General features: G+C 45.2%; 1 protein-coding gene across 1 annotated transcript; it reads right to left on the bottom strand.

Moving 5' to 3' along the window:
* Positions 1-16,980: 16,980 nt before the first annotated feature.
* On the bottom strand, positions 16,981-95,925 carry LOC138672548 (cell surface glycoprotein CD200 receptor 1-A-like). Its single transcript, XM_069760632.1, has 6 exons — positions 95,805-95,925; positions 70,832-71,128; positions 37,749-38,006; positions 34,133-34,229; positions 26,468-26,528; positions 16,981-22,064 (listed from the first exon to the last, which is right to left on the bottom strand). Exons 1-6 carry the CDS (start codon positions 95,863-95,865, stop codon positions 21,927-21,929), a joined length of 912 nt encoding a protein of 303 aa, XP_069616733.1. The 5' UTR covers positions 95,866-95,925; the 3' UTR covers positions 16,981-21,926.
* Between the last annotated feature and the right edge of the window lie 9,331 nt (positions 95,926-105,256).

The following is a 105,256-nucleotide window of genomic DNA, read 5'->3' as shown; positions in this document are numbered from 1 at the left end:
TACGTCTCCAGCTGGCAGAGGCACCTCGGGATCAGGATCCTGCGCAACTCATGGCAGAGGCTCCTCAACAACATGGAGTACCAGTGACATCAGCTATGTCCGGGGCCATTGCTAAGCCCCTGGGGCCCAGTACTAATGAGGCTCTTCAACAAAAGCTTGACTCTTTAACTGATGTTGTTGCTTCAATGGCTAAAACCATGCAGGAGATGAGAGGACCCAAGATGGAGTTGTCAAACCGTAGAGAAGGTGTTCCATGGATGAGACCCCGGAGATACCCGACATGGAGAGGACGACCCCGCGACCGCTACCAACCGGATGGACAGCCCATTTGCCGCCGTTGCCAGCAGCCAGGCCACTTTGCACGAGATTGTGATTTAAACGGGAATCCCCTGGGAATGCGGGCCGCTTCGCAGGAATGAACTTTCAAGGCCCAACACCCTGGCACGACAGGTACATCGGAGGACGACCCATTATCCCTATCGTGCTGGACGGAATGCCCCTCAACGCTTTGCTGGACACAGGTTTCCAGATTTCATCTATACCGTATATCCTTTATAAGAGGTACTGGGCTGATGCAGATATTGATAAAGGGCCCTCTGATGTTGAACTAGATATATGGGCCAGTAATGGTAAGTTGGTACCGAAACTAGGATTCAGGGAGATGACCATAAAGATTGGTAAAGTAGAATTGAAGAAACAGGGTATAATTGTTGTTGATGTTGACCGGCGGAACTGTGAACCAACTGTATTGATAGGAATGAATGTGTTAGAGAACTGCTTTTCCGAAGTCATTTCTGTCTTACAGCAGATTGCTGAAACTGCCCAATCCTGCCAGCAGAGAGTTCTCCGGAGGGAAATAAAAGTATTGATGTTAAGGCAACAGGTAGAAGTTGCAGGTGGAGAAATCGGCAGTGTGAGGGTAAGTGATCCAACATCTATTGTAATCCCACCAAAAACAGAAATGCTGGTATGGTGTAGAGCAGCCATTGGTACTAAGGGACGAGATTATCAAGCCTTAATAGAACCAGTGTACACCGACAGCAGGCCCACTATACTCACAGCACGAGGGATAGTCGAGGTACACCGGGGACGAGTGCCGGTACGACTTTTGAACTGTGGAGAGGAAGAGGTCACTTTGCCAAGGTATGCTACAATGGCAAAGCTATATACTGTTGACAACAATGCCATCACAACCATTGAGCCCTTAGAACCAACCTGTCAGGTGGAAGGCAATGGCTCAGATGGAGAAATGGAGGATTGGTGCCAACAGCTACACGTGGGCATAAATTCAACACCTACCCATCAAAAACAAGGGGTGTATAGGCTAGTGACGGAATATGAACAAGTCTTCAGTAAACACCCATTGGACTTCGGACGGATAGAAGGGGTAGAACACACAATCCCCACCAGTGACCATCCCCCAATAAAAGAAAGATATAGACCCATACCGCCCGCTCACTATCAATGTGCAAAAGATATGCTGAGGGAGATGAAACAGGCCGGGGTAATAAGAGACAGCTGTAGCCCCTGGGCGGCCCCTCAATTGATTGTCAAAAAAAAGGACGGAACCATGAGAATGTGCGTAGACTACCGGAAGATTAATAACATCACCCATAAAGACGCCTACCCCTTGCCTAGGATAGAAGAGTCCTTAACTGCTTTGAAATCTGCTAATTATTTTTCCACCTTAGACTTAACAAGCGGGTATTGGCAAGTCCCTGTGGCTGAGCGAGATAAGGAAAAGACGGCATTCACCACACCAATGGGTCTATGTGAATTTAATCGCATGCCGTTTGGACTCTGCAACGCATCCGGTACCTTCCAGCGGCTGATGGAATGCTGCCTCGGACACAAGAACTTCGAGACCGTCCTCCTGTACCTAGATGATGTGATCGTCTACTCAAAGACTTATGAACAACACTTAATAGACCTGGCAGAAGTGTTCGAAGCCTTATCCAGGTATGGCATGAAAGTCAAGCCATCCAAATGTCACCTTCTCAAGCCAAAGGTACAGTACCTGGGACACATCGTGAGTTCGGAGGGAGTAGCACCAGATCCCGAGAAAATAAGCGCCATAAGGGATTGGCCAAGACCTACCAGCGCAAAAGAAGTGAGACAATTCCTGGGATTGGTGGGTTACTATCGCAGATTTATAAAAGGATTTACCAAGTTGGCAGCACCCTTGCAAGACACCTTGGTAGGGCAGACGAAGAAACCTTCAAACCAAAACCCTCCTTTTCAGTGGAACGACGAAAGGGAAGACTCCTTTGAACAACTAAAGAAGGCACTAACCGGAGAAGAGGTTCTGGCATACCCAGATTACCATCAACCTTTCATCCTCTACACCGATGCCAGTAATGTGGGACTAGGAGCGGTGCTGTCACAAAAGCAAGAAGGTCGGGAGAAAGTCATCGCCTTTGCAAGTAGAAAGCTCCGGCCTACTGAAAGAAATTCAGAAAATTACAGCTCCTTCAAATTGGAACTACTGGCAGTAGTTTGGGCTGTGACTGAACGTTTCAAACACTATCTGGCCGCTGCAGAATTTATTGTCTATACTGACAACAATCCGTTGACCCACCTGGACACAGCCAAATTAGGTGCGTTAGAACAGCGATGGATAGCCCGGTTATCTAATTACAACTTCAAGATCAAGTATCGAGCAGGTCGCAAGAATGGAAATGCCGATGCCCTATCCCGGATGCCACACTTGAGAGATGTAGAAGAAGAAATGGGGGAGCTTGAAGAAATTGAACTACCAGCCTTCCATCATCCCAAGGCAAAACATCATCAGTCAAGTACCTATCAGAAACAACAAGAGGTGAATTTAAATCCGTTAGAACACCATAGATGGGCTGACACCCAAGACAGCAATCCGGCTGTGAAGTTGGTGAAGGAACTGTTAACTGAGCAAAGTGCATATCCCGATGAGGATGCCCCAGAAGAGACGCATCAACTCTGGAAAGAGAGAGGCAAAATGTTCCTGTATCAAGGGAAGCTCTGTAGAAGGTACACCGAAAACACATGAATTGGTTTGGCAGATTATCGTGCCTAAGCAAGATGTCAAGATGGTCCTCGAAGCTTACCATAATGGTGCTGGTCACTTCGGTTGGAAAAAGTTAGAAGTACTTCTGAGAGAAAGATTTTATTGGGTCGGGATGAGAAAATCAATCGAACAGTGGTGCAGAAATTGTGGCCCGTGCAACCTCAGAAGAAACGATCAAAAGAACCAAAGAGCACTACTGCAGCCCATAATCACCAAACAACCACTTGAACTTGTAGCAATGGACCACGTGAAGTTGACACCAAGCCGGTCTGGCTATGTCTATGCCTTGACCATCGTGGACCATTATTCACGCTTCTTGGTAGTAGTACCCGTAAAAGATCTGACAGCAAAAACAGCAGCCAAAGCATTCCAAACGTACTTTTGTAGACCCCATGGATATCCGGAACAGGTTCTCACCGACCAAGGTACAGCCTTTGAATCAGAGATCTTCAGAGAATTCTGTAATATGTATGGTTGCAAAAAGATCCGGACGACGGCCTATCATCCACAAACAAACGGCTTATGCGAGAAGATGAACCATATTGTAATAGAACTACTAAAGACTTTACCTGAGGCAGAAAGGAATCAATGGCCAGAGAAATTGCCTGACTTGGTGGATCTGTATAATCATGTCCCGGTGAGTTCCACCAATTGCACCCCAGCTTACCTTATGCGTGCAAGACCCGGCCAATTACCAATCGATCTAGAAATGGGAATTCTGAAACCAGACGCAGAAGTCCAAGACTTCAATTGGGATACCATACGGCAAAAGCAGTATCGCCAAGTGCAAGAGAGTGTGGAAAGAAGCCTTCAGCAAACTAGAGAAAGACAAGAGCGAACTTTCAACCAGAATGCTCTAGCGACCCCATTAAGACCAGGTGACCAAGTGCTCAAGAGAAATCGTCGAACCAATAAACTGGACAATCAGTGGGAAGCCGTACCCTACACAGTTTTACCAACAAGAATGGATAATCCTAAAATGTGTCTCATTAGCAAAAACGGAGGCTTAACATCTGTACTAGTGTCAAGAGACAATCTTAAATTATGTCCGGAAGCATTGAAAGAGCCAGACGTTGTCCAGCCAGAACCAGAAGTTATTCAACCCATACAGGTTCAACCAGTAAAGGAAAAAGAAGAGGAAGTGTATCACACCTGTATAGGAGACTTTCCCAAAACCCTACTAACATACCATGGTGCAGTAGTGGTTCCCATGGTGGCCTTTTACCCAACACCAAACCCAATACCAGAAGTCCCAAGACAGGAAGAGGCTGACCCCGTACTACAGGAGGTTCCAGGCCAGGAAGAACAGATTCCTGGTCAGAGTAATCCCATTCACGGTGGACTTGCCAACTCCATAGTCGTGGAATTATCTTTAGCAGAGCGGGCAGATACTACATCCGCAGTAGACAGTAGTACACCACATGAAGAGACACCGCTATTACGTAGATCACAGCGTAGTACCCAGGGTCAATTACCGGCCAGGTATGCAGATTACCAACTATAAAGCTCATAATGTGAATTGTATATATGTTATGCCGTATATAGTTAAACAGAAAATGTAGTATAGTCATTGTTATCAGTCTGCAACGTTTAAGCCCAGTGCCTACAGAGACTTGTCTGTATGAACTTCTTGCATATTCTTGAACTTTTCATCAGCCCGGAGGCACTAAATCAAAGCTCCGGAAAGACTGCTTTTTGAACTTTGCTCCTCGCTCTTTTTGAACTTTCTTTAGACTTTATATTGATAACTCCGTTGGAAAAATGGAACTAAATTCCTGGACACTAAGTACAGTGCCTTTCCTAATACCTTCAAGGATAGAACTGTATTAATGGACGCTATTTGAAGTGACTTTGTACAGAACTATATTTTTGTTTCCTCGAGTGGTTTTTGTAACTTTTCATTTTTAAGACTCTGTACATATTAATTGTTATTTCAAAATGTTATTGTCCCACAGTCCCGGAGTACTGTTCTTAACTAAGGGGGAATGTGGCACCCCTAGGGGTATTTGCCACAAAAATAGTTACTGACAGTAAATGCAAATACTAAAATAGCAAGACTGCACTACCACCTCCGGCCAGAAGGGGGAGCTCCAGAGACTCCCCTTGATCCATTCTGGTCTGAGAGAAAAACTGGCAGTTGGGCTAAGGAGCTGAAAGTGAGAGGTCATACAGCTGAATTTCTAACAGCCCTATGACGGTTTCCAGGCCCAAATCACCGGCCTGAGGAGAAGAGGGATAGAGAAAAAGGACATTGTGAGAACCGGGTAGCATTAATCACTACCCAGAACAGGCGCAAAGACGGATACCGGATCCGTGGCTGTATTCATTACATATAATACAGCAACCGGAAAAACGTGAGGTGATATCAGCTTCACTAGGGTCGGACGCAGCCACAGACACAGAGTTCAGCAGTACTCCTGGAGGGGGTAAGCCGATAAAAGGACTCGGGTTGCCCGTCGAACCAGGACCCGGAGGGGACAGATTGGGCCGGCAGCCAGTTCACATACAGCAGCAGGGCCACACAGATATTGCGTACAATAAGAGGCGAAGACCCCGGCAGGGTCAAAGTAACTCAGAGTTCCCATACAGACTCCGGTGACAGGACTGGTTGTAAATCCTTTTTTGTTAAAGTAAACTGGTTAAACGTTTCACTTCCTCAGTCTTTCATTTGGACAATAGCCATCTATCCAGGATTGGGATCATCACCGCTGGGAGAACCTGCTGCTGATCAAGTAAGTGCCTGTTCCCTCACGATACCCTTTACACTGTGCATTGCCTGAGGCCACAGCACCGGGTCAAGCCACCCGTGACACCCCCCTCAAGAGACAGACCCCATTGGTCCGGTGCTGGGTATCCCGGTCTCTTGGGCGTCACACTTCCAAGATCTGGACCATGTTTGTGTATAACCACCAAGCTCAGTGCCTTCCTACTGTAGTGTAGCCTCCATGATCTGGACCATGTTTGTGTATAACCACCAAGCTCAGTGCTTTAGTACTGTAGTGCAACCTCCACGATCTGTACCATGTTTGTGTATAACCACCAACTTCAGTGCCTTCCTACTGTAGTGTAGCAGCCACGATCTGTACCATGTTTGTGTATAACCACCAAGCTCAGTGCCTTAGTACTGTAGAGTAGCTTCCACGATCTGGACCATGTTTGTGTATAACCACCAAGCTCAGTGCCTTCATACCATAGTGTAGCTTCCACGATCTGGACCATGTTTGTGTATAATCACCAAGCTCAGTGCCATCCTACTGTAGTGTAGCCTCCATGATCTGGACCATGTTTGTGTATAACCACCAAGCTCAGTGCCTTAGTACTCTAGTGCAACCTCCACAATCTGGAACATGTTTGTGCATAACCTCCAAGGTCAGTGCCTTCAAACTTTAGTGTAGTTTCCACGATCTGGACCATGTTTGTGTATAGCCACCAAGCTCATTGCCTTCCTACTGTAGTGTAGCCTCCACGATCTGGACCATGTTTGTGAATAACCACCAAGCTCAGTGCCTTCCTACTGTAGTGTAGCCTCCACGATCTGGACCATGTTTGTGTTAACCACCAAGCTCAGTGCCTTCCTACTGTAGTGTAGCCTCCACGATCTGGACCATGTTTGTGTATAACCACCAAGCTCAGTGCCTTAGTACTGTAGTGCAACCTCCACGATCTGGAACATGTTTGTGTTAACCACCAAGCTCAGTGCCTTCCTACTGTAGTGTAGCCTCCATGATCTGGACCATGTTTGTGTTAACCACCAAGCTCAGTGCCTTCCCACTGTAGTGTAGCCTCCACGATCTGGACCATGTTTGTGTATAACCACCAAGCTCAGTGCCTTAGTACTGTAGTGCAACCTCCACGATCTGGAACATGTTTGTGTTAACCACCAAGCTCAGTGCCTTCCTACTGTAGTGTAGCCTCCATGATCTGGACCATGTTTGTGTTAACCACCAAGCTCAGTGCCTTCCTACTGTAGTGTAGCCTCCACGATCTGGACCATGTTTGTGTATAACCACCAAGCTCAGTGCCTTCCTACTGTAGTGTAGCCTCCATGATCTGGACCATGTTTGTTTGTAACCACCAAGCTCAATGCCTTAGTACTGTAGTGCAACCTCAACGATTTGTATCACGTTTCTGTGACCATGAAGCTCTTAGCCTTAGTACTTTAGTGAACTTACACGATCTGTACTATGATTGCTATGTGACTACAAAGCTCAGTGCCTTCGTATTTAATGTAAATTCTAGGATTTATACCAAGTTTCCTTAGTTCCCTCATTAAAAACTGACCTGCATCAAGTTGGAGTAAAATCTAAAATCTAACTTCAGTTTAACTCTGCTGTGTCTGCGTCAATCACCAGGGTTGCAGCGAACCTTTGTGCTGCCTGAAATAAAATAAAAAATGAATTGAAAATCCAACATTTAGCAGAAACTACTTCTGCTGGTAGCAAGTACAAAAATAAAACCCTTTAAATCTACAGCAGATTTTTTTTTTTTTTTAAAGTCACGTTAGCATAGAGGAAATATAAAGATTTAGATTCATACTACTCTTTTGTTTATTCATTTCATATTTAGGCTTTAACCTTTTAATGACCACCAATACTTTTTTTTTTACTAAGTTGAGATATAAGTGAATAACGCCTCCCGAAGGGTTAAAATGCAGCATCGGTCAGCTGAACACTGTAGCTATCCCCATGCTTTATCAGCCACCATTGGTGTTGGCACCGACCATGTTATCCCCTAGATACTGCTGTCAATAGTTTCAGCAGCATTTATAGGTTAACAGTGCTTGGGGAGGTTCCCTCTTTAACCCCACTGGCACCCCCAGTTTGCGATTGCCATGTCAATCCAAGGCCAGTTAGCAACAATTTAGTGATAAAAAAATATATTTTTTAATTCATGCATTCCAATTTGCTTAAATTCCTGAAAAGTATTTAAAGGGTTAACAGACCACCTGATTGCAGTTTTGTACGTGTTGGCCATTATACTGTAGGGAGGGAGGCTGTTGGGGCCATGATACTGTGCGACTAAAACAACATTTTAGTGGTAAAAATGTAATTTATTCTTTCATCTCTCAGTGGTATAAAATTCTGTGAGGCGCATGTGGTGTCAATATGATCACTGCACCCCTAGATGAGTTCATCGGGGGTGTAGTTTGTAAAATGGGGTCACATATGGAGGGTTTCTGCTGTTCTGGCACCTCAGTGGCTCTGCCAGTGTCACATGGCACCCTGAAACCAGTCCAGCAAAATCTGAACTCCAATATGGCGCCTCTTCCCTTCTGAGCTTTGCAATGTGCCTCAAAAGTAGTTTTCCCCCGCATATGGGGTATCAGCATATCAGGGGAAATTGCACAACAAATTGTATTGAAAATTCAAAATGTGGAACCAAAACAAAACCTTTTGGGAGATAATGTTATTTTTTTTATTTTCAGGGTTCAACGTTATAAACTTCTGTGAAGCACCTGAGGGTTCAAGGTGTTCACCACACACCTAAATACATTCTTTGAGGGGTCTAGTTTCCAAAATGGTGTCACTTGTGGAGGATTTTCACTGTTTAGGCACATCAGAGGTTCTCCAAACAGGACATGAGGTCGGCCAATTGTTTCAGCAAATTTTGAGCTGTGACATCACCTATTGTGAATGGTGGATCCTGTGTTGTCTCCTGTATATAGAGGTTTTATCAGTGATTATACAGGAGGAGGAGGTGAGCTGTGACATCCCCTATTGTGAATGGTGGATCCTGTGTTATCTACTGTATATAGAGGTGTTATCAGTCATTGTACAGGAGGAGGAGGTGAGCTGTGACATCCCCTATTGTGAATGGTGGATCCTGTGTTATCTACTGTATATAGAGGTGTTATCAGTCATTGTACAGGAGGAGGAGGTGAGCTGTGACATCACCTATTGTGAATGGTGGATCCTGTGTTATCTACTGTATATAGAGGTGTTATCAGTCATTGTACAGGAGGAGGAGGTGAGCTGTGACATCATCTATTGTGAATGGTGGATCCTGTGTTATCTCCTGTATATAGAGGTGTTATCAGTCATTCTACAGGAAGAGGTGAGCTGTGACATCACCTAGTATGAGTGGTGGATCCTGTGTTATCTACTGTATATAGAGGTGTTATCAGTCATTGTACAGGAGGAGGAGGTGAGCTGTGACATCACCTATTGTGAATGGTGGATCCTGTGTTATCTACTGTATATAGATGTGTTATCAGTCATTGTACAGGAGGAGGAGGTGAGCTGTGACATCACCTATTGTGAATGGTGGACCCTGTGTTATCTACTGTACATAGAGGTGTTGGCAGTCATTGTACAGGAGGAGGAGGTGAGCTGTGACATCACCTATTGTGAATGGTGGATCCTGTGTTATCTACTGTATATAGAGGTGTTATCAGTCATTGTACAGGAGGAGGTGAGCTGTGACATCACCTATTGTGAATGGTGGATCCTGTGTTATCTACTGTATATAGAGGTATTATCAGTCAATATGCAGGACGAGGAGGTGAGCTGTGACATCATCTATTGTGAATGGTGGATCCTGTGTTATCTACTCTATATAGAGGTGTTATCAGTCATTGTACAGGAGGAGGAGGTGAGCTGTGACATCATCTATTTTGAATGGTGGATCCTGTGTTATGTACTGTACATAGAGGTGTTATCAGTCATTGTACAGGAGGAGGAGGTGAGCTGTGGCATCACCTATTGTGAATGGTGGATCCTGTGTTACCTACTGTACATAGAGGTATCAGTCATTGTACAGGAGGAGGAGGTAAGCTGTGACATCACCTATTGTGAATGGTGGATCCTGTGTTATCTACTGTACATAGAGGTGATATCAGTTATTGTACAGGAGGAGGAGGTGAGCTGTGACATCACCTAATGTGAATGGTGGATCCTGTGTTACCTACTGTATATAGAGGTGTTATCAGTCATTGTACAGGAGAAGGAGGCGAGCTGTGACATCACCTAATGTGAATGGTGGATCCTGTGTTATCTACTGTATATAGAGATGTTATCAGTCATTGTACAGGAGGAGGAGGTGAGCTGTGACATCATCTATTGTGAATGGTGGATCCTGTGTTATCTACTGTATATAGAGGTGTTATCAGTCATTATACAGGAAGGGGAGGTGGTGAGCTGTGACATGATATATTATGATTGGTGAACTTTGTTATCATCTATATATATAATTGTCTAAGGGTTTTTCTGTCTGTCTGTCTGTCCTGGAAATCCCGCGTCTCTGATTGGTCGAGGCCGCCAGGCCTCGACCAATCAGCGACGGGCACAGCATGGCGACGATGATGTCATAAAGTTGCTTCGACCAATCAGCGACGGGCACAGTCTGCCGCGAATTCTGGAATCATCATTGTCCATATACTACGGGGACATGCATATTCTAGAATACCCGATGCATTAGAATCAGGCCACAATCTCGTCTATGTATAAGGTTATAGACAGTGTAAATATACAGTAGATAACACAGGATCCACCATTGTGCTATTGTACTGTATATATGTATTTAATACAAAAACCTGATTTACACAGTAGGTCATCTTCTGGTGATACAATCACTTTAAAACTATATTAGAAATATATGTTATTGCCGTCATTGTCTCATTCCCTCCTTTATCTGCTCCAGTCCCGGTTCTTTACCCCTGCATGCCCCAGTCACGTGCCAACACAGGAAAGCTCTTTGTCAGTATGTGACCTCTGCAGTGTGTGAAGGATGTGGGTGACTGCTGGGAGACAGGGTAGCTATTAGTACGGTATATATATTTGCATTATGCCAATTGTTATATTTGTTATATTCCACAAAATGGTAAGATAACAAAAAAAATGTCTGATTCAATAATAATAGGATGCAGTCAATGTCATACAAAATTGTGGAAACATCAAATCGTGAGATTGAATTTCATTATTTTGCTGTTCTTCCCAAAAAGTTGACTTTTGTCAGCAATTCCTTTTTCTCTGAATCTTTTTTTAAAACTGTTCATGAAAGCAGAAAAAGTGCCATTAAAACATTTTGTACTTGACAAACACTTTTTCCTCAATTGATCTCTGTGCATGACTATTTATGTGTAGTACCATGTATTGCATGCACTGCGCAGTATACGGCACAGTCTAGATTGTACAGTACTCGTGTAATAGAAGCAGAAATAGGTGATACTTTGTGGTTAAAGGTACAAGTTTTAAGATGTGCGTCATTAGTCTTTTCCTAGTCTTAAAATTACTTAGCCTTTAATAATACTGTATAAATATATTTATATATTTATACATTTCATCAAAGTACTGGCAGTTACAACATGGCAGTTAGACAGGACAGGAGACAGGTAAGACAATTATATAAATCTACTAGATGGTGGCCCGATTCTAACGCATCGGGTATTCTAGAATATGTATGTAGTTTATTTATGAAGATTTCAGAATAATGCAATGAATGCACAGGATTCGGCCGGCCGGGAGCGACCAATTAGCGAAGCGTGGTTCAAATCTCATGCCAATTCACGGCTGGACTGCGCCTCTCGCTGATTGTTCGCGGATGGCCGTGACCAATCAGTGAAGCCAAGGCCAGCTGCAGGCTTTTGAGGGCCCGGGCGAAAGAGTCTCACAGCCCACATAGTATATAGCACAGCCACGTAGTATATAGCACAGGCACGTAGTATATAGCACAGCTACATAGTACATAACACAGCCAGGTAGTATATAGCACCGCCACGTAGTATATAGCAGCCACGTAGTATATAGCCCGGCCATGTAGTATATAGCACAGGCACATAGTATATAGCACAGCTACGTAGTATATAACACAGCCACGTAGTATATAGCACAGCCACGTAGTATATTGCAGAGCCACGTAGTATATAGAACAGCCCACGCAGTACATAGAACAGCCCATATAGTATATAGCACAGCCCACGTAGTATATAGCAGTAGTATATAGCACAGCTCACGCAGTATATAACACAGCCCACGCAGTATATAACACAGCCCACGTAGTATATAGCACAGCCCAAGTAGTGTATAACACAGCCCACGTAGTATATAACACAGCCACTTAGTATATAGCACAGCCCACACAATATATTTATATATTTATACATTTCATCAAAGTGCTGGCAGTTACAACATGGCAGTTAGACAGGACAGGAGACAGGTAAGACAATTATATAAATCTACTAGATGGTGACCCGATTCTAATGCATCAGGTATTCTAGAATATGTATGTAGTTTATTTATGAAGCTTTCAGAATAATGCAATGAATACACAGGATTCAGCCGGCCGGGCGTGACCAATTAGTGAAGCGTGGTTCAAATCCTGCGCCAATTTGCGGCCGGACTGCGTCTGTCGCTGATTGTTCGCAGCCGGCCACGTAGTATATAGCACAGCCACATAGTATATAGCACAGCCACGTAGTATATAACAGCCCACGTAGTATATTGCACAGCCACGTAGTATATTGCACAGCCATGTAGTATATTGCACAGCCACATAGTATATAGCACAGCCCTCGGAGTATATAGCACAGCCCATGGAGTATATAGCACAGCCACGTAGTATATAACAGCCCACAGAGTATATTGCACAGCCATGTAGTATATAGCACAGCCCACGGAGTATATAGCACAGCCACATAGTATATAGCACAGCCCACGGAGTGTATAACAGCCCACATAGCATATAACACAGCCGGGTAGTATATAACAGCCCACGCACGCAGTATATAACACAGGCCACATAGTGTATAACATAGCCCACGTAGTGTATAGCACAGCAACGTAGTATATTGCACAGCCCATGTAGTATATTGCCCAGCCCACGTAGTATATTGCACAGCCCACGTAGTATATTGCCCAGCCCACATAGTATATTGCACAGCCCACGTAGTATGTTGCACAGCCCATGCAGTATATTGCCCAGCCCACGTAGTATATTGCACAGCCCACGTAGTATATTGCACAGCCTACGTAGTATATTGCACAGCCACATAGTATATTGCACAGCCCATGTAGTATATTGCACAGCCCACGTAGTATATAGCAATGTGGGCACCATATTCCTGTTAAAAAAAAGAATTAAAATAAAAAATAGTTATATACTCACCTTCTGTTGGCCCCCTGATCGAAGCGGTTACCGACACTCCTCGCGCGCTCCGGTCTGAAGAGTGCATTGCGGTCTCGCGAGATGATGACGTAGCAGTCTCGCGAGACCGCTAAGTCATCATCTCACGAGATCGCAATGCATGGAGCGGTCACCGGAGAGTTGCGAGGAGCGGGAAAGGCCTGTTCTGGATCCGAGGAGCTGACCGACGGTGAGTATATAACGATTTTTTATTTTTTTTTAATTATTTTTAACATTAGATCTTTTTACTATTGATGCTGCATAGGCAGCATCAATAGTAAAAAGTTGGTCACACAGGGTTAATAACAGCGTTAATGGAGTGCATTACACCGCAGCATAATGCGGTCCATTAGCGCTGCCATTAACCCTGTGTGAGCGCTGACTGGAGGGGAGTACGGAGCGGGCACTGACTGCGGGGGGTAAGGAGCGGCCATTTTGCCGCCGGACTGTGCCCGTCGCTGATTGGTCGTGGCTGTTTTGCCACGACCAATCAGCAACTTGGATTTCCATGACAGACAGAGGCCGCGACCAATGAATATCTGTGACAGACAGACAGACAGACAGAAAGACAGAAAGACGGAAGTGACCCTAGGACAGTTACAGTGGGGCAAAAAAGTATTTATTCAGTCAGCAATAGTGCAAGTTCCACCACTTAAAAAGATGAGAGGCGTCTGTAATTTACATCATAGGTAGACCTCAACTATGGGAGACAAACTGAGAAAAAAAAATCCAGAAAATCACATTGTCTGTTTTTTTAACAATTTATTTGCATATTATGGTGGAAAATAAGTATTTGGTCAGAAACAAACAATCAAGATTTCTGGCTCTCACAGACCTGTAACTTCTTCTTTAAGAGTCTCCTCTTTCCTCCACTCATTACCTGTAGTAATGGCACCTGTTTAAACTTGTTATCAGTATAAAAAGACACCTGTGCACACCCTCAAACAGTCTGACTCCAAACTCCACTATGGTGAAGACCAAAGAGCTGTCAAAGGACACCAGAAACAAAATTGTAGCCCTGCACCAGGCTGGGAAGACTGAATCTGCAATAGCCAACCAGCTTGGAGTGAAGAAATCAACAGTGGGAGCAATAATTAGAAAATGGAAGACATACAAGACCACTGATAATCTCCCTCGATCTGGGGCTCCACGCAAAATCCCACCCCGTGGGGTCAGAATGATCACAAGAACGGTGAGCAAAAATCCCAGAACCACGCGGGGGGACCTAGTGAATGAACTGCAGAGAGCTGGGACCAATGTAACAAGGCCTACCATAAGTAACACACTACGCCACCATGGACTCAGATCCTGCAGTGCCAGACGTGTCCCACTGCTTAAGCCAGTACATGTCCGGGCCCGTCTGAAGTTTGCTAGAGAGCATTTGGATGATCCAGAGGAGTTTTGGGAGAATGTCCTATGGTCTGATGAAACCAAACTGGAACTGTTTGGTAGAAACACAACTTGTCGTGTTTGGAGGAAAAAGAATACTGAGTTGCATCCATCAAACACCATACCTACTGTAAAGCATGTTGGTGGAAACATCATGCTTTGGGGCTGTTTCTCTGCAAAGGGGCCAGGACGACTGATCCGGGTACATGAAAGAATGAATGGGACCAAGTATCGTGAGATTTTGAGTGCAAACCTCCTTCCATCAGCAAGGGCATTGAAGATGAAACGTGGCTGGGTCTTTCAACATGACAATGATCCAAAGCACACCGCCAGGGCAACGAAGGAGTGGCTTCGTAAGAAGCATTTCAAGGTCCTGGAGTGGCCTAGCCAGTCTCCAGATCTCAACCCTATAGAAAACCTTTGGAGGGAGTTGAAAGTCCGTGTTGCCAAGCGAAAAGCCAAAAACATCACTGCTCTAGAGGAGATCTGCATGGAGGAATGGGCCAACATACCAACAACAGTGTGTGGCAACCTTGTGAAGACTTACAGAAAACGTTTGACCTCTGTCATTGCCAACAAAGGATATATTACAAAGTATTGAGATGAAATTTTGTTTCTGGCCAAATACTTATTTTCCACCATAATATGCAAATAAATTGTTAAAAAAACAGACAATGTGATTTTCTGGATTTTTTTTTCTCAGTTTGTCTCCCATAGTTGAGGTCTACCTATGATGTAAATTACAGACGCCTCTCATCTTTTTAAGTGGTGGAACTTGCACTATTGCTGACTGACTAAATACTTTTTTGCCCCACTGTATATAGTAGATTCCCTGTACTTTTGGAACACAAAAAATACTCACTATATGCATTTGTCTCATATATATCCTGGCTGCTGCATTCACTTACATTCACCGCCCTTGCATTAACTCTTTACACTCTATTCATATCAGCCCCTCTGTTTTCTCCCCTCCTATGTACAGCACTCGCGCTTTGTTCACATTGGTTAACAGCGCAGATCCATTCAGTCCCACCATCCAACACAAGAGACGCTCTCACAAATCACTTAACCATCTGCTCACTCTTTCTATCCTCCTTCTCCTAGTCACCCGAGACATCTCTCCCAACCCCAGCCCCCATTTTATAGCAAGTCAAACCTCCCAACTGCTACACTCAGAAACCCCTCTAACCTTATTAATATCCCATGCATGCCTTATGCCTCTTTCAATTGTGCCCTTTGGAATTCTCGCTCAGTTTGTAATAAACTCTCCTTCATCCATGACTTCTTCCTTTCTGATTCTCTTAACCTTCTAGCTCTTACTGAAACCTGGATCCAGCAGTCAGATACCACCGCTGCTGCTGCTATCTCACATGGTGGACTACACTTCTCTCATACCCCAAGATCGGACAACAGAGCAGGTGGAGGCATTGATCTGCTCCTATCTCCCAAATGTACCTTTCTTCTCCCTGCGAGTGGCGGTGGTGTATCGTCCTCCCTGCCCCTCCCATCAGTTCCTGGATCACTTTGCCACCTGACTTCCACACTTTCTCTCCTGTGTCATCCCCACCCTCATCATGGGTGATTTCAACATCCCCATTGCTTCTCCCCTCTCCCTATCTGCTTCTCACCTTTTATCTCTAACCTCCTCTTTCGGCCTCTCGCAGCATACTAACTCTCCAAAGCATGAAGACGGAAACTCCCTCGACTTGGTCTTCTCCAGGCTTTGCTCAGTGGATGATTTCACAAACTCCCCTCTCCCGCTCTCTGACCACAACCTTCTTTTATTCTCTATCAAGAACTGCCATCCCACTCAGGTCACCGCCACTTTCCACACTTATAGAACTATCCAGGCCATTAACACCCAAAGACTTATGTAGAACTTGCAGTCATAATTGCCCCTATCTCCTCCATCTCATGTCCTGATTCTGCTCTGTAGCATTACAATGAAACCCTGCAAAGTGCCCTAGATGAAATTGCACCTCCTATACATAGAACAACTCGGCACAGACGGCGACAACCGTGGCACACGCTGTAAACACGTTTCCTACAGCGGTGCTCCAGGTGCGCCGAACACCTGTGGAGAAAATCTAATCTACCCGTAGATTTCATCTATAGATGATAATTAACAATTATTTTCCAAGCATGATGGTGACTATGTCACAAGACAAATTGATAATTAAGTGGCCCGATGAACAAAATCTTGACATTTTAACTCCATGACAGGAAATTCCTCATATCTTAATCCTATTCAGAACCTTTGGTCAAACGTCAAAAAGTGAGAGGACAAAGAAAAACACAGAAATTGCGATGAACTTCAAAAACTGATTTGGAAAAATGGATTTATGTCAGTCAGGATATGGCCCAGATGCTGAAATCCAGTTGGCAGGGCGGATTGTAGAAGTCGTGAAAAATAAGGTCAACACTGGAACTATTGAGTCTTTACATTTATTTGTCAATAGAAGTTTAAACTTTTTGGAAATTCTGATAATTGTATTTCATTATGCACAGAAACATCTACGGTAAATGATCTAAAAACCATGAGTCGGACGACGTCCTTTGTTCCAAATGTTTTGGAATATTGTAGTAAAGCATTAAGCTTAACATTTTTTTGTTCTGCCTCTGCTTTCTGCCCACACGCTTCTTTTCTTTGTAAGCGCAGAGTTCAGGTTTTGTGGTTTTGCTCTTAACTGTGTCACATCTAACTGTAAGTATAGAATTCATTTATATTTACACAAAACAAAGAAAAGTATTTTGGATACAAGTCTTAATCACTAAATTCAAGTTTCAGTTCCTTTGCCTCTTCATGTATAACATCTGCCCTCATTGCACCCAGATGTATAACCTCCAGCCCCTCGCCCCCAGTGTATAACATAAGGCCACTCAACCCCGGTATATAACATCTGTCCCCTGTCCCCGGTGTATGACATCCAGCCCACCAGCCTCGTGGAGTACAACATTCGTCCCTCGCCACACCGTCCGCCTTTACTAACATGACAGAACGGCCGGTGGACCAGAGCTCACTGATACCAGAAAGGTCCTGTAATTGGAGCCACTGGTGAAGCAAGTCCGCTCGCGATATTTCCTCCTCTTGAATTTTCCCCCATCACCTGTGAGTGATATTATTGAGAAGTGGAAGGAACCGCAGCAACTCAGCCACGAAGTGGAGACCCCGTAACGTTAGAGAGCAGATGGCTGAGTGTTGAGAAGTAGAGGGCAGAAAAATAACCAATGCCCTGTTGACAACATAACTGAAGAGTCCACACCTTTGGCATTAACATCGGCACAAACACTACGACCCGCCGGCTAAGCAGTTGGATGCAGCCATAAATCACTCAGCACAATGCCGCCGGATGGCGTGGTGTAAAGCCGCCACCACTGGACTCTTGAGGAGACGTATTCTGTGCCGTGACGGATCACACTTCTCTATCTGGCATCTGATTGGCAAGTCTTTGGTGATTTTTAGGGGAATGTTACCCACCTGCTATAAGATTTGGTGGAGGAGGGATAATCCTATGGCATTGCTTATTAAATTTTGGCTGAGGCTCCTTAGTTTGAATGGAGCTAAATCCTAATGGGCCTCTAAACTTCTAGCCTGGTGGTTAGACCTCAGCAAACTTTCATTTTGTCAATAAACATTTTACATATATTCTGTTGATGTACAATACATTATAAAATTATTACAGTAATTTGTAGGATCATATAATTTTATTATGCTGCATTTGAACGTAGAAATCCTAATTCATAATTTTTACCTAATGTTAAAATAAATGTTAACAATTAAAATTAATTTCAAATTAGAAACATTTTTTAAATAATCATTTGCAATTAAATATTAAAATCCTAAACATTACCCCCCCCCCCATAAATATACAATATCCTCACATTCATAATAATCCATAAGTTTATTAACGAGAGATGATCGAGTCTTTTGAAATTTGATTTCACAAGGTTCAAGCCATTTTTCCTTAAAGTTTTATTTGCAGCAAATTGATTTGCTGCATATTGAAATACTGGAATGACTCCATTTGCCCCTAAAATACATGTGAATCATGGGCTTCTACGACTCTATCCAATCTTTTTCAAGCTCTTTAGCACAAACACAGTCTTAGTATTGTCAAATTGACATCACAACAGTAATGGATGCTAACCCAGTGTTAATCACACGCCCACAGTGCACTGACAGACTTTTCATTATTTTTAAATTTTAAAAAAGGTCCAAAAATTATCCCTCATTATTATTATTATTATTATTATTTTATCCCTATTATTCAATAACGTCCTCCAATTCCTCACAATAAGCGTGCCAGGGGCAAAGGAGAACAACTGTGTCCTGCATTTGGTAGCACTAATGCCCGTAAGATCGGTGCTGTGCCAGTGGTGGTGGTGTTGCTTCTGCTGCTACTCCCACATTCTTTGCCATGTTATCTTTTTTATTTTTGTTTTACACTGCCTGTCTGTTGACTTTACCTCTTCATTTTCCTTAAATTTTTTTACAACATCTGCAATAGGGTTCTGTGTTGGTGTGGCGTGTAAAATTTGACTAGTATAACAGATTTCTTGCTACATGCACAAATTATGATGTAGATAGTCACTGTTAAATGTCAGGAATTGGGGGAATTTTCTTTTGTAACTTTAAAAACAATCATTTCCCTTTACAAAAAGTATTGCACAAGAAAGTTAAAAACTCTGTACAGTAATTTGTAACGAGCAAGGACATAGGCACACTGTCTTCAACTAACATTAATTTTATTTAAAAAAATCTGTAAAAAATATTGTGCTGACTTGCTATTGATTTCTAGTGCATTAATAATTCATTTAAAATATATAATTAAAGTTTGCATGCAAAAAGTTTTCATGGCAGATGAGATGTAATGCATAGAGATGAGCAAACTCAAACTGAAACGTGCTTGTAAAAACAATCAACTTTGCAGTTTACCTCTTATTAAAAATCCTTTCCATTTTTAATTTTACAGCTTGTTGCCAAGAGTATCGCTGAGGTGGCCAATTTCTTGCACAATGCTTGCTATGAATATAGCAATTGTTGTACTTTAAACTGGCCAGATGGCTGAATTCTGACATCTTCAGTGCACAGTTTGGGCCAAAAGCTCATGCTCAGATGCTGTGGCCCCAAACTGTAAATCATCAGAAGTGCACCGCCAGCAGAAAAGTAGGAAGTCGGGAAGCAGGGGAATAGTGAGCTCCTGAATATAGGGTTCTCGGAAAACCACTTTAACTAAAATTTAATATCAGAAACGCTCCCTAAAATAGAATGAAAAGCAATTACGTTGTATATATCTCAAAATGGGACAAAAATAACTACACGTCACTAAACAAAAAGCAATATTTTGCTGCCAGGAGCAGAAAAACAAAAGAAACTATATTAATTTGATTCAAAACCGCTCATTAAATGCAGTCCAAAAGAAAGTAATGACAGAATTACTGTTTTTTTCACCCTTTCAAAAAAATTAAAATAAAACCTGTACAATACTTATACCCATTGTAAGGCAGCTACCGGACACATAGTTGATGGAAGGTATGTGTCACAGAGGTGGATGTCATCATTGATGTAATCCTGGAGTATTGCTCTAGTGCACATAGCACTAAGAGGATTGTTTGGTGCATCTGGGTCAGGTATTACAGGTAGCCTGAGAGATGTGTGGGTCTGGCTGCCCACAGACCCCAACTCTGGGTGTGTTTAACATGTTAAGATTGCATCTGTTGTTTGACACATGGTGTGTATGTGGAGGAAGAAGGTCTCCTGTGTGCTATATCCCGACCTGAGCAGTATACTGGATGCTATCAAGCCTGTGTGATCAGGACTGCTTCTTACGAGACTTTGTCAAATAACAGTTTACTTTGTTTTGATTGCATGGAAGGCTGATTATTTTTCCTTTGCTTAAAGCTGGTTTATTAAGCAGCAATAACCCACATTGACAGCTGTCTTGTCTCTGATCCTTTGGATGAATATGTCTTGGCAGAATCTCTGGCTGTCTCTCTCCCCGTCTCTCTGTCTGAGTCTCTTTATACATAGGCATGACACCTATTTTTAGATTTACCCAGTGTCTTTCAGTCCACCCTCACAGATAAGATGAAGAATGGTGATGTCCAAGTTGCCTTGTTTGGAATCTATTTGTATAGAATTTCCTCCTCTGTTTTAAAAAGCAACAAACTATCTTGGCTAGACAATGTATAATTAGTATAGAAGTAGACCTCACTATTCATCAAGGATAAGAGCACACTATGTTATATCAAATATCAGCTTACAAGTCAATATTCCAGGCTTACACAAACAAAAGTCTGTTTTCTTGACCAACCAGAAATCAACACTTACATTCAAAAGCCAACATACAGGTAAAAAGTCCATTCTTCTTGGTTTGCTAAACATAGTTGTCTGGGTAATTAAGATATGATCTGGTTTCTTCACAAGGACCTTTCCCCAGAATTGTCTTTGGGGATGTGTAATTTTACTCCTGCATGATGTTGACGAATTATAAGCAGAAGGTGTTATGCAGGGGAAAAGAGAACATGCCCCAAGAAGGTCAGGAGAATATTATTTCTGTTTTGACATGGAAGGATAAGCAGCCCTTCTCTCAGCCCTGATCTCTGTACATATTGTGTAGTATAGAGCACAGCTGAGTGTGTTTACAAACACCTCTGCAGTGGCACATCTACTCCTACAAGGCTGTCAGCTCACCTGTTTCCCCTCCCCCCACACTGACTGCCATGAGAGGAAACCTGAAGGTGTAAGCACACTCAGCCCTGCTCAAGATATTTTCTCCCCTGCATGATTCCTCCTGCTTATGATTGGTCAACATCATGCAGGGGAAGAAGTACATGCCCCCAAACGATACCAGGAAATTTTGCAACATGTCTCACAAAAACAGGTTTGTAGTCTTGAAAAATGGAAATCTTATGGCTGACAAAATATCTTTTCATGGCAACATCTAAAATATTCTTCCAGTCCTTATAAACCAAACTTTATCAGTTATCGAAAAGGAATGTCACTTGCCATAAAAATGTTTTTTTTTTTAATGTGGAGTAAATGTCTCTTTTCTCCTGAATCCATCGTTGTTATTCCTTCTGCACCTCTCTGTTCCTGTTCCTGTTATATGACTCTCTTTTCCCTGTATATAAATCTAGTCTTTTTTATACAAGTGGGAGTGGTCTCAAACTCTTATGTGTGGGTGTCTTTTTGCCATTTATATACAGTGAAGAAGGGGGCGATATCTCAGGAGTAAAAAGACACAGAAACCAAAAAACCAACGACACCGAGCTGAGGAGAACAGCGGAATTAACACTAAATAAAATATTTTTGTCAGGTTCTCTTAATGGCATTAATGCTGATAGAAAACAATCGTCTGATGTTCATTGACTTCTATGGGACAGCGTTGCAGACATGGTCTGTGACCTGGGCAGAGTCAGCAGCATCAAGGGCAACAAATTTTGTTGCCATGCAATAAATAACATTCTCTCTTTGGGTGTAGGTCACGTAAGGTTCAAAATCTTGTTTTTCCTGTAAAGTAAAAAAATAGAGAGAAAATTAATAAAAAACATTTTAGGCAGCAGGAGATGTGAACTAGATAAAATGCAGTGAGAAATGTTGGCTCTTTGTTGCATCTTTATGCGTTGCTTAAACATCTCAGAATTCTGTACCTCTGAATTTGCCCATACACACAGCTTTATAGCTGCCTTCACATGCACAGAGGTACTGCAGCTGCATCTCCCTCCTCCCTCTCTGTCCTAAATAGAACTGATTATTCAGGAAAGGCTTTTTTTGTTTTGCTGTCATTTTAACTTTTTCTATACATTGTTATCTACTGTATACAGTGCTTTGTATATGGGTTAAAGTTTTAAGGTTTTTACCATTTTGAGCCACGAGATGTTTAAAAAATCTAGATCTATTTTTGGGAGGTGGGAAGGGAACATGTCAGTGAGAAAAAAACTTATCACTTTTATGAGGTTCCATTTAAAAAAGGCACATTCAATGATGACCGATGCAGTCACCTATTGGCTGCAACGTCGGTGATCAGATGGCACAATAAGAGATCTTCATTGTTTTCCTGTTCCAACAGAGACTATACGAGAAGCCAGCACTGGCGTGATGGGGGGGGGGGGGGTTAGAGTTGGAAAATATAACTTATTTTGTTGTTTTATTACAATCCCTGCATCTGCAATGTTGCTCCATTGTAACAGAGGTAAAAGTTTCCGATTCTCCTGATCGGTACAAGTCTCTGCGGTGAGCCCTCTTCCTGTGGATAGGCGTTAACTTGTTTTCTTCCAAGTGCATTGACACACCCCCTGTGCTCTTTCGGACTGATTTGCATATGGCTTCTATGCTAGATTTCTCATGACTGACACATCTGACCTCTACAAATCGGGGATCATTTTTATGGAATGATAAAAGTCTATACAGCCGAACCTCCGACTGCCATATGTGAAAACAGACCAACCGATTCTCTTTAATAACTTAGGCTACGTTCACATTTGCGTTGTTGGGCGCAGCATCGGCGACGCGACGCAACCAACAACGCATGTACACAACGCAGCATTTTGCGAGGCATAAGATCCTACAGATCGGGAATTTCGGCGCAGGGAAAACGCTACAAGTAGCGTCCCCTGCGCCCTGTCTTGTGCGTCGATATGATCAAGGTCACGGATAACAGAAATTTAGGTTGTATAGTACTGATGGCAACAGAACTAGCGATTCTCTTAGTACGCTTAGGGCAATCAGAAATAACATGAGCAGAATCGCCGCAGTAAAAACACAACCTATTCTGACGCCTGAATGTTTTACGTTCAGCTCCAGACAAAATCCTATCACACTGCATAGGCTCAGGGCTCCGCTAACAGGGCAACGCCAAAGTGTGCACAACTCTGCACTCGCGCAAGCGCCGATCAATCTGAATGGCCAGAGACATAGAATCACTCAGAACAGCAGGCGTGGGGAACCCCACCATAACATCTTTAATGGATTCAGAAAGACCCTTTCTGAAAATTGCCGCCAAGGCATCCTCATTCCATTTAGTCAGTACAGACCATTTTCTAAATTTCTGGCAATACAATTCTGCCGCTTCTTGACCTTGACACAGGGCTAACAAGATTTTCTCAGCCTGATCCACAGAATTAGGCTCATCATACAACAACCCCAATGCCTGAAAGAACGAATCAACATTAAGCAAAGCAGGATTGCCAGATTCCAGGAAAAATGCCCAATCCTGTGGGTCACCACGCAGCAGAGATATGATGATTTTAACCTGCTGAATAGGATCACCAGAAGACCGGGGTCTTAATGCAAAAAACAGTTTACAGTTATTTTTGAAACTCAAAAATTTGGATCTGTCACCAAAGAATAAATCAGGAGTGGGAATCTTAGGTTCTAAGGCAGGAGTTTGAACAATGAAATCTGAAATACCCTGTACCCTAGCAGTAAGCTGATCCACCCGAGAAACTAACTCCTGAACATTCATGTTAATACTAGACTCCGTAGCCACCCAGAGGTAAAGAGGGAGGAAAATACCAAACAGGCTAAGGAAAAAAAATGGCTCAAAAGCTTCCCGCTCTTCTTCTGAGATGCAATTAACTCATTGTAGGCCAGTTGTACTGTTACGATCTGGTGGCCTAGGAGCAGCATGAGACGGACTCTGGAAAAGGTGGTCCCTGTATTGACCTCAAATGCTGAACCTAGCAGCGCAACTAGAAGTAGCCATGGGGGGTACCTAACACTCCCTAGACCCCTCGGCACAGCCTAAGATCTAACTACCCCTAAAGACAGAAACAGGAAACCTATCTTGCCTCAGAAAATCCCCAAAGGATAGATAGCCCCCCACAAATATTGACTGTGAGAGGAGAGGGAAATAACATACGCAGATATGAAATCAGATTTTAGCATAGGAGGCCATACTAGCTAAAAAGAAAGAATAGAACAGAGTACTATGCGGTCAGTATAAAAACACTAGAAAATATCCACCGCAGAAAATACGGATCACCACATCTGACTAAAGACATGGGGGGTATATCTGCATCTCCAGAGAAATAGCTAGGCTGCAAAAAATCCTTCACAGATTAAGCTGGACAAGACAAAAACATGAAAAAGCACAGAACTATAAGGTCCACTGCAGGTGGACAGCAAAAACAAAGCCAGGACTTATCTTTGTAGAAAAGAACAGCAAACTGGAGAGACCAGCATGGAAGTGAATCCTTCCAGAACAATGGACAACTGGCACTGACTAAAGGATCCTGCAAAGCTATATACCCCAGTCAGTTTTGCAATTAGTAGATACACCTGTCCACTCCTGCAGTCCAGGCACAACTGCATTACCCTCCACAACCACCGGAGGGAGCCCAAAAGCTGAATTCACAACAGGCTAGCCAACTCGGTGACACTTATTATCTTCCACCCTGGATCTGTCCAGCTGCCATCTTACAACCCCTTTACAAAGCAATTTTTCATTTTTGCCCTTTCTTTTTCTTCATCCCTTTCTTCCAGGAGCCATAACTTTCTTTTTCCATGGAGATAGCCATATGAGGGCATGTTTTATTTTTTTCTGGACACTTTGCAGTTTTAAACTACACAATTCAATTTACTAAATAGATTACTGGAAACCAAGTAACAACATTTAAAATGAGGTGAAATGGTGAAAGGCACAAAATTCCCCCATTATTTTTTGGGTATAATTTTTATGTCATTCAAGTTTCAGCAAAAATAACCTGGCAATATGATTTTTTCAGGTCTGTATAATTATAGCGACACCAAACTTGAGACTTTTTTTTTGCAGCTTTTAATACTTTAAATAAACTCTGAACTTCTATAAAAATGGTTTACGTCACTATTTCTTGACCTTTTTTTGCTTTTAAATACATGGAGCTGTGTGGGGGATTTTTTTTTATTTTGCAGAGTAATCTGTAGGTTTTATTCTTCTGGTTTCTGATGATACATACAACTTTTTATTAAATTTTTCTCTTATTCTTCTCTTTTCTCTGCTCTATGTAGAAACAGGAAGACTTGTTTCCCTGCATAAATCATTCCCTTCTTCACCTCCAGACCCAGCTGCTCACTTTTTCAGTGACTCGTGAATTGTGCAGAGAAAATTGACCTCCTGTTTCTACATAGAGCTTAGAAGGATTTAGCTCATCAGTAATTAATCAGGTGATGTCACAGACCTAATGAAAAAGAGAAGAATTATCTGGGTAGAAAGGCAAAATGAGCAATTGTAAGTGCACAGTGCTATATAATATAATGACTGCACTATATTAAGAGGATAAAAATTTTGATTAGTGTGCTTCCTTTAAAATAAAAATTTGGCTTGTGCCATCATTTTCCAGGACTCAAAACTTTTTTTTGCTTTCTTTGGAGGCGTTTCATTTCACCGGTAAAATAATAAAAACCTTTAAAAGTTTGGTATCTCCGTAATCGTATCGACTTGAAGAATCACGTTCCTGGCTTATTATTTTCTGCACAGTAAGGCTATGTGCACACGTTCAGGATTTCTTGCAGAAATTTCCTGAGCAAAACCGGACATTTTCTGCAAGAAATCCGCATATGTTTTTCTAGCGGTTTTGTCGCATTTTTGACACGTTTTTTGTGCGTTTTTTTTTTTTTGCATTTTTGTCCGGAGCTTCCCAATGCATTAAATAGCAGGAAAAACGTGAAAAAACCCACAAAATTAATGAACATGATGCTTTTTTTACCACGATGCGTTTTTTTTGCGGAAAAAAACGCATCATGTGCACAAAAATTACGGAATGCAAAAAATCCTCAACGTGTGTACACAGCCTAAGGGTAAAAATGTGTATGTTTAACTTTTCACTGCACATAGAATTTTTTCCCTGTTTTCAAGTACATTATATGCTAAAATGAATGATTCAGAACTTCGAAAAGCAGACCATTATACGTTTCTCTGCTCATCTATTGATTACCTCTTCACCATGAATGTGGGTTAGCTGAGAGTCTGTGTGGACCATTGCTTTGAAGCGTGACCTGCGATACAAAAATAGTCAAATGCAGTTTATCTATATTACCTGTATATATAATACACAACGAAATATACATTACATTTGTATATTTCCAAATGTATAGATGGTTTAAAAAAAGGAAAGAGCAGGTATAAAATTAGAAACAACAAACCTGGCCAATTTTGTCTCAGTGAAAGATCATTTTAAAACTATCACGTACATACAGTGCATACCCATAGACAATACACACATATATACTGTATACACAATACATACACACACATTACATAAATGGGCATATGCAATATATACATACCATATGTCAATCATATAGATATTGCACTATGCAAACATCCATACACATTAAACACCCATACATACACAATGCATACATACACATATTGCATATAAATACACACACATTAAATACACATTACAGACACATACAGTATATACAATACATTCATATAAATGTGCAGGGGTGCATTCAGGGGTGCATACAGTATATACAATACATAATGTATATACAATACATGTATATACAATACATGTATATACAATACATAAATATACAATACATGTATGTATGTACAATACATGTATATACAATACATGTATATACAATACATAAATGTGCAGGGGTGCATACAGTATATACAATACATTCATATAAATGTGCAGGGGTGCATTCGTGCACTTGTATTCGTGTATTTTTATTCAAAGTACTTTTTTTTTCTAAGTACTCGGCAGTTATAACATGGCAGTTAGACAGGGCAGGAGACAGGTAAGACAATCTAAATCTATTCCCTATTCACTTGAAACAACACAAATACTCACCATATTTATTTGCATATTCTATATCCTGGCTGCTGCATTCACTCACACTCACCGCCCTTGCATTAACTCTCTACACTCCATCCATATCGGCCCCTCTGTCCTTGCCTCTCCTATGTATAGCACTCATGCTCTGTTCACATTGCTTAGCAGCGCAGATCCATTCAGTCCCACCATCCAACACAAGAGACGCTCTCACAAATCACTTAACCATCTGCTCACTCTTTCGATCCTCCTCCTCCTAGTTGCTGGAGACATATCTCCAAACCCCGGCCCCCCATGTTATAGCCAGTCCAACCTCCCAATTGCTACACCCAGAAACCCCTCTAACCTTATTAATATTCCCTGCATGCCTTCTGTCTCTTTGAATTGTGCCCTTTGGAATTCTCGCTCTGTGTGTAATAAACTCTCCTTCATTCATGACTTCTTCCTTTCTAATTCTCTTAATCTCCTGGCTCTTACTGAAACCTGGATCCAGCAGTCAGACACCACTGCTGCTGCTGCTCTTTCATATGGTGCACTACACTTTTCTCATACCCCAAGATCGGACAACAGAGCAGGTGGAGGCGTTGGTCTGCTCCTTTCACCAAAATGTACTTTCCAAGTTATCCCCCAAGTACCCTCACTTGTCTTCCCTTCCTTTGAGGTCCATGTGGTCAGACTCTACGTCCCCTTCTCCATGCGAGTGGTGGTGGTGTATCGTCCTCCCGGCCCCTCTCATCAGTTCCTGGATCACTTTGCCACCTGGCTTCCACACTTTCTTTCCTGTGACACCCCCACCCTTATCATGGGTGATTTCAACATCCCTATTGCCTCTCCCCTCTCCCCATCTGCTTCTCACCTTTTGGCTCTAACCTCCTCTTTCGGCCTCTCGCAGCATACTAACTCGCCAACACATGAAGATGGAAACTCCCTTGACTTGGTCTTCTCCCGGCTTTGCTCAGTGGATGATTTCACAAACTCCCCTCTCCCACTCTCTGACCACCACCTTCTTTCATTCTCTATCAAGAACTGCCATCCCGCTCAGGTCACCCCCACTTTCCACACTTATAGAAACATACAGGCCATTAACACCCAGGAACTTATGAAGAACTTGCAGTCCTCATTGGCCCCAATCTCCTCCATCTCATGTCCTGATTCTGCTCTGAAGCATTACAATGAAACCCTGCAAAGTGCCCTGGATGAAGCTTCTCCTCCTATACATAAAACAACTCGGCACAGACGGCAACAACCGTGGCACACGCTGCAAACACGTTTCCTGCAGCGGTGCTCCAGGTGCGCAGAACGTCTGTGGAGAAAATCTAATCTACCCGAAGATTTCATCCATTATAAGTTCATGCTAAAGACATACAATTCTGCCCTTCACCTCTCCAAACAAACCTACTTCAACACCCTCATCACCTCCCTGTCCAATAACCCTAAACGTCTGTTTGACACGTTCCAGTCCCTACTCAACCCAAGAGCGCAGGCCCCAACCACGGATCTCCGTGCTGACAATCTGGCCAATTACTTCAAAGAAAAAATTGACCATATTCGACAGGAAATCATCTCCCAATCTCTTCATACCATGCACTGTCCTCCCTCCCCCACTGCATCTAGTTCACTCTCTGACTTTGAACCAGTTACAGAAGAAGAAGTAAGCAGGCTCCTTGCATCTTCTCGCCCGACCACTTGCACCAGTGACCCCATTCCGTCACATTTCCTCCAGTCCCTTTCCCCGGCTGTCACCTCTCACCTAACAAAAATATTCAACCTTTCCCTCACTTCCGGTATTTTTCCCTCCTCATTTAAGCATGCCATCATACATCCATTACTTAAAAAACCATCCCTCGACCAAAACTGTGCCGCTAATTATAGACCTGTCTCTAATCTTCCCTTCATCTCTAAACTCCTCGAACGCCTGGTCCACTCCCGTCTTACCCGCTATCTCTCAGATAACTCTCTTCTCGACCCTCTTCAATCTGGTTTCCGCTCTTTACACTCTACTGAAACTGCCCTCACTAAAGTCTCTAATGACCTACTAACAGCTAAATCTAATGGTCACTACTCCATGCTAATTCTCTTGGATCTCTCTGCAGCATTTGATACTGTGGATCATCAGCTCCTCCTCACTATGCTCCGCTCCATCGGCCTCAAGGACACCGTTCTCTCCTGGTTCTCCTCCTATCTCTCTGACCGATCCTTCACTGTATGTTTCGCTGGTTCCTCCTCCTCTCACCTTCCCCTTACTGTTGGGGTTCCTCAAGGATCAGTCCTAGGCCCCCTCCTCTTCTCTTTGTATACTGCCCCTATTGGACAAACAATCAGTAGATTTGGCTTCCAGTACCATCTCTATGCTGACGACACCCAACTATACACTTCTTCTCCTGATCTCACGCCTGCCTTATTAGAAAACACCAGTGATTGTCTTACCGCTGTCTCTAGCATCATGTCCTCCCTCTATCTGAAACTAAACCTGTCAAAAACTGAACTCCTCGTGTTTTCTCCCTCTACTAACCTACCTTTGCCTGACATTGCCATCTCCGTTTGCGGTTCCACCATTACTCCAAAGCAACATGCCCGCTGCCTTGGGGTCATCCTTGATTCTGACCTTTCATTCACCCCCCACATCCGATCACTGGCTCGCTCTTCTTACCTGCATCTCAAAAACATTTCTAGAATTCGCCCTTTTCTTACTTTCGACTCTGCAAAAACTCTTACTGTTTCACTTATTCATTCTCGTCTGGACTATTGTAACTCTCTACTAATCGGCCTCCCTCTTATCAAACTCTCCCCGCTCCAATCTGTCCTGAATGCTGCTGCCAGGATCATATTCCTCACCAACCGTTACACCGATGCCTCTACCTTGTGCCAGTCATTACACTGGCTACCCATCCACTCCAGAATCCAGTACAAAACTACTACCCTCATCCACAAAGCACTCCATGGCTCAGCACCACCCTACATCTCCTCCCTGGTATCAGTCTACCACCCTACCCGTGCCCTCCGCTCCGCTAATGACCTCAGGTTAGCATCCTCAATAATCAGAACCTCCCACTCCCGTCTCCAAGACTTTACACGTGCTGCGCCGATTCTTTGGAATGCACTACCTAGGATAATACGATTAATCCCCAATCCCCACAGTTTTAAGCGTGCCCTAAAAACTCATTTGTTCAGACTGGCCTACCGTCTCAATGCATTAACCTAACGATCCCTGTGTGGCCTATATTAAAAAAAAAAAAAAAAAAAAAAAAAAATTAATTAACTGGTTCATGCAGCTTTACATGAACACCCAAGCCTTACACTATGGCTGGTCCGAATAACTATAGCAATTGTTACCATCCACCTCTCGTGTCTCCCCTTTTCCTCATAGTTTGTAAGCTTACGAGCAGGGCCCTCACTCCTCTTGATATCTGTTTTGAACTGTATTTCTGTTATGCTGTAATGTCTATTGTATGTACAAGTCCCCTCTATAATTTGTAAAGCGCTGCGGAATATGTTGGCGCTATATAAATAAAAATTATTATTATTATTATATAAAATACAGTACATACAGATAATACAAATGTATATACACAATACATATAAGATATACAGACATACCCATACATACACAATAAACATACATTAATTATTTATTATAAAGCGTTATCTTATTCTGCAGCGCTCACAATCTAAATTCCCTATCAGTATGTTTTTGGAGTGTGGGAGGAAACCGCAGTTCCCAGAGTAAACCCAGGCAAGCACAGGGAGAGCATACAAAGCCCTTGCAGATGTTGACCTGGGTGGGTTTTGAACCCAGGACCCCAGCGCTGCAAGGCTGCTGTGCCAACCACTGTGCCAACCACTGAGCCACCGTGCTGCCCTAACATTACACACATTAATACACAATCCATGTATACATACACATTTTACATAAACATATGGTATACACATAAGACATACATACATAATACTACATATACATATTGCATTATTCACACATACATACACACATTAAACACATGTATACACAACACACACATACATACACACATTACATATACAAATACGAATAATACATACATACCCATACATACATATAAATATTGCACTATGTACCCATACACACATTAAACACACATTACATATGTATGTATATAGACAATACTTGCATGAATATACACATAACATATGCACATAAGACATACATATTGATACATACATATAGATATTGCACTATACATACATACATACACATTAACACATTACACACATACTGTATATAGACAGTACATGCCGTGAGAAGGTCACTGGTAAAATACTATGTGAGATATGTATCACTGAGGAAGTTAGCCTCAGTGATATGAACCTGGAAAAATGCTCGAGCATACTACTATGTACTGAGAAGGGTTAATCAGCCATATAAAGGGATGGGTTTTTGTGGACAGCTGGGTGGGAGGCTGCTCACCTCACCATATCTCCACCACATGGTGTGGTCCAGAAGGTAAATGTGAAGCCTTGGGACTCATTTAGTCCTCAGTGTGTCTGGAGATTAGATCTCCAAAGCTGTACTCGTGTTAAAGAGACCTGACCCTTGTTTCCTACCCCCAGTGAATGGATCCCAGCAGCCACATAGACTGTACTGTATGCTATTTTATTTTCTCGTTATGCCAGAAGGGCTGTGCTTGTTTGCCTAATTAATGCACTGGTTTATGCAGTACATTTCTAATAAACCAGTTGAAAACTTAAATGGAAAGTGTCCTTGTGATTACCTCTTTGAGCAGCTGAGCAAGTCGATCTACCACAATGCATACATACACATGTTACATATATATATATATCTATAATATAACGCTGGGAGCGTCACTCTGCCCGAAGCCTTTATAGACTGCGCAAGCGCCGGTGCCGGCGCAGTCTGGGCCTCACAGAATGACGCTCCCAGGAGATCGCGGTATGCGTTCACACTGAACGCACACCGCGATCTCCAACAGAGAAGCAGAGACCGTCAGGAGGGTGAGCATTGGCCATATTCACCTGTCCCCGTTCCACCGCTGAGCGCCGCCATCTTCCCGGTCTTCGGCCTGTGACCTTCAGTTCAGAGGGCGCGATGACACGCTTAATGCGCGCCGGCGCCGCCCTCTGACTGAACAGTCACAGCCAGGAGACCGGGAAGATGGCGGCGCCCAGCAGTGGAACGGGGACAGGTGAATATAGTAAGTGCTGGGGGGGCCTGAGCTGGTGGCGATACCGGCACCTGACCCCCACAGCGCGCCGGTGTCCCCGCCTGCTCAGGCCCCCGGATGGGTGCAGCACATGACAGGATGGGGACGCAGGATGGGTGCAGCACATGACAGGATGGGGACGCAGGATGGGAGCAACACATGACAGGATGGGGACGCAGGATGGGGACGCAGGATGGGTGCAGCACATGACAGGATGGGGACGCAGGATGGGTGCAGCACATGACAGGATGGGGACGCAGGATGGGTGCAGTACATGACAGGATGGGGACGCAGGATGGGAGCAGCACATGACAGGATGGGGACGCAGGATGGGTGCAGCACATGACAGGATGGGGACGCAGGATGGGTGCAGCACATGACAGGATGGGGACGCAGGATGGAGCAGCACATACCAGGATGGAGACCATATACCAATATAAATGCTCGCCACCCGGGCGTAGAACGGGTTCAATAGCTAGTATATATATATATATATATATCTATATATATATATATATATATATATAAATATAAACCATAAAAATTGGAACAGCACAATGCTCACCGGTGGGTGCCTGGCCTCCCGGGCAGAATGGTCCACTCATCTGCCCACATAAACACAAAAATCCGCAAATGAAGGCAGCACTCCAAGTCCTTACGAAGGTAAAAATGTGTCTTTTATTGAACCCACATCTCTGTGCGACGTTTCGGCTCACACTGAGCCTTTTTCAAGCCTTGAAAAAGGCTCAGTGTGAGCCGAAACGTCGCACAGAGATGTGGGTTCAATAAAAGACACATTTTTACCTTCGTAAGGACTTGGAGTGCTGCCTTCATTTGCGGATTTTTATATATAAATATATATATACACATAAGACATACATACCCATACTATATACATGTAGATATTGAACTATGAAATCATACACACACATTAAACTCAAATTACACAAAGATATATACACAAAATATACATACATATGAATCACACATACATTACAAACACACACATACATACATACATACGAACATGTTGAGTCAAGAATAAAGGTAAGCAAGAAGATTGATATATCTGTACAAAGAAGATAAGTTCTTCCAACCCCAAATACATAGGCATTACTTAAGATGTAAAAAAAATGATAAAAAAATAACGTATGTATAGTATTTGTGGGTTGTGCATGGTATTGCTGCTCAACTCTATTGACCCCTGAACTTATTCATCCATTAGAGAGCTTGAGGCCAAGTGTTTGAACCAATTTGAACACGGATTGTCATTGTAATTCTAAAAGGTTCTTTACCAATGCCCCATCCCACACCACCACCATCATGTTTTCCAAAATGAGAAACCAAACAATATAAAATAATTTACATCAATGTTACGGTAAAACAAGAAGGACAAAGAGGTCAAGTTTCTCCTTGTGGAGAGCACCAAGTTGGTGTAAGGAGACTTACAGGCCATGCAATTTTATGCAAATATCCTCTTTATAGAGAAAGAGGAAAGGTGCCATCTGGTTGCAATCCTAAATATCAATACTGATGTATAGGATTGTTACATCCAAGTCGAAATCCTTGAGTTTCTGTCCTCTACTTCTCTGAAGAGACTTTGTAGTATTACCTGAGATATGACAGTTTCCAGATGAGAAGACATGCTAGGATTAGGACGACGCTGATCACAAATCCCAGAACCACGTAAGTAGTAATCCATTTTTTCCCTGTAGGAAAAAACAGCCGAAGATTTCAGAATGACTGGAGTTTACAAATATTAAAGGTTTATGATAAAAATTAGTGATGAGCGAATATACTCATTACACGAGATTTCTCGAGCACGCTCGGGGGTCCTCCAAGTATTTTTTAGTGTTCGGAGATTTAGTTTTCTTTGCCGCAGCTGAATGATTTACAGCTATTAGCCAGCTTGATTACATGTGGGGATTACCTAGCAACCAGGCAACCCCCACATGTAGTTATGCTGGCTAACAGATGTAAATCATTCATCTGCGGCAATAAAATCTAAATCTCCAAGCACTAAAAAATACTCGGAGGACCCCCGAGCGTGCTCGAGAAATCTCGAATAACGAGTATATTTGCTCATCACTAATAAAAATATAAATAATTTTACAAGTCCAATCACTTAAAGGCTAAGAAATGCTTAGAATTTAAGTCCAAATAAAATGATTTTTCAATGTAAGTTTTCTTTACATTTTTAATTTTCAGACTTTCAGTTTCATCTTTCTTTTCTTTTTCTTTTTTAAGAGATTCTCATCTTATTAAGTGATGGCATTTTGTTTGAATATCTGTTGAGATCCGATCTTCGGGACCCCCGTACAGGCAGAGAATGAAGAAATGGCGGTTCTAATATAGGTATTGAATCCCCCCAAAAAAACTTTTTAATTGATACCATGATTTTGTAAATTGACTAACAATTATAGTTAGTGCATTAACCCCTTCACAAACTTTGACGTATTTTCACATCAAAAGTTGTGTCACTGCGTCTTTCCCTGTACATGATGGCTGATTTAATCAGTCATCATGTGGCTCTAACAGCTGAAGGTGGAGTGGTGCTCTTCCCGTGGTTGCTAACCAGTTAAATCCCACTGTCGGTGGGCTGGCTGGAAGAGTGTCATTCATCCCGCCTAACGGTGCACCTGTCACGTGATCCTGGGGTGCCAAAGGTCTTCATGATCAAAAATGGTGAATTTTTTACATATTTTAAAATAACAAATACTTGCTTTTTCGAGCGCTGGATTCACCATTTTTGATTGTCTCTGCCTGGACCTGGGCAACTCCGTGCGCTGGGTGTGGACACACAGGTTTTCCTCAGAAGAAGGCAAGTAATGAGCAAAGCTGGATGAAATTGCAAGAAGCATTTCCTCACATCTCTCAGGAATAAGGCAATCCCAATGAAGTTAAACTGGGTTACAGTCCAAGATGGAATACGTAGCCAGGGGAACATCTCTACACTGAAGGGATAACTCCAGAATTTGATGAGAATTGAACAAAAGAGGGCTTTACAAGGATTAACCACATTGTGGTGGCCATGCTTACCATCTGGTCCATCAGCAGACTGCTGTGATGTGTACAAGTTGCCATAGAGGATCCTTTGAATGGATGAGCTGAAAACATTTTTTTTTCTTCTTTGCTATAAAGGTCTTCATGACAGCCTGGTGTCTGTTGATGACCCCATGCCTTATATTACGATCCTCCTGTGAAAGCCGGCTCGTAGCCGGCATTCATAGGAAATCGTGATTTCTACTATACATTGCAGTAGTGCTGAAGCCCTTCTATGTATAGTACAAGCGATCAGATGATCACAACTTCAAATCTCCTAAGGGGGCTATGGAAGGCGAACAAAACATCGTATCTACACCAAAATGGTATCAGTAAAAACATCAGCTCAGGGTTCAAAAAATAAGCTCTTACTCAGCCCCAGAAATTAAAATTAAAAGCGTTATAGGTCTTGAAAAATTGCTACATAAGCAAAACTGTTTTTTCTTACAAATGTAAAAAAAGATTTCACCACTTAAATAAAATAAAAAAACTACACATATTTTGGCATCTGCGTACTTGGATTGACCTGAAGAATGATGTTGTCTGAACAACTGTGGAATTGTCCTGCAAAAAACAAGCCCTCTTATGGCTATGTGGACATAAAGATAAAACAAGTTATGACTCTCGGAAGAAAGGGAGGAAAAAACAAACAAAAGCTCGAAAACAGAAAATTGCAAGGTCATGAGGGGGTTAATCAGAGAATCCTCCATTTGCTATAATTACGTCTTTGCAGATATTTGTACTTTAAGTGCTCAGCTTTTGGAGACATTTATCACATTTTTTTTTACAATTTTTAGTGGTTCCCTCTCAGGAGGGCGTTAATTGTGTCATGCTTTACGTGCCACCAATATTTTTCCCCACAGTCATTCTTATTAATGTCCCTACATTTCTTTGCTGCACCTTTCCAGCCCTCTTTTTTGCCCACCTGAATGTCAAGCACCTAGAGATCAAGCACAACTCTCCATTTTGAATTGATGCTTGATGACACCCAAAAATTTGCTGACTCTTCTGAGAGTTCAGGTCACCCATTTTTAGGAATTTTTTAGTGGAATTTATCAGAGCAGTGGAAAACATGAAGATATCTACTGCTCCCATTGTGTTCCCTAAATGCTGACTACAAGATACAGCTAGCTCCTCCTTGTGCTGGTTGTCTACAGTGGTCAACATAAATGATTACACCCCTTTAAAAAATAATATTTTAATAAATATGTCACTAAACATAAGAATAATTTCCAAATTATTGACAAGATTGAGTTTCATAGAAAAATGTTTAACCCATAACATGAGAGTAAGGTTAATAATATAACTTTCATTAGAAAATCTTTAGTTTTACTCAACTTACTTGATGCCAAAAATGAGTACAGCCCAGATCAAAAACTACCACATCTACTATTTTGTAGACCTCCATGATTTTTAAGGACAATGCCAAGTCTTTTAGGACTAGAAGGAACAAGTTGGTGATGTATTGCATTCTTCAAGAGTGACCTCTTTTAGAGCTTGGACGCTGGATGGAGAGTGATGATGACAACTTGTCTCTTCAGAAATCCCCATGGGTGTTCGGTTGGGGTCAGATCAAGAAACACTTGACCACTCAATTTCATTGATGGTATTGTAAAGTCACAGATGTACTACTCCATATTGAATGAGAAGATGCCACCAACACTCTGGGCCCTTGGTAGATGTGCACATTTCCAACATGACAATGAAAACATCTGTTGCATCTCCGAAGAAGAATGAGGTGAAAGTGATTCAGTGGCCAATTATCTCCTGATCTGAAACCAATTGAACATCTATGGAGATCCTGAAGAGACAAGTTGTCATCACTCTCCAGCATCCAGGCTCTAAAAGAGCTCATTCTTGAGGATGAAAAAAGATGATGCAGTATGTCACCAACTTGTTCTTTTCACATCCAAATAATCTAAAAGGATCTAAAAAGAAAAATACTAGAAGTAGTTGTTTTTTCCCATTAACTAATTTCAGTAAAACTAAAGGTTTTGTAATGAAAGTTATGTTATTACCTTAGTTTCACTCTATGGATTAAAAAATGTTCTATGGAAAATCAGTCTAGTCAAAGTTTTAGAAACTCTTCTTGCTTCTTAATTTTCAAAGGGGGTCTACTTATTTATGCTGAGCACTTTAGATATTAGTTTCCTAAAATAAAGAAAAAATATGATGTAAATACTTACCACCACTCAACGAAATGTCTTCCTTCCATGGATTTCTTAACGTTGGATGAGACACAACACAAGTCACCGACGTTCCATTAATTCTCTTTTTCATGAATGTGCTGATCACTGACCATGTCCGATCCGGATCTTCCAGTTTTGTAGTGTTTATATCATCTGAATGTGGGATCCAGGAGATTTCCGCAGGTGGATTTCCTCCAATGGCTCTACACTCAGGAGATCCGTCATTGTTTAATTTCAGGAATGTAGATGGCTGAGCTGAGGAAGAACATGACATTTGGGTATTACTACAATGAGATTTGTGAACATCAGATGAAGGGGTTGTACCTTTGCCCTGTTTCTAAAGATCTCCATGAATAAGTAAGCCATCCATTGGATGTGCTGCAAAATATAGGTTATAAATAACCAGGGTACCGCTGAAAACGTGATCTTGTCCCGCAAAAAAAAGAGCCGCCATACAGCATCATAAGCAAAAACATAAAAAAGGTATAGTCCTCAAAATAAAGCGATGCCAAAATAATTATTTTTTCTATAAATAGCTTTTATTGTATAAAAGCATCAACACATAAAAAAAATGATATAAATGAGATATCGCTGTAATCGTACTGACCCGAAGAATAAAACTGCTTTATCCATTTTACCAAACGTGGAACGGTATAAACGCCTCCCCGAATAGAGATTCATGAATAGCTGGTTTTTGGTCATTCTGCCTCACAAAAATCGGAATAAAAAGCGATCAAAAACTATCACGTGTCAGAAAATGTTACCAATAAAAATGTCAACTCATCCCGCAAAAAACAAGACCTCACATGACTCTGTGGACCAAAATATGGAAAAATTATAGGTCTCAAAATGTGGAGACGCAAAAACATTTTTGCTATAAAAAGCGTCTTTTAGTGTGTTACAGCTGCCAATCATAAAAATCCGATATAAGAAAACAATATTAAAGAAAATCAAACCCACCTTCATCACCCCATTAGTTAGGGAAAAATAATAAAATTAAAAAAAAATATTTATTTCCATTTTCTCATTAGGATTAGGGTTAGGGCTAGGGTTAGGGTTAGGGCTAGGATTAGGGTTGGGGCTAGGGTTGGAGCTAAAGTTAGGGTTAGGGTTGGGGCTAAAGTTAGGGTTAGGGTTGGGGCTAAAGTTAGGGTTAGGGTTGGGGCTAAAGTTAGGGTTAGGGTATGGATTACATTTACGGTTGGGATTAGGGTTGGGATTAGAGTTAGGGGTGTGTCAGGGTTAGGGGTGTGGTTAGGGTTACCGTTGGGATTAGGGTTAGGGGTGTGTTTGGATTAGGGTTTCAGTTATAATTGGGGGGTTTCCACTGTTTAGGCACATCAGGTGCTCTCCAAACACGACATGGCGTCCGATCTCAAATCCAGCCAATGCTGCGTTTTGAAAAAGTAAAACACTGCTCCTTCCCTTCCGAGCTCTCCCATGCGCCCAAACAGGGGTTTACCCCAACATATGGGGTATCAGCGTACTCGGGACAAATTGGACAATAACTTTTGGGGGCCAAGTTCTCTTGTTATCCTTGGGAAAATAAAAATATGGGGGCTAAATTCATTTTTGTGGGGAAAAAAAGATTTTTAATTTTCACGGCTCTGCGTTGTAAACTGTAGTGAAACACTTGAGGCTTCAAAGTTCTCACAACACATCTAGATAAGTTCCTTGGGAGGTCTAGTTTCCAATATGGGGTCACTTGTGGGGGGTTTCTACTGTTTGGGTACTGTTATGAAAGGTAATTCAGTACCACAATGGACATAGAGGTCAGTGCACATACAGTGACCTGGCAATAACCCAAAAAATAAGAACGAGCTCTGAGACGTGGGAACTCTGTTGACCGCAATCCCTAATCCTCTCCAACACAACTAGAGGCAGCCGTGGATTGCACCTAACGCTGCCTATGCAACTCGGCACGGCCTGAGAAACTAGCTAGCCTGAAGATAGAAAATAAGCCTACCTTGCCTCAGAGAAATACCCCAAAGGAAAAGGCAGCCCCCACATATATTGACTGTGAGTTAAGATGAAAAGACAAACGTAGAGATGAAATAGATTTAGCAAAGTGAGGCCCAACTTCCTGAACAGAGCGAGGATAGAAAAGGTAACTTTGCGGTCAACACAAAACCCTACAAAAACCACGCAAAGGGGGCAAAAAGACCCTCCGTACCGAACTAACGGCACGGAGGTACACCCTCTGCGTCCCAGAGCTTCCAGCAACCAGAAAAAATAAATTGACAAGCTGGACAGGAAAAAACAGCAAACAAATAGCAAAGAGGAACTTAGCTATGCAGAGCAGCAGGCCACAGGAACAATCCAGAAGGAAACAGGTCCAATACTAGAACATTGACTGGAAGCCAGGATCAAAGCACCAGGTGGAGTTAAATAGGGTAGCACCTAACGACTTCACCATATCACCTGAGGAAGGAAACTCAGAAGCCGCAGTACCACTTTCCTCCATCAACGGAAGCTCACAGAGAGAATCAGCCGAAGTACCACTTGTTACCACAAGAGGGAGCTCTGCCACAGAATTCACAACAGGGTACATCAGGGGCTCTGCAAATGCAACGTGACGCCTGCAGACCAATCCATCTAATTCTGTATTCCAAATGGCGCTCCTTCTCTTCTGAGCTCTGCCATGTGCCCAAACAGTGGTTCCCCCCCACATATGGGGTATCAGCGTACTCAGGACAAATTGGCCAACAACAATTGGTGTCAAATTTATCCTGATACCCTTGTGAAAATACAAAACTGGGGGCTAAAAAATCATTTTTGTGAAAACATTTTTTTTATTTTCACGGCTCTGCTTTATAAGCTGTAGTGAAACACTTGGGGGTTCAAAGCTCTCAAATCACATCTAGGTAAGTTCCTTAGGGGGTCTACTTTCCAAAATGGTGTCACTTGTGGGGGGTTTTAATGTTTAGGCACATCAGGGGCTCTCCAAACGTGACATGGTGTCCCATCTCAATTCCAGTCAATTTTGCATTGAAAAGTCAAACGGCGCTCCTTCCCTTCCGAGCTCTGCCATGTGCCCAAGCAGTCGTTTACCCCCACATATGGGGTATCAGCGTACACAGGACAAATTTCACAACAATTTTTGGGGTTTAATTTCTTCTCTTACCCTTGGGAAAATAAAAAATTGGTGGCGAAAAGATCATTTTTGTGAAAAAATATGATTTTTTATTTTTACGGCTCTGCATTATAAACTTCTGTGAAGCACTTGGTGGGTCAAAGTGCTCACCACACATCTAGATAAGTTCCTTAGGGGGTCTACTTTCCAAAATGGTGTCACTTGTGGGGGGTTTGAATGTTTAGGCACATCAGGGGCTCTCCAAACGCAACATGGCGTCCCATCTCAATTCCAGTCAATTTTGCATTGAAAAGTAAAATGGCACTCCTTTCCTTCCGAGCTCTGTCATGCGCCCAAACAGTGGTTTACCCCCACATATGGGGTATCAACGTACTCAGGATAAATTGTACAATAACTTTTGTGGTCCATTTTCTACTGTTATCCTTGGTAAAATAAAACAAATTGGAGCTGAAATAAATTTTGTGTGAAAAAAAGTTAAATGTTCATTTTTATTTAAACATTCCAAAAATTCCTGTGAAACACTTGAAGGGTTAATAAACTTCTTGAATGTAGTTTTGAGCACCTTGAGGGGTGCAGTTTTTAGAATGGTGTCACACTTGGGTATTTTCTATCATATAGACCCCTCAAAATGACTTCAAATGAGATGTGGTCCCTAAACAAAAATGGTGTTGTAAAAATGAGAAATTTCTGGTCAACTTTTAACCATTATAACTCCCTAACAAAAAAAAAATTTGCGTTCCAAAATTGTGCTGATGTAAAGTAGACATGTGGGAAATGTTACTTATTAAGTATTTTGTGTTACATATCTGTGATTTAAGGGCATAAAAATTAAAAGTTGGAAAATTGCGAAATTTTCAACATTTTTGCCAAATTTCCATTTTTTTCACAAATAAACGCAAGTTATATCGAATAAATTTTACCACTATCGTGAAGTACAATATCTCTCGAGAAAACATTGTCAGAATCGCCAAGATCCGTTGAAGCGTTCCAGAGTTATAACCTCATAAAGAGATAGTTGTCAGAATTGTAAAAATTGGCCCGGTCATTAACGTGCAAACCACCCTCGGGGCTTAAGGGGTTAAGTAAATTGTTCGAGTTCGATGAACGACTCGAACACCGCTCAAAACAGCTCGAATTTGAAATTGGCGAACAGTTTGACTCGAACACCGCTCATCTCTAGTCAGGGGATAACGTTCTCCTGGAATCACCAAACCCAGACTCCTCCATCAGACGCAGATAGAGAAGTGTGATCTATCAATGCACAGAACACGTCTCCTCCAGAGTCCCGTTATTCTTGGTGATGTAAGGCTACATGCCACTGCTTGGCCATTAAAACCCATGCCATGAAGTCAGTACAGATTTGGAGCTTTGAAACTTTGAGAGAAGCGGAAGAGAAAGTGGTCAGGATGTAACCGCAAATATGCAAATCACATATAAGTGGTCAGTGCAGTAGGTGTTAAACACAAAAGAGGTTGCCTCTATACCTCATGTATCTCACTATATATATATATATATATATATATATATATATACATATATATATATATATATATATATATATATATTTGAAGAGTATGTAGAGGACTGTGCAAAAGTTTTAGGCAGATGTAGAAAAAGTGCTGTAAAAATACGCTCTAGAATAGAAGTGTTACTAGTTCATTTTTATCAATTAACAAAATGGAAAGTGAATGAACGTAACAGAAGTCTAAATTACATTAATATTTGGTGACTGCTTTTTTGCCTTAAAAACAGCATAAATTCTAGGTAACCCTGCAGAGAATCAGGGATTTTGTAAGATTATAGTCAGGTGTATGAGTAACCAATTATACCAAACAGGTGATAATGATCAGTGATGAGCCCTAGGGCTCCTACTTTTTTCCATCTATACCCTTGGCCTAGGACAACTCATAAAGTCCCCTGGCTTCCAGTACCACCTGTATGCGGACGACACTCAGATCTACCTCTCTGGCCCAGATGTCACCTCTCTGCTGTCCAGAATCCTGAAGTGTCTGTCAGCCATATCCTCCTTCTTCACCTCTCGCTTCCTAAAACTCAATGTAGACAAAACCGAACTCATCATCTTTCCCCCACCTCACGTATCCCCCCTACCTGACCTATCTATTATGGTAAATGGCATCACGTTCTCTCCCGCACCTGAAATCTGCTGCCTCGGAGTAACTCTCCACTCTGCCCTGTCCTTCAAATCTCACGTCCAAACTCTTGCCACCTCCTGTCACCTCCAACTCAAAATTATTGCCGGAATCCGTTCCTTCCTCAGCCCACAATCTACCAAAACTCTTGTGCATGCTCTCATCATCTCCCGCCTCGATTACTGCAACACCCTCCTCTGTGGCCTCCCAGCTAACTCTCTTGCACCACTCCAGTCTGTCCTCAACTCTGCTGCCCGGCTAATCCACCTCTCTCCTCGCTACTCCCCTCTGCAAATCCCTCCACTGACTCCCAATTCCCAAATGAATCCAGTTCAAACTACTAACACTGATCTACAAAGCCATTCACAACCTGTCCCCTCCCTATATCTCTGAACTAATCTCCCAATATCTTCCCACACGTGATCTCCAATCCTCCCAAGACCTGCTACTCTCCTCCACACTTATTCGTTCCTCACTAGTGTTGAGCGATACCTTCCGATATTGGAAAGTATCGGTATCGGTTTGGATCGGCCGATATTCAAAAAATATCGGATATCGCCGATACCGATACCCGATCCCAATGCAAGTCAATGGGACCAAAATATCGGAATTAAAATAAACCCTTTCTTTCCTTGTAGGTTCATTCTACATGAAGGAAAACAACTAAGAATAATGTAGGATGTATTGGGGGAGGTGGCGGAGACATTAAAGGCAATGAGGATTAGCCCAATCAAATAGAATAGCATGATTTTTTTTTTTTTAAAGACGTTCGGATTGAAAAAGATATTGACTATGTAAATTTTTTTTTATTTTGTCAGATATTGATGTTTCACTATTCCACGACCTTCCCCTTCTTTTTTTCCTTTTCCCACACTTTCATCTTCATCATCATCAGCATCTTTGACATCAACTTCTTCACCTTATTCATCTTCTTCATCTTCTACCTATTTTTTTTTTTTTATTACATTCTTCATATTCATTTTCTTCAACTATTATTATTCTTCCTATTCTACATATTCTTTTTATTCCACTGTTATTGTTCTTCCTATTCTACTTCTTCATCATATTCTCATTTGTGACAGCCTCAGGCATTCCCGTAGTTGTTATCTATAAAAGTTGGAAGATTACACCTTCCGTTCTGCCAGTCACAAAAGTTACATTTGTCCGCGTTCAGTTTGGCCTGCAGCATCAGGCTTTATCCAGGGGCACCACGAGGAGGAACGGACTCACCCCCATACACTGCTTAGTCTTCTTCTGCATATAATTTAGATAATATCTTTTGCTCTGATATTAAGTCTTATGCTTAATGTTCTTCTGCTCTTTGTTCTGCAGCCTCTTGTTCTTCTGCTTCTCGGTCTTCCATGTCGTCGTCTCCAGGGTCGTCGTCTTCAGTGTCGTCATCTCCGCCGTCGTCGTCTCCGCCGTCGTCGTCTACGCCGTCGTCGTCTCCGCCGTCGTCGTCGTCTCCGCCGTCGTCGTCTCCGCCGCCGTCGTCGTCGTCATCGGGGTGGTCTTCCGGGTCGTCGTCGTCGTCATCGGGGTGGTCTTCCGGGTCGTCGACTTTAGGGTCTTAAACTTGGAAATGTAGCAGAAGGTACAAGAAGGCTGTGAAAATGCCAAGAACCAGCTGATGGAACTGGAACTCGGATGGCTACCCGAAGGTTCAAGAGCCTATGGAACTACCGAGGACCTGCTGACGTTACTGGAACCCGGTTACTAAGCAGGAGGTACCCGTGCTAAAAAGCACTACCAAGGACCGCCTGACGTTGGCGGAACTCGGATACCCAGAAGGAGGCACCTAAGCCAAAGGCTCTGCCCGGAACCAGCTGACGTTACTGGAACCAGGATGGGGAGCAGAAGGTACAAGAGCAAAAGACACTGCCGAGAACCAGCTGACGGTACTGGAACCCGGATGGGTAGCCGAAGGTCCAAGAGCCAATGGAACTACCGAGGACCAGCTGACGTTACTGGAACCCGGTTACTAAGCAGGAGGTAACCGTGCCTGAAAGCACTACCAAGGACCACCTGACGTTGGTGGAACTTGGATACCCAGAAGGAGGCACCTAAGCCAAAGGCTCTGCCCGGAACCAGCTGACGTTACTGGAACCAGGATGGGGAGCAGAAGGTACAAGAGCAAAAGACACTGCCTAGAACCAGCTGACGGTGCTGGAACCAGGTGGTGGACCCGAAGGCCCACAGGAGAGGAGAGAACAGCTAGGCCGCGAGGCAGCCGCAGTTACCGAACCCCAACAGTCCTACAGGGGGAGCTGGGCCTACTGGCACTACAGAACCAGCCTTGACTACCAGTTCACGCAGCCCACATAGGAAGCTCCTAAACTGGAGGCACCCTGGAGTTGGCTAACCCGACCGCACCACGACGGGGCAAGCATAGGCGTCTCAGTGAGGTTGACACAACCCAGAAACAGCTGACGGTGCTGAAACCAGGCTTGGCACGAGGGAGTACCTGTGACAAGAACACTGCCGAGAACCAGCTGGCGGTGCTGGAACCCAGATGCGTTGCCCCAGTGTGCAAGAGCCAATGGCACGACCGAGGACCAGCTGACGGTGCTGGAACCCGGTTACTAAGCTGTAGGTGCCCGCGCTTAAAAGCACTACCAAGGACCGCCTGGCGTTGGCGGACCTCGGATACCCAGGAGGAGGCACCTAAGCCAAAGGCTCGGCCCGGAACCAGCTGACGGTGCTGGAACCAGGTGGTGGACCCGAAGGCCCACAGGAGAGGAGAGAACAGCTAGGCCGCGAGGCAGCCGCAGTTACCGAACCCCAACAGTCCTACAGGGGGAGCTGGGCCTACTGGCACTACAGAACCAGCCTTGACTACCAGTTCACGCAGCCCAAATAGGAAGCTCCTAAACTGGAGGCACCCTGGAGTTGGCTAACCCGACCGCACCACGACGGGGCAAGCATAGGCGTCTCAGTGAGGTTGACACAACCCAGAAACAGCTGACGGTGCTGAAACCAGGCTTGGCACGAGGGAGTACCTGTGACAAGAACACTGCCGAGAACCAGCTGGCGGTGCTGGAACCCAGATGCGTTGCCCCAGTGTGCAAGAGCCAATGGCACGACCGAGGACCAGCTGACGGTGCTGGAACCCGGTTACTAAGCTGTAGGTGCCCGCGCTTAAAAGCACTACCAAGGACCGCCTGGCGTTGGCAGACCTCGGATACCCAGGAGGAGGCACCTAAGCCAAAGGCTCGGCCCGGAACCAGCTGACGGTGCTGGAACCAGGTGGTGGACCCGAAGGTCCACTGGAGAGGAGAGAACAGCTAGGCCGCGAGGCAGCCGCAGTTACCGAACCCCAACAGTCCTACAGGGGGAGCTGGGCCTACTGGCACTACAGAACCAGCCTTGACTACCAGTTCACGCAGCCCACATAGGAAGCTCCTAAACTGGAGGCACCCTGGAGTTGGCTAACCCGACCGCACCACGACGGGGCAAGCATAGGCGTCTCAGTGAGGTTGACACAACCCAGAAACAGCTGACGGTGCTGAAACCAGGCTTGGCACGAGGGAGTACCTGTGACAAGAACACTGCCGAGAACCAGCTGGCGGTGCTGGAACCCAGATGCGTTGCCCCAGTGTGCAAGAGCCAATGGCACGACCGAGGACCAGCTGACGGTGCTGGAACCCGGTTACTAAGCTGTAGGTGCCCGCGCTTAAAAGCACTACCAAGGACCGCCTGGCGTTGGCGGACCTCGGATACCCAGGAGGAGGCACCTAAGCCAAAGGCTCGGCCCGGAACCAGCTGACGGTGCTGGAACCAGGTGGTGGACCCGAAGGCCCACAGGAGAGGAGAGAACAGCTAGGCCGCGAGGCAGCCGCAGTTACCGAACCCCAACAGTCCTACAGGGGGAGCTGGGCCTACTGGCACTACAGAACCAGCCTTGACTACCAGTTCACGCAGCCCACATAGGAAGCTCCTAAACTGGAGGCACCCTGGAGTTGGCTAACCCGACCGCACCACGACGGGGCAAGCATAGGCGTCTCAGTGAGGTTGACACAACCCAGAAACAGCTGACGGTGCTGAAACCAGGCTTGGCACGAGGGAGTACCTGTGACAAGAACACTGCCGAGAACCAGCTGGCGGTGCTGGAACCCAGATGCGTTGCCCCAGTGTGCAAGAGCCAATGGCACGACCGAGGACCAGCTGACGGTGCTGGAACCCGGTTACTAAGCTGTAGGTGCCCGCGCTTAAAAGCACTACCAAGGACCGCCTGGCGTTGGCGGACCTCGGATACCCAGGAGGAGGCACCTAAGCCAAAGGCTCGGCCCGGAACCAGCTGACGGTGCTGGAACCAGGTGGTGGACCCGAAGGTCCACTGGAGAGGAGAGAACAGCTAGGCCGCGAGGCAGCCGCAGTTACCGAACCCCAACAGTCCTACAGGGGGAGCTGGGCCTACTGGCACTACAGAACCAGCCTTGACTACCAGTTCACGCAGCCCACATAGGAAGCTCCTAAACTGGAGGCACCCTGGAGTTGGCTAACCCGACCGCACCACGACGGGGCAAGCATAGGCGTCTCAGTGAGGTTGACACAACCCAGAAACAGCTGACGGTGCTGAAACCAGGCTTGGCACGAGGGAGTACCTGTGACAAGAACACTGCCGAGAACCAGCTGGCGGTGCTGGAACCCAGATGCGTTGCCCCAGTGTGCAAGAGCCAATGGCACGACCGAGGACCAGCTGACGGTGCTGGAACCCGGTTACTAAGCTGTAGGTGCCCGCGCTTAAAAGCACTACCAAGGACCGCCTGGCGTTGGCGGACCTCGGATACCCAGGAGGAGGCACCTAAGCCAAAGGCTCGGCCCGGAACCAGCTGACGGTGCTGGAACCAGGTGGTGGACCCGAAGGCCCACAGGAGAGGAGAGAACAGCTAGGCCGCGAGGCAGCCGCAGTTACCGAACCCCAACAGTCCTACAGGGGGAGCTGGGCCTACTGGCACTACAGAACCAGCCTTGACTACCAGTTCACGCAGCCCACATAGGAAGCTCCTAAACTGGAGGCACCCTGGAGTTGGCTAACCCGACCGCACCACGACGGGGCAAGCATAGGCGTCTCAGTGAGGTTGACACAACCCAGAAACAGCTGACGGTGCTGAAACCAGGCTTGGCACGAGGGAGTACCTGTGACAAGAACACTGCCGAGAACCAGCTGGCGGTGCTGGAACCCAGATGCGTTGCCCCAGTGTGCAAGAGCCAATGGCACGACCGAGGACCAGCTGACGGTGCTGGAACCCGGTTACTAAGCTGTAGGTGCCCGCGCTTAAAAGCACTACCAAGGACCGCCTGGCGTTGGCGGACCTCGGATACCCAGGAGGAGGCACCTAAGCCAAAGGCTCGGCCCGGAACCAGCTGACGGTGCTGGAACCAGGTGGTGGACCCGAAGGTCCACTGGAGAGGAGAGAACAGCTAGGCCGCGAGGCAGCCGCAGTTACCGAACCCCAACAGTCCTACAGGGGGAGCTGGGCCTACTGGCACTACAGAACCAGCCTTGACTACCAGTTCACGCAGCCCACATAGGAAGCTCCTAAACTGGAGGCACCCTGGAGTTGGCTAACCCGACCGCACCACGACGGGGCAAGCATAGGCGTCTCAGTGAGGTTGACACAACCCAGAAACAGCTGACGGTGCTGAAACCAGGCTTGGCACGAGGGAGTACCTGTGACAAGAACACTGCCGAGAACCAGCTGGCGGTGCTGGAACCCAGATGCGTTGCCCCAGTGTGCAAGAGCCAATGGCACGACCGAGGACCAGCTGACGGTGCTGGAACCCGGTTACTAAGCTGTAGGTGCCCGCGCTTAAAAGCACTACCAAGGACCGCCTGGCGTTGGCGGACCTCGGATACCCAGGAGGAGGCACCTAAGCCAAAGGCTCGGCCCGGAACCAGCTGACGGTGCTGGAACCAGGTGGTGGACCCGAAGGCCCACAGGAGAGGAGAGAACAGCTAGGCCGCGAGGCAGCCGCAGTTACCGAACCCCAACAGTCCTACAGGGGGAGCTGGGCCTACTGGCAATACAGAACCAGCCTTGACTACCAGTTCACGCAGCCCACATAGGAAGCTCCTAAACTGGAGGCACCCTGGAGTTGGCTAACCCGACCGCACCACGACGGGGCAAGCATAGGCGTCTCAGTGAGGTTGACACAACCCAGAAACAGCTGACGGTGCTGAAACCAGGCTTGGCACGAGGGAGTACCTGTGACAAGAACACTGCCGAGAACCAGCTGGCGGTGCTGGAACCCAGATGCGTTGCCCCAGTGTGCAAGAGCCAATGGCACGACCGAGGACCAGCTGACGGTGCTGGAACCCGGTTACTAAGCTGTAGGTGCCCGCGCTTAAAAGCACTACCAAGGACCGCCTGGCGTTGGCGGACCTCGGATACCCAGGAGGAGGCACCTAAGCCAAAGGCTCGGCCCGGAACCAGCTGACGGTGCTGGAACCAGGTGGTGGACCCGAAGGTCCACTGGAGAGGAGAGAACAGCTAGGCCGCGAGGCAGCCGCAGTTACCGAACCCCAACAGTCCTACAGGGGGAGCTGGGCCTACTGGCACTACAGAACCAGCCTTGACTACCAGTTCACGCAGCCCACATAGGAAGCTCCTAAACTGGAGGCACCCTGGAGTTGGCTAACCCGACCGCACCACGACGGGGCAAGCATAGGCGTCTCAGTGAGGTTGACACAACCCAGAAACAGCTGACGGTGCTGAAACCAGGCTTGGCACGAGGGAGTACCTGTGACAAGAACACTGCCGAGAACCAGCTGGCGGTGCTGGAACCCAGATGCGTTGCCCCAGTGTGCAAGAGCCAATGGCACGACCGAGGACCAGCTGACGGTGCTGGAACCCGGTTACTAAGCTGTAGGTGCCCGCGCTTAAAAGCACTACCAAGGACCGCCTGGCGTTGGCGGACCTCGGATACCCAGGAGGAGGCACCTAAGCCAAAGGCTCGGCCCGGAACCAGCTGACGGTGCTGGAACCAGGTGGTGGACCCGAAGGTCCACTGGAGAGGAGAGAACAGCTAGGCCGCGAGGCAGCCGCAGTTACCGAACCCCAACAGTCCTACAGGGGGAGCTGGGCCTACTGGCACTACAGAACCAGCCTTGACTACCAGTTCACGCAGCCCACATAGGAAGCTCCTAAACTGGAGGCACCCTGGAGTTGGCTAACCCGACCGCACCACGACGGGGCAAGCATAGGCGTCTCAGTGAGGTTGACACAACCCAGAAACAGCTGACGGTGCTGAAACCAGGCTTGGCACGAGGGAGTACCTGTGACAAGAACACTGCCGAGAACCAGCTGGCGGTGCTGGAACCCAGATGCGTTGCCTTGCCTATTAAAGATTGTCTTCCTAGAGCCCCAACTAGCGGTGTTGGAGCAAAGGGTAAGCAGGGGGAGATGAGTGTAGGCTGAAGCCTGCACTGGAGGCAGCTTTGTGTCTGCGTTGCGTTTGCAGGACACTTTGCCGGCTACACACTGGGGGAACAACTGACGTTGCTGAACCCCACAAACACAATGGCGTGTGTTTTTCTCTGTGCAGCTAGCACTTGCGGGCAAAAACTAGCGATGTTAGAGCCCGTGTTGAAGCAGGAGGAGGAGGAGAGGAGCAGAGTGTAGGCCGAAGCCTAGTTGAACCAATTTCAAAGGAAACCTTTAACCCCCCCCTCAGGTGTTACAAAGTACAAGAGACACACATTGTGCAGTATTAATGCTGCACAAGTGAAAGGTTGCTCTATTAATTTGTCTACTTGCACACGCTGAATGAAAGACGTACACAATTTACCCCATTTTACAGTCAAACTGTAGTGGATGCGTGACTTGGTTTTTTGATGAGACGCAGCACAGGTGTCCAAAATAACGCCTTGGTGCTTGGCGCAGCTTCCTGAGCGTTGTTACTTGCTGTACAGGAGTCTGCGCTCTTGTGTTATCCCTTGGCAATGCCCTGTTAGCGCTGTCCATCTTATGACATCATTTCATGTTGGCCGGTGCGGTTAACGATGGCCATAAATCCCAGACCCACAGTGTCTTTTCATAAAGCCACACTGCGGTGCTGGGATTCGTGGCCTTGAGCAGTAAATATTTTGGCCGCTCACACACGTCCTTACACCTGCTTCAGACTGGGCGGCCTCTGCTGATCCCTTCTCGCATGCCGCGGCCATGAGGCTGCACAGTCTGAAGAAGGCGGAAGGAGATGAGTTAAGACAGGCGAAGATATGCACTGCTCGTGCCCATCAATCACACCCTCGCAGTCAAAATAAGTAAGACAACGAGGAGCATTTTATTCAGACAGGGCGGACGAACAGGCGCAACTAGCCAACCAATGATGTCAGAAGACGGGAAGCGCTACCAAGGGGGGTGCTGCGTATCATTAGAAAGGAAAGTCACACCTCTGGGACAGTGGAATGGTCTCAAAGAGACACATTTTGTACGTGTTGAGTTCCACGTGGGCAAGGATAAAAAGTCAGCCACCTTGTACAAATGCAGCAGTACTGCTGTACAAGGTGGCTGTTATACATAGAAACACCTGGGGGAGAGGGAGCCAGGCTCCCTTCAATTTCAGTTCATGTGCCTGCGTGGCGTTTGCAGGTCACGTTGCAAGCTACACAGCAGGGGAACAGCTGGCGTTGCTGAACCCCACTAACACATTGGCTGGTGTTTTTCTCTGTGCAGCTAGCATTTCCGGGCAAAAACTAGCGGTGTTAGAGCCCAGGGTCAGCAGGAGGAGGAGAGGAGCAAAGTGTAGGCCGAAGCCTGCACTGGTGGCAGCTTTTGGTCGGTTGTGCCAGCGTGGCTTGTGCTGGACACGATGCCGGCCACACAGCGGGGGAACAGCTGGCGGTGCTGAACCCCACTAACACATTGGCTGTTGTTTTTCTCTGTGCAGCTAGCATTTCCGGGCAAAAACTAGCGGTGTTAGAGCCCATGGTCAGCAGGAGGAGGAGAGGAGCAGAGTGTAGGCCGAAGCCTAGTTGAACCAATTTCAAAGGTTACCTTTAACCCCCCCTCAGGTGTTACAAAGTACAAGAGCCACTCCTTCTGCAGCATTAATGCTGCACAAGTAAAAGGTTGCTCTCTTAATTTGTCTACTTGCACACGCTGAATGCAACACGTACACTATGTAGCCCATTATACTGTTAAACAGTAGTGGAGGCGTGACTTGTCTTTTTAAAGAAGCGCAGCACAGGTGTCGAAAACAACACCTTTTTGCATGGGCGCAGCTTCCTGAGCGTTGTTAGTTGCTGTACAGGAGTCTGCGCTATTGTGTGATCCCTTGGCCATGCGCTGTGAGCGCTTCCTGTCTTCTGACCTCATTTCATGTTGGCCGTTGCGGTTAGCGGTGGACATGAATCCCAGACCCACAGTGTTTTTTTAAAAAATCACACTGCGGTGCTGGGATTCTTGCCCTTGTGCACTAAATATGTTTGCCGCTCACACATGTCCTTACACCTGCTTCAGACTGGGCGGCCTCATCTGATCCCTTATCGCATGCCGCGGCCATGAGGACACCCAGTCTGAAGAAGGCGGAAGGAGGTGACTTAAAACAGGCAAACATATGCACTGCACATGCCCATCAATAACACCCTCGCATCCAAAATATGAGACAACGAGGGGCGTTGTGTCGGGCAGGGCGGACGCACAGGCACAGGCAGCCAACCAATGATGTCAGAAGACGGGCAGCGCTAACAATGGGGGTGCTGCGTGTCATTACAAAGGAAAGTCACACCTCAGGGACAGTGGAATGGTCTCAAAGAGACACATTTTGTACGTGTTGAGTTCCACGTGGGCAAGGAGAAAAAGTCAGCCACCTTGTACAAATGCAGCAGTACTGCTGTACAAGGTGGCTGTTATACATAGAAACACCTGGGGGTGGGGGGCAGGCTCCCTTCAATTTCAGTTCATGTGCCTGCGTGGCGTTTGCAGGTCACGTTGCAAGCTACACAGCAGGGGAACAGCTGGCGTTGCTGAACCCCACTGACACATTGACTGGTGTTTTTCTCTGTGCAGATTGCATGTCCGGGCAAAAACTAGCGGTGTTAGAGCCCAGGGTCAGCAGGAGGAGGAGAGGAGCAAAGTGTAGGCCGAAGCCTGCACTGGTGGCAGCTTTTGGTCGGTTGTGCCAGCGTGGCTTGTGCTGGACACGATGCCGGCTACACAGCGGGGGAACAGCTGGCGGTGCTGAACCCCACTAACACATTGGCTGGTGTTTTTCTCTGTGCAGCTAGCATTTCCGGGCAAAAACTAGCGGTGTTAGAGCCCAGGGTCAGCAGGAGGAGGAGAGGAGCAAAGTGTAGGCCGAAGCCTGCACTGGTGGCAGCTTTTGGTCGGTTGTGCCAGCGTGGCTTGTGCTGGACACGATGCAAGCTACACAGCAGGGAAACAGCTGGCGTTGCTGAACCCCACAAACACATTGGCTGGTGTTTTTCTCTGTGCAGCTAGCATTTCCGGGCAAAAACTAGCGTTGTTAGAGCCCAGGGTCAGCAGGAGGAGGAGAGGAGCAGAGTGTAGGCCGAAGCCTAGTTGAACCAATTTCAAAGGTTACCTTTAACCCCCCCTCAGGTGTTACAAAGTACAAGAGCCACTCCTTCTGCAGCATTAATGCTGCACAAGTAAAAGGTTGCTCTCTTAATTTGTCTACTTGCACACGCTGAATGCAACACGTACACTATGTAGCCCATTATACTGTTGAACAGTAGTGGAGGCGTGACTTGTCTTTTTAAAGAAAAGCAGCACAGGTGTCGAAAACAACACCTTTTTGCATGGGCGCAGCTTCCTGAGCGTTGTTAGTTGCTGTACAGGAGTCTGCGCTATTGTGTGATCCCTTGGCCATGCGCTGTGAGCGCTTCCTGTCTTCTGACCTCATTTCATGTTGGCCGTTGCGGTTAGCGGTGGACATGAATCCCAGACCCACAGTGTTTTTTAAAAAAATCACACTGCGGTGCTGGGATTCGTGCCCTTGTGCACTAAATATGTTTGCCGCTCACACATGTCCTTACACCTGCTTCAGACTGGGCGGCCTCATCTGATCCCTTATCGCATGCCGCGGCCATGAGGACACCCAGTCTGAAGAAGGCGGAAGGAGGTGACTTAAAACAGGCAAACATATGCACTGCACATGCCCATCAATAACACCCTCGCATCCAAAATATGAGACAACGAGGGGCGTTGTGTCGGGCAGGGCGGACGCACAGGCACAGGCAGCCAACCAATGATGTCAGAAGACGGGCAGCGCTAACAATGGGGGTGCTGCGTGTCATTACAAAGGAAAGTCACACCTCAGGGACAGTGGAATGGTCTCAAAGAGACACATTTTGTACGTGTTGAGTTCCACGTGGGCAAGGAGAAAAAGTCAGCCACCTTGTACAAATGCAGCAGTACTGCTGTACAAGGTGGCTGTTATACATAGAAACACCTGGGGGTGGGGGGCAGGCTCCCTTCAATTTCAGTTCATGTGCCTGCGTGGCGTTTGCAGGTCACGTTGCAAGCTACACAGCAGGGGAACAGCTGGCGTTGCTGAACCCCACTGACACATTGACTGGTGTTTTTCTCTGTGCAGATTGCATGTCCGGGCAAAAACTAGCGGTGTTAGAGCCCAGGGTCAGCAGGAGGAGGAGAGGAGCAAAGTGTAGGCCGAAGCCTGCACTGGTGGCAGCTTTTGGTCGGTTGTGCCAGCGTGGCTTGTGCTGGACACGATGCCGGCTACACAGCGGGGGAACAGCTGGCGGTGCTGAACCCCACTAACACATTGGCTGGTGTTTTTCTCTGTGCAGCTAGCATTTCCGGGCAAAAACTAGCGGTGTTAGAGCCCAGGGTCAGCAGGAGGAGGAGAGGAGCAAAGTGTAGGCCGAAGCCTGCACTGGTGGCAGCTTTTGGTCGGTTGTGCCAGCGTGGCTTGTGCTGGACACGATGCAAGCTACACAGCAGGGAAACAGCTGGCGTTGCTGAACCCCACAAACACATTGGCTGGTGTTTTTCTCTGTGCAGCTAGCATTTCCGGGCAAAAACTAGCGTTGTTAGAGCCCAGGGTCAGCAGGAGGAGGAGAGGAGCAGAGTGTAGGCCGAAGCCTAGTTGAACCAATTTCAAAGGTTACCTTTAACCCCCCCTCAGGTGTTACAAAGTACAAGAGCCACTCCTTCTGCAGCATTAATGCTGCACAAGTAAAAGGTTGCTCTCTTAATTTGTCTACTTGCACACGCTGAATGCAACACGTACACTATGTAGCCCATTATACTGTTAAACAGTAGTGGAGGCGTGACTTGTCTTTTTAAAGAAAAGCAGCACAGGTGTCGAAAACAACACCTTTTTGCATGGGCGCAGCTTCCTGAGCGTTGTTAGTTGCTGTACAGGAGTCTGCGCTATTGTGTGATCCCTTGGCCATGCGCTGTGAGCGCTTCCTGTCTTCTGACCTCATGTTATGTTGGCCGTTGCGGTTAGCGATGGACATGAATCCCAGACCCACAGTGTGTTTTCAAAAAATCACACTGCGGTGCTGGGATTCGTGCCCTGGTGCACTAAATATGTTTGCCGCTCACACATGTCCTTACACCTGCTTCAGACTGGGCGGCCTCATCTGATCCCTTCTCGCATGCCGCGGCCATGAGGCTGCACAGTCTGAAGAAGGCGGAAGGAGATGAGTTAAGACAGGCGAAGATATGCACTGCTCGTGCCCATCAATCACACCCTCGCAGTCAAAATAATTAAGACAACGAGGAGCATTTTATTCAGGCAGGGCGGACGCACAGGCGCAACTAGCCAACCGATGATGTCAGAAGACGGGAAGCGCTACCAAGGGGGGTGCTGCGTATCATTAGAAAGGAAAGTCACACCTCAGGGACAGTGGAATGGTCTCAAAGAGACACATTTTGTACGTGTTGAGTTCCACGTGGGCAAGGAGAAAAAGTCAGCCACCTTGTACAAATGCAGCAGTACTGCTGTACAAGGTGGCTGTTATACATAGAAACACCTGGGGGAGAGGGGGCCAGGCTCCCTTCAATTTCAGTTCATGTGCCTGCGTGGCGTTTGCAGGACACGTTGCCAGCTACACAGCAGGGGAACAGCTGGCGTTGCTGAACCCCACTAACACATTAGCTGGTGTTTTTCTCTGTGCAGCTAGCAGTTCCGGGCAAAAACTAGCGGTGTTTGAGCCCAGGGTCAGCAGGAGGAGGAGAGGAGCAAAGTGTAGGCCGAAGCCTGCACTGGTGGAAGCTTTTGGTCGGTTGTGCCAGCGTGGCTTGTGCTGGACACGATGCCGACTACACAGCAGGGGAACAGCTGGCGGTGCTGAACCCCACTGACACATCACCTAGTGTTTTTTCTGCGTAGACAACACTTCCAGGTGTCAACTGACAGTGTTGAAACCCAGGGAATCAAAGAGGAGCAGAGTGTAGGCCGAAGCCTGCAGTGGAGCAAGTGTAAAGGGAACCTTTAACCCCCCCCCCCCCCCAGGCATTTGTTGCTGAAAGAGCCATCTTGTACAGCAGTAATACTGCACATGGAAAATGGTGGCTCCGAAAATAATGCTCCTTGCAAACGCTGAAGTACACACTCATATAATGTGTCCCCTCACACCGTCAAACCATCCCGGAAGTGGGACTTTCCTTTGTAATGTGACACAGCACAGCCGTCATTCCAACCCCCTTGGTGCCGTGCGCCACCTCCTCAACGTTGTTTGGTTCTGTCACGGAGCCCGCGCTGTAATGTTATCCCTTGGCCATGCACAGTTAGCGGTGCCCGTCTTCTGACATCATTTAGGTGTCAGGCTGGCAGTGCCTGTGCGTCAAAGCTGCCCGAGATCCAACCTTGCAGTGTCATCAAATGTAATCCCACTGCGGGCCAGGGATCCATGGGCATGCGCAGTGCATATCATCGCCTCTCACTAACCTCCTTCATGCTTCTTCAGACTGTGCGGCGTCACGGCCGTGGCATGCTATTAGGGATCAGCTGACGCTGCCTAGTCTGAAGAAGCATGAAGAAGGGGAATGAGAGGCTAGTATATGCACTGCGCATGGCCATGGATACCAGGCCCACTGTGGGATCACATTAGACGACACTGCGAGGTGGGATTTCGGGCAGCGTGGACGCACAGGCGCAGCCAGGACGACAACAAATGATGTCAGAGGACGGGCAGCGCAAACTGTGCATGGCCAAGGGAGAACATAACAGTGCAGGGTCCATGACGGAATCAAACAACGCTAAGGAGGCAGCGCACGGTGCCAAGGGGGTAGCAATGACGGCTGTGCTGCGTCACATTACAAAGGAAAGTCCCACCTCTGGGACGGTTGGACGGTGTGAGGGGACACATTACATGAGTGTGTAGTTCAGCGCTTCCAAGGAGCATAATTTCAAGAGCGACCTTTCCCTTGTGCAGTATTAGTGCTGCACATGGTGGCTCTTTCAGTAACAAACGCCTAGGGGGGGGGGGGGGGGACAGGTCCCCTTACATTTTAGTTGTGCCAGCGTGGCGGTCGCATGACACGTTGCCGGATACACAGCTGGGGATCAGCTGACGTTACTGAACCCCAATAACAGAGGAGCGACTGTTGACTGTGCACACAGCACTTCCAGGCACCAACTGGCGGTGTTAGAGCCCAGGGACAGCAGGAGGAGCACATTGGAGGTATTATCGCACACACAGCTGGGGATCAGCTGACGTTACTGAACCCCAATAACAGAGGAGCGACTGTTGACTGTGCACACAGCACTTCCAGGCACCAACTGGCGGTGTTAGAGCCCAGGGACAGCAGGAGGAGCAGATTGGAGGTATTACCGCACACACAGCTGGGGATCAGCTGACGTTACTGAACCCCAATAACAGAGGAGCGACTGTTGACTGTGCACACAGCACTTCCAGGCACCAACTGGCGTTGTTAGAGCCCAGGGACAGCAGGAGGAGCAGATTGGAGGTATTACCGCACACACAGCTGGGGATCAGCTGATGTTACTGAACCCCAATAACAGAGGAGCGACTGTTGACTGTGCACACAGCACTTCCAGGCACCAACTGGCGGTGTTAGAGCCCAGGGACAGCAGGAGGAGCAGAGGAACAGAGTGTAGGCCGAAGCCTGATTGGAGCAAGTTGAAAGGGAACCTTTAACCCCCCCCCAAGACGTTTGTAGCTGAAAGAGCCATCTTGTGCAGCGCTAAGGATGCAAAAGGAAAAGGTTGCTCTTTTAATTATGCTCCTTGCAAACACAGAAGTAAACACTAAAAATGTGTCCCCTTATACCGTTAAACCGTCCCGGAGGTGCGAATTTCCTTCGTAATGGGACACAGCACAGCTGTCATTCCTATCCCCTTGGTGCCGTGTGCTGCCTCCTCAGCGTTGTTTTAAGCTGTCACGGAGCCTGCGCTGTTCTGTTAGCCCTTGGCCATGCCCAATTAGCGCTGCCTGTCTTCTGACATAATTTGGTGTCAGGCTGTCAGTGCCTGTGCGTCCACGCTGCTCCACATCCCACCTCGCAGTCTCGTCTAACGTAATCCCACTGCGGGCCTTGGATCCATGGGCATGCACAGTGCATATCCTCGACTCTCACTCCCCTCCTTCCCTCTTCTTCAGACTGTGCGTTGTCACGGCCGTGGCATGCTATTAGGGATCAGCTGACGGCGCACAGTCTAAAGAAGGCGGAGGGAAATGAGCGAGAGCCCGAGGGGAAGATATGCACTGCGCATGCCCATGGATCCCAGGCCCGCAGTGTGACTCAATCAGAAGACACTGCGAGGCGGGATCTATGGCAGCGCGGCCGCACAGGCGCAGCCAGCCTGACACCAAATTATGTCAGAAGACAGGCAGCGCAAATAGGGCATGGCCAAGGGATAACAGAACAGCGCAGGCTCCGTGACAGCTTAAAACAACGCTGAGGAGGCAGCGCATGGCACCAAGGGGGTAGGAATGACGGCTGTGCTGCGTCACATTACGAAGGAAAGTCCCAGCTCTGGGACGGTATAACGGTATCAGTGAACACATTTTATAAGTGTTAAGTTCTGCGTGTGCAAGGAGCCCAAAAAAAATAGCTACCTTTTCCTTGTGCAGCATTACTGCTGCACAAGATGGCTCTTTCAGTAACAAACGACGGGGGGGGGCAGGTTCCCTTACATTCAGGTTGTTGTGCCAGCGTAGCGGTCGCAGGACACATTGCCGGCTACACAGCTGGGGATCAGCTGACGTTACTGAAACCCAATAACACTGGGTCGTATGTTTTGACTGTGCAGCCTGCACTTCTGAGCCGCAACTGGCGGTGTTGGAGCCCAGGAATAGCATTTCAGGTGGTAGAAAGATGAACACAGCAGAAGACCTGGATGGCACCCAATTAATTAATCAGGCAGAGGAGTGGCAAATTCCTGCGAGATCCAGGCCTGGTTCATTTTCAGGAAAGTAAGCCGGTCAACGTTATCGGAGGATAGTCGCATGCGACGGTCTGTTAGTACACCACCTGCGGCACTAAAGACACGTTCCGATAAGACACTAGCCGCAGGGCAAGCCAGCACCTCCAATGCATACTGACTTAGCTCTGGCCATGTATCCAGCTTAGAGACCCAAAACTTGAACGGGGAAGAGCCGTCGGGGAGTACAGTAAGAGGGCAAGCCATGTAGTCTGTCACCATCTGACGGAACCGTTGCCTCCTGCTGACTGGAGCCGCCGGTGATGGTGTAGACATTTGGGGCGGGCACACAAAAGTGTGCCAGAGTTGTGCCATACTGGGCTTGCCTTGGGCAGAGGCACTGCTTCTGCTCCCTCTTTGGGCAGAGCCTCCCCCACTGCCTCGACGCACTGAGCTGCTTTGTAAAGCACTAGCAGCACTCCTCTCAGTTGGACAGGAGAAGATGATGGAATTCACCAGTGTGTCGTGGTACTCCCGCAATTTACGCTCCCGGGTCAACGCAGGGATGAGGTTTTGGACGTTGTCCCGGTAGCGAGGATCGAGGAGGGTGAACACCCAATAATCAGGCATGTTGAGAATGTGGTCGATGCGGCGGTCGTTTCTCAGGCACTGCAGCATAAAATCCACCATGTGCTGCAGAGTGCCAACCGGCCCAGAAACGCTGTCCCCTGCTTGAGACATGATCTCTGCCCGCTCGTCATCACCCCACCCTCGCTGTACACACTGACCACTGGACAATTGTGTTGCTCCCTCCTCTGGACGGAGCTCTTCCTCGTCCATTGACTCCTCCTCATCCTCCTCACAAATTGGCCCCTGCGTACCCCTTTGTGAGGAACCACGTGGCGCTGACTCTCCAGAAGCTGATGGAAAAGGTGACTCCTCATCCTCCACCTCTTCCACCACATCATCCCTTAACCCTTGCAAAGTTTGCTGAAGCAGGCAGATAAGGGGGACAGTCATGCTGACTAGTGCATCATCTGCACTTGCCATCTGCGTGGAATAATCAAAAGGACGCAAAACCTGGCAGACGTCCTTCAGAGTGGCCCACTCTGTGGTTGTGAAGTCTGATCGGCGCTGACTGCGACTTCTTTGCGCCTGATGCAGCTGGTACTCCATAACTGCTTGCTGCTGCTCACACAACCGCTCCAACATATGTAACGTGGAATTCCACCGGGTAGGTAGGTCACATATGATGCGGTGTTCCGGAAGGCGGAATCTGCGCTGCAGAGCAGCAATGCGGGATCTGGCCAAGCTGGAACGCCGCAAGTGAGCACACTCTAGGCGGACCTTGTGCAGCAGGGCATCAAGATCCGGATAGTCCCTCAGAAAACTCTGCACAACCAAATTGAGCACATGTGCCAGACATGGGATGTGAGTGAGGTTGCCAAGGGCCAAAGCTGCCACCAGATTTCGGCCATTGTCACACACTACCATGCCTGGCTGGAGATTCGCTGGCAGTAACCACACATCGCTCTCCTGCTTGATGGCATTCCAGAGCTCCTGCGCTGTGTGGCTTCGATGCCCCAATGAAACTAGTTTCAAGACGGCCTGCTGACGTTTGGCCACGGCTGTGCTCATGTCGGTCATAGGTAAACGTTCACGGGTCCATGTGGGGGTGGACTGTGACGGATCCTGCAGAGAGGAATCAGAGGAACTGGTGTAAGAGGAGGAGTCGATGCGTACAGACTGGATTCCTGCAATCCTTGGAGTGGGCAGGACACGTCCTGCGCCACTCGCACGATCTGTACCTGGCTCAACAACATTAACCCAATGGGCAGTGAGGGAAACATATCGCCCCTGTCCATGCTGACTGGTCCACGCATCGGTGGTGAGGTGGACCTTGCTACTGACGGCGTTCAGTAGTGCATGTTTTATGTTTGCCTCAACATGCCTGTGCAGGGCAGGGACAGCCTGCCTGCTGAAGTAAAAGCGGCTGGGCACCTTGTACTGTGGGACTGCCAATGCCATCAAGTCACGGAAGCTGTCAGTCTCCACCAGCCTGAACGAGAGCATTTCCAGGGACAACAGTTTGGCAATGCCTGCATTCAGAGCCTGTGCTCGGGGGTGGTTTGCCGAGAATGCCCGCCTTTTCTCCCATGCCTGTACTACCGATGGCTGTAGACTAGGCTGGGAGTGTGAGGATGACTGGGAAGGTGGTGCTGTGGGTGGAATTACACAAGGTCTCTGGGAGGAAGCCAAACCAGCTGTACGTGAGCTGGAGGAAGAGGCAACACGAGCTGAAGAGGTGGTAGCTGCCGCTGTTGGTTGGCCTACATCTTCAGTGTGTTTCTGTAACTCCACCGCGTGCCTGGTCCGCACATGTTTCCACATATTTGTGGTATTGAGGTTGCTGACATTTTTCCCTCTTTTTACTTTCTGATGACACAGCTTGCATTTGACAAAACAAATGTCATCTGCAACTGTGTTAAAAAAGGACCAGGCACTGCAAGTCTTGGGAGCGCCCTTTTTGGCTTTGGAAAGAGACAGGCTCCTAACGGGTGCCAAAGTGGAGGCTACAGGCTCCGCAGTCTTCCCCCTCCCTCTCCCTCTTTGGCCCGTAAGAGGAAGCTCTTCCTCTGAGCTGCTCCCACCACCTTCCTGTTCCTCACGCCACGATGGGTCAAGGACCTCATCATCTCCACTACCCTCTGCCACCAACTGCTCCTCCTGGGTAGTCTCAGCAGCACAGTACGCATGAGAAAGCGGCACCTGAGTTTCATCATCAGATGCGTACTGCGCTGTGGTCACCGGAGGCACTGGCCCACCTGCCTCTTCAGAGTCAGAGAGAAAAAGGTGTTGGGCATCACTGCACACTGCCTCTTCTTCCATTTCTCCAATGCTGCTTGGCTGGCCCCCTGTTTCCAAGCCAAGAGATTCAGAGAACAGAAGTAGAGACGGCTCCTGTCCTGGGCTCTCTGACTGCCTGGCCAATTTGGCAGGTGGTGAAGAGACAGATGGCTGCTCTCCAGTGCTCTGTGCCTGAGAGGATGTGGCACTAACTGAAGTCGATGCCGAGGCGTTAGCTGCCATCCACCCGACAACGGCTTCAATTTGGTCTTCACGCAGCAGCGGTGCACGGCGCTCTCCGACAAAGCTGCGCATGAAGGACTGTTCCCTGCTGAAACTGAGTGACGACGAGTCACCGGCGCCCGCAGCAGGCACAGAATCACCACGTCCTCTCCCTGCTCCTCTCCCTGCTCCGCGCCCACGCCCACGTGCCTTACTCCCTGCCCTCTTCATCTTGGTTGACAGATAAAGATAAGCAGAAAAGTACTAAGGCCTTAGTGTGCTTATTCCTGTAATGCTCCTCCTAACAGGTGTAAGAAACACTAATGTTGTAAATTGTGGACTAAACTTTATTATTTTTCAAATGTGGCCTACACAAGTGTTAAGTTGTGTTTGGTGAACTTAACTTTTTTTTTGGTGCAGATCGGGCTACAGAGCTAGTTTAAATCACACGGAGACCGTGCAGACAGCCGTAAACGGCGCTGCAAGGCCAAAAAACCCTCCTCTAGGTTATCCTATATAGTGTTTTTCCACTATTTAGCTGGATACAAGTGGAAAGACACTAATAGGAATTTTTTTTTTCAAATTTTAAACTGGCTGCACTATTTGAAAAAAAGGAAATTTTTTTCAAGGTATGAGGCAGTAACGCACCCTGAGCTGAATCCAACCGGCTATGGCTGCACACAGACTACAGGGCGAGCTGCGCTCACACAGAGACCGTGCAGACAGCCGTAAACGGCGCTGCAAGGCCCAAAAAAACCCCTCTAGGTTATCCTATGTAGTGTTTTTCCACAATTGAGCTGGAGACTGGTGGAAAGACACTAATAGGAATTTTTTTTTTTCAAATTTTAAACAGGCTGCACTATTTCAAAAAAAAGGAAATTTTTCTCAAGGTATGAGCCAGTAACGAACCCTGAGCTGAATCCAACCGGCTATGGCTGCACACAGACTACAGGGCGAGCTGGGCTCACACGGAGACCGTGCAGACAGCCGTAAACGGCGCTGCAAGGCCAAAAAATCCTCCTCTAGGTTATCCTATATAGTGTTTTTCCACTATTTAGCTGGATACGAGTGGAAAGACACTAATAGGAATTTTTTTTTTTCAAATTTTAAACAGGCTGCACTATTTGAAAAAAAAGGAAAATTTTTCTCAAGGTATGAGCCAGTAACGAACCCTGAGCTGAATCCAACCGGCTATGGCTGCACACAGACTACAGGGCGAGCTGGGCTCACACGGAGACCGTGCAGACAGCCGTAAACGGCGCTGCAAGGCCCAAAAAAACCCCTCTAGGTTATCCTATGTAGTGTTTTTCCACAATTGAGCTGGAGACTGGTGGAAAGACACTAATAGGAATTTTTTTTTTTCAAATTTTAAACAGGCTGCACTATTTGAAAAAAAAGGAAATTTTTCTCAAGGTATGAGCCAGTAACGAACCCTGAGCTGAATCCAACCGGCTATGGCTGCACACAGACTACAGGGCGAGCTGGGCTCACACGGAGACCGTGCAGACAGCCGTAAACGGCGCTGCAAGGCCAAAAAATCCTCCTCTAGGTTATCCTATATAGTGTTTTTCCACTATTTAGCTGGATACGAGTGGAAAGACACTAATAGGAATTTTTTTTTTTCAAATTTTAAACAGGCTGCACTATTTGAAAAAAAAGGAAAATTTTTCTCAAGGTATGAGCCAGTAACGAACCCTGAGCTGAATCCAACCGGCTATGGCTGCACACAGACTACAGGGCGAGCTGGGCTCACACGGAGACCGTGCAGACAGCCGTAAACGGCGCTGCAAGGCCCAAAAACCCTCCTCTAGGTTATCCTATGTAGTGTTTTTCCACAATAGAGCTGGAGACTGGTGGAAAAACACTAATAGGAAATTTGAGAAAAAATGTGCAGCAGGCTGCACTAAGAGCAAAAAAGAACAACTGTGTGAGGCAGTGTGAACCCCCCCTGAGCTGAATACAACCGGGTATATGGCTGCACACAGACTACAGAGTGAGCTGCACACACACACACACACACACAGAGACCTTGCAGAACGCTGTTAAAACAGCGCTGCAAGGCAAGAGCAAGGTGAACAGTGAAGAACACACAGCGTTTTGCTAAATTAGCCTTTGGAAAGGAAAATAAAGCAATTAGCAAGCTCAACTGGCCCTCAGTTAGAACACAGCGTCCTGTCCCTAACTGAAATCACAGCAGAGTGAGCGCAAAATGGCGGCAGCGCTTTTTTATAGTGCAGAGTGACATCATTTCAGCAGCCAATCCCAGCCTTGCCAGTACTTACATGCCCACCATGCTAAACAGGATGTGCCCACACTTCCAATCATTCCTCATTGGCTGCTGCGTTCAATTTGAATTCTGGGAACTTCCGATTCCGGTATCCGATACGCGGGAAGTATCGGAATTCGGTATCGGAATTCCGATACCGCAAATATCGGCCGATACCCGATACTTGCGGTATCGGAATGCTCAACACTATTCCTCACACAACCACCTCCAAGATTTCTCCAGATTATCCCCCATTCTCTGGAATTCCATGCCTCAACACATCCGATTATGCACCACCGTCGGATCCTTCAGACAGAACCTGAAACTGAAAACCCATCTCTTCAGAAAAGCCTACAGCCTACAATAACCAAGCAACCGCCTTTGATAATAATAACATGATAAAAAAAAGTGTTATCCGAGTATGCTCGGGTGCTAACAGATGTTTGTACATGAATACATGTAGGGATTGCCTGTTTGTTAGACCATCCCTGCAGATGTTGCTCCTGTCGAACAGCCACGATTCATGCAGCCACGTGGATTCGAACATATTTTTCGAGCATGTAGAACATACTCGGTTAGCACCCGAGCATGCTCAAATAACACCTTTTCCGAGGACGTTCAATCATCACTATCAAAGATCAATTCATTAAATTACAGTTAAGGGGGCTTAAAACTAGGTGAGGAATAGGCAACTCTATTACAAAGGTGAAGTAATGTAAGATGATTTTATGACACAGTTCATAATCCGTGGCAAGGCTAAGCACAAAATCAGATAGATGGTAGTTGAACTGCATCAGTGAGGTCTCTCCCAGCCAAAGATTTAAAAAAAAGACTGGGGTTTCAAGATGTGCTGTTCAAGTTCTTTTTGAAGAAGCTCTAAAAGATGGACAACATTGAAAACCATAAACATAGTGGCCATCTGGCCATCCAAGGAACCCTAGGGCAATAGACGAAAGACACATCGCACTTAATTCTGTTCTTATCATGATCTGTTCCATGGTTTAATCCTGTCTTCCCTTTTTCCGGGTGGATCATGTCAAGGGTTAACTTTGCTCTACCTCATTCTGGGTTCAGGTTTGCTATTTAGCTCCGATGCATCCTGCTGGCAGTGTCAGCTATAGTTCTGCCTTCGGCGTGTGTACATGACTCTGGTAGCTCTTGATTTGTCCTGCTGTGATGCCTGACTTGCCCTGTGTCTGTTGACTCCCTCTGCCTGCCCTTTTTCCAGTGTTTCCCTGTTTGTTGGTTTGATTCTCTGGTTTTTGACTTGGCTCGTTTTCGGACTTGCTTCTGCCTTCTGTCTTTGTCTTATCTGCTTCTGACCATTGCTGAACCCCCTGGCTTGTTCCTGACCACGTGTACCGCTGCTTATTTTAGTACTTCTGCATCTGACTGTTTTTGACTCGGCTTGTCTGACCACTCTCTCGCCACTTGGTGGCATCTTTGCTGCTGCTCTGTGTATGCAGTCTCAAGCTCCCCTTGGTGGAGGTTGCGCTATACTGCACTGCAGCAGCATGACAGTTCTCTTCGAAATCAGTAGATGTCTAGGCAGTGCCATTAATTCAGAACTGGTTGAAAATAAATGTCTATAAGAACAAATGTGTATTCCTATATTTTTCAATTGTTTTCTATTACTTTGGGGAAAAAAAATTAATTAACTACTTTTAAGAATGAGACAACAGCAAAAATACAAGTTTTTCATTGACTATCAAACACACCATGGATACTGAGAGTGATTACTATGTGAACACCTCTCGCCCGCGACACATGTGCCTCGGATGCTACTCTACAGGGCGCTCTGTTTTCAACACTTACTCGTCCACTCACCTATCGCAATAGGCTGACCATGAGCTGAGCGCACCCCACAGCCAGTTCAAACATCCACACCACACTTTTTTCTGCCACCACTTGCCATTTTGACAGGCCAGCTAGACACCTGCATGGGGTCATACACAAGCACACCCAGCTTTATGAAGCACCTGATGGGCACTCTTCTGGCAGTCCTGCATACCCAGGGTGACACAACCAAGGTCTAAGCATCCTCTTCATGATTTGTAGGTACGTTTATAGCAGCAACGATCAAACTGGTTAAATGTTAGATTTAATATACAAAAAGAAGTACTTAAGAAGGTTAAAAAACATGACATAATAAAACGAGATACAAACAGCCCAAAACAGTATAAAATAAGAAATAAAATACAGATACATCTAATGAATTGGATCCACGCGCTTTCGGCGGAGGAGAATGCCGCAGGAAATATAGACAGACCTGCAATGCTCGGTGCTTCACTTTGGGGATTAACAATGATACTCTGTAGATGAGATGTTATAAGGGGTCTACGCAGACCCTTCACTCGTCCATCAGCTGAGGTAAGAGTAGAATGGCTGAATGAATGAGATTAAACCTTAGTTTTGTCCCGACTTCTACTCTGGGTCATATTCAAGAATTCTATCCACACAAGACATAAACATGATATATCCATAATTCTGAAGATATTGCTTTTTTGTAGGTCTCCAGCTATCAACACTTTTGTGATTTTACCCACGGATATCAATATGTTCCCCGATCATGGATCCATGAAATGTGTTAAACTCGTTTTTATTACAAAGATAACGTTAAAATAATGTTTTTTCTTACGTCATGTGGACCTCCCGTCACTACAGAGCTATGATAACTGGGTTTATTGACCCAGCGCTACAATTAACGGGAGTGCCCTTATTCCTCTACTTTTTTTCTACATTGATATTATCTGCTCAGAACTGACAACAACCAGTGGGAACCAGCTACATCCATCTACTGTTTGATAAATTGTGACTGGAAGTCATCTTCATGGAAGAATTCCTGCTAAAAATCCTACCTTCTTCAAGGAATCGATGACAAGTGACTCAACTATGGTTAAAAACATACAGAACTGAAATGCTGTAACAGTAGAAGGTTTTTTCCTGAAAGGCTGGAGAGCAGCATAATAATGAAGGTCTACAGGCAACAGTGAAGCATGGTGGAGGGTCCTTCAAGTTTGTGGCTGCATTTCAGCAAATGGAGATGGGGATTTGGTCAGGAATAATGATGTCCTCCTCAATGCTGAGAAATCCAAGTATATACTTACTCATCATAATGAAATACCATCAGAAGGCATCTTATCGGCTCCACATTTGTTCTTCAGCCGGACAACATCCCCAAACATACAGCCAATGTCATTAAGAAAACGGAGTCCCAGAAGTGATGATCTGGCCTCCATAGAGCCCTTACATCATCCAGTCTTTCAGAAGAAACAGAAGGATCTGCACAAGTGACATCCACAAAGGGTCTGTGGTTAGTTTTCTGAGATGTTTGGACCTCTGTTATGAACAGGTGATTCAGAACCACAATGGACCTTGTAGTTCAGAGCACACAAAGTGACCTGACAATTACCAAAAACATAGGACGAGCTCTGAGACATGGGAACTCTGCTGACCGCAATCCCTAATCCTATCCAACCACACTAAAGGTAGCCGTGGAGCGCTCCTGACCAGTCCTATGCGCCTCGAGCACAGCCTGAGAAACTAGCTAGCCCTAAGAAAGAAAAATAAGCCTACCTTGCCTCAGAGAAAAACCCCAAAGGAAAAGGCAGCCCCCCACATATAATGACTGTGTTAGGGCTAGCGGAACGCACCAAATAATAAGACTGATAGTGTATGGTGCGTTCGCAGCCCGGGGTCCACCGTGCAGAGATGGAACCTGCTGCTAAGTAAGGACGGACTATATGGCGGTACTCATAAGAATACACACGTGGGTTAAACCTCACCCAACGTGAAGGAAGCGATCCTGTTGCGTCACAGGATCGCGGTACCGCACATAGAAGGCGAGCAAGCAGTCAGCGAACTTAACCCCAACTAGGATTGAAGTCCGATTAGACCCTTGCTGGCACAACACCTCAACTGGGTGTGTAAAGGCAACACTTATAATTAGAGTACCGAAGTGCGAACTGTGCCGTGCTGGCAGGCACCACTAAGCACCCAGACGTGGGTCAGGAAGCGCACTACTGGCGCGTGGCGCCGCACTGGCGGTCACAGCAATAGACGCTGATATGTGTGTGACACGTTGAGTGATTTGTCGGGCGCTAGATAGCAGCCATACTCCATACGCGAACAGTCATACAATAGGGTAGGGGTATTTAATGAACGACTTGCACTCACAACAAACACACGTATTCAATTATACACTAGCGCATGGCCGTGCGGTCATGCGCAGTTTATATAGTTGCAGCACAGGAAGTGGCCACGGAAACTTTGCCCTTCCAGGACCTGCCAAGAGGACCAATGGAATGTGCTGCAGAGCCTGAGCACATGACCCTCGATCTCCAACGGGAGATCTTGCCCTGGGCATGCTCAGTGTGTGCAGACAAGGACTTAGTCCCAGAGAAGTCCGCTTGCTGCTGACCAGCACTGGGTTTAATGGCCGAAGCTGAAGAAGCAGCAGTAACTCTCTGTACAGAGTGAGACTGAGCAAGACGCTGGTACCGACGTCCCTGCTGAGCAGACTCCACTGCGGCTGGATAAGAATGGGGGACCGCAGCGGAGATGGCTCGAGATTCCCCCTGTGCAGAAGCGGGAATTCGAGACCTAACAGACTGTGAGTTGAGATGAAAATACAAACGCAGAGATGAAATAGATTTAGCAAAGTGAGGCCCAACTTACTGAACAGACCGAAGATAGGAAAGATTGCTTTGCGGTCAACACAAAACCCTACAAACAACCACGCAGAGGGGGCAAAAAGACCCTCCGCACCGACTAACGGTACGGAGGTGCTCCCTCTGCGTCCCAGAGCTTCCAGCAAGCAAGAAAAACCAATATAGCAAGCTGGACAGAAAAAATAGCAAACAAAAATAAAACAAGCAAAACTTAGCTTATGCAGGATAGACAGGCCACAGGAACGATCCAGGAAAAAGCAAGATCAATACTGGAACATTGACTGGAGGCCAGGATCAAAGCACTAGGTGGAGCTAAATAGAGCAGCACCTAACGACTTAACCTCATCACCTGAGGAAGGAAACTCAGAAGCCGCAGTACCACTCCCATCCACCAAAGGAAGCTCATAGACAGAACCAGCCGAAGTACCACTCACGACCACAGGAGGGAGCCCGGCCACAGAATTCACAACATACCTCCCTGTTGAGTTGACTCAAAAACTGTGTACAAGTGAGAATTGACTGAGGAGAATTGATGTTGTCTTGAAAGTAAATGGCGGTCAACATATATTCATCAGATTTTGATTTTCTTTTATTAATTATATTTGGATTTTGTTAATTGATAAATACTAGTATCACTTCTATTTTGTCAAAATTCTTTGGAGCATTTTTTTTCACACTTGTCTAAAACTTTTGCATAGTACTGCATAAAACTTTGGTGAATGTCTTCAAGCAATGTCTGTCACGCCGTTAATGGAGATAAAGGGGCAGGATGGCCTACTGGGACCCGCACCTGTCCCTGCCACTATAATGGGGTCCTGGCTTTCCCTTATCTCAGGGGTACCTATGATGGTTAGGAGGCATGAGCCACCAGCGTATCCCTGTCTCCTGTGCAGGCCCTATCAGTGGCCCCCTCTCCACCCAAGGGAGGTGGACTGCACCAGTATATAAATACAACAATAAACAGGGTATACAGATAACTAAAAGTCTCAAACTCACCAAATGCTCACACAACCAGAGAGGAAACACAGAGAAGGGAAGAGAAGGGAAAAAACTAGGAAGGAAAACAGGTTTAACATGCAACCAAAACAGCAGACACCAATCTCTGTAAATAAACCTCGAAGCTCCAACACTGCGCTCCTTCACACTCCAAGCCAGGCAGCAGAACTGATCACTGACAACAGTTGTAGAGAAAGCTGAGTCTATATAGGAGCGGAGATTACCAAAAGCAAATCAGCTGAGAGACATAGCTCTCAGTAACTTCAGTAACAAGGTTTAACTCCTGCCCTGCTGGCAGAAGACAGCCAGGTCAGAACTCAGGAGAAGAGCTTCTGTTCATTGTGTGTGAATGAGGCCCAAAGCGCTGCGGTTCTCTGGAACCTCTCTGTCGCGGTAGCCCCGTGACAATGTCATTCCATCAACCATCTTTCACCCTTAGACACCTAGTTTAAAAAAGGTATCAAAAGCCCAATCATGAGGGTGTGCAATAGATGAACATTACAACTCACCTAATACTTGTAGTGAAAAGTTTCTGAAGAACGTGTCATTATCATTCGCCACTTCACAAGCGTACGTCCCTTCATCTGATATCTCAGTGTTACTGATGGCCAGTGATAAATGGTCACTTCTCATCCTTGTGCTGCAGGAGCTGTATGACGTCTTTATATTATCCTCCTCTATTTTATATGATATTACACAGGATGAATTATATAGATGAAGCTTCCATGTAACTACTAGTAATGTGTCTCCAGGATCAACCTCACACTGCAGAACAGCAGGATCACCTCTTCTCACCGTCACCATGCCTGGAAGTGAAAGAAGGTGATTACGGTTGTTGTTAACATTTTTATGAGATTATTAATGATCACCGTATACAAGAACAGCTATAATGAGGCACAGATACATTGTGTTTTATGCTTTTATACAATATTATTACAGCTGAAGGTCAATGTTTTTTCATCATTTACGGTATACATTGATGTGGGATATGTTGAAATACACAGTAATTGCAGTCTCATGATAGGTGGACACCAGATGGTGCCAAGTTGAAGACCTTTCCCCAAATTTTTCATGTTGAACTGGACACATGATGTGATAATGGCTTCTTTTTTACCATTTATTTTCCCTGTCCATTACAGAGATATTAGCAATAGCGATGAGTGGACGTGCTGGGATAAGATGTTATCCGCCATGCTCGTGTGCTAATAGAGTACCTTCGACATTCTCGAATATTATGTTCGCGTCCCCACGGCTGCATGTCTTGCGGCTGTTCAACAGCGCCAATACAGTCAAGGATTGACTAACAAATAGGTAATCCATGTGCTGCAACTGTTGAAAAGCCATGAGACGTGCAGCCGCAGGGACTCGAACATAGTATTCGAGCATGCCGAAGATTCTCTATTAGCACATGAGCATGGCGGATAATACCTTATCCAAGCACTTTCGCTAGTTAGCAATCATTTGGTATTTGGCACTTAGTGAGTTAACTTTTGCTAAGTCCAAGTCACTTAGTCACAAGCATGAATGCTATATTTAAGGCCAGGTTCAGACGAGCATATGAAAAATCCATTACTTTTCATCACAAAAAAATTGATAATTTTTCATCTGTGTGTTATTTTTATGAGCATATTTCTCAGTATGACCTTTGCTTTATACATCAACAATTAAAAAGAAATAACAGATTACAGATAGTTTCCTAACAGGTGAGGATGTTACCTTTAGTAGCCATTCAAACCCATTTGTGTCAACTTCTATGCATGTTATCAGGCCAAAATCACCAGGGTATGTGAACTTTTGATCAGGGTCATTTGGATGTTTTGGGTTGTCATTATGATTATGATAAAAAGTGAAAACACAGTAGTCTGACAATAAATGGCTTCACCCAACCACTAACGATGAGTGGAGAAAAAGTTTTGGTGTTATCATTCATATTCTCTGAAAAAAAGGCCAAGAAAGCCAAAATTCTGTCAGGGTATGTAAACTTTTGAGCACAACTGTATGTACAGATTGTCTGTATGTGCTATCCAGCTTTACTTCTTGGTCCCTTCTTGTAATAATACCCCCTTCATCCAGGCCCCCATCCTATAACAATGTCCCCCATCCTAGGCTCCTTCCTGGTACAATGTCCACCATTCCTTGGCCCATTCCAGCAATAATGCTCCTTGTGCTTTTCCAACACATTTTAAATTAAATAAACGACTCTTCTTACCTTCCTCTGCTCCTATGATGTCGATGCAATCTTCTATAGTTTCAGCAGCAGACTTTGGCAGGTGAGAATGAGGAGCACATGACGTGAAGGACAAGCCGAGGTTAACTGCCGGCCTCTGATTGGCTGGTAGCATGTATTGCGGTGCAGGGAGCCAATGGGTCCTTCAGGGTATATTTCAGCTGCATGTGCCTCCTAGGTTGTGGAGCGCCCCCAAGGGCTAGGGCTACTCTGAACTGGGTCCTTCGGTTCCCAAGGGGGATGTCATGGTGTCTGACCCGGTCCCTGGCCTTCAGGAGGTCCGTTGAAATAAGTGAAAGGTCTTTAAAGGAGAAATGTTTGTGACGCTACCTGTGGTATTCGGTCAGGGTGACCGACGCTGTTTAGGGGTCCACTGGGGTGATGTTATGGCAGCTAGATGGTATACCTTCCCACAGGTGAATTATGTCCCCAGGGCTTCCCAGTCTGTAGGTAGTGAATGGTGTGAGGCACAGAGAAGGACGAGGACACAAGGTTGCAGTCTCTTTACCTTTTACTGATGGCTTCAGCATCCACAGTCCAGAGCACCAGATCACAGGGCAGGCAGAGTCCGGCCAGTGTGGAGGCAAATCCAGAGTCCCCTTATCCAGGTGGAAATCAGTAGCCTTCCTCTAGTGCCTGAGTGTTGTAGTACCTTACTGCTGAGCCTCTCATAAGGTCCTCACAACTGTTGTAGATGTTCTAGATGTTGTGTCTCTCTCTGTCCCCCAGATGGATAGGACATAACCCGTGTGACCGGTGACGTGAGGCTTTTTACAGGGACTCTAGCACGCCCCAGCCTCTCGTGGGTGCCGCTTTGCCTCCTGGGTATAGGGCGGGCAGGTAACATGGAATTAGCTGTCCTGCCGGTCTCTGGAGCAAGGCATAAAGAACTGTTGCTCCTTCGGTGTTCCGGCTACCGGGATCCGGCGCCTCAGAAGGAGGCAGCCAATGTAGGGCAGAACTCCTTCTGGTTCCCTCTCCTTTTGCTATGACTTCTTCTCACAATACAGTTCTCCGTTCGTGTCTCTTTCTGGAAGCTGCCGCACGTGGGGCAGGCGCAGCTCCGTGGCCTTCTGTCTAGGCCTCTGACAGGGTCCTGTTATGACCTGGTGGTTAGGACAAGAATGGACCTGATGGTCAAGAGCACCCGGAAAGACCTGATAGCTACAAAAATACAGGGCAAGCTCTGGGAAGTGGAAACTCTGCTGACTGCAATCCCTAATCCTATCACACACACTAGAAATAGCCGTGGATTGCTCCTAACGCTCCCTATGCAACTCGTCACAGCCTCAGAACTAGCTAGCCCTAAAGATAGGAAATCCAAAATCTTCTCCACCACATACTCCAACTCCCCCTCAACCAACACCAGGGCAGGAGGATCAACGAATGGAACCACAGGCGCCACGTATCTCCGCAATAACGACCTATGGAACACATTATGGATGGCAAAAGAAGCTGGAAGGGCCAAACAAAATGACACAGGATTGATAACCTCAGAAATCTTATACGGACCAATGAAACGAGGCTTAAACTTAGGAGAGGAAACCTTCATAGGAACATAACAAGATGACAACCAAACCAAATCCCCAACACGAAGTCGGGGACCCACACAGCGCCGGCGGTTAGCGAAACGTTGAGCCTTCTCCTGGGACAATGTCAAATTGTCCACCACATGAGTCCAAATCTGCTGCAACCTATCCACCACAGTATCTACACCAGGACAGTCCGAAGACTCAACCTGCCCTGAAGAGAAACGAGGATGGAAACCAGAATTGCAGAAAAACGGCGAAACCAAAGTAGCTGAGCTGGCCCGATTATTAAGGGCGAACTCAGCCAACGGCAAAAAGGACACCCAAACATCCTGATCAGCAGAAACAAAGCATCTCAGATATGTTTCCAAAGTCTGATTAGTTCGTTCGGTTTGGCCATTTGTCTGAGGATGGAAAGCCGAGGAAAAAGACAAATCAATGCCCATCCTAGCACAAAAGGATCGCCAAAACCTCGAAACAAACTGGGAACCTCTGTCCGAAACGATGTTCTCCGGAATACCATGTAAACGAACCACATGCTGGAAAAATAATGGCACCAAATCAGAGGAGGAAGGCAATTTAGACAAGGGTACCAAATGGACCATCTTAGAAAAGCGATCACAAACCACCCAAATGACCAACATCTTTTGAGAGACGGGGAGATCCGAAATAAAATCCATATAAATATGCGTCCAGGGCCTCTTTGGGACCGGCAAGGGGAAAAGCAACCCACTGGCACGAGAATAGCAGGGCTTAGCCCGAGCACAAGTCCCACAGGACTGCACAAAAGAACGCACATCCCATGACAAAGACGGCCACCAAAAGGATCTAGCCACCAAATCTCTGGTACCAAAGATTCCAGGATGACCAGCCAACACTGAACAATGAATCTCCGAGATAACTCTACTAGTTCATCTATCAGGGACAAACAGTTTCTCCGCTGGGCAACGGTCAGGTCTATCAGCCTGAAATTTTTGCAGCACCCGCCGCAAATCAGGGGAAATGGCAGACAAAATTACCCCCTCTTTGAGAATACCTGCCGGCTCAGGGACACCCGGAGAGTCAGGCACAAAACTCCTTGACAGGGCATCAGCCTTCACATTCTTAGAGCCCGGAAGGTACGAAACCACAAAATCAAAACGGGAGAAAAATAACGACCATCGAGCCTGTCTCGGATTCAACCGTTTGGCAGACTCAAGATAAGTCAAATTCTTGTGATCTGTCAAGACCACCACGCGATGCTTGGCTCCTTCAAGCCAATGATGCCACTCCTCGAATGCCCACTTCATGGCCAACAACTCTCGATTACCAACATCATAATTGCGCTCAGCAGGCGAAAACTTTCTAGAAAAGAAAGCACATGGCTTCATCACCGAGCCATCAGAACTTCTTTGCGACAAAACAGCCCCTGCTCCAATCTCAGAAGCATCAACCTCAACCTGAAACGGGAGCGAAACATCTGGCTGGCACAACACAGGGGCAGAAGAAAAACGACGCTTCAACTCCTGAAAAGCCTCTACAGCTGCAGAAAACCAATTGACCACATCAGCACCCTTCTTGGTCAAATCAGTCAACGGTTTAGCAACACTAGAAAAATTAGCGATGAAGCGCCGAGAAAAATTAGCAAAGCCCAGGAATTTTTGCAGGCTCTTCACAGATGTCGGCTGAGTCCAATCGTAAATGGCCTGGACTTTAACAGGGTCCATCTCGATAGTAGAAGGGGAAAAAATGAACCCCAAAAATGAAACCTTCTGAACTCCAAAGAGACACTTTGACCCCTTCACAAACAAGGAATTCGCACGGAGGACCTGGAACACCATTCTGACCTGCTTCACATGAGACTCCCAATCATCCGAAAAGACCAAACTATCATCCAAATACACAATCAGGAATTTATCCAGGTACTCTCGGAAGATGTCATGCATAAAGGACTGAAATACTGATGGAGCATTGGAAAGCCCGAATGGCATAACCAGGTACTCAAAATGGCCCTCGGGCGTATTAAATGCTGTTTTCCATTCATCGCCCTGTTTAATACGCGCAAGATTATACGCCCCTCGAAGATCTATCTTGGTGAACCAACTAGCTCCTTTAATGCGAGCAAACAAATCAGACAGCAACGGCAAAGGATACTGAAATTTAAATGTAATTTTATTAAGAAGGCGGTAATCAATACAAGGTCTCAAAGAACCATCCTTCTTGGCCACAAAAAAGAACCCTGCTCCTAACGGTGATGACGACAGGCGAATATGGCCTTTCTCCAAGGATTCCTTTATATAACTCCGCATAGAGGTGTGCTCTGGCACAGATAAATTGAACAATGGGCCCTTAGGAAACTTACTACCAGGAATCAAATTAATTACACAATCGCAATCCCTATGAGGAGGTAGGGCACTGGCTTTGGGCTCATCAAATACATCCCGATAATCCGACAAAAACTCTGGAACTTCAGAAGGAGTGGAAGACGAAATTGACAAAAATGGAACATCACCATGTACCCCCTGGCAACCCCAGCTGGACACAGACATAGATTTCCAGTCCAATACTGGATTATGAACCTGTAGCCATGGCAACCCCAAAACGACCACATCATGCAGATTATGCAAAACGACCACATCATGCAGATTATGCAACACCAAAAAGCGGATATCCTCCTGATGTGAAGGAGCCATGCACATGGTCAATTGGGTCCAGTACTGAGGCTTATTCTTAGCCAAAGGCGTAGCATCAATTCCTCTCAATGGAATAGGATACTGCAAGGGCTCCAAGAAAAAACCACAGCGCCTAGCATACTCCAAGTCCATCAAATTCAGGGCAGCGCCTGAATCCACAAATGCCATAACAGAATAGGATGACAAAGAGCAAATCAGAGTAATGGACAATAGAAATTTAGACTGTACCGTACCAATGGTGGCAGACCTAGCGAACCGCTTAGTGCGCTTAGGACAATCGGAGATAGCATGAGTGGAATCACCAGAGTAAAAACATAGCCCATTCCGACGTCTGTGTTCTTGCCGTTCAGCTCTGGTCCAAGTCCTATCGCATTGCATAGGCCCAGGCCAATGCTCAGATAGTACCGCCAAATGGTGCACAGATTTACGGTCACGCAAGCGTCGATCGATCTGAATGGCCAAAGACATAGACTCATTCAGACCAGCAGGCATGGGAAATCCCACCATGACATCCTTAAGGGCTTCAGAGAGACCCTTTCTGAAGATTGCTGCCAGGGCACATTCATTCCACTGAGTGAGCACAGACCACTTTCTAAACTTCTGACAATATATCTCCGCTTCATCCTGACCCTGACACAGAGCCAGCAAGATTTTCTCTGCCTGATGCACTGAATTAGGTTCATCATAAAGCAATCCAAGCGCCAGGAAAAACGCATCAACATCACGCAATGCCGGATCTCCTGGCGCAAGGGAAAATGCCCAGTCTTGAGGGTCACCACGTAACAAAGAAATAATGATCTTTACTTGTTGAACAGGGTCACCTGAGGAGCGAGGTTTCAAGGCAAGAAACAATTTACAATTATTTTTGAAATTCAAGAACTTAGATCTATCACCAAAAAAACAAATCAGGAATTGGAATCCTAGGCTCTAATATAGGATTCTGACCCACAAAATCTAGAATGTTTTGTACCCTTGTAGTGAGATTATCCATCAAAGAGGACAGACCTTGAATGTCCATGTTTACACCTGTGTCCTGAACCACCCAGAGGTAAAGGGGAAAAGAGAGACAAAACACACTGCAAAGAAAAAAAAATGGTCTCAGAACTTCTCTTATCCCTCTATTGAGATGCATTAATACTTTGGGCCAGCTGTACTGTTATGACCTGGTGGTTAGGACAAGAATGGACCTGATGGTCAAGAGCACCCGGAAAGACCTGATAGCTACAAAAATACAGGACAAGCTCTGGGAAGTGGAAACTCTGCTGACCGCAAGCCCTAATCCTATCACACACACATGAAATAGCTGTGGATTGCTCCTAACGCTCCCTATGCAACTCTTCACAGCCTCATAACTAGCTAGCCCTAAAGATAGGAAAATAAAGCCTACCTTGCCTCAGAGAAATTCCCCAAAGGAAAAGGCAGCCCCCACATATATTGACTGTGAGTAAGATGAAATCACAAACACAGAGATGAAATAGATTTAGCAAAGAGAGGCCCGACTTACTGAACAGACAGAGGATAGGAAAGGTAACTTTGCGGTCAGCACAAAAACCTACAAAAAGCCACGCAGAGTGAGCAGGGAAAAAAAAACCTTCCGCACCGACTCACGGAGCGGAGGCGCCCCTCTGCGTCCCAGAGCTTCCAGCAAGCAAGGCAATATTCACAATAGCAAGCTGGACAGAAAAAATAGCAAACAAGAAAATAGCAAAGAGGAACTTAGCTTCTGCTGGAATAAACAGGTAGCCCGAACGATCCAGGAGCAAACTAGACCAATAGTACAACATTGACAGCTGGCATGGGGCAAAGATCCAAGTGGAGTTAAATAGAGCGGCCCACTAACGACTTAGCCTCGTCACCTGTGGAAGGAAACTCAGAAACACCCACAGCCACCAGAGGAAGACCATGGACAGAACCAGCTGAAGTACCATTCATGACCACAGGAGGGAGCCTGACAACAGAATTCACAACAGGGTCCCACCCCTGTCAAGGACCAACTACCTGAGCCGAAGCTCAGCCAGCAACTGCCTGAGCGAAGCTCAGCTAGCATCTGCCTAACTTTCTATCCAGACCACCCGTTTTACCTAATTGTGAAGAGTGCCCTAATAAATAGGAGCATAGCTCCCCCTTGTGGACTGGAGTATGAGATGTGTTGTGTGTTGGTGTTACCTGGTAGTGAGATGTCCTTTATTGCCTCCAAACGTAGCATTACTCCCCCCTAGAGGAGAATGATATTACTGCAAAGACCAGGACCCTGGGGCGCTGCACTTGCATATCCAGATGAAATAGGCGTTAGGGTCTGAGGACCCCCTCCCACAAGGGATCGGTCGTACCCTCTGCCTCCACGATCATTACGCCTGTGTTTCCTTCATTTTCTCCCTATATCACATGTCATTGGCTAAAAAAGTGAGAGTATGATATTTTAATAAACTCCATTCCAGCATAGATTATCTGGAGCAGAAATGTGTTTTTTTTTAGGTATTACATTATTTGCAGCGTCATAAATGAAATATGTGACTGTAACTGAAACTCCACAAACAATACCTACTGGTTTACATATGCCCACACATCTCCTTAGATGCGATGTGCAGTATTTTTAGTTCTGACGAACAGTCATCTAGAGATTAGAGAAATCCTTTTCGATACCCGGGCTGTAATCTTCACAACAACCTTCCACCGACTCACCTTCACGCTGCACCTACAGCTTACAAGAATTGCACCTTGCAGCGGAGGATGGCTCGTGGCGCAGATAGGTGACATGAACCATGGGATTTTTTACATTTAATTTCCATGTGATTGATATAGCAAAGTGAACATTCAGCTTTCTGTATGACTAACCTGTAATATTTACCACTAACACTTATATTTACTGTAATTATGCAATGAGCGAAACCGCAGCTTAAAAGGAAAAATGTGCTCCCTTCAGCTTCAATGCGTGGACAGCAACTAATGCTTATGTTAGGGAGACGACGCAAGGAGGACAGTATGTGGTGCTATATGTCCTATGTATGGCATTTTCCACCACTGGAAATCGGAGATGGGATCTGTATTTATACATACAATTATAGCCAATCCTGTAAATATGCCAATAATGTATAAATTGGAAATACATAATAATAGAAGCAAAGGATCTCATCTACTTAGAGGCTTTAACTCCCTTCACGACCTATGAAGCCCTGCTATATGGAGCACAAGCAATAAGACGATCACAGCTGCAAGTCTCCTAAGGAGACTATTGAAGGAATTAAAAAGTGTAAAAAAAAGTTTATAAATTTTTTTAAAAAACATAAAAAGTTTAAATCACCTTCTTTTAACCTACAGTATTCAAGAACCAGAAACACATGGGCTACTTGCACAATGAACAAGTCTGTAGGAACCTGTTCACACACCACCAAGAAACTTGAAGACACAAAAGAGCACAGTGAGGTCAAAAATACTCTGTCGTAAAAAAAATCACAGTAATAAGCAACTACTAGTCAAAAGATGGAAAAACAGGGTATTTAGTTGATACTTTTTTTGCAAAAATAATGTATACTAAGCTGCTCCACCAATCATCAAGGTATACCCATATAGAGCAGTCCTACCTAATGTATATAATCCCTATCTGATGTATTTAAAAACCTGATCATCTGTATAAGGAGTCCACCACTCCTTATGGGTCATTTGCATCAAAGCTGTTCCATCCAGCATGTCCACATGGATATTCCCTCTTTGAACCCTGCTTATACAGGTACTATACAGATGATCAGGTTTTTAAATACATCAGATAGGGATTATAGACATTAGATAGGACTGCTCTATATGGGTATACCTTGACGATTGGTTTAGCAGCTTAGTATACATTTTTTTGCAAAAAAACGTATCAACTAAATACCCTGTTTTTTACATCTTTTGACTAGCACTTGCTTATTACTGTGATTTTTTTTACAACAGAGTATTTTTGACCTCACTGTGCTCTTTTGTGTCTACAGTATTCAAACTAAAATAATAAAAAAATACACATATTTGTTATCGCCAAGTTCAGAAATTCCAAATTTATTAAAATCTAAAAAGAATTAATTAAATCGATAAACGGCGTAATGAGAGAAAAAAAATCTAAACACCAAAATTACAGTTCTTTGGTCGCCGTAACAATGCATTCAAACGCAATCACGGGTGATCAAAACATCTTATCTACCCCAATACGGTATAAAAAAAAGTCAGCTCATCGCACAAAAAATAAGCCCTCAACCAGCTCCAGTTCATGAAAAATGGAGACGCAACTGGTATCGTAAAATGATTAACAAGGACTGACATAGCGGATATCCTCATAACATCTGAAATTGCATTAAGCAATAAGAGTCACTCCTACTGGGAACATAATACCTATATGGGGGAAGGGAGCTCAAGACTCATTTAATTACACAGGGCCAACCATAAATATAAAAAGGTATAAATTTTATTTAATCCAACATGGACAGCAATACATAGGTTACAAAAAGAGAAAGAAGAACACAATGGTCCAATATACATACACATAAATTTCTATGGACGAGTGTCTAAAAAGGGGTTAAAGAGCAAAAGACAGTATGCGCAGTAGCTGCAAGAAATCAGCTCTAAGAGATGGGTCAGGAAGGATCTATACCACCATAATGTTGGCCATATACCCATAACAATAAGCCACACGACCAAAGGTCAAGGGAAGAGTATAATGCAGATCGGGTAAACATCCCAGATCTCTGTAGACGTCTGGCCGCGATCAAATAAGTAGAGCTGTACTCATGCCATCCTAAAAAAAAGGTGCTCATGCTAAAGTGCAATTGTGCAAGACAGCAGCGGTTAGGGACATGACTTACCCATGTCAGGGGGTGATAGCGCAGTCACTGTGCATACAACATGCCCCGACACGCGTTTCGCGTTGCGGGCTTCTTCGGGGGGGGGGGGGGCAGTATCGTAAAATGGTGCATTTTTATGTTTTGCAATCTTTGTTTTTTTTTTCTTCACAACTTAAATGCAAAAGAATATATACAAGTTTGGAATCTGCAAATTCATAATGACCTGGAGAATCATAATGGCAGGTCAGTTTTAGCATTTAGTGAACATGGTAAAAAAAAAAAAAAACGATTGTGGAATTGCACTTTTTTTTGCAATTTCTACGCTTTTTAAACTTTTTTCCTGTTTTCCAGTGTACTTTATAGTAAAATCAATAGAGTCTTCCAAAAGTAGCACTCATCCTGCAAGAAAACAAGCCATCACACTGCGATATTGAAAGAAAAATAAAAACTGGATAGGAAGGAAGAACATCCTAAAATGTCTAATATTTCCAAAATGTATCTACGTTTTTAGCATGCTTCCAATTCAAATACTCATCTCATTTTTAACTAGTTCATTGCCTGTTCTTCAACTACATTTGGCAAAAGCGTAAACTGCGAATTAACTCTAAATCCCTTACCTTACCAAAGGATATGGGCAGGATGGGTGCACCGGACACTGTTAAATACTACCAGGCAGCTCATTTAACTAGAACAATCTTTTGGATCAGGAACGCAGAGAATAAACAGTGGCTAAACATAGAATAAGCAATGTCTCCTCTACTCTTGCGCTCTATATTACTAGGACACAATGGAGACCCGTCTCCAATCGAATACAAAAATATACACAAATTAGCTACAATTAAAACCTGAAAGAAACTGGACAGTGCCTTAGCTCCTCCTTTCTCCCCATTAACTTAAGTCACCGGCCTAATAGACTCCCTCCCTCTCCGCGCCACACATATCCCGATTGAGCAATTATTTGAAGACTAGATGGTGGCCCGATTCTAACGCATCGGGTATTCAAGAATATGTATGTATGTATATAGCAGCCACATAGTATATAGCACAGGCCACATAGTATATAGGAGTACTACGTGGCCTGTGGTATATACCATGTGGCTGCTATATACATACATAAATATTGTAGAATACCCGATGTGTTAATATAGGCAACGCAGTAAATAACACAGCCCACGTAGTATATAACACAGCCCACACAGTATATAGCAGCCACGCAGTATATAGCAGCCACGCAGTATATAACACAGCCCACGTAGTATGTAACACTGGCCATGTAATATATGACACAGCCCACGTAATATATAGCACAACTGTGAGAAAGAGGAAAGAAAAAATGCAGCACTCAGCCACGATCTTCATCAAAAAGTGTGTGTCCTTTATTTAGCACAAACAGCCATTATGGACATAACGCGGCATCGGCAGAGGTGTAGTAGGGAGCGGGAGCGTGGAGAGACCGGACGACGGCCGTTTCGCGCAAAAGCGCTTCTACGGATCCAGTATAAAATACAGCCCACATAGTATCTAACACTGGCCAGGTAGTATATAGCAGCCACGCACAGTATATAACACAGCCCACATAGTATTTAGCAGTGTGGGCACCATATCCCTGTTAAAAAAAATAATTAAAATAAAAAATAGTTATATACTCACCTCTGGGATCCAGCGTAGATCCAGCGAACCTCTGGCGATGCGCGCGTGGTTGCCACCATCTTGCGTTCCCAGGATGCATTGCAAAGTTACCCAGATCACTTAGCGGTCTCACGAGACCGCTAAGTCTTCTGGGTAATTTCGCAATGCATCTCTGGGACCGGAAGCTGGCGGCAGGCGCGAGCGCATCGTCAGACTACGGAGGGTGAGTATAGCAGGTTTTTTCTGTTTTTTTTATTAATTTTAACATTAGATCTTTTTACTATTGATGCTGCATAGGCAGCATCAATAGTAAAAACTTGGTCACACAGGGTTAATAGTGGCGGTAACGGAGTGAGTTACCCACGGCATAATGCGGTCCGTCACCGCTGGCATTAACCCTGTGTGAGTGGTGACTGGAGGGGAGTATGGAGTGGGCACTGAATGCACGGAGTATGGAGCGGGCGCCGGGCACTGACTGCAGGGGAGTAGGGAGGGACTAATCGGACTGTGGCCATCGCTGATTGGTCGCGGCAGCCATGACAGGCAGCTGGCGAGACCAATCAGCGACTTGGATTTCCATCACAGCCAGAGGCCGCGACCAATGAATAACCGGGACAGACAGACAGACGGAAGTGACCCTTAGACAATTATATAGTAGATGGGATGCTTCTCTCCCTGATAGAACTACACAAAATCTCTGAGCTATCGGGCCTCACTTTCCTTCAACATGGAAAACTCTCCCGTCTTCTTTGCCAACGGAATCATCCAATTGATTTACATAGACCTTTAACCCCCTATGAGGTTTTGTGTGCCGAGTCGAAGACCCCTACCAAAATTCTCTCAACAATTTACCAATCCTTACGCAAAATGGATATACCTCTGAAACGGGCATATCTAGCCCATTGGGAAAGAGACATAGGCTCCCTCTTTTCTGAACTACAGATCAAACATATTTTTAAAAACTCTCATGGCCCTTCGAACTGTGTTCGTATCCAGGAAAACTCTTACAAATTTATTACCAGGTGGTAATCACACCTAAGCGGATACACCAGGCTTCAACTACTGACTGTTGGAGATGTGGAGCTAACGATGGAAGCTATATACACATCTGGTGGTCGTGCCCGCGGCTTGATCTGTTTTGGAATGAGGTGTCCTCATTGATACAAAAGTTACTGGGCAAGCGTGTCACTTTGAAACCAGAGAACGTTTTTCTAAATCTTCCATTTTGGCCTAATGATAGATGTGCCACTAAGATAGCTCAGTTCATTATGGCGGCTGGGAAATTATTGATCCCGTCAAATTGGAACTCAACTATAATACCCACCACCCAACAACTGTACTCCAAAATTGAACAGTTGTATCATGTAGAAGAATTAGCTGCAAAGATCAATCACACCTCTGCTAATTTCCTTAGCGTCTGGACGCCATGGACCCAATTCAGAACACAGACAACCTTTTTCGCAGCAATTTCTGCATAATTATTTATTCATCGCAAGGTGCCTCCACAATACTCCCCGCCTGTCCACCCCCCTTTTCCCTGTTCTCTCTATCTCACACACCTTTACCTTAATCTTTTCTGTTTGTTCCTCTTACTGTGATGTTTATGACATCATACAACAAATTGAAAGTAACCGTAAATTATAAATGTACAGTAATTCAGTTTTTATATGATAGACACTAGATGTTTACTTTACCTGTAATGCATTCAAATAACTGTATTTTGTTATGGTTCTTTCATGAAAATATATGTAATATGTTATTTCTCAATAAAAAGAACATTGAAAGAAAGAAAAATAAAAAAAGTTATGGCTCTGGGAAAAAGAAAACGCAAAGCCAGGTCCCTAGAATTAGGAGCATCCTGTTCTATCCCAGTCCCTGAGATTACTCCTGAAGGTGGAGATAACGGGTTCTCATACCTTGCTATACTCTTATATCTACCCTGGTCTATCCCTTTTGAAGCTGATGAGTATAGAAACTGTTATGAAAGGTAATTCAGTACCACAATGGACATAGAGGTCAGCGCACATACAGTGACCTGGCAATAACCCAAAAAACAAGAACGAGCTCTGAGACGTGGGAACTCTGTTGACCGCAATCCCTAATCCTCTCCAACCACAACTAGAGGCAGCTGTGGATTGCGCCTAACGCTCCCTATGCAACTCGGCACAGCCTGAGAAACTAGCTAGCCTGAAGATAGAAAATAAGCCTACCTTGCCTCAGAGAAATATCCCCAAAGGAAAAGGCAGCCCCCCACATATAATGACTGTGAGTTAAGATGAAAAGACAAACGTAGAGATGAAATAGATTTAGCAAAGCGAGGCCCAACTTTCTGAACAGAGCGAGGATAGGAAAGGTAACTTTGCGGTCAACACAAAACCCTACAAAAACCACGCAAAGGGGGCAAAAAGACCCTCCGTACCGAACTAACGGCACAGAGGTACACCCTCTGCGTCCCAGAGCTTCCAGCAAGCAGAAAAAATCAAATAGACAAGCTGGACAGAAAAATACAGCAACAAATAGCAAAGAGGAACTTAGCTATGCAGAGCAGCAGGCCACAGGAACGATCCAGGAGGAGACAAGTCCAATACTAGAACATTGACTGGAGGCCAGGATCAAAGCACTAGGTGGAGTCAAATAAAGCAGCACCTAACGACTTCACCACATCACCTGAGGAACGAAACTCAGAAGCCGCAGCACCAGTTTCCTCCACCAACAGAAGCTCACAGAGAGAACCAGCCGAAGTACCACTTGTGACCACAGGAGGGAGCTCTACCACAGAATTCACAACAGTACCCCCCCCCTTGAGGAGGGGTCACCGAACCCTCCCCAGAGCTCCCAGGACGACCAGGATGAGCCATATGAAAGGCACGAACAAGATCGGGAGAATGGACATCAGAGGCAAAGACCCAGGAATTCTCTTCCTGAGCATAACCCTTCCACTTAACCAGATACTGGAGTTTCCGCCTTGAAACACGAGAATCCAAAATCTTCTCCACAATATACTCCAACTCCCCCTCCACCAAAACCGGGGCAGGAGGATCAACAGATGGAACCATAGGTGCCACGTATCTCCGCAACAATGACCTATGGAATACGTTATGTATGGAAAAAGAATCTGGAGTCAAATAAAGCAGCACCTAACGACTTCACCACATCACCTGAGGAACGAAACTCAGAAGCCGCAGCACCACTTTCCTCCACCAACAGAAGCTCACAGAGAGAACCAGCCGAAGTACCACTTGGGACCACAGGAGGGAGCTCTACCACAGAATTCACAACAGTACCCCCCCCTTGAGGAGGGGTCACCGAACCCTCCCCAGAGCTCCCAGGGCGACCAGGATGAGCCATATGAATGGCACGAACAAGATCGGGAGCATGGACATCAGAGGCAAAGACCCAGGAATTATCTTCCTGAGCATAATCCTTCCACTTAACCAGATACTGGAGTTTCCGCCTTGAAACACGAGAATCCAAAATATTCTCCACAATATACTCCAACTCCCCCTCCACCAAAACCGGGGCAGGAGGATCAACAGATGAAACCATAGGTGCCACGTATCTCCGCAACAATGACCTATGGAATACGTTATGTATGGAAAAAGAATCTGGAAGGGTCAGACGAAAAGACACAGGATTAAGAACCTCAGAAATCCTATACGGACCAATAAAACGAGGTTTAAACTTAGGAGAGGAAACCTTCATAGGAATATGACGAGAAGATAACCAAACCAAGTCCCCAACCCGAAGTCGGGGACCCACACAGCGTCTGCGATTAGCGGAACGTTGAGCCTTCTCCTGGGACAAAGTCAAATTGTCCACTACATGAGTCCAAATCTGCTGCAACCTGTCCACCACAGTATCCACACCAGGACAGTCCGAAGACTCAACCTGCCCTGAAGAGAAACGAGGATGGAACCCAGAGTTGCAGAAAAACGGTGAAACCAAGGTAGCCGAGCTGGCCCGATTATTAAGGGCGAACTCAGCCAAAGGCAAAAAGGACACCCAGTCATCCTGATCAGCAGAAACAAAGCATCTCAGATATGTTTCCAAGGTCTGATTGGTTCGTTCGGTCTGGCCATTAGTCTGAGGATGTAAAGCCCAGGAAAAAGACAAGTCAATGCCCATCCTACCACAAAAGGCTCGCCAAAACCTCGAAACAAACTGGGAACCTCTGTCAGAAACGATATTCTCTGGAATGCCATGTAAACGAACCACATGCTGGAAAAACAATGGCACCAAATCAGAGGAGGAAGGCAATTTAGACAAGGGTACCAAATGGACCATCTTAGAGAAGCGATCACAGACCACCCAAATAACTGACATCTTTTGAGAGACGGGAAGATCTGAAATAAAATCCATAGAGATATGTGTCCAAGGCCTCTTCGGGACCGGCAAGGGCAAAAGCAACCCACTGGCACGAGAACAGCAGGGCTTAGCCCGAGCACAAATCCCACAAGACTGCACAAAAGCACGCACATCCCGCGACAGAGATGGCCACCAAAAGGATCTAGCCACTAACTCTCTGGTACCAAAGATTCCAGGATGACCAGCCAACACCGAACAATGAACCTCAGAGATAACTTTATTCGTCCACCTATCAGGGACAAACAGTCTCTCCGCTGGGCAACGATCAGGTTTATTAGCCTGAAATTTTTGCAGCACCCGCCGCAAATCAGGGGAGATGGCAGACACAATTACTCCCTCTTTGAGGATACCCGCCGGCTAAGATACACCCGGAGAGTCGGGCACAAAACTCCTAGACAGAGCATCCGCCTTCACATTTTTAGAGCCCGGAAGGTATGAAATCACAAAGTCAAAACGGGCAAAAAACAATGACCAACGAGCTTGTCTAGGATTCAACCGCTTGGCGGACTCGAGATAAGTCAAGTTCTTATGATCAGTCAAGACCACCACGCGATGTTTAGCTCCTTCAAGCCAATGATGCCACTCCTCGAATGCCCACTTCATGGCCAGCAACTCTCGATTGCACACATCATAATTTCGCTCAGCAGGCGAAAACTTCCTGGAAAAGAAGGCGCATGGTCTCATCACCGAGCAACCAGAATTTCTCTGCGACAAAACAGCCCCTGCTCCAATCTCAGAAGCATCAACCTCGACCTGGAACGGAAGCGAAACATCTGGTTGACACAACACAGGGGCAGAACAAAAACGACGCTTCAACTCTTGAAAAGCTTCCACCGCAGCAGAAGACCAATTGACCACATCAGCACCTTTCTTGGTCAAATCGGTCAATGGTTTAGCAATACTATAAAAATTGCAGATGAAGCGACGATAAAAATTAGCAAAGCCCAGGAACTTTTGCAGACTTTTCAGAGATGTCAGCTGAGTCCAATTATGGATGGCTTGGACCTTAACAGGGTCCATCTCGATAGTAGAAGGGGAAAAGATGAACCCCAAAAATGAAAACTTCTGAACACCAAAGAGACACTTTGATCCCTTCACAAACAAAGAATTAGCACGCAGGACCTGAAACACCGTTCTGACCTGCTTCACATGAGATTCCCAATCATCCGAGAAGATCAAAATGTCATCTAAGTACACAATCAGGAATTTATCCATGTACTCTCGGAAGATGTCATGCATAAAGGACTGAAACACTGATGGAGCATTGGCAAGTCCGAACGGCATTACTAGATACTCAAAATGGCCCTCGGGCGAATTAAATGCAGTTTTCCACTCATCGCCTCGCTTAATACGCACAAGATTATACGCACCACGAAGATCTATCTTGGTGAACCAACTAGCTCCCTTAATCCGAGCAAGCAAATCAGATAACAATGGCAAGGGGTACTGAAATTTAACCGTGATCTTATTAAGAAGGCGGTAATCTATACAAGGTCTCAGTGAACCATCCTTCTTGGCTACAAAAAAGAACCCTGCTCCTAATGGCGACGATGACGGGCGAATATGCCCCTTCTCCAAAGACTCCTTCACATAGCTCCGCATAGCGGCGTGCTCAGGCACAGATAAATTAAACAGTCGACCTTTTGGGAATTTACTACCAGGAATCAAATCGATAGCACAATCACAATCCCTATGCGGAGTTAGGGTATCGGACTTGGGCTCATCAAATAAATCCCGGTAATCAGACAAGAACTCAGGAACCTCAGAAGGGGTGGATGACGAAATAATCAGAAATGGGACATCACCATGTACCCCTGACAACCCCAGCTGGACACAGACATGGATTTCCAATCTAATACTGGATTATGGACTTGTAGCCATGGCAACCCCAACACGACCACATCATGCAGATTATGCAACACCAGAAAGCGAATAACCTCCTGATGTGCAGGAGCCATGCACATGGTCAGCTGGGTCCAGTACTGAGGCTTATTCTTGGCCAAAGGCGTAGCATCAATTCCTCTCAATGGAATAGGACTCTGCAAGGGCTCCAAGAAAAACCCACAACGCCTAGCATACTCCAAGTCCATCAAATTCAGAGCAGCGCCTGAGTCCACAAATGCCATGACAGAATATGATGACAAAGAGCAGATCAAGGTAACAGACAGAAGAAATTTTGACTGTACCGTACCAATGGTGGCAGACCTAGCGAACCGCTTAGTGCGCTTAGGACAATCAGAGATAGCATGAGTGGAATCACCACAGTAGAAACACAGCCCATTCAGACGTCTGTGTTCTTGCCGTTCAACTCTGGTCAAAGTCCTATCGCACTGCATAGGCTCAGGTTTAAGCTCAGGTAATACCGCCAAATGGTGCACAGATTTACGCTCGCGCAAGCGTCGACCGATCTGAATGGCCAAAGACATAGACTCATTCAGACCAGCAGGCATAGGAAATCCCACCATGACATCCTTAAGGGCTTCAGAGAGACCTTTTCTGAAAATAGCTGCGAGCACACCTTCATTCCACTGAGTGAGTACGGACCACTTTCTAAATTTCTGACAATATACCTCTATTTCATCCTGACCCTGACACAGAGCCAGCAAATTCTTCCCTGCCTGATCCACAGAATTAGGCTCATCGTACAGCAATCCGAGCGCCAGGAAAAATGCATCGATATTACTTAATGCAGGATCTCCTGACGCAAGAGAAAATGCCCAGTCCTGAGGGTCGCCACGCAAAAAAGTAATAACGATCCTAACTTGTTGAACTGGGTCACCAGAGGAGCGAGGTTTCAAAGCCAGAAATAGTTTACAATTATTTTTGAAACTCAGAAATTTAGTTCTATCTCCAAAAAACAAATCAGGAATAGGAATTCTCGGTTCTAACATAGAATTCTGAACCACAAAGTCTTGAATACTTTGTACTCTTGCCGTGAGCTGATCCATACATGAAGACAGACCTTTAATGTCCATTGCTACACCTGTGTCCTGAACCACCCAAATGTCTAGGGGAAAAAAAAGTCAAAACACAGTGCAAAGAAAAAAAAAATGGTCTCAGAACTTCTTTTTTCCCTCTATTGAGAATCATTAGTACTTTTGGCCTCCAGTACTGTTATGAAAGGTAATTCAGTACCACAATGGACATAGAGGTCAGCGTACATACAGTGACCTGGCAATAACCCAAAAAACAAGAACGAGCTCTGAGACGTGGGAACTCTGTTGACCGCAATCCCTAATCCTCTCCAACCACAACTAGAGGCAGCTGTGGATTGCGCCTAACGCTCCCTATGCAACTCGGCACAGCCTGAGAAACTAGCTAGCCTGAAGATAGAAAATAAGCCTACCTTGCCTCAGAGAAATATCCCCAAAGGAAAAGGCAGCCCCCCACATATAATGAGTGTGAGTTAAGATGAAAAGACAAACGTAGAGATGAAATAGATTTAGCAAAGCGAGGCCCAACTTTCTGAACAGAGCGAGGATAGGAAAGGTAACTTTGCGGTCAACACAAAACCCTACAAAAACCACGCAAAGGGGGCAAAAAGACCCTCCGTACCGAACTAACGGCACGGAGGTACACCCTCTGCGTCCCAGAGCTTCCAGCAAGCAGAAAAAATCAAATAGACAAGCTGGACAGAAAAATACAGCAACAAATAGCAAAGAGGAACTTAGCTATGCAGAGCAGCAGGCCACAGGAACGATCCAGGAGGAGACAGGTCCAATACTAGAACATTGACTGGAGGCCAGGATCAAAGCACTAGGTGGAGTCAAATAAAGCAGCACCTAACGACTTCACCACATCACCTGAGGAACGAAACTCAGAAGCCGCAGCACCACTTTCCTCCACCAACAGAAGGTCACAGAGAGAACCAGCCAAAGTACCACTTGTGACCACAGGAGGGAGCTCTACCACAGAATTCACAACAAGAAACACACTAACCACACAAACAGGGAAGACAAACAGTGATAAATCAAAATACAATCATACAAAATACTCAGATCAAGCAACAGAATGGGACACAGGGGAGTTAAAGAAAGGAGAAACCAAACGGGAGAGGAAGTGCATAGAAACAAAACTCCAGGCAACAATCTCCTGAACAATTTTGAAATACTAAATCCAATCACAAACTACACCTCCAGCTCCAGAACCAGGCAGTATGAACTAGCACTGGCAAATCCTAAGTGCCAGTGCATATATAGCAGAGGGGAGTGGCCAACAGTGAACAGCTGAGAAAATCCAAATAGGAAATCTCCAGAGCTTCAACTGAACTGATTAACCCTTGCACTGCTGGTAAAGACAAAACCTGCACTATTTAATGCGATGTTGTAGAGCTAACCAGTGCAGGAGTGCATGAATCCTGACACCGCGGTCTTCTGGCCCCTCTCTGTCATGGTATCACCATAACACCGACTCTCTGTGAAGACCGGAAGATGCTTTCTCAATTTAAGTCTATGACAGCCTTGATATGAGTCTTATAGTCTTATAGACTTGCCTGAAATATATAAATTGTCTCTTCAGAGAGGAAGAGGACTTAAACTCTAGTGCCGCCTATTGGAAATAGTAATCCTAAAAGTCAATATCCAGCCTTTAACGAGCCTTGCCATATGACTTAGAATAAAAGCCAAAACAGAATCTCAATTTGCAGACAAATTCGAGAAATTGAAACTACCCAGTACTAAAAATTATTTGTCATGATTAAAAGTAGAGATGAGTGAATTTTGAGAAAATTGATCTAGAGGATCCAAAGAGTGAAGACAGAAGAGAAGATTGGTGTGGTAGAGAGGACACAAGCCAGAAGAGGACCAAGTGGGAAGCTGCTGTGCCAGGAAAAGTGAGAGATGAGTAAAATATACAGTACAGACCAAAAGTTTGGACACACCTTCTCATTTAAAGATTTTTCTGTATTTTCATGACTATGAAAATTGTACATTCACACTGAAGGCATCAAAACAATGAATTAACACATGTGGAATTATATACTTAACAAAAAAGTGTGAAACAACTGAAAATATGTTTTATATTCTAGGTTCTTCAAAGTAGCCACCTTTTGCTTTGATGACTGCTTTGCACACTCTTGGCATTCTCTTGATGAGCTTCAAGAGGTAGTCCCCGGGAATGGTCTTTCAACAATCTTGAAGGAGTTCCCAGAGATGCTTAGCCTTGTTGGCCCTTTTGCCTTCACTCTGCGGTCCAGCTCACCCCAAACCATCTTGGTCGGGTTCAGGTCTGGTGACTGTGGAGGCCAGGTCATCTGGCATAGCCCCCCATCACTCTCCTCCTTGGTCAAATAGCCCTTACACCGCGAGGAGATGTGAAAATACAGAAACAACTTCAAATGAGAAGGTGCGTCCAAACTTTTGGTCTGTACTGTATATAAAAAAGTTTAACCCCTAAAAAGAAACGAGCAGGTCACTATTTTGTATTCTGGATAATCTAAATATTTAATTAAATTCAAATAAAATTTGCCGCAGTCATCTCTAAATAGACGATATATCTAGTGGCATACGTACACTGCTTCATTGAGGCTGGCGGACATTTAATAGATTCTAGAGACCGAGAATGATGATTCATAAGTAACCTCGTTTTTAAGTAGTTTTGCTAGTTAGTTGGGTGATTACCAGGCTGTTTAGAAAGGACAATAAGTCTTCCTCTGTAGCCAGCATCTTAGGCTAGGGTCACATTACGTTATGTGACCGCGTTTAATGGACTACGTTACACCGCGGCATAACGCAGTGTAACGTAGTCCGTTAACACCGCCATTGTCTGTAATGACGAATGCATCGCTAGCGCACGCCCACATTGGGCGTGCGCTAGCGATGTGCCGTCATTTGAATGACGGACCGCGAACGCTGCTCGGCTAACGCGATCCCTTTTGGGACATTGCGTTAGCGTAGTCCATTGCCCTAATGAAATGTGACCCTAGCCTAATAAAGAGGCAGTTCAGTTTTTTGTGAATCTTCATTTTGCAGTGGTTCTTCCGACTCAAAGTAGGGCCTCTTATGTCAGGACACATGTACTGAAGTCTCTAAAAGCAGACAAGAGACACTTTCTGGGCATCACATTGAGATATCTGAGGCCTAATTGAATCTGGAAACCCCTATGTAGATCTCTTCAAGATGCTTGAAGAAGACATCATGCGCTGGACAAGTGAGCAACGAGTTGAGTATCTATTTTTTTAACCGCTTTCCCAGGCCCCTACAAATCAGCAAAATAGCAGTCATTTTCTAATGACACATTCCCTTAAACAGAGAAAACACAAAATGTTATAATATTTAAATTTTCCTAGTTCTAGTCCACAGTTGCCAGTCTGGTGTTACCCATTTGCACCAGTAGTCATCAAATATTAATGTCTACTTTTGATTGATATAGCAATGTCACCAACATATATATTTTTGCTATCTTAGCCTTTTTTCAGAGAATATGAATCATAGCACCAAATCTTTTTCTCCACTCATGGTTCGTGGTTGGGTGAAGCCATTTATTGTCAAACTACTGTGTTTTCTCTTTTTAAATCATAATGACAACCCAAAACATCCAAATGACCCTGGTCAAAAGTTCACATACCCTGGTGATTTTGGCCTGATAACATGCATAGAAGTTGACACAAATGTGTTTGAATGGCTCCTAAAGGTAAACTGTGACCTGTTCGCTTGTAATCAGTGTGTGTTCAAAAAAGTTGAGAGAGTTTCAGAGATCCAGATAGACTCTTGCATCTTTCATCCAAACACTGATGTTTCTGGATTGTCATGGGGAAAGCAAAATAATTGCCAACAGATCTATGGGTAAAGGTAGTTGAACTGTATAAACCAGGAATGGGATACAAAAATATATCCAAGGAATTGATAATGCCAGTCAGCAGCGTTCACACTGTGATTAACAAATGGAAAGTCAGGGACTATGTAGAAACAAAACCACCATCAGGTAGACCAACAAAAATTTCATCCACAACTGCCAGGAAAACTGTTCGGGATGCAAAGAAACATCCACAAATAACATGAGCTGAAATACAGGACTCTCTGAAATCTAGCGGTGTGGCTGTTTCAAGATGCACAATAAGGAGGCGCTTGAAGAAAAATGGACTGCATGGTCGAGTCACCAGAAGAAAGCCATTACTGCGCAAATGCCACAAAGTATCTCGCCTACGATATGCAAAACAGCACAGAGACAAGCCTCAAAACTTCTGGAACAAGGTAATTTGGAGTAATGAGACCAAAATTGAACTTTTTGTCCACAACCATAAACTTTACATTTGGAGAGAGGTCAACAAGGCCTATGATGAAAGGAACACCATTCCTACTGTAAAGCATGGAGGTTGATCGCTGATGTTTTGGGGACTTGTGAGCTACAAAGGCACAGGGAACTTGGTCAAAGTAGAAGGAAAGATGAATGCAGCACGTTATCAGCAAATACTAGAGGCAAATTTGTAATCATCAGCCCAGAAGCTGTGCATGGGACTTACTTGGACGTTCCAACATGACAACGATCCAAAACACAAGGTCAAGTCGACCTGTCGTTGGCTACAGCAGAACAAAGTGAAGGTTCTGGAGTGGCCATCTCAGTCTCCTGACCTCAATATCATTGAGCCACTCTGGGGAGATCTCAAGCGCGCAGTTCATGCTAGAAAGCCCAGGAATTTACAGGAACTGGAGACTTTTTGCCAAGAAGAGTGGGCAGCTTTACCATCTGAGAAAATAAAGAACCTCATCCACAACTACCACAAAAGACTTCAAGATGTCATTGATGTTAGATGGGGCAATACACTGTATTAAGAAATGGGGTATGTGAACTTTTTATAAGGGCCATTTGGATGTTTCGGGTTGTTATTATGATTTTAAAAGAGAAAACACAGTAATTTGACAATAAATGGCTTCACCCAACCACTAACCATGAGTGGAGAAAAAGTTTTGTGCCATCATTCATATTCTCTGAAAAATTGCCAAGAAAGCAAAAATACTGTTGGGGCATGTTAACTTTTGAGCACAACTGTATATAAAACCACAAATATGATATCAGCACAATATACAGTATTCTTGATGGCGCTCTGAGACACTGGCAACCTTACACACCAACATACTCAGCTCTGCCATGTCTAGTGTATATACTGTATATCATATAGAACACAAAGCAATGTAAAGCTTATACAATATACTGTAATAATAATAATTAAATCTTGTGCTATTGTATATGTGAGCCCTGAATTTGACAGGAGTCAGTACAGAGCGGTTGTCACCAAAAGCTCATTATCTTACCTGCTTTGAGGACCATACTTCTGAGAATCGGCACTACGAGCAGCAAGAGAAGCATGCTCATGGTAGAAGCTGCATGTCAAGGTTCTTCTGCTCAGGGTCTGCGGCGTTAATACTTCTCTTGAACGAGTAAACCTACTTTCATTTGTTCCATGGACTGGTTCCTATTTTCACACTGCAGTCTTTGGCTTCCTGTTTGTATAGGCGAGCTACAACTGAAACATACATATATAACCTATCTATATTAGAAGAAAATACTTAGAATGTAAGGACGCCAGTGAGCGTAGGACAGAAAAACCCACAATCGACTTGCACGCAAAGAAAGAGTGAACACTAACCAGAAAGATACACAAAAATGTAGGCATGTTAAAATAAAAAAAACGTTATTAATAAACAATTGAACATCGAAGATGTTTAAAAAAATAAGACAAAAGGGCATAAGATTAAAAATGGCTTAAAAAAGGGAAGAGGAACAGTAAAATGCAATAATATTCAACTGTTCCTAATAAAGTAGATACATGCAGTAATTGTATGAAGAATAAAAAAAACAATGTAGAAGGGTAACAGCTAGAGATGAACGAATTGACTTTCAGTTGAATTTCATGAAATTTTCTTGCTCTGGCATTCGTCGACACAAATATTTTCTGCTACTCAAGTATTGCATAACTAAACTAAATTGCTGCTGGAAAGTGTATCCTGTCTGTTTAAGCAAATGTGTTGCTGCGCCCCAAAAAGGACAATTTGTTTTTGCATTGCTGTTGAAACCGTAAACTTCTTCGTGTTCTCATAAAGTATAATTTTTAGACAGCTTGGTAGAAAGCCAATATTTCATTAATTTGCAACTGCAACTTTGTTGCTGATCCTAAAATACCGTAATAGGGATAATTTTTCTATGGCTTCTTGAGCAGCCAAAACATTTTAAAACAGGAAACCTGCTCCTACGCCCTAAATAAATGGATCATTTTTTCATAGTTTAACAAAACACCATTTTTCTACAGTTTGCAAAAACCAAACTTTCAACTTTAAGACGCACTTCAAAAATAAGGTAGACCAAACAAGGCAAGTCTTTGTTGTCAAACCACTACAACCCCTTTGTATACCAGACCAATGCCCTAAACCCATAACTTCCCTCTCCAAAATCACTGAAGGGGAGCTTGCTCATATTCTCTCAAAATCACACCTCATCACTTGTGCACTTGACCCCATCCCATCCCACCTCCTCCTCAACCTCACCACTATACTAATCCCATCCCTAACTGGTACCTTCCCTTCTGCCTTCAAACATGCCACAATCACACCTATCTTCAAAAAGCCATCCCTTGACCCGAGCGTTATGTCCAGCTATCAACCCATATCTTTGCTCCCATTTGCTTCCAAACTCCTTCAGCAGCACGTCCATGCTGAACTTTCCTCTCACTTTGCATCTAACTCTCTCTTCAACAACCTACAATCTGGCTTCCATCCCCACCATTCCAGTGAGACTGCCCTGACCAAAATTACTAACGACTTACTTACAGCCAAAACTAACAGACAACTCTCTATACTCCTCCTTCTAGACCTGTCCTCTGCCTTTACTTCAGAGAAAAAAGACAGCGCCACAATGGATGGTGAAAAAATAGAGATTCACATTTATTCTGCCTTCTGTAGCGACGTTTCGGTCAACAGACCTTTATCAAGCACTGCACAGAATAAATATGAGTCTCTATTTTTTCACCATCCAGTGTGGCGCTGTCTTTTTTCTCTGAAGTCTTGGTACGTTGTCCGGGATGGGCTCCCTGGCTCTGGACGTGTTCCCCTGTGTCCGCTGAGACCTTAAGAAAAAAAAAGGGTGCAGTTTTGACTTTTTTCTTTCTTGACTCTGTCCTCTGCCTTCGACACAGTTGACCACTGCCTCCTACTACAGATCCTCTCTTCCTTTGGTGTCAAAGACCTCACCCTATCCTTGATCTCCTCGTACCTTACCAACCGCACAATTAGCGTTTCTTACTCCCATACTACCTCTTCATCTCGCCCCCTCTCTGTCGGTGTCCCTCAAGGCTCTGTACTAGGGCCATTACTCTTCTCAAGCTATACACTCGGCCTGGGACAACTCATAAGGTCCTATGGCTTCCAGTACCATCTATATGCTGATGACACTCAGATCTACCTCTCTGGCCCAGATGTCACCTCCCTGCTGTCCAGAATCCGAGTGTCAATCAGCCATATCCTCCTTCTTCTCCTCTCGCTTCCTCAAGTTCAATGTGGACAAATCTGAACTAATTATCTGTTAGGGGTCGAGTTCCCGCCTCTGCACAGGGGGAATCTCGGGCCATCTCCGCTGCGGTCTCCCATTCCTCTCCTGCCGCAGTTGAGCCTGCTCAGCGGAGACGCCAGTCCAAGCATCTTGCTCAGTCCCACTCTGTACAAAGAGTTACTGCTGCCTTTCCTGCTTCTGCCATTGAAGTCAGTGCTGGGCAGCGGCGAGCAAACGCTTTTGCGACTAAGTCACATGGTAGGAAGGTCCTATAGCTGCTAGGACTAACTCCTGCTTTTCACACACTGGGCATGCCCAGGGTAAGATCTCTCAGTGGAGATCTAGGGTCACATGCTCAGGTATGGCAGTCTCTCATTGGTCCTTCTAGGAAGGTCTTTTACTTGCTGCAGCTATATAAGGCTCGCATGGCCGCACGGCCATGCGCTAGTATCAATGCATGACATGAGTTTTGCGCCAGTGTGGTCACGCTTGTGTGTATTCAGGGACCCGGCTGAAATAAGCCACTAGAATACCGGCACCTCCGGTGAGGAGATTGTGTGTTTGGTTACAGGGCCCTGGCTGAAATAAGCCACTAGAATACCGGCTCCTCCGGTGAGGAGATTGTATGTTTGCCTCCTGGACTGCGTGACCACAAGCTGCTATCTGCTCAGCAGTTACTGTGTATTCCTGTGGAGTTTAACTGGACACAGTCCTTTCCTTATAGCGACTCTGTGAAGCAACAGAGTTCGCTTCTACCGCCATATTGTGCCGCTGTTTGCCAGCAGCAGGTTCTTTTCCTGCACGGTGGACCCCGGGCTGCGAACGCACCAAATAACATCTCTATATTTACTCGGTGCATTCCGCCAGCCCTAACATTATCTTTCCTCCATCTCGCATATCTTCCCTACCTGATCTATCTATCAAAATAAATGAAATCACACTTCACGCCTCTGAGTTCTGCAAACGGCCTCCCTTCATCAAACAAATACCAAGCTCTCATGATACACCACTATTATCGTTGCTAAAGTGAGGAAAATATTTTCATGGCAACGCAAATATTTTCCTGCACTTTTACCGAACGTTACCGATTTTTTTTTACCGATTTTATGAAATTTTGCTCGGATTTACAATCACGAATCCGAATATTCATGCCAAATTTATGTGTGGCGATCATTTTCCGAACAAATTCACTCATCTCTATTCATAACTAAAGAGTGACCTCCAACTCAGACATCAAACTCATGAGTATCTCCGATCTCCACAGGAAACCGGATGTTTATTTGGTTGGGGATTTTTTTTAAAGATGATCAGTAAGAGGTTCCACCGTATTACTCAGAATGGAGACATAGTAATAGCAGTATTAGTGATTGCAGTGATAATAGTTATAGTAATCATAATAAAATAATAATAATAATAATAATAATAATAATAATAATAAAATAATAATAATAATGATCATTGTGAAGTCCTGGTGGTGCCCATAGTATAAAGAATAATAAAACAGTACAGTAAGAAGAATAATATTCATATGAATAGTATTAGTAGTTTTAACAGTGAAGATAGTAGCAATAGTAAGTACTAGGGTTGAGCGACTTTTACTTTTTTAGGGTAGAGTCGGGTTTCGCGAAACCCGACTATCTCTAAAGTCGAGTCGAGTGAAATCGGCCGATTATGGCGAAAAGTCGGGGATTTTTTTATTTTTGTTTTTTTGTTTTTTTTCTCTCTCTCTCCCTGAACAGAAAAACTGGTGTTACACATTGCAAATCGCTACTGCGCACAATCAACAAGTTGACGATAGGCGTCCACGCCCCTAAGACCTATGTCATCACTCTGCCCACGCTCCTTCATTGGCTGAAAAAATGGCGCCAAGCGCATCATACGAAACACAACTTTGGCGCGAAAGTCGCGTACCGCATGGCCGACCCCACACAGGGATCGGGTCGGGTTTCATGAAACCCGACTTTGCCAAACGTCGGCGACTTTTGAAAATGAACGATCCATTTCGCTCAACCTTAGTAAGTACCGTAACAATAGAAGTAGTAATATTACTATTAACCCTAACCATATTACGGATAATATCAAATTAACCCTTCAGCACAAAAATAGGTAAATATACATAAATGCCAGGGTCCACATGTGTAGAAGGGGTTCAGAAGATACCACATGTGGTAGAGGCTGGTCTAATTACATAGCTGGTAAAATAGGTGGGCATTGCATGATGGCGTTATTCCATCAAGCACACAGCACAACTATGTTGATACCGTACACCAATATTGTGCCGCTGGTTCGAAACGAGTCATGCTGATTCGAAACGAGTCATCCTTTCTCTAATTTTTCATGTCCCCTTTTCTAATTCCTCTTCAAAATGTTTTGAATTGATTTTATTTTGATATGTAACATTTTTTCTTTTGGGATTGCTAGATTTTTTTTTTTTTGCTATTGCTTATACCAATTTTGTACCGCTCGTATCCAGCGGAGCAAATCGTTGAAGAAAGATTGTTATATAAAATTGATTTCTTCTTGAGCAACAATGATTGAAAAAAAAATCAAACACAAAACTTTACTGAAGAAAAATACCAAATCTACAGAAAAAAACCCTAAGAAAATCAGACAATAATAATGAGCAGTTCGATAAAACGCAAAGTACACCCTGGATGATCACTACCATGTAATTCCATATTTTTCAGTCTTCATAAATTTGATTGTGGAATAATTTGTCCCTTTAAAAAGAGATGAAAATATAATTCACAAAATGCAGTATCAGACAATTCTTATTTTATAGGACCTGGAAAAAGCTTTGGAAAATAAAATGTGAGATTAATCCTATGATGCATTGTTGAAAACAACGCTTTGGTGAGGGCCAGTGTGAAGGGAAAACAATTTTGCTGGACTTGAGCAAATTGAAACCCAATGTTAGTGAATCCGAATTTGTAAAATTCAATGCGAGTTTGATTCGCTCATCACTAGTCAGGTTTCATGTTCTTCATCGTTTTTGGCTGAGAAAACAAGAGTATGGCAGGACTGGTCGAATGCGACTGATGGTTGTACATTTCAACTAATCTACTCTACATCCTAATCTGTCAGTGGGTCCTTTGTATGAATGATCTTATGGACTCAATCTGGCCAATCATATTCCTATTTGTATAGCCAGATTAAAGGGAATCTGTCACCTCATTTTGGCCCTATAAGCTGTAGATAAGCCCCCGATGTAACCTGAAAGATAACAAAAACAAGTTAGATAATACTCACGCAGGGGCGTAATTCTCTGCCCTGTTGAGGGCAGAGTAAAGTACTGCAGTGTGCAGAAGGCGGGAAAGGTCAGAGGGGCCCAGCGCCTGCACACTGCAGGACTTTACGCTGCCCTCAACAGGACAGAGAATTACACCTGCGCAGGAGCCGCGACAGAAGCAAGGAACATGACGACATCGTATGAAGATGGGAGGCGGTGGACCTGGACCTACGACGCCCATCGGACCCAAACAGAGACCACCCCCTGGTGAGTATAATCTAACATGTTTTTCTTATCTTTCAGGTTACATCTAGGGCGTATCTACAGCATTACAGAATGCTTTACAGAATGCTGTAGATAAGCCCCTGATGGCAGTGGCCGCAGCTTATTGGGCCAAAATGAGGTGACAGATTCCCTTTAAGCTTATTCAAACAAAATCCTATAGGATATCTTTTTTTTTATTATTATTATTATTATTTATTATTATTATAGCGCCATTTATTCCATAGTGCTTTACATGTGAGAAGGGGTATACATAATAAAAAAACAAGTACGATAATCTTAATCAATAGAAGTCACAACTGGTACAGTAGGAGAGTGGACGCTGCCCGCAATACAAAGTCTAACAGGTACCTGGCACCGGATTTTTACACACAGAAGAAGTCCTCCCATGAGTACGATGAAGATCACTGTGGTGATTATTCTCCAGCTGTTAGAAACTCCAAATATGTAGTCTAGAAGATAACATAAGAAAACTTGCATCTTCACACATAACCGTTGAGTTTCAACATGTGTCGTTTTTCTGAAGTAAATAGTTGTTACCAATTTTTCCCGATATGTGGTAATGGTGGAACTAAAGTCCCCACGGCCCCTTCTCATAAGTACTCAACTCTCCTCCTCCAAAACTAACTTCACCATCACGGAAGATCAACTTTACTCTCCAAATCACGTCTCACCACTTGTGAACTTGACCCAATAACTTCTCTCCTCATTCCAAACCTTAGAACAGTCTATATCCCAAGCCTAAACCACCTCTTCAACCTATCACTAACAACTGGTGCCTTCCCCTCATGATTCAAATGTAGCTCGATCACACCCATCCTCAAAAAGCCCTCCCTTGACCCATCCTCTGTGTCTAGCTATCGCCCCATCTAACTTCTCTCCTATGCTTCTAAACTACTGGAACAACAAGTCCATTTTGAACTGTCTTCCCACTTCTCCTCTTGGTACCTCTTTGACCGCTAACAATCTGGCTTCCAACCTACTAACCGCCAAATCCAAGCGATGCTAATTTGTCCTCCTCCTTCTCCTGGACCTGGCATTTGCCCTTGACACAGTGGACCATTAGCTCTTACTACAGACTCTATCATCTCTTGGCATCACAGACTTAGACCTATTTTGGATCTCCTCATACTTAACAGACAGGACATTCAGTGCCTCCCACTCACATACCACCTACTTATCTCAACCCCTACCTGTCGTTGTCCCCCAGGGTCCAGTTCAAGGATCCTTGCACTGCTCCATCTACACCTTCGGCCTAGGACAGCTCATGGAGTCTCATGCCTTTCAGTAACTCTATGCCATTGACTCACATATCTACCTTTATGGACCTGATATCACCTCCTTACTAACCAGAATCCCTCAATGTCTGTCTGTTAGTTCATCTTTCTTCTCTGCTAGATTTCTAAAACTTAAAATGGATAAAACCAATTTAATTATCTTTCCACAATCTCATTCTTTCTTTCTTTCAATTTTCTTTTTATTGAAGTTTTAATAATTACAGACAAGTAGAACATCAAGAACTACGAATGAGCATATCAAAGTGCAAAAGAACATGTGACAAGTTAGCGATATAAACTCAGGCCAACTGACACTAATAAGTCCATATACTTTTAAAGGAAATGAGTCTAACAACTCGTTCAAAATTGTTAATACGGGAGTAACCTTATAGATTTAGAGAGATGAGAAGGTATAGGGGGGAACAGAGAGAGATAGAGGTAAGATAGGGGTGGGGGGGAGGGGGGTTGGATTAGGATGAACCTTGAGTCCACAATCTCATTCAACCCCCAACTGACCTATCCATCAAAGTCAATGGCTGTCTGTTGTCCCCAGTCCCACAAGCTTGACTCCTATCTTCTGATCTCTTGTTCAAATCTGAAATACAAACCCTTTCCAATTCCTGCCGACTTCAACTCAAAAATATCTCCCGGGTAAGCACATTCCTCAACCATGAATTAGTAAAAACATTAGTGTATAACCTCATCATCTCTCGCTTTGCCTACTGCAACCTCCTGCTCTGTGCCCTCCCTTCTAAAACACTTGCACCCCTCCAATCTATCCAAAACTCTGAGGCCCGACTAATCCACCTGTCACACCGTTATTTCCCAGCTTCTCCCCTCTGTCAATCCCTGCTGCACTGGCTCCCCATTGTTCAGAGACTCCTACTCAAAACACTAAGCATGGTATAGAAAGCCATCCACAACCTATCTTGTCAATACATCTGTGACATAGTCTGCCTTTACTTACCTGCAAGCAACCTCCAATCATTACAAGATCTCCTTATCTTGTCCAAGATCTCCTTATCTTATATGTTATGTTTCTACTCCATGTTGGGTCTCCTTCATGTGTGTTGCCTGGATTTGTCAGACCTCTCAGAGCACCAGGCCTAACACCTGTCACTCATCCACGTGTTACTGATCAATATTTCAGCTGGAAATGCTGCTCCAAGCCCAAGTCCCAGGCATCCATCCTGAGCAATTATACTATTTTATACTCTGGGTCAATTGATGTCATTTTTCCTGGTGTCTGCCTCTAATTTGAACTGTTTTAGAGGCTTTTTGGCCCCCCTGCAGGTGTTGTCTATGCGTTTAGTTTTGCCTCCCATTGAATTCAGTGGGGTTCAGATATGTTCGACGAACCATTTGGTAAACTGTTCAGCGAACATCGGGCTGTTTGCCGAATCCAAACCGAACCTTGAAAGGTTTGCTCATCTCTAAACGTTACGAATCTCGTAAAATTGCGGGAAAAGAAAATGTCTTTTTCCTGAATATAAGATTTTTTTCTCACTTTCCGGTGCATTATATAATGAAATCATTGAAAAGTACAACTCATTCCACAATAAACAAGTCTTCATGCGGTCATGTGGATGGAAAAGTAAAAAAGTTATGGCTCTTGGAAGGAGTGGAGGAAAAAACTAAAATGAAAAAAAAAAAATGAAAATAGCCCGATCAATAAGGGGTTTTGAATGTATGCAGCAGTGCTGGATTAGTGGAAAAACAAAGATCAGGTGAGATCTCGCTCTTTCACCACGAGAGCAGAAATATTGATGTTGTGAGATTCCACTCCGCATGCCGGAATTCCACAACACAAAAATTTGTGGCCCAACTTTGCTATAAAGTCAGGTCCTTTCAGAGTCCATTACAGCTGCTTCAGAGAGGTTTTGTTTTAATTTGCTTTACGGCTGGTGGTTGTGCGACCATGAACAGTCAGTCAGTAGGTGACCAGCCCAGAGGGCATCTGCCACTTGGCTCCCTGGCTCAACCACACTTTCTTACTGTTGTGAGTTGCATCTTTACGCTAGGCTAAAAGTCCCGGCTTTGACCAGGCTTGGGAAACCTTGCGCATGCACATGGTCATCTTCAGCCTAGTGGCAGCCGGAAGTCCAGACCTAGAGAGTGTGTTGTAAAGTTGTGACACATGTCGTGACATTATGTAGCAGAGGGAAGGCCCAGCTGAAAGTGTGCAACTCCGTACGTAACGTCAATGTCCATGCCCATTGTAAACTTGCAGTGACATTGTGCAACAAATAGACTCAAGATGACCCTGCCCACTTGTGGTGTTGTTCGGAAAAGAGTTGTGGCTAGATTTCCCGGTGAAGTTGCAGAGAGCGCCAATGGTAACAAGATATGTTCCAGACTGACTAGTGGAACCCAAGCAGAAGAGGTGTCCAGAACGGAGAGCTGTGAAAGAATTGTTTTACCTTTTGCTGGCCAG

This window comes from Ranitomeya imitator, chromosome 3 (genome assembly GCF_032444005.1).
Source record: "Ranitomeya imitator isolate aRanImi1 chromosome 3, aRanImi1.pri, whole genome shotgun sequence".
In the NCBI taxonomy this organism is placed as follows: domain Eukaryota; kingdom Metazoa; phylum Chordata; class Amphibia; order Anura; family Dendrobatidae; genus Ranitomeya; species Ranitomeya imitator.
Note: the sequence above shows the minus strand (reverse complement) of the source record. Positions and strands in the feature narration are given on the sequence as shown.

Bases quoted from the DNA above. Each gene is read 5' to 3' on its own strand.
- LOC138672548 (XM_069760632.1), bottom strand. From the start codon at position 95,865: ATGAGCATGCTTCTCTTGCTGCTCGTAGTGCCGATTCTCAGAAGTATG. The intron at 38,007-70,831 runs GTGAGTTGTAAT...GTTCTTCCTCAG, and splicing joins CTTTTCACTACAAGTATTAG to CTCAGCCATCTACATTCCTG. The intron at 22,065-26,467 runs GTAATCAATAGA...TTTACTTTACAG, and splicing joins CCCACATTCATGGTGAAGAG to GAAAAACAAGATTTTGAACC.